Raw genomic sequence first — 120173 nt, 5'->3', positions numbered from 1 at the left:
AAAAAATGACCAAAATACCCATAAACCTAAAAAATGACTAAGATACCCCAAACCCCTATTTTGGTAATTTTAGAGGCTTCGAGTGTATTTTGTTCATCTTATAGGATTAGTTGTATGTTGGTCATTTTAGATATTTTTAGGGGTATTTTGGTCGTTTTAAAGGTTTAGAGGTATTTTGGTCGTTTTAGATGTTTCAGGGTATTTTTGGAAATTTTAGAGGTTTCACGTTGTTTGTGGCCATTTTAGCGGTTTGGGTTTATTTGGGTCATTTCAAAGGTTTAGGGGTATTTTCGTCACTTTAGAGGTTTGAGGGTATTTTGGTCATTTTTTAGGTTTAAGGGGTATTTTGGTCACTTTTTAGGTTTAGGGGGTATTTTGGTCATTTTTAGGTTTCTAGGTTATTTTGATCAATTTTTAGGCTTCGGGGTTATTTTGGCTAATTTTTAGGTTTCGAGAGTATTTTGGTCATTTTTTAGGTTTTAGGGTTATTTTGGTTATTTTTTAGACTTCGGGGTTATTTTGGCCATTTTTTAGGTTTCGGAGGTATTTTGGTAATTTTTAGGTTTCTGGAGTATTTTGGTCATTTTTTGGATTTCAGGGGTATTTTGCTCATTTTTTGGTTTCGGCGGTATTTTGGTAATTTTTTTTAGGTTTTAGGGGTATTTTGGTCATTTTTAGGTTTCGGGGGTATTTTGGTCATTTTTTGGGTTTTAGGGGTATTTTGGTCATTTTTTGGGTTTCAGGGGTATTTTGGTCATTTTTAGGTTTTGGGGGTATTTTGGTCATTTTTGGGTTTCGGGGTATTTTGGTCATTTTTAGGATTTCAGGGGTATTTTGGTCATTTTCAGGTTTCGGGGGTATTTTGGTCATTTTTTGGATTTCAAGGGTATTTTGGTCATTTTTTGGGTTTTAGGGGGTATTTTGGTCATTTTTTGGGTTTTTAGGAGTATTTTGGTCATTTTTAGGTTTCGGGGTATTTTGGTCTTTTTTTGAGTTTCAGGGGTATTTTGGTCATTTTTTGGGTTTAGGTGTTATTTTGGTCATTTTTTAGGTTGAAGGGGTATTTTGGTAATTTTAGTAGTTTTGGGGTTGGGTAATTGGGTACCCAATTAAAACCCAATAAACATTTGTGTTAATTGGGTTTAATTGGGTTAATACCCATTTAACCCAACTAATAATTGGGTAGGTTTGGGTTTATTTTAAGTGGGTGGGTTTGGGTGGGCAAATGGGTTTGGGTTGATTTTGCCACCCCTACATGACACAGAGAGAGGAGGAAGAAATGGTTTTGGAGGGAGCATGGGCGGGCATGGGCATGGAGAGTGTGTTGCATTGTGTTGTTTTTTTGTAAAATAAAAATACAAGATACTTGATATTTTGAAAGTCAAGTTTTATGTAAATTTTTTTTTAATAATTTTTTTCATTTTTTATTTTTGATTTGCAAATTTGATACATCCCTATTATATTAGAGTTACATTCCTTTTTTATTTATAAGAGAATTACATTGTCTTAGAGGATTATGTGGTATGCCAGTGACGTGGCATGGAGAGAGGAGGAGGAAATGGTTTTGGTGGGAGCACGTGCGGGCATGGTCATGGAGAGTGTGTTGCATTGTGTTGTTTTTTAGTAAAATAAAAATGCACGATACCTGATATTTTGAAAGTCAAGTTTTATGTAAAAAAAATTTTAATAATTTTTTTCATTTTTTATTTTTGATTTGCAAATTTGATACATCCCTATTATATTAGAGTTACATTCCTTTTTTATTTATAAGAGAATTACATTGTCTTAGAGGATTATGTGGTATGCTAGTGACGTGGCATGGAGAGAGGAGGAGGAAATGGTTTTGGTGGGAGCACGTGCAAGCATGGGCATGGAGAGTGTGTTGCGTTGTGTTGTTTTCTAGTAAAATAAAAATACACGATACTTGATATTTTGAAAGTCAAGTTTTATGTAAATTTTTTTTTTCATGTTTTTATTTTTACTTTTACTTTTTGATTTGCAAATTTGATACATCCCTATTATTTTAGAGTTACATTCCTTTATATATATATATATATATAAAAGAGGAGAATTACATTCCTTAGTTTTAAGAATATGTGTCTTGGCAATATATTTTCCTCCACCGGAGCTCTGGCAACAGCGACACTCACATTGTCTTAGAGGATTATGTGGTATGCCAGTGATGTGGCACGAAGAGAGGAGGGGGAAATGGTTTTGGAGGGAGCACGTGCAGGCATGGGCATGGAGAGTGTGTTGCGTTGTGTTGTTTCTTAGTAAAATAAAAATACACAATACTTGATATTTTGAAAGTCAAGTTTTATGTAAATTTTTTTTAATAATTTTTTTCATGTTTTTATTTTATTTTTATTTTTTGATTTGCAAATTTGATACATCCCTATTATTTTAGAGTTACATTCATTTTTTTTAATAAGAGAATTACATTCCTTAGTTTTAGGAATACTATTATGGAATTAAATCGGTTAGTTTTAGGAATAATTTGAAATATACTAGTCATAATTTTTCCTCTTGCTACACAGCTTGTTTAAGTTTCAATCTCAAGTAAATCAGTGAATAAGTCTAATCACTTAACACATACTTATGGTGCACTTCTACATCTACAATAGCTACAATGTGTTACCAAAAAATAGTGAAAGAAAAAGAATTGATTGCAAAAGAATATTATTTACTTAAGTTCAGTATGTTAACAAAATAATCAAGTGAATTAGAAAAAAAAAAAAAAAAAAAAAGGCAGGATACAATGAAGTACTTAGATCAAAGATGCTGCATGATAAATTAACAAATTTAATAATCTATATTAGTGTCTGTTTGGCATCAATTGATAAACTTAGTTTTTAGCTTTTTTTTCAGTTTCTATGTATAGCATTTTAAAATCTCATTCTTTTTTTCACATTTTCTCACTTTTTCAAGGTACAAATATACTTTAACATACTTTTAACATACTTTCAACAAAAAGTTTTCCACAAAAACTAGATAAGCTTTCAAATAAGTATTCCTAAAACTTTCTGAAATCATGAAACTTTCTAAATCTTAATTCATAATAGTACTCCTAAAACTAACAAATGTAACTCTAAAATAATAGGTATTGATGTATCAAATTTGCTAATAAAAAATTAATTAAAATAAATTTTACATAATATTTTTTTAGGAAAAAAATTTACATAGTACTTGACTTTCAAACATTGAGTATTGTGTATTTTTATGGGTCCTATTAATGTATGCCTCAGAGTATACATTAATCAATCATTTTTAAAAAGTTTTTATGAAAATTTGAGAAAATTGTTAAAAAATTTAATCACATTTTCATCTTTCTATTAAAATTTTCCTAAAATTGTTTAGTAACGTATTTTTATTTTATTACAAATGAATGCAACGCAACATTGTCAATGCCAAGACACGTGGTGACAGTCATGGATGGGTACAAGAGGTGGGGCTGGCTCGGGGTTTTTGGTTCTCTCTGTTTTTGCATTCTCTATAAGTGAAAATTGGTTAGATTGACCTGATGCAATTAGTATGAATGACTAAGATTTAAAGTTGAAATAAACAACTCTAAGTGTCAGCCATTAAATATATAAAAAAATAAGTAAAAGTAAAAAAATGTTGTGAGAGGGTGAGAGTAGCAATTGCACTGGATTTCAATCCAGTTTCATTCTCAAGTTAGTTGTCAATGAGTTAATCGCATTTCCAAGCCATACAGTATAGAGCTTCTAATCCACGAAAATTTTTTAGATACTCTGGGAATATATTCTCTCCTTCTCATATGNAATTCATAATAGTACTCCTAAAACTAACAAATGTAACTCTAAAATAATAGGTATTGATGTATCAAATTTGCTAATAAAAATTAATTAAAATAAATTTAACATAATATTTTTTTAGGAAAAAAATTTACATAGTACTTGACTTTCAAACATTGAGTATTGTGTATTTTTATGGGTCCTATTAATGTATGCCTCAGAGTATACATTAATCAATCATTTTTAAAAAGTTTTTATGAAAATTTGAGAAAATTGTTAAAAAATTTAATCACATTTTCATCTTTCTATTAAAATTTTCCTAAAATTGTTTAGTAACGTATTTTTATTTTATTACAAATGAATGCAACGCAACATTGTCAATGCCAAGACACGTGGTGACAGTCATGGATGGGTACAAGAGGTGGGGCTGGCTCGGGGTTTTTGGTTCTCTCTGTTTTTGCATTCTCTATAAGTGAAAATTGGTTAGATTGACCTGATGCAATTAGTATGAATGACTAAGATTTAAAGTTGAAATAAACAACTCTAAGTGTCAGCCATTAAATATATAAAAAAATAAGTAAAAGTAAAAAAATGTTGTGAGAGGGTGAGAGTAGCAATTGCACTGGATTTCAATCCAGTTTCATTCTCAAGTTAGTTGTCAATGAGTTAATCGCATTTCCAAGCCATACAGTATAGAGCTTCTAATCCACGAAAATTTATTAGATACTCTGGGAATATATTCTCTCCTTCTCATATGGAGGTGAGTTCCACACAAGTAAATTTCACAATAAAACTCATCTCTATATGAGTGAGACTCACCTTTATATGAGAAAGAAAAAATATACTCTTGAAATATCCAATAATCTTCCCTAATCAACACTACCGTCATGTTTGTGGTAACAAGTTTCAACGTCCTTGGAGCTTGTGCAGGTATGTGAGACACAGAGAACACGTGGAAGACTTTAACTACCATAACCAAGGACTCGTGTCATTTTGATTGTCGTTAGTGGGTACTATTTTCAATGACTCAACTCGTTCCATTGCTATTTCTTTGCCGCGTCTATCCCCTAACGTGTCGTCTCTACGTGGTGCACAGCTCCTTTCTTACTAGTTTACTTCCCTCTCACCTCACACCTTTACTTTCACCAGCGGATGCTCTATATGTATATATAGCAAGTCTCTACACTTTGGATCTTCAATATTGTAGTACGTAGCATCCATCAATGCAATTGGCAACTAAAAACTAAGCTCGATTACGGTTTGTTAGAGTAGATCAGTACCAAAAAAAAAAAAAAAAAAAACGAAATGGCATCAGGACAGGAAAGATCAGAACTAGACTCTAGGGCAAGGCAGGGAGAGACAGTTGTTCCTGGTGGAACTGGGGGGAAGAGCCTTGAAGCCCAGGAGCACCTCGCTGAAGGTAAACCGGCCTATTTGTGTTTTTTTTTTACGTGTGTTTTGGTTATCTTTTTCAGCTTACATGATAATTTATCGTGCTATCATATATAAGTAGTAGGGCTTCTTTCATATACAATTCTCCACTTTACCTTTCTTAATGATAAAATTTTCATTCTCATATGTAAAGTTTTAAGTTGACTTTTTCTTAAAAAGTGAAGCATAAGGGATATATATGATTTGATTAATTATCAATTCTGTAAAGAATAGAACAACTCATATCACACTTTCAAATAAATTATGACTTCTCTCTTAAAACGTTTAAAACTTTTTTTTTTTTAAAATAAATTGTGATTAATCACTTAACGCTTCATGATATCTAGCTAGTACGTACCAATTTTAAGTCATCCTATGGGTTCTTATCATTTATCAATAATAAAATCTGGTGTGTGACTATACATAAGTATGAGGGGAAACTTAGGTGCTGAAGAATTTTGGACGTCATTTTAATAATAAAAAAAAATATTAATTAACATATAAAAAACAAGTTATGCTGAAGAATTTTGGACATCATGTCAATAATAAAAATATATATTATTTTACATATAAAAAATAAGTTAAGACACACGCTCTAATTATTGAGCAAAGTTTTTTACACACACTCTAATTATTAAGCCAAGTTTATTACACACACTTTAATTAACTTTGTGTGCAATAACTTGTGTGCATTAACCATTTTCCTATATTATTATTAGATTATTAGAACAATTAATTAATGATTAAATACTTTATATCATTGTTAACGGCTTAAACTTTTGGAATAAACAGTTTTAAGTGTTGATTCAATTAAGATATGCTAAATTGCTAATTGGCGTTGTTGGTGGTGGTGGTGGTGGTGGTGATCGATGTAGGAAATTAATGATTAAATACCGTAGATCATATTGTTAACTGCTTAAACCTTTGGAATAAACAGTAGTTTTAAGTGTTGATTCAATTTAAGATGTGCTAATTGGCATTGTTGGTGGTGGTGGTGGTGGTGATCGATGTAGGTGACGTAGCCGTGGAGGGCAGACAAGGAGGGAGCAGCAGGGACATGAGGAGTACCAGGAGTTGGGCAGCAAAGGAGGACAGACTAGGAATGATCAGATGGGACATGAGGGATACCAGGAGATGGGCCGCAAAGGCGGACTCAGCACCATGGACAAGTCTGGAGGAGATCGTGCTGCCGAGGAAGGCATCGAGATTGAAGAGTCCAAGTTCAGGGCTAAGAGCCGTTGATCACTACTAAAAAGTTTTGGAACTCTGGCTAGCTAGGCTTTGTAGAATGAAATGGTTTATGTTTAGTAGGTGTGTAATTTCTGGTTTGTGCTTTCTATTCTATCCTAGTTTTAAGTTTATGCTGAAGTCTAGCTTAGCTAGAATGGGAAGGGCATGATATATGGACTCAGGATGTTGGTTTTTTTTTTTTTTTTCCTATAATGCATGGTGCCCCCTTTTTTACGCAACGGTTGGCTTGTTAGTACTCCTTTCAACAGTTGATGCTAACTTTTTTTTGAGCAAACTTTATTATGAAAAATCATGTTTTACAATGAGGAAGAGAAAAGAAGGTATTCTTTTAACCAAACAATGACTTTTTCTTTCTATTTTGCAGCACTAGTCAAAGCTAATGCAGCACAATTTCATCTAAAGATATACTGCGAAAAGAAATTAAAAATAAATAAATAAATAAAGAAAAACTATCCCTGATGTCTTAGAGTATCCAGTCACCCTCAAGGAACAAACTCTATCAGAATTCAGAAGGTCCACAAGTTTTGTAAAATTGCATTCTACTGACACCTCGCAGAAACTGATACTTAGACAGAAAAACAGAGCCAATATTCACTAAATCCCAGGTCTAGCAATACACAATCATCCACAGCCCTTGTGAACTCAACAATCTGATTACAAGGCCGAGATCCAATACCCCAAATACTCATCAGGATGCAAAAATTTCGTTGAAATCACTTAATAAAAGCCAAGGAAAAGAGATAAATGTGTGGAGTTTACGCATTAAATCCCAAGATTTTCCTCTTTAGTGTTTTAGGATGTCCATAAAAACTAGTAAAGCGCCAAACAACGCCCGCTTGATTTATTAAAGCATCCATGTGATGTGGGAAAAAAAAGTTTGGATATCCAAATCCACACTATCCTCCCAAAGGAGGGCCAAACCACCACCCAATCCAATCTTGGGGACTGCAAAGCCAGTTGTCAATTCTAATTTCTTCTTTAAGCTGCAAAAAAAACCATCTATATCCAGACGCGTTTCAGACAGAAAAAAGAATTTTGGGACTTTTTTTTTTTCTCGCCAAGCAACGGAGATCTTCTATTGCCTCTGGGATCCCCAGCCCTCGGCATCTGAGGCTTAAAATGTTCATGTTGAAGCAAAGGGTGGAAAATTACCCCCAACAAATGTTTGAGAAACACTCAAACTATCTGAACAAATAGCTTGTTTTTTGAGAATTGAAGAGTTCAAAGAAGACAAAGCTATTGAAGGACGATTACCCGTGTGTTGAAGCTTAGGCAAATTCTCGACAAAAATATGAAAATTGGGACTCCGAAGAATACGTTTCCATGATCTCAAAGAAGTTCCTTTTTGGCCCGGCAACTCCTCAGTATAATTGGAAATATTCTCCATCTCCATATCCATATTTGAATTATCCTCGTTTGAATTTATTGTTATCCATATCTATCAATGTTTTCCCCTTCATTTCGGTAGTCCCACTGTTTTCCTCATAATCTGCCAGTTGTTGCCTATTAGCCAACGTTGGAGACTTATCTGACTTTTCAGTAATTGGAAGAGTCATTGATGAAGTACATTCCTTAGAAATTAGAAATAGGATCAAGTGTATCCGGATTATTTTCTTTCAAGTCATTCAAAACCTCCAAAACGCTTACCTGCGGGTTCCTCGATGATTTTAATTTCTAACTTTTTGGTTGAACTTCGTGTATTTATGATTTATCTGCATGGAACATTCCAATAAACACACATGATCTCGGTGTCTATGAAGTCGGACCATATAAAAAAATGGGAGAAAACTTTGACCCTATTTGTTTGTTGCAAAATGAACAACTTTGCTGGAAATGGTTAATGAAATAAATCCATGCTTTGTTCATTTTGCTTTCCTTGTCTTTTATACTGGTTAACACGAATTGTTAGTGTATAGATTAGGCTAGATTAGCCCATTGGGTTTAGCTCAGTATACTGTACTTGTAATTTACTCATATTATTTGTACTGTACTCATATTACTTGTACTGCACACATACCTAGCCTATATAAGGCTCTCGTTTGTACATTATTTTATACACATCAATATACAGACTATTCAGTCTTTCTCTCACTTTATATTGTTAACATGGTATCAGAGCCTTTCCTCTGACTTTTTGGTTCCTGTGGACATCTCTGACACCCTCGCCTTCATCCAGTAGTCACTGTTAGAAGCGAGTCACCACCGTCACACCCACAGCCCTAAAACACTCAAATTTCGTCAGTTTGTTGATCAAACCGCCAAAGTCAAGGCACACATTGACAAATCTGACAATCTCGAGCAAAACCCAACCAAGAACGGCCAGAAACCAACTCTCACGCGCCTCCACACACTTGCATGCGCCGTCTTCCTTTCACACGCGCCGAAACATCTCCGTCACGTGCCCTACGTGTATCGCGTCCTGCCACGTCAGCCCTAGAGTGACATCACACAGCCACGTCAGCATCCGACTGTTGACCAAACCGTTGACTGTTGACTTTGACCAAAGTCAAAAATTTTCAACAAGGCCTATCTTGCTCAGTTTTTTGCGTAAATTTCAATTTTGGGCTCCGTTTCTTTATTTGAGGTCTCTAAATCCCACTTTTTGGTCATTTTCTTCATTATGGCTCAACAAAATGAACGAGATATCATTCGTCCTATCACCATTACGTTGGATGGTCCTACTCGCTATCATGCATGGTCTCAGAATATAATTGTCTTTCTCAAGGGTCGTAAACTGTGCAGATATGTGACTGGTTCAATTCCTAAGCCAGTACCAAACCCTAAGTCCAAAGCCACAGCTGCTGAAGATGCCTCCAAGACTGCTGTTATAGCGGATGATTATAAAGAATGCCTAGAGGAATGGGAGAGTATTCAGAGTAAGATCTTGTCTTGGTTTATCAATACATCTATTCCCTCCACTCATAATCTTCTTCCTCGTCTTGAAACTGCTGAGGATGCTTGGAAATTTTTGGCCGATCGCTATAATTGTACTAATGATTCAAGCTTGGAGTTCCACATTGAATCAAAACTTTATCAAATGCGCTAAGAGTCAAGTCAGTCTATTTCTAATTTTTATTCTTAGACTTCTACTATGTGGGAACAACTCTCTGCTGCAGATCCTCCACTAGTGTGTTTTAAGGACATTAAGCTCTTTGTCAAATATCGGGATCGCCATAAATTTATGCACTTCATGATGGGTTTACGTGAGGATTTTGAGCCTACTAAGGCTTCTCTACTTAGCCGGTCTCCTACTCCTTCTCTTGATGCTACAGTCAAGGAGTTCATTTCTGAGGAGAACCGTCGGCCTACTCATCACATGTCATCATCTGATCATGTATTGGCTACACCATCTCCATAGCCTCCCATTGCTGCATTCACTGCTCCTCCTCGAATAAACTCTGGGTGTCCCACCTCTCAGCCTTCCAAAGGTACTCGCTGCGAGTTTTGCTGTGCCAAAGGCCATGACATCTCAGTTTGTCGCAAACTGCAGAAATTTGTGCAAGAGCAAAATAAAGCTTTTCTTCCTCGGACAACTAATGTATGTCCTTCAGATCCATCGGTTCCTATAGGTCCATCTTTGGCTTCCTCACTTACTACGGCTGATATTGAGGCAGTTGTTCAACAGGTTTTATCACGCACTTCCACTTCCCTTTCTGTCACTTCAATTGAACAACCTTGGTTTTTTGATACTGTATGTTGTAACCATATGACTCCTGATGAATCCCAATTTTATGATAAGGCACCCTTAGAACATCCAATCACCATTTACACTGCTAATGGAATTCCTATGCCTGTTAGTCATAAAGGAACAATCTCTTCTCCTTGTTTGTCCCTTAGTGACACTTTTATATCCCAAAGTTATCCCTCAATTTGCTTTTTGTTGGTCAACTTTGTGAATTAGGCGTAGATCTTCTATTTACTAATCATGGTGTGGATGTGCAGGATCCCCAAACGGGTCAAGTGCTTGGGACAGGCCGTAAGGTGGTCGCATGTTTGAGGTTCATGACTTGAAAATTCCTTCACAAGTTATTTCTGCAGCTACTACCACAGCCACCCTCTCACCTGCTCTATGGCATGCTCGTCTTGGTCATCCATCCTTATCTCGTCTTCAGTTGTTAGCTTCTCAAGGTCATTTAGGTTTAGTTCAGTTTCAAAATTTTGATTGTACTTTCTGTTATTTTAGCAAACAAACTAAATTGCCCTTTAATAATAATGACTCATTTTCTTCTGCACCTTTTGATCTTATTCATTATGATATTTGGGGTCCTACACTTGTTCCCACTGAGAGGGTGATCTAGATATTTTGTCATATTTGTGGACAATTTTTCTCAATATACTTGGATTTATCTGCTTCACCATAAGTCTGAACTTGTGTCTATTTACCAAACATTTCATAAAATGATTGAAACACAGTTTAATCGCACCGTCAAAGCCTTTCGATCAGATAATGCTCAAGAATATAATGATAAATCTTTCCTATCCTTTTTAGACAGTCATGGTACCCTTCCTTAGCGGTCTTGTCCTTACACCTCTCAACAAAATGGTCGTGCAGAATGAAAACATCGCCACATTATTGATGTTATCCGCACCCTTCTTATTTTTGCCTCTGTTCCTAAGCGCTTTCGGAGTGAGGCTACACTTACTGTTGTGTACACCATTAATCGTATTCCTTCACCAACTACACATAACAAATCTCCATTCAAGCTTCTCTATGGCCAAATTCCTGAACTCCTCTCTTCAGGTTTTTAGTTGTGCTTGCTTTGTCTCTCTTCCTCCTCATGAATGAACAAAGCTCCAGCCTCGTGCTCGTCTCTGTTGTTTCCTTGGTTATGGTGTATCTCAAAAGGGGTTTCACTACTATGATCCCATTTATCGTTGCCTTCATGTCTCCCTTCAAATTGAGTTTTGGGAACATCATCCATTCACGAGTCTTCAGCAATTTCCTACGTCCTCTTCTTTAAAGTCTCCCATTTTTACTGATCTTTTCCTCCCTCTCTATCCTGAACTTATTGAGGATTCTTTGACATCGGCTGCCTCTCCAGACAACTCATCTTCAGTTTTGTCCCCGGCATATGACCCGTCTGTCTTGGATCTTGTGGCACCACCCTCTCTTGAGCCTCCTGTTGGTCCTGAACTTCGTCGTTCCACTCAGGTAAGAATTCCTCCTCCTTATCTCACTAATTATCACTATTCTTTTGCTCTTGCCACCCTTTATGAACCTCACACCTATCGTGAGGCCCATACTAACCATCTTTGGCAGCAAGTTATGAACGAAGAACTAGATACCCTTCATAAAAATCACACTTGGGATATGATTGATTTGCCTCCTAGTCAGTCTATAGTAGATTGTAAGTGGGTTTACAAGATCAAGACCAAGACTGATGGATCTATTGAACGGTACAAGGCTCCCTTAGTTGCCAAGGGCTTTACTCAGGAGTATGGCATTGACTATGAGGAAACATTTGCTCCTGTTGCTCACCTTACATCTGTCAGATGTCTCATTGATATGGCTGCTGTTCGCCATTAGCCTTTTTATCAAATGGATGTGAAGAATACTTTCCTCAATAGAGACCTCCAAGAAGAAGTATACATGCAATCACCCCCTGGCTATCCACACTTAGGCAGTCAAGTTTGTCGCCTTCGTCGTGCTCTTATGGCCTCAAGCAGGCTCCTCGAGCTTAGTTTGAAAAGTTTAGCTATGTTGTTGCTCAGCAGGGTTTCACTTCGAGTCCTCATGACACTGCTCTCTTTGTCCGAAGATCTTTTACTGGTATCACTCTTATTCTTCTTTATGTTAACGATATGATTATTACTAGAGATGATTCTGTAGGTATCCGCTTTCTTCAGCACTTCCTTAGTCAGCATTTTGAGATGAAAGATCTGGGCACTCTCAGTTATTTTCTTAGGCTTGAGGTTACCTCATCTTTTAATGGATACTATCTTTCTCAAACTAAATATGCTTTTGATCTTTTCTCCAAAGTCGGTATCACCGACAATAAGACTATTTCCACTCCATTGGAATACAATGCAAAGCTCACACCCTTGGATGGTGAACCTATATCTGATGCTACTCGCTATCGTCAATTGGTTAGTAGTCTGATCTATCTCACTGTTACTCGTCCGGATATTTCACATGTCGTGGGTATGGTTAGTAAGTTCATGGATGTCCCTCGTTCTGTCCACTATGTTGCTGTTCTTCAAATTCTCCGATATGTTAAGGGCAGACTTTATCATGGTCTACACTACTCCTCTCGGTCTTCTCTCGAGTTTCATGCTTATTCAGATGCAAATTGGACATGTGATCCAACTAATCGATGCTCTATCACAGGTTTCTATTTCCTGCATGGTACTTCTCTTGTCTCGTGGCGTAGCAAGAAGTAGAATGTTGTTTCCCGTTCCAGTACTGAGGCTAAGTATCGTACCCTTGTCGACACCACCTGCAAGCTTGTCTAGCTTCGCTTGCTCTTGGCTGACATGGATGCTCTACAGCCCACTGCTACTCCTCTTTATTGTGACAATCGTAGTGCTATCTACATTGCTCATAGTGATGTCTTCCACGAACGCACCAAGCACATTGAAATCGACTGCCACATCACTCGCCAGCATCTCAATAAAGGCAATCTCAAGTTGTTCTCCATCTCCTCTGCTGACCAGCCTGTTGATATATTTACTAAGTCTCACCCTCTTAGTCGTCTTCGAGATCTTATATCCAAACTCCAGTTGACTTCCTCTTTACCACCTCGAGTTTGAGGGAGGATGTTAGTGTATAGATTATGCTAAATTACCCATTAGATTTAGCCCGGTATACTGTACTTGTAATTTACTCATATTACTACACGCATACCTAGCCTATATAAGGCTCTCTTTTGTACATTATTTTATACATATTAATATACAGACTATTCAGTCTTTCTCTCACTTTATATTGTTAACATGAATAAACAAAGTTTAGTTACAGAATTAGTTGTAACTTAAGGTTACAACCTTATTCAATATCATTCACATTATTACATATTTTAAAAATATAACAATTGAATTACATGTTATTTATATTCTTAATATACATATCAAATTTTGTGCCAATTGAATATTATTTATTATATAATTTATAAGCTTACATTTTATATATAATTTTAAATTACAAAAACTTACAATTTAAACAATTTATTAGTGACATAATTATTGATTTTTAATTTTACAGAAATTTTGTAAGTATGGAGGATATAAGAAGAAAATGTAATCCAATTGTAAATTTATCAAAATTTACCTTCAATAAAAAGATATTAAAGTTATAGCCTTATACTACAACTAATTTTATAACTAAATTTTACCCTTAAGCCAATAATGTAGTCTCTCTTTCTAGAAATGACTTTGGATTTTGGTTTGTTGACCTCTAAAATAGCCCAATAGATAGCAACAGTTTTTTTGGCTTTGCAAACCAAAATATTTGGACATTCCCCAAATTTCGGGCCTCCTTGGACCTTCCAGCTAGAATTTAGGCTTTCTATCCAGTCCAAATCTAAAATGAGGATTTGGGCTGTTTTTCTTTGTGTTTACTGCTTAGGGAACAGACTCATTAAGAACGAGTGTGAGATGTATCATACGAAGTAAAAGAAGTGTCATACGATACAAAAGGAAGTGAAAATTCAAAATTCACAATTCTGAAGTTTTAACACAAGAGAGTGAATTTCAAAGTTCTGAAGTTTGAGCAAATAAGGTAATGGGATCAGTGGACATATTAAGAAATGTGATGAAATTCCGTTTGAAACAAAATGTAAATTCAGGGATGCATTTTCTGGGCATCTCGTGCATTGAGAAGTAAAAATCAAGGAAGAATGCTAAAAAAGCACAATGCTACAACAAACCATCACATTTACAAGACTTGAAAGCAAGAACCAAAAATGAAAAAGCAAAAACTGTGTAGACAAGAAAAAATAGACATACAATGATTGACAGGCCTAATCTCACCTCAAGCAAAGCCTAAAAGGGACCGTGATAGTTTAATCAGCAGAACATGCCTATTGATTAACAAAGCAGTATTATTCGATTGGTGTGGTTTGTGCACCAAAGCAGCTGTGTTCAATGAGCTTTTTGCACTGCATCCACCTCTTGCCTCTCTCCACAGCATCATTTTACAAAGCCCCAATTGAAAATTCAATGGCTGGTTGCTAAAGCAGTCACCAAAAGACCAAGCACAAGAAATGGCTGGGCACTTGCCTGAAACGTACACATAGGATAAACATATGCTGATCAGAATTAGACATGGAAGATTATCAAAAAAAAAAAAAAAAATCAGACATGGAAGATCTAGGAGGGTATTGGATGTCCAGGACTTGAGAGCTTATTATAATCCACACCATTATGAATAGTTCACCTATAAAGCACCTGTATGGGTTGTTTTGGAGGTCCTTATTAGTTGTTACTTCATGTGACATACTAAACCGCAAAGTTATCCACTTGTGCTGGTTGATCCTATACTAATTGACTAAATAGTTTTTTGAAAGTAGAAGTCATATCCTTTATGAAATTGCTTTATTGGCAAGTTTAAATTTCAGGAAATCCTTGAAAAGCTGTAATTCTATAAATGAGGATACCTGGTACTTCACGTCATACTTAACAGGGTCTTTGAGGAAATACTGAAACTGCAGTGCACAAGAATTGGTATTAGCAGAGTACTTATCAAAAAAAATTGGTATTAGCAGAGTGCTTATTTTCTAAAATAATGAAACGAAACACAAATCGTATATTAGTAGATTATTATAAGCATGAAACTTTCTGTTTAATACTCATCGCAACTGGCTACCTTTCACAATGGAAGGCAAAGAAATTTAAGTAGCAAGAAAGAGGGTGAAAGCCGTGAAACTGAGGTACAATTCCATTTGTACTTTAGGTTCCCCAATTAAATTCAATCGTGTGGTTGCATTAACCAATGAACCACATGGTTGAATTTAATCAATTTATCATCCTTGGAAAAAGATAACATTGTTTATGCTTCATTAGTCAATGCAACTACGTTATTGATTTAATTGGGGAACCTAAGGTATAACACTCAAGGAATTGTAACTAAGTTTTACACCAAGATATAACCACACAAATCCTCGACTACAATAAAAGGAAACACTAAATATTCAATGTTGAACCTTAACTTCTACGGTGGACCTTTGTAAGTGCTTTACCTGAAAAATGACTTGTGGTATTATCAAAGCAAGTAATGCTAAAGCATAGTATGGTTTACCAGCCCCTAGCAGATAACCTGTAACATCAATCCATTGTTCAATACATTGTGACATAACATCAGCAACAAACAATATTTGTTTAAAGAAATATATCTTCAAAAAAATATATTTCTTTAAAGAAATATAATTATTGGAAATAGATAAAAATGATGTACCAGCCACAGATAACTGAGTTATGTCAATAGCACCAACGCAAATCCATTTCGCGGTTTCTTCACCAAAAGCAACTGGAAGTGACTGCTCAAACAGCATTACCATACAAATGGTTGTGATAGCTACTTCTAAGGATGGGCAACAAAGTGTTTCTAAGATAGCGAGAGTTTATATAATTAACATGTAACAGACAATAGAGATACCTGAAGTCCCAATTCTCTATCTCCTTCAATACTTTTAAAGTCATTGACAATGGCAATACCCAACTGAAATGTAATGTAGCAATAATCAAATAGTGATGACTGGATCACACATGTAACATATATAGCCAAACTTCTCCCAAAAAACATACCCCAGCTATGCTATACAAGGTAGTCAGAACAATTATATCTGGTGTAAGGGTCCCAAATAAAGCTTGACCAGCCCACCTGTCAATAAGAGATCAAATTAAAACTAGCTATACTCATAATTCAGCTTTTTAAAGTTAATTAACCTAGAAAATTAGACTTCTGATGGTTCTTGATTAGCCTATTGTATGAAACTTGCATCCTAGTAACATGTTTGAGACAACCCATAAGGAAGAATTTAACCTACAACCTGAATGATTTCCCATCCTATTAGGCATTTGACCCACAAACAAGCAATAGTAATGAACATCCAATTTACAAAGTCCTGGGTTGTAAGCAATGGATATAAACAACAAAAGTCCTATAATTTTTTCCTGAAAAAATCATGAATTGGTTATTGTAGTGGTTCAATTAAGCCTGTTTTCATTACAAAAAGAATCCCCCATTAGATATGTCATGGTCTCATCATGTGCATCATGTAGACAAACACTTACAACAAGACATACACTTCTCTGTTGATATGCCTTGAAGAATAACGAATGAATAATTCAATAAAAGAAAAAATTGCAATATGTTAACGACTCCCGGAAAAACTTCAATCTGTCTGCATCATTTTAGCAAAGACAATAAAGCACAGGATATCTCACCATGGCAAACTGATATAACTTGCTCCCAGGGCAAAATTGCCAATCCATCCATTTTGTTTCAGCTGCAACAATGTTTAGAACTTAGTCATGTCTTATGCAGAGTTTTGAATACTACATGAAGGAAAGTAGAATGGCTTGACTTAATGACAAGAAAGACAAAAAAACATAAAGTACCTTTAAGGGTGGAGCAGAGTATATGTATGATAGTAAGGATCCACCAAGCGCAAGGTAAAATATTATAGGAAAATCATGCCCAGCCTGTAAAGAACAAAACTCAGGAATTGACATTCATCTTTCAATATTTATAAAAAGAGTAACATGTATAAACCATTTTAAATTACCTACCCACACGTCTAATAGACCAGCCAAGCCAAGGCCTCCTAAAAGCAACAACCAAATTTGTGTAATGACCTGAGAAAAGTTTTTGAAGAGAAAAGAAAATAAGCTTAGTGGCAGTTATACGTGTACATTACAATCAGCTAAGTCACTATATTCTTTCAAATAATAAAAGTTGAATTACATGCCTCATTCTCAGATATAGCCCCTGAAGGAATTGGTCGATAAGGTTCTTTCATAGCATCAATTTCTCGGTCATACCAATCATTAAGTGTCTGAAAAATGTAACAGGCAGAGAAGTTTATGTTAGATGAGCTAGAAGCTCCTATTCAGTCAAAGTGGAACCCTATTTTAAATCTCCCATGAATTGTACCTGTGTATAGCCAGTGAGAAATGGACCAGACATCATCATGCAAACAATTGATTTGGCAACATCCTCAACGTTCCAGTGAAAATTTCCTGTCATGTAAGAAAAATTGAATCACACACACATTCTTGGATCCTACATTGATCTGTGAGGCCAAAGCTTGACAATATTTATCAAAATTAGTAATTAGAGATTTGTTACAATTATCCAATTTATAGGTTTTTATGGTGTTTAACCAAGTGTAGACTAAGGGCATGTCTGGTTTTTCTTAAGGTGGGGTTGAACAATGCTTCAAGGGGGTTAACCGCTTTTAGCTGAAATTTCCTAAAGTTTGGCAATCTCACTAAAGAGCTTAAGGGGGCCCTCAACACTGGAAAGAACTTGAAGACTAGAGTTGAATTTGGGGCTTTTAGAAAAAAAAGACCTACAATTCAATTTGCCAAATACCGCTAAAGAACTTTTCAATTAAAGCTTCACTTCCTATAGCAACTCCAAACGAGCAGTTAATCTATGATTACAACAAAGGTACTAAGACGGGGGGAAGAAGATTATGAAGTAGTATTTACTAGAGAAAAGCATAAGTATTATTTAAACTAACAAAATGCTCAACAAGAAGAATTAGAATATTTATGATAGAAAATGCTACTGAATTCATAATTTGCAAAGGGGGTACCAGATGCAGCAGCTCCACAAACCACTCCCCATACCAATGGAGGCCAAGTAACTGGCTTTGTAAGTTGAAGTCGGATCTTCCATATATTCTGCAATATACATATCACAATGTCAACTCTACTTAGAAGAGTAGGATTGTAACGATCTTTCTAGCTACTTCAATCTCTATTTTTTGAAGGAATCCTTAGGAAAAAGAATTTTGTTTCCACCAAAGCCATTGTTCAATAGCTATTTACATTCAATCTCTTTTATACAAATCATAAATCAAAGATTTAGTTACAATTAGAAATACCCCCTTCTCCATATACCCATGGATCCATTACTCATACTCATTCAATTAAAAGTATTGATCCAATTAAAAACAAATTATGTTTCATGACAATGCAAGGCATTTAGTGTTAGTTAGAGATACCAAGCCCAAGGCCCGAGCCTACTGTAACTAGCCTAGATTCAATGTACTAGAACTTATGTGCAGGCTGAATTACGTTAATTTTACCTCCGCCCTCTACTTCTCTCTTCCCACTACCACTCTTAAATTCCAATATCAAAACTAATCCAACATCAAACCTATGTTTTAACAATTTTAACATATAGTTTGTGTGTATATATATATATATATATACATACATATAACTCCGCTGGTGTTTGTGCTTAGCATTCATATATATAATTTCCAATAACTGTTTTTTAATCAATTATCCCCTAACGTAATTAAAGTTATGTTTGACATAAGCAAAATCTCAAACAATTCACAGAATGATAATACCAAGAGAGCTCAAAATGAAATTCACCGAAATAAAATAATAATAAAAACTCACAGTTTCTTCTGCAGCTCCTTTAATGCCTAGAAGCTGGTTGAAGCTTGAACCGGCAGCTGCCGGTGCCTTATCCGGTGCTTCAGGTTTAACTGCTTAACACACATTTAATTCAACTTCAATTTCTTCCTACTTAATTTTTAAAACACAAAAAAAAAAAAAAAAAAAAAAATCATAATTAATTAACTAATCAATTCATAAGACCTTCATTTGCATCGGTCTCAGTTGCTCTAATTGTAAGTCTCCGCCCTGAAAAAATTCAAATAACTCAATCTTAGACCGTGTTTGGTTACAAAGAAAAAACTAATTTAGCAAGTATGATTGAAATTTTTGAATAGTTTTATAAAGAGGTCAGTAGTTTCAGCTTCTCTTCTCTACTTTGGTGTTTTTTGGGTAATCAAAAGGCACAAAGTATAAAAAGTATTGAGGAGTGAACTCACTGGTGAATGACACAGAACTCGGTGTGAATACTTGCCGAGTTCGGACTCGGTTGGTGTTGTTGAAGTTCGATATTCTTAAGGATGGAACTGTGTTGAGTACGGACGCCATTTGAGATTGAAGTTCGGAAGCTTCGAGAGAGAGAGGAAGTGAGCTGTGAGCTATTGCTGCTATTGGGTGTTTTTAGTTGATAAATTTTTTTCCTGCTAACAAATATTTTGTTTGAATATTAACCAAAGGCTGAGAGGCGTGACTATGGTGTGCATCGTCGTACTCGAATTTATGATGTGTTCTTTCACGTGGCGTTGTTCTATTGCGTCTTTATTCTTTTTCTTAGGACCCATGATGTGAGTACAGTTTTGTTCGGCGGTAGTAGTTACTAGTTAGGCCCGTTTGGTACACCATTTCAAACAACATTTTTTAGTTTTTAAACAGCATTTCACGCATTTTAACACACTTTTTCACCCACACGTATTTCAAAAAATAATAAACAACAATTTTCAAACTACTCTACCAAACACCCCTTAATGCCTTAATGGACAAATTTCTACGCTTTTCTTTTCTTTCTTTCTTATTTTTCTATTTTAGAAACAACACTAGTCAAAGTTAATAATAATTATTCTCAATTTTAACATGCTTGAAATTATGGGTAAATTATAACTTATCCATTCATAGTTTGACTGAAATTTAAATTATTTATCTGTAGTTTAAAATTTGACACTTTACCTGCCTGAGATTTGATTGAAATTTAAGTTGCATACTTATGGTTTGAAATCTCATGATATAAGTATTTTGCTGAATTCTTTTTATCTTAGTTAATTTAGTATTTTTATGTTTTTTGTATTTTTGGAAAAGAGATGTATAAAAGTGGAGCAAAATTATATACTTAGCTCTGTTTTTTACCTAGGTGGGTTACGAAACTCTAACTGAACTAACCTTAAGTGGGTAAAATGTCAATTTTCAAACCACAAGTAAGCAATTTAAATTTTGGTCAAACTACAAATAGAATAGATGAGTTGTAATTTGCCCAATTATTGTAATGGATAAGTGTTTTTTTTTTTTTTTTTTGGAGTTAAACAACTTTCGGTTAAAGAAATATATATATATATATATATATATATATATATATATATATATAATATATATATAATATATATTATATATATATATATATATATATATATATATATTGTTTCTTCTATTAAAGCCCATTGAATACCTTCTTAACAAATAATGTTACCAAAAGTTTAGAAGTTTAAGATTTTTGTTAATGAGTACTACAACGCAAATGTTAAAAGGAATCTAGTGAGTCTTATTACATTGTATATTAACAAAAACTAATAAACAAATTCTCATTTAAATGAAAGTTGCTCGATTTCCTAAAAAATGCATTACGTACTTGCTACCTAAACCCTTTAAAACCTGCTTTTATATATTTATATATATATATATATATATTAATTATTTTGTCTTAAAATTTATATGAAGTTCATATAGGCCAAGAGGCTTGTGTTTTAACTAGGTTGGCAACTTGCTACGTTGCTACTCATATTTCTCAACTGATATGTCTCTACATACAAACTACAGTATGAAAGAAGAAGGGCATTGTTGCTTTCACAGCTTTTTTCGTGTGTAGATGGGTATGATTGTAGTATTGTATTTGTATTCAAATCTAAAAATAACAAAATCTAATTGACCTCAAATTTTGTGATTTTGATTGTTTGTGTCATTGAAAATGTAAGCCATTTTTGTGTTAATTAACAGAAAATAATTTTTTGAATTGACATGCTATGATGCTATGTTTAAATTGTATTACTTGATATTGGAAAAAAAAATTATATTACATTGGTTATGACTTATGACATTGGAGGAGTGAGGATTTTGTTTAAGCATAACGTAACCTCAGCTCTAATCTTGATACGGAGCTCTTTGCCATGAGAAGTTGGGCAATTTGGACTCGAAGAAAATAAATTAAGGATGAGGGATGTGGTTTCGGCCAAACCCAAAGATGAAGATAGGGAAGAAAAAAACTGCGTGGAAGCCTCCGGATTCAGGTTCTGTAAAAATAAATTATGATGGGGCGATGTTTGAGGGTATCAATGAAGTAGGGATTGGCGTTGTCGTTCGGAATGATAGAGGTGAGGTCTTAGCAGCGATGACTGAAAGGATACCTATACTAGAATCTGTGCTGGTCCTAGAAACTCTAGCAGCCAGGCGTGCAGTTCAGTTTGCACAGGAAGTAGGCTTCCTTAGCTCTATTTTTGAAGGCGACTCCCGGACTCCGAGACATCCCTCAATGCTATTCGCAATCAGACTTCTATGCACTCTTCTTTTGGTCACATTATCAAAGACATTTGGTCTTTTACTAGCTCTTTCCAAAGCTTTTATTTCTCTCATATTTGTAGGTAAGGTAACGCTTTAGCAGATCCTTTGGCCAACAAAGCAAGGTCTTTTCTTATCTTTTAGTTTGAATGGAATCTGCTCTATTAGACCTTTATAATTGTTATTTGGCTGACTTTCAAGCATTTCAATAAATTTAGCCTTCTTGGCCGGTTTCTCCAAAAAAAAAAAAAAAAAAAAAAAACTCAATGGTAACATGCAAGGATTGCCAATCTATTCAAGAAAATCAAGACTAATCATAATCTTTTTGTCTTTTTCTTTTTTTATAATTTGATTTAAGAAACTTTAAGTCTTTTAACGAAAATTGGGCTCAGAAGTATGGCCCTATATATGATTTGTAATATTTGAACTTGAGTGGCTCCAAATTGGGATCCAAACACGTAAGATTGGACTCAACTGGTTCCTGTTGAAACTTTTCCACGTGTATTTGTGCAACAATGTCTGCTGGCAAAGTTCACTTGTTCAAGTTAAGACCATAGATCAAGGGCCTATCTTCTGGCCCATGGGGCCACTATTAATTGCTGATTAAGGCTTCAATTTTTTTTTTTTTTTTAGGTTCCATTTTGACCATAGAATTCCCTGAATTTTCTTTCTTTTTTTTCAATTCTTTCATTTTCTTCTTCTTTTCATTTTATTTTTTTAGGAAAATGCTAAAGTTACAAACTATTTTAGAAACTGTTGATGTGATCCAAACACGTAAGATTGGACTCAACTAGATCCTGTTGAAGCTTTTACACATGTATTTGTAAAACACTGTCTGCTAGCAAAGTTCACTTGTTCAAGTTGAGACCATGGATCAAGGACCTATCTTCCGGCCCATGGGGCCACTATTAATTGCTGATTGAGGCTTCAATTTTTTTTTTTTTTTTTTTAGGTTCCATTTTGACCATAGAATTCCCTTAATTTTCTTTCTTTCAATTCTTTCATTTTCTTCTTCTTTTCATTTTATTTTTTTAGGAAAAATGCTAAAGTTATAGACTATTTTACAAACTGTTGATGTGATCCAAACATATAAGATTGGACTCAACTAGATCCTGCTGAAGCTTTTACACGTGTATTTGGGCAACACCGTCTGTTGGCAAAGTTCACTTGTTCAAGTTGAGACCACAAATTGAAGGCCTATCTTCTGGCCCATAAGGCCACTATTAATTGCTGATTGAGGCTTCAATTTTTATTTTTTTTAGGCTCCATTTTGACCATAGAATTCCTTGAATTTTCTTTCTTTCAATTCTTTCCTTTTCTTCTTCTTTTCATTTTATTTTTTTAGGAAAAATGATAAAGTTACAAACTATTTTACAAACTGTTGATGTGATCCAAACACGTAAGATTGGGCTCAACTAGATCCTGCTGAAGCTTTTACATGGGTATTTGTGCAACACTGTCTGCTGGCAAAGTTCACTTGTTCAAGTTGAGACCATAGATCGAGGGCCTGGTGCAACACAATGATAATGGAAATAACAAAAAGAGAAATTACACAATACTATTTGGACTAAGGCGCGACACTCGCTCTCTTTAAGGAGATTAAAGCCCTTTTAGTTGGCTAAATTTTATAACCGGTGCAAATTGTCTCTGACTTGTATTTCCACCCTTCATCTCCCCCTTGCGCATGTATCTAGCCCAATATCTGAAACAATTCATGTTAACCCATTAATCACCACAATTAAAAAGAATAAAACAGTCTCTCCTTTTCAATGTGGGATTTAATATTTTCACTATATTTTCATTAACTCCTCATCTTCTATATTCACTCTCATATCTTTATATTTATTTTTTAATATTTATTCATTTTAATTAATTAATATTAAAATGCTCCAACATGTTGTATGTTTGTATAGTTTCTTCTTTAGGGTATTATTCTCTATTAATTCATTACAATTAAAAAGGTGTTTGATTGGAAAAGGTTTATCACATCCCACCAGCCTTTTTAGACAAATGGAATCCTTAATAGGACGAAGTTTGGATATTAGTGATTATTTTAAGGATTACCAAATGTGATGAGTGTTACATAATGATTAAAACACGAGCAAAACTAGTAAATGGCACTTTTTTTTATTAAAAAAGATATTCGAATCCATTATCACAAAAAGGCACAATGCTTGAATTCCTTATTGATTATATAACTATTTTATAATGAATCAATAGATTCCAATTATCTCAACTAACAAATTTTTTTGTTGTCAAATAAGAGATATGGAATTCAATCTCTACCTACACCAAAAATCAATGATTGTCTTGACCTCATTATAAAGAGTATAAAGCATAGAATAGACGTTATAAGTTTAAAATACTAGTGCATCTAAAAAATATAAAAATAAAAACCCTAAATACCAAAACTATTCTATACTGATTGTGGGCTTAACTCAGACCTCAATCTTGGTGGTGTTGGTAAAGAAGCACCTAACTTAATAAGGCTTCATGCAACAAGCACCTTTCTATTGACAACTTTGCCAAATATTATAAGCATCAAGAAAGATGCTCCACCATGCTCTAATAAAAATTCACCAATTCTCTTGCTTTCTTAAAACTTTATGCTCCTTCGATTAGATTCCTACACTTCAAAGGGAATGTGATTCCCAAGTCACCCAGCCCATGGGCTCTTACCTACCTTTGATACAAGTGTAAAAAGATCACAAAAGATCCTAATGAAAGAGGAATCTACTTAAGAATGTTCCCAGCACAAGAGGTCTAGCGATTTGGCAACAAATCCATCTTTTTTATCATTATGTCACCCCATGTTCGGTCTTGTTGTAAGGAATCATGCGAGCATAAGATGCATGGATATCTTATCACTACAATAAATTTACTTAAAATTAATGTTAAAATCTCAAAAATTTTTACATTAATAACATTTTACAATAAATTTTAGGTAACAAACTGTTAGTAGTAGATAAAAAAATGGTTTTAGTGGTTGACTCGGATGAAAGTCAACAAGATAACAACAAATTGTCATTTAAAATTTGTTGTGAAACATTCATTTATCTAAAATCTTTATTCCTTTTGAGTCTTTGACTTTTTTAATCCACTATTTTCCTTATCACTACTCCTCCATGACCTCAAAACCAAGTGGGAAACACATCACCTGATGTGAATATATTGTAAACAGCAGTATTTTAGTGTTTGTTTTATTTGGTTGGATCTAGCTATAGTAACAAGTACGGACCTTGTATTATTCAAGAATCGGACAAGTCACAGTCCTTGCGTATTTCAATTGTTGGTACATGGACAAAATCGAATAGGTATGTCCCATATCATATACGTTTGTCGCCACAATCCAAATGCCATGCTTTGATTTGATCCAGTAGCCTTGTATTTTCTAGGCCAAGTCGGCTGCTTTTTTCTTTTTCTTTTTTTTTTTCTTTTTTTTTGTGCTTATTTTCGATAATTTATTTACATAATATGAGATAAAAAAATTAAAAACTAAAAATTAGCTTATTTTCACAAAAATAAAAGTTAGATTATTTGAAGTAAAACTGAGACAAAAAGTAATGTAAGATCTGTCAAACAGTACATAAAATGCAAAGAGTTAGCTTATATTCATTTTCCAAACATACACTAAAAGTATAAAACTATGCCTAACGCACTGAGCGTAGCTTATATATATAGTTGCCACCCTTCTAAGTTCTAATGCTAACTTTTGATGCATCATTTGGATTGTGGAGAATATGTGCAAAAACCAATTGAAAAGGTGGAAATTGAAAGTTTATAACCGTTGAAAGAATTAGAAAAGAAATTGTGATGGCCATAACTCAATCACTGTGGGCTTTTGGGCTCAAATCTTTAATTTATTTGTGTTCTTGGTTGGGCTTCTCCCTCAATGGGAGGTCCAAGAAGTGGCTTCATCCTGTACTGATATAATAGAGATATTATTTTAACCCTTATTTTCCCTTCTCATGACCTAGTCGAGGCTACAATCATGCAGCTGTGCCCTTTTGCTGAGATCTGAGCAGGATCTCTTTGTTCCTGAGGTGGGTTTTTCCTTACTTCACTCGTGTTTCTCTCCCCAATTTTTTCCACTCCTGATCCCTATCTCTCTTTCTCTATTTATAGCCTCCCCTTAGTGGAGTTGTCATGATGAGGGGGTTTTTCCCACGTTAGTAGATTCCTTTGCACTATATTCTTGCCGGATGGGACCTACAATCTGCTGTTGATACGACCCCCTTGGAACTTGCACCAAACGCCGTTTAATGCTCAGCGAGCGGATTCTCCCAAAGCATTATTCCATGTTCACACATGTCAGGGAGGGTACATCGTCCAAATGTTCGGTTGGGCTTAACTGGGCTTGGTTTAGTGTCAAAATAGACTAAGGCCATCTAGTGAATGAGCCACTAGCTCAGTAATGGGCTGGTATTCTTGGTCCGTACATAAACTTTTCAATCACTCAAGTACAAAAAATAAAAAGAATAAAACTTTATCTCTTAAAACACTAGAGATGAAAAAAAAATGACTAAACCATATTAAAAACGTGTGAGATCAAATTTTCCAGGATTTTCTCAAGGAATAATATGGTGTAGTATTTGTATTTCTATACTACATTACAAAATGCAAATGTAGAGGCAGCACTCATCTATCGCAAATGAGGTAATATATTTTCACCCAATTTGGAAAGTAAAATCCACTTTTTTACTTTGTTACAAATTCTCTATCATTTCTTTATTCTAATTAAACATTTTTTTCATTATTTTTTAAAGAGTTTTTTACTCATTCTTCCGAATACACTTTTTATTCTGTGTACTCTTTTTTTTTTTTAATCTAAGAAAATATTTTGCTAATGAATAATAACTCTTCAAACAAAGAAATACATCATTCATTTTACTTTCTATAAAATAGAAATAATTTTGGATATGCATTGGAGATGCTTGGAAGGAGGAGAAAGAAAGCTAGAAAAGTAAAGAAAACTTAGAAAAGAGAGGCGTATCTGGCCTATGCACTGATTCTCTATTTCTGGTAGAAAAAAAAATACTAATAAGGAAGGATTGCTTAATACTTTTGTCAAATTTCTGGCCAATGAGTGAGGATGTTCAGTTCCTTATCATGCACGAATCTAAAAACGTCACGTCATAATTATTATGATTCATGCATTAGAGATCCAACTATCCCTAATTGATTTTGCTCAGGTGGCCAAGAGAATTAGGATATGTGACAAAGAAATGCTTATATGTCACTATGAGAAACACTGTGCCCAGGTGGCCAAGAGAATTAGGATATGTGAGAAAGAAATGCTTACATGTCATTATCAGAAACACTGTGCAAGCGCATATACTGAACTCACTCATTTATCCGGTTATTCTTCTTTTTTTTTTTTTTTTGAAATGTATCCAGTTATCCTTTGAAACTTTAGGAAACACTTTTGCTAATTTCTTATCATTTTACAAATTTATTCGAATTATACTGTTTTTTTTTTAAAATTAATCAGTTAATACAAAATCTAAAGCCATGAACACCCAAACATCGTTAGCAAAAGTCAATGCATGGGTTGTTAAAGTTAATTCATCATTATCCATTTTACAATTGTTTATTAGTTAAAAATAAAACATGTTGTTGGGTGGATATGATGATTGGGCTTACAGTTTGAAAATATGCATCTTTTTGTTAATAGTTAAAGTATATAGGTCATGGGTGTTCTTAAAGAAATTATTAATAAATTATTTTAAGAAAGTGTTGATATTACTTTTATGAAAAATATAAAAAAATTGTGAAAATTTTAATTTTTTTAATCATTTTTATAATTTTTTTTTATAAATAATTCCTAAACTAACACATTTAAGGCATTCAGTAACTTTTATATATATATATATATATGTACACAAGTTATTCTTCTTTTTTTTTTTTTTTTGAAATGTATCCAGTTATCCTTTGAAACTTTAGGAAACACTTTTGCTAATTTCTTATCATTTTACAAATTTATTCGAATTATACTGTTTTTTTTTTAAAATTAATCAGTTAATACAAAATCTAAAGCCATGAACACCCAAACATCGTTAGCAAAAGTCAATGCATGGGTTGTTAAAGTTAATTCATCATTATCCATTTTACAATTGTTTATTAGTTAAAAATAAAACATGTTGTTGGGTGGATATGATGATTGGGCTTACAGTTTGAAAATATGCATCTTTTTGTTAATAGTTAAAGTATATAGGTCATGGGTGTTCTTAAAGAAATTATTAATAAATTATTTTAAGAAAGTGTTGATATTACTTTTATGAAAAATATAAAAAAATTGTGAAAATTTTAATTTTTTTAATCATTTTTATAATTTTTTTTTATAAATAATTCCTAAACTAACACATTTAAGGCATTCAGTAACTTTTATATATATATATATATATGTACACACATTAATTTTTTTTTTGTTAAAAAGATAGATGGTTAAAGTATAATGGTACATACAACAATTTGAGGTTTTAAAAAGTTATATAAGTAAATAAATTATAAAGTTAAAAAATCGCACACTTACAAAGGTATGACTTGTTGTGATCTAAAGCTTATGGGAAATTCACTCAAAAACTGTATTAGACTATTAGTTACAACACTACAAGGGTGCCTTAAAAATCATGACTAAGAATATTTAGATAAAAGGGTTCGGTCGAAGGCACTAAGGGAGCAATTCATGGATTTGGCCAGTAAACATAGAGCTCAATAGTCGAGTTTTCGTGATCTCTATAGAAGTCCCTAAGAAAAGTTGTTGGACTTGTCATGTCACAATTTAGTATAGGGCATGGCTTGTGCCCAGCGAAAATTTTCACTGGACACGGTAAGATTTGGACACGTGTTCAAGAGTGTCCAAGATCCAACGTGTCCAGTGAAAACTTTCACTGGACACAAGTCGAACCCTCTAGTATATTGACTAACTACCACCCTCTTTGCATTCATTGTAATGAGATAAATCATCACTATATAGCATTGGGTTGAATACCTGAGAGCATTCACATCAAAGATGTGAAAAAATGCTAAATCCGATTTTTAACTCTCATCCCCTTAAAATATCATCCACATCAAGCATGTTATTCTTAAAATTTTTGCTACAATGGAGTGTCATCTTTGACACCTTACTGTAGCAAGTTGCTAGAATTTTTTTGTTTTTGTTTTTGTTTTTCTCTCTCTCACTCTCTCTTGTGCCGGGCCTCTCTCTCTTATTGGATTAAAAAAAAAAAGGAATTATAAATAATATTTTAATGAAGTGGTAAAAAAAACCTTTGATATTAGGTGTATTATCAAAGTAATGTTTTGAGATGCTAAATGCTATATTTTTGACATGTTTGATGAGAATGCTCTAAGAGCCTGACCCCTTAACTGACTTGAGGAGATGAAGTGCTATTAGGAATTAGGATCCCCACTTTATATGGAATTGATCACCCACCTTATTAAAGAAACACCAATAAATGCCATCTTTTAAGCCAAAAAACACGGTTATGAAATTTCCTAAACTTCATTATTATGCAATTCAATCCCAAAATTATTTCAATTGACTTAATTTTCAAAGTGCGTTTGACCTATTCCATCGATCGATATGAAGTCTAGGTTGTAAGTTGTTTAGTTTTTTGTTGTTTTGGATTTAGTGAACTTTCGCCATTTTGCTATAATGAAATTCTTATTATCGATTTGGCAATTTTTTTATTTGACTTTTTGTTGACCCTATTCACTTAAACCCAAATTCAATATGGTATGGAACACTTCTAGATACGCTAGGGCTATCAACATCACAACACAACATATTTTTACTAAGAGATTAAATTCTATAAGTACGTGGTGTAAAACCCATGTTTTACCCCTCCAATCCCAACATGCCACATCATCTTATCACATATTTAAGAATAAACTCAATCACACTCAATCAATTCCAATACCCATATATAAATCCAACCAAATTGGAAATCTATCGAGATATTATTAAGTGTGGTAGGATGTATTGAATATTAATAAATTTTAAATAAAATGCTGATGTGGCAATCACTTATTGAATGGTGTAAATCATAAATTTTACACCCCATCCTCATAGAATTTAATCTCTTTTACTAAAGCACGCGACTCAAACTAACATACTCTTACAAACATCACGTGATGCCAGTTTAAAATTCTTACCGACGCCCTACGCCCCAAGGGGCGAAAAACATCTTAATTATAAAATAGGCTATTAAGTATAAAGTAGATAACACACTTTTGCTATCTTGTGTCCTTCCAACGTGTTTGCAAGCTACATGACAAATATGGCATGTGTGGACAAAATGTATAGGATAACGAAAATGACTCATACTCCACAGTTGTACTCACAAGAACCACATCCCTTCTTCCCCAATCATGCAATAAACCCTTCCTTTTCACAAGCCCTGGCCCACTTCACCCTGCTTACCTGCCCTACCCGACAAGCTCCACACCCTACTCTACCCGCCCCACCTCTCACTGTCTATTTTTTATAGCAAAAAGCCACACACCTTGATGATAAATCAAAATAATTAAACCATACCGGCATGCCCCTTCCGGCCATACCCCATAACTCCATTTTATAATGGAAAAAAGCGGCGATAGTACAAAGCAAACCACTTATTATTTAGCTTTTTCTAATTTTTCACTCCACTCCTTACAAGAGTCCAAAAATTCTGTGAGAAAGTCCAATAAGAAAATCACTTCCTAAAACAAGTATAAAAAAATAAGGAAAGAGATACGCTAAATCCCATTGCGATTTTTTTTTCTTTTTGAAAAACAAACACACACAAAGGAGGAAAAAAATAATTCTAATACAAAAATACACTATAATTCTATTGTGATTTTGTTTTGTATAGTATTTAAACTCTTTTTCCCTTTTGCACAATATTATTTTATTGTGTATATCGTCAAGTGTATAATACTTTATATTATGATTTTTACTCTTAAGCGTAACACAATATCCTTTCCAGAAGAAAAGTGTAACACAAATAATAAGATCATATTATTGTTGTATGTGAAAATAAAATACTAAATATATATATATATATATATGGTAGGGGTAACAATTCATGTTTACATATTGGGTTTGTGTCGTGTCAAATGTCAACTTATAAGTATCCAATTATTTGAGTCAACATTAACCCGGCATGTTTATTAAACGGATCAAGATTCTTCAACCCTAACATGACCCATTTATTAAACGGGTCAGTCATGTCGATTTGTTTATCAGATTTTATAAAAAAAAAAAAAATATATATATATATATATATATAAATGACATGTCGATTTGTTTATCAGATTTTATAAAAAAAAAAAATATATATATATATATATATATATAAATGAAAAAACAAACAAATATATATTTTTAATATAAAATTTAGAACTAATAAGTAACTGCATTACAAATCTATATATATATATATCTATATAATAACTAATAGCTGAAACGTTTGACTTTTTGTTTACTATTTCTCATTGTGCCACTTGGCTACATAATTTACAACCACATTTTCTTTAAAACACTAAACAATTGTATCTTTTCGGTGGTTTGCTTATTCAGTTTCAAATGCTACATATATATTTAAAAATACCAAACAATTATACATTTTCATTTTGTCCACTAAGTTTCAGTATCTATTTACCATTTCACATTAGATTTATATATATATCACCTGTTCATAATTTAATTTTGTGACGATTGGAAAAAAATTTGTGTGTTTTAAATCATTTGAATCAATCGCTGGTGCTTGCGTCTGATTCTGCAAGAGGATTTGTGAATTATGCATGGTATTATGATTTCGGTTTGGCTCTTGTGTATGATATCCGTTTGCGACGATGATTTGCTTTGGAAATTTGCACTGCTTCGAAGATTTCCTTGGCTAGTAACCATTAAGAACTTTTAGAACTAACTGATTTTTTTTATTGTTATGAATATACAGGCAGATTGTCTTTTGATTATTGTATATTATATTTGTTTTAACATGTTCAGGAATAGATGAGCTTCTTGGCCATGGTTATATTATATTTTATATTTTGTTCAAGTGCTTAAATACTTGTGTACTACAAATGACTATTATATACCTGTTGAGTTTATGAATGAGTCAATATAGATTATCGTGGTTGGAGATATTGATGACCACTCCTTATTCATAGAAACACACAACAAAGTTTATTAGGTTTTACAAATAAGAATTTTGTGGAAGACACAGGTTTTTTGTGTTTCTATGAAAGGTGAAAGAGAAGAATTTGAGAAGAAGTTATCAAATGAATATGAACCGCTATTTATACCCAAAGGATTATGATCTTTCAATAGCCATGTTTTCATTCAATATGCAATTTTTCGGCCAATAATCATTTTTTCATTCAATAAGTACATTTTCAGTCAAAAAGAATATTTTCATGCAATAAACACATTTTTCAGTTAATAGGCACATTTTCGATCAATAAGTATCTGTAATATATATCCCAAATGAAGGATTATGTCATTTCAATATGTACATTTTGGTATATCTAATATGAAGAGTTATAACATTTCAATAGGCATCTTTTGGTATATCCAATATGAAAGGTTGTAACCTTTCAATAGGAACCTTTTAATATATCTAATTTGAATGGTTTTGACTTTCCAATAGACATCTTTTAATATATCTAATTTGAATGACTATGACATTTCAACATTTTATCTATTATTATTTACTACAAAAAACTAATAAATAAAATAACATTGCTTTCTTCTACCTAATTGATACAAATTTATATTATTTCTTTCAATATCAATTTTTTTTTTAATTTCATACATTTTTGCTTACTACTTAAAATAAAAAATAATGGTTTTTTTTTCCCTAAAACTCATTTAATAGTTATTTCTGTGTATCGCACGGGTCAGCGACTAGTAATCATTTAAAACTAAAAAATATTTCAATATTACAAATAATCAATCACAGTATGTCAAAGAAAATAAACCACAACAATTAATAAGTTTATATACCTAGGGTTTGAAGGGTATATTAGTAAAATGTTATTTAACTAAACGGGTCAGATGGGTTAGACAAGTTTCATGGGTTGAACACTAATCCAACCTGTTTATTAAACAGGTTAGTCATGTCAACTCGAATATGACACGAACCCATTAAATCTCAGCCTATAACTTACTAATTTCGTGTTGTGTCATGTTGGGTTCATGGGTTATGTCCAATTTTGTCATCCTTAATATATGGTCATAGATAAAAAAATTGATGTACAAATGGTTTTTTCTTAGAGTTGATTGACTTATTTTTTAGGGAGTCAAGTCATTTTCAACTTGATATTGTATTTGTTTATTAAATGTTGTTCTTTTTCAATGTAGGTGAGACTCTTGAAGTCTCATTAATGAGTGCACAACAATGTTGGTACTCAAACATTGGCTTTAGGTATTTTTTTCTATCACTTATTGCCTTAAAAAGGTAGGAGCATATTGCATTCTTATACTAATAATCATCTTTTGACTAATCTAGCCTCCTCGATCCCTTGAGACCAACAATGGGCAATAGAGGAATATTTAAATGTTGTCCATTCTAGTGACGATTTCATTGTTAAATATCTTAAAATTAGAATCCCACTTTTGTTTTGCAAATTTAGTTCCTCCGCCACAACAAAGTTGCAAACCCTAGTTAGATTCATACATGATATACACTATTACACACTTTTGGTGCGATTGTCATTTTATAAATATAAGTGTTTGTGGAGTGTGGGAGGGCAACGATGTTGGTACTCGAACATTGGCTTCAAGCATTTTTTCTATCACTTCTTGCCTTAAAAAGGTAGGAGCATATTGCGTTCTTATACTGATAATCATCTTTTGACTAATCTAGCATCCTTAATCCCTTGAGACCAACAATTGGCAGTAGAGGAATATTTAAATGTTGTCCATTCTAGTGACGATTTCATTATTAAATATCTTAAAACTAGAATGCCACTTTTGTTTTGCAAATTTAGTTCCTCTGTGACAACGAAGTTGCAAACCCTAGTTAGATTCATACATGATACACACTATCACACATCTTTAATACGATGGTCATTCTATAAGTGTTTGTAGAATGTGGAGGAACAAGGACCGAGTTTCAAGTTTTTAAGAGGGAGATTCACACACATATACAATTAAATTAGGTTAAAATATAATTTATATCTTGTATATATATAAAAAAGAGATTCATACATGATACACATTTTAGTCATTGTGAGATCCCAATTACTCTATTCAGAATGGCTCTCACAAATCTGTTTGCAAACAGTGTTAACATATTCTTTTATATATATATATATATATATTTATGGCAAGTTGACGGAGAAATTAAAAATTAAATAAACTTTAAATTTAAAGAACTAAAATAAATTACAGTAAAATTTAGGAAATAAATTTTGTATTTTTGTCTTTTTTTTTTTTTTTTTTTTAACCTAAACGTAAAAAACTGTATATTTCATTCATACGGTAAAAACTGTATTACGTTAAACATTTTTTTTTTTTTTTTTTTAACCTAAACGTAAAAAACTGTATATTTCATTCATACGGTAAAAACTGTATTACGTTAAACAGGCGTTTTCTTTTTTCTTTTTTTCTATCCCAAAACAAAAAGAATCAAAATATGCTGTGTTCCTCGTCGCTTTTGCTTCTTCTGCTATAAATACCAGAGCAAGGCTCAATTGTTCAGATTAAAAAATCAAACAGAGGCGGTACCTCTCTCTGTACTCTCTCCTCTGCTCTCCACTTCTCAATAGGGTTTCTCTCTCTCGCTGCGCTGCGCTTCACTTCGCTTTCTCTCACGACAAACAACCATTTCTCTCTCAGTAGAAGAAGAGAAAAAGTGAGTGAGAAATGGACGCGTACGCGCTGCATTTGGCGATGGCGGCGCTGGTGGGAGCATCGGTGGTGGCGGTTTCGGCCTATTACATGCACAGGAAAACCCTAACTCAGTTGCTCGAGTTCGCGAAAACGGTGGAGAGAGACAGGGACGATAACTCGGACCTCGACTCGCCGCAGGCGACTCAGCATTTGAAGAAGCGCCGGAGCCACGCGCGACGCAAGGGAAATGGTTACGGTTACTATCGCCGCGCCTCGGCTTCTCTTCCCGACGTCACGGCGTTCTCCGGCTTACCTGCTGGTGGCGGAGGAGGCGGGGCTGGAATCGACGGCGAAGATAGGCGGAGCAACGGTCCTATCCACGTGGACGGGATTCCCGTAGGGTTGCCGAGGCTCCACACGCTTCCAGAAGGTATGCCTCGCTCGGATTACTCACCGGGAGAGTGATCATGAACTGAACTCTCTCTTCGCTTATGTGAAAATTCGAGAATTGTTGTCACGGTTTTGATAGATAGGGTTTCCTATTGAAGCAGCGTTTTTATGTACTTTAATAGTTATAAGGCTCTTGTTTGCATTATATATTTTGATATTTTATGTTAATTTATAGTATTATAGTGCAGAAAAGTGTTATTTTCATGAAGAAGCGAAACCTTTTTTTTGTTTTTGGTATTAATAAGTTTTACTGCTATATTATATAATGGTCAAATTTCATGGTGGATTGGATATTTTATAGAAAATGGAGATTGAATTGGGTATTGCTATTGGGATGCTTGTTATGTGGTATATGATCAATCTTGAAATGTTCAGGTCTAATTTGCTATATTTATTGGAAAGATTTAGTGGCTTTGTTGGTGTAAATGCTTTACATTGTATGAGTTGAAGTAATGAGGAAGAAACTAGTTTCGACATATGGTTAGAGATGTTATTCTGCATATTCAACCCCATCATTTGCTTCTTCTTTTTTTTTTTTGGTTTTTTGTTTTTGTTTTTACAACCTTTTTTTTTAATTGGTTTAAGGGTTTAATAGGATATGAATCAGTTCAATTCCCCCTTGTGACTTCGTCTCTTCTAGGTCCCATATTTTAAGTCTCTATCTCTCTCTCTCTCTGTCTCACACACACACACACACATATATATTCCTTCTATGTCTGATGACATATGGGGATTTACAGTTGGCTTGTTATATAAGTTGATTAGCATAGGCAGACTGCTTATGTTCAAAGCAATGATGAATTTTTTTAATAATATAGCTTGCAAATTGTTCAGCAGTCAATTTGTACTGAGAATCTGAATTTATGGGCATCATAGTCTCCTTTTTTTTTTTTTTTTTTTGGTTTGTAAGAAAAATGTCTGACTTTGAACTACATGCTTGATTCTTTGGTCAAGCAACAGCTTGCCCACTTCTGACTTAATTGCATCCACTGTGAACTTGCATTTTTATCTTTTCATTCTCGATGAAAAGATGAATCATGAAAGTTTCTTATTAAATGAGGGAAAAAATTACCATGTGGAAGGAAGATGCTATGGAGGAGAAGAAAGAAAACAACACAGCATAAATGGTATAATAGCAAAACACTTGAAATATTTAAGGGCAGCTGAGTGCCCTGGTAGAATGTTTCCCATCAGGAAGTTCTCATGGGTGAAGATTTGTCATCTTTGGTGTAGCGTCTACCTCCAAGTTATCCCATCTTGGAATCCAAATAAGTGGCATAATTGGCAGAGAGAACATTATTGATTTCTTTACAGAATCAGAATCAGACTCTTTTGACTTTTCTGAATCACTTAACTATACTATGGCCCACAAATGTGGAACGAGAAATTCATTGCTTGTGCATTTAATCAATGAGAACTATTCTAACGTTGGCTACCATGGTATTCAGCAACAACAACTCCTCTGGTCCTGGAAAATTAACAGAATGTTTTGATGTCCATCCTTTCTTTTGGAATCACCTAATTGTACTATGGTCAAAGAATGTAGAATCAGATATTCATTGCTTGCCTGCTTTTAATCAATGAAAACGACACTAATTTTAGCTACCATGGTATTTAGTAACAACAACACTGCTGGTGGTCCTAGGAAAATAAACAGAATGTTTTGATGTCCTTCCTGTCTTTAGGACTGTTTTCTTAATCCCACTCTGTTTTTTTTTTCCTCCTTTTTTGAGAGAGCAGGGTTGGAGTTGATGCCATTTATCTTTTACTGATTAAGGAAAGAATTCTTTTATTTCAGGGAAATCTGCTGGGCATGTAAGTTCAACCACGAGAACCGGTTCTCTTGTCAGACCAACTTCTCCCAAGTCTCCTGTTGCAAGTGCTAGTGCCTTCGAGAGTGTAGATGGATCAGAGGATGAAGATAACATGACTGACAATGCTAAACTAGATACTACATATCTGCACACTAATGGAAATGCTGTGAGTTTATATAATAGTACTTTTTGTTTCTCCGCTGAAGGAAACTCCATTCAGAAGCTGAAAGTTTTGCTTTGTACCTCTTTGTGCAGGGGCCAGAGTGTAAAAATCTATATGAGAATTTACCAGACCACGTTAAGGCCAGCGGAGAACAGAAGCCTATAGTTGCTCCTAGTATGATTCGTTCCCATAGTATATCTGGTGACTTGCACGGTGTTCAGCCTGACCCAATTGCAGCTGATATTCTGAGAAAGGAGCCAGAACAAGAAATTTTTGCTCGGCTTAAAATAACACCTAGTGGTATGGACTGCCTGTCATTTCTCTTTAATGTAAATTATCTGTCAGATATGTAGTGTTAATGCTGAGTACTCTTATTGGGTTGGACTTGAGACTTACACCTATAAAGCCTTCATTTATTTCTCTCCTTCTCCTTAATTAGTTAATGACTTAGAAAATAATAATTATAATAATCTTGATGATTATTTATGTAAGCACCTTTATTAGTTGATTTATAGTTACAACAACGATGACGAGAACCAAGCCTTAGCCTTACTCCCAAATTTTTTCGGATCAGCTTTGGGTCCTCAACAGATTAACTAGGGTTGGGTACATGTATTCTTTTTCGTGGTTCCATTTATAATAACGTGGCTAAATTTTATGTTGGCCATCAACCTACTACAACCTTCCTTTTTCTAGGCTTGGCAATGGCTATGAAGAAAATATATGACACTAAACATAGACACAAGCGGTTGTTAGTGATTTATAGTTACTCCTTCAAAAAAGGCTGTACTAGTAACTTTTAAGCCTGCTACTCTCAATACTAGCTCCTAGATTAGGATCTGCAATTGAGGAGCAAGTCTCAATGGTTGTTATTTTCTAACATCTGTATATTTTACCAGAGGTGCCATCACCTGATGAAGAGGAGGCCTACGCGGTTCTTCAAGGGTGCCTTCAAATGCGAAAAAAATATGTATTCAGCGAATTAGTGGCTCCATGGGTAAAAGAAGTCATATCTGATCCTAGTACTCCAAAGCCTAATCTTGAGCCGTTTTCTTATACTCCTGAGGGAAATTCTGGTGTGAGTTTTCTTTTGATTCTTGAATAATAGTATTCCATAATGCATTGCTTTAAGATATTCTACTTATATTCCATTGTTATCTCTAAGATGTTCCAAATTTCATGCAGCATTATTTTGAAATGCAAGATGGGGTCATTCATGTCTATGCAAATAAGGATTGTAAGATTGCTAGATAGTTTTTGCTTGTTATATTGTACAAGTTTGTGTTAACCTACTGGGATGTTTATGCATGTTTACCTGTTTTTTTTTTGCAGCTAAAGAAGAGCTTTTCCCTGTTGCTGATGCAACAACCTTTTTCACTGATCTGCATCAGATACTTCGAGTTATTGCAGCTGGGAATATTAGAACTCTATGTCATCATCGGCTTAATCTTCTGGAACAAGTAGATTGTTTTCCATTGATGATTATTTGTAATTGTGCTGCACGATAATGTTCTTATCTCTTACTACCACATATAATAATATCTTTATTATTGTGCTCATTTGTGTGCAATCCAGAAATTCAATCTTCATTTGATGCTTAATGCGGATAGAGAATTTCTTGCTCAGAAAAGTGCTCCACATCGTGACTTCTATAATGTCAGGAAAGTTGATACGCATGTTCATCACTCAGCCTGCATGAACCAGAAGCATCTTTTAAGGTTTATAAAGTCAAAGCTGAGGAAAGAGCCTGATGAGGTAATAATTTGGATTTTTATGCTGATCTGTTGTTGATGTGTCTGTCTGATGGTTATGATTGACTCTAAATGCAGCTATCCCTTACTAAAAAGAAATCTTTTCATTTGAAATATGGCGCCTGTTGAATTCAATGAAATTTTTGCTCCCTTCCCAGCATCAACTAAGATATATATATTTTTTTTCCCGATGCATTGCATTTTCTCCAGAGCCTTGACTTTCCTATACTTTTTCCCAGGTTGTAATTTTTCGAGATGGGACATATCTGACCTTGAAAGAAGTATTTGAGAGCTTGGATCTAACTGGGTAAAGAAATCTTCTTTTGCTCTCACCCAAATTAAGATGTATACTTTTACTCATTGTCATAAATATTTGTTAATAAACTTATTTATATATTTGGAGACAGTTTGTGATCTCACTTTTGCATTTGTTTGAACAGGTATGATCTGAATGTTGACCTTTTGGATGTTCATGCAGACAAGAGTACTTTTCATCGCTTTGATAAGTTCAATCTTAAGTACAACCCCTGTGGTCAAAGTAGGCTCAGGGAGATTTTCCTTAAGCAAGATAATCTTATCCAAGGTATGTGCATCCTGCTTGTTTGCTTGATTACTAGGTATGGTTGCTCCTTACTGTATTCTCTTGCTGCAAGCCACTTACTATTTAAAACTGAGTCAATTATCATGTAGAACTTGGTACACACAAGACCATCTTCACCTTTATAACAAACTCTGTACTTAATAAAAAAAACAATTATCATTTGGAACTTGGTTGGCTGTGGGATTTTATATGATGAGTGATGAATTAACTTTTACTTTTTTTCTACCAAGGACTTCCAATGTTTAGTTCGAGGGTAGTTGATGTAGTTTGCGAGTTTGACAGCATAGGGTGCTTGGCTTTTTTAACATTATTATGTCATCTGTCTACTTTGTTTCATGGCCATATATATGTACAAATTCAATAGATGGGCATGAAAAATTTGATTAGGCAGGAACAAGATGCATTTTACTGTGTGTACTTTTCAATACACAAGATATATTTTACTGTGGAAGGGAAAATTAGTTCTGAATTCTAGGCAATAAGTTTTCTCAAGGATTGAGAATATCTATGCGCTTTAAATTTGCACCTTCAACTAGATTGATAGATATGTCAAACAACATTTTTTGAAGTACCTTCCAAATTAAGCAATTCTTTGTTTTCCTCTCACTGGAACTTTATTTATCTTGAAGTTGTCTCCTTTCTAGCAAGAGAAAGGTATAAATGAATGAGCTTGTAGAATTGTTCTGTTAAGAGCTTTTGTATGATAGGGGATTTCAGTTCATTCAGCAGGTTTTAATTCTATTTTCTGATGTTCTGTAATCTGTCAGCTCCTCTTTCATAAGAGATGATGATGTTTAGATTGATATTGGAATATCTCCCTTATTGATTACCGATCCTTATAATTGTCTGTCATCTCTTATTGAATAGGTCGTTTCCTTGGCGAGCTGACAAAGCAAGTGTTTTCTGATCTCAATGCGAGTAAATATCAGGTGCTTACTTGCTGTCCTGTTCACTTATATGTTTATTATATTTTAGTGTATTCTCTTTTTGTTTCTTTTTAAATTGTAGATCAAGTCAACATTTGATGTTCAAATATATATATATATATATATATTGTTGATAAATTTGTTTTCAAAGGAGCCTGGTGCATTGTACTGCATTGAGGTGCTGATTGGGTCTCAAGTTTTATGATGGCGCAACCATAGCGTGGTTAGGGAAACAATATCCACTTTGGAAGCCTAAGGATAAGGCAAAAACCTAGAATAAGGGTCCACGGTGTGTGTGTGTGTGTTTTATTTGGTTATTCTAGAGTTGAGGGAATTTTAGTAATTCTGTAAATTTTTTTTTTGTATGAGCCATAGTTGTGGGCCTTCTTAATAAGTCAGTGTTATTTTATGAGTTTCTATGTGTGGGTTTGCTTTGATTCAATTAGGGTTTGGTTTATTGTACTCTAACAAGGAAGAGTTGGTCAATAAAGTATTGTGTGTTTTGAGTATTAAGTCATGCTGACCTTTTTGTTCTTTTCCTCTTTTCCTTTTTTCTCATCTCATTTCATTCTCTCTGATATTCTGTCACTGATCATAGGTATTGTAAACAATGAATTTGAAGTAGTTCTTTCGCTAATAAATTAATTGACTTCTCAGAAAAACTCTTATAGAGCATTTTTTTTTTTTTGGGTGTATAAAGCATTTGTTAACATTCTTGATAGCAGCAGCTTAATGCAAAATGAGTCAAGAGTTGAGGAAGATGTTGAACATTCTTGCCAGTGGACACAATGTGAACGTTGAAATTATGTTTTACCATATTATGCCAGTTGCACATTTTAGCATCTGTGATGTGTAATGATAGAAATATTCCAGCACTGAATGACCATTGTACAGTGTAATTTTGGAATGTTCACTGCCTTCAATATGGGTGTCAGAACCACCTTTTTTTGGGGGGGGGGGGGGGGGGGAGGGAAAGGGGTGTTCAACTATTCATTCATACATGTTTTAACGCTCTATATTCATTTCTGTTGCTCCATTTTGTTGCTGCAGATGGCTGAATACAGAATCTCAATATATGGAAGGAAGCAAAGTGAGTGGGACCAAATGGCTAGTTGGATAGTGAATAATGAACTGTACAGTGAGAATGTTGTTTGGTTGATCCAGGTACTCACAAGAATCTGTCAGAATCAAATAACAAAATTAATCTTATTCATTAGTGAGATGAAAATTCTAGATATTTTGTCAACACCTCAGCAATTTGAGAGGGCACATCCTCAGCAAATTGAGTATTTTGTCAATATCTAATGCCTTTTTTTTTTTTTTTTTTCAAAATCTTTTCAGCTTCCACGTCTGTACAATGTGTACAAGGAAATGGGAATTGTGACATCATTTCAGAACATTCTCGACAATATCTTTATTCCATTATTTGAGGTTACTGTGGATCCAGATTCACATCCTCAGTTGCATGTTTTCTTGAAACAGGTATGAAAAATCTTGTTTGTAAAATCTTCTCAATCTAGCAAATATGGTTATTGAGCCGCAATTGTACTAATTGTTTCTGCAATCATTACATGTCTTCTCTTAAATCCTTGACATTAAGTAGAAGAAAAAATCTATTAGATTGTAAATGCCAGGAACCTGGGTTACACACAAACACACTATTTTATTAAGTGAAACTTTTTTTTTTTGTTTTTATTTATTTATTTATTCATGAAACTTGGTTTTTTTAGAACTTTACTTCCTATGTCTTAGATTTGGTTTACCATGATTATCAGATTAATTCATTGCAACCATGAAGGCTTAAATACATCCCTCCCTACAGAACTTAATCAATGGGTAAATATGAAAGAATGTTGCTCACCCAAGGCAAAGGAGGCGACAATAATTTGGTGGAAAGATTTAGTTTTAAAGCTATTAAACTTTTGCCAATGAGCTCTAGCTCAAATGACATCTCCTCCCCTTGTAAGAGCAACATGGAATGATCATGGTTTCAAAACCCACTGAGTGCATGTGTAACTTATCAATAAAAGAAGTATTTTATATTTTAAAACTGTAGTTATATTTTTTGAGATTTGAACAAAGCATGTTGTGTTTGGGTTAAGTTTGTCGTTTTAAATTTAAAATCGCTAGGTAAAAAGATTTTAATTTAACTGTTAAGATGTCTGACTTCTCATATATTTGCTTGTTCAGGTTGTGGGATTGGATTTGGTGGATGATGAAAGTAAGCCTGAAAGACGCCCCACAAAGCACATGCCCACACCTGCTCAATGGACTAATGTATTCAATCCAGCATTTTCATACTATGTGTATTACTGTTATGCTAACCTATACACACTAAACAAGGTATGCATTCTACAATCACAAGCAACCTTGTAATTTATTATGAGTACAATTTCTGGTTGTTTAAACTATTTCCCTTACGCCATCCCTTTTTTCTTTCTTCTTTAGAAAGTAACTAATGTAACTAGGGAAGCTGCATGTTACTTTATAAATAAAAAAAGGAGCTGCATTCATCAGAAGGAAAAGATGGGCAAGCTGTAGTTGTTGAGCAATTGTGCTAGTAAATAGTAACTGCTAATTGTTAACATTAGCAGTAGTTGCAATTGCAGGACTCACATGTTGTTAGTTCTAAATGCCATTGCTTATTGCTTACAAAGGCATAGGGGCATGCTGTAGGGAAAAAAAGAAACAGCCTACACAGTGAGTTACAAGCTCAAAGAAGAACATAAACAAAAGAAAACAAGACACCAGATATAGATATGTACTAAAAATTGACTAAGGGAAATGCCAAGATCTCTGCAATCATGTACTTTGTTGATCTATCTGCAGTTTCCTGAAGTTGATAACCTGATTTTTGGCACTCCTTGTGATCTCTTCCAGAATCCTAGCATAGTCTATGCTCTCATGTCTAAAAACCTAGCATACGTTTCCTTCCAGATAGAGCAGACAGCATCAGCAAAAAATTATTTTGATAATAAGCAGAACAAATTGGGTGTTTTTTTTTTAATTTTTTTTTTTTTTTTTTTTTAAGAGTCTGACTTAACAAATGTTTCTTTAAAATGTTGGTTGTGTTGGCCTTTAGTAGTCCTGACAAGTGCAATAGTTTCTAGATGCCTGTGTCTTAATTTTGATGCATTGAATTCTGACCTGTTAGATGTTACTATTTTCAGCTTCGTGAATCTAAAGGCATGACGACAATAAAATTCCGTCCGCACTCTGGGGAGGTATTTATGGAATAGTTGTTTTAATTAATACAGATGTTTGATTGTACGGATGCCTTATGTATAGTGTACTTCCAGGCTGGTGACATCGACCACCTTGCTGCAACCTTTCTTACGGCTCATAATATTGCACATGGAATCAATTTGAGAAAATCTCCTGTACTTCAATATCTGTATTATCTAGCACAGGTAGGAATTATTTTGGATTGATGTTATGATTTGATTAATTGCAATATTTGTTTACAATATTTGCAATATTTGTATCAGATTGGTCTGGCCATGTCTCCATTGAGCAACAACTCGTTATTTTTGGACTACCATCGGAATCCCTTTCCTACTTTTTTCTTACGGGGTCTCAATGTTTCACTTTCAACTGATGATCCACTGCAAATTCACTTAACAAAAGAACCTCTGGTGGAAGAATATAGCATAGCTGCTTCAGTGAGCTCTATTTCTTGAATACATTCATTCATAGTTATGCATGCACATAATTTCATACCTAGATACAGGCCCAAATATGTTAATGACCTTCATTGCAGGTGTGGAAGCTCAGTTCATGTGATTTATGTGAGATCGCCCGTAATTCAGTCTACCAATCAGGTTTCTCACATGCCCTCAAGGTACATACCCTCATCCTGAGCTTATACCACTATTTTGGTTCATCTTCTTTACTGATGCTACACAGATAATGTCATGGCATTCACCTTCCCCTGGATCTCATAGAGCCTTGGGAACTAGGAACCACTAGGTCAACCCCTTGGGGTTGGGTGTGTATGTGCAGGAAATGCTTGTTAGGTGCTCTGTATTGAGGATTGTTAGTAACTTTACGTTATATATATATTGCTTGGCTCTGAATCCAACTGTGAGACTACTTGTATACAAGAAAGAATTCTAATTCTTTAAAAACAAGCCTTTTATCCTTCATATACCCATCCCTTTTAGGAGAGACTCATTACCATCAATCTATCTCTAAAGTATGACCTCCTTCGCCAATTCTCAGATTCATTTGTAGTAACCATGTTCTGTACTGGAGAAAACATGGAATTAAGACGTTAGATATAGCAGCAGAATCAGCTTGTTTCAGCATCAGGTTCTTGTTTACTACATGGTTTATGAGATTAAATTGGCAAATGATATATGTCCTGGAGTTTCATTAAATCTGCTTTAATCTTATGGGAGTCTTAGGAGTTAAGTATTTTGATTAGGATTTAGGGTTATTTCAATATGGAAAACATTTTTCATTTTCCTTATCTTTTTGCCAGTTGCTTTATTTATGAAATTTGTATTTTGGGCGTACTTTGCCTCTTTCATAATCTCTCCAATGAAAGGGCTGTTGATTGGTTTTAGCGAACAGCCGTCCCTTTTTTTGTTGTTCAAGTTTGTAAGTACACTTCACTTTTGACTAATTGCGAATCTTCTCTTCTTACAGGGGCATATTGATCGCTTAGGCATGCATGCTTGCAAATATGCAATACCTTTGGGAACAGGTGTTATCTAAATAATTCTCTTGACCTAATAATTGTTGAATCTCATGTGTATTTGGAGAGATGAATGCATGTTGTTTTTGTTTGAAGTTCTTTTTTTTTTTTTTGGTGGCTTTGCCCACAATTAATTGATTTCTAATCAAGACAAGATTGTTCTGTTTTAATATCATGGAATGTATGAATGCTCAAATTTAGAATAGCTTTGATTGTTTGTGTTGTTACATGAACTTAAGTTACAGGGTAGACTGTAGAGTGGCTAACTTTGAAATGTTTTAATATTGTATAGTAAATTTCGCGTTATAGTGGAGCCACCATCACAGTATAACTTTGCGTCCCAATTTGCCCTAGCACAGAACAAAAAATGGAATCTGGAAGAGCCTAAAGATCAAATACTGCACCTGTTTCCAATTGAGGACACGATTTTATGAGTGGTAACATGGTGTCCGGTAACCCCGTGTACCCTGCCTGGTTTGATATGACATTTTATCATTGTTATAGAACATAGGAAGCAAGAACAAAGAGGCAGGAGTTATAAAAATGAGAATGGGACAGAGTGGTGCTTCTGTTTCTTGGTCTCAGATGTAGGAAGGTTGCGCACATACAATAGAAGGTTTTTGCTAGTATTACTATGAAAGAGAGTCGTACCATGCTCTAATAATGAAATTTAAGAAACAATGATTTTATTATATTTTAGCCGCCTGTTAACTTTCCGAGACAATTGGTGATGATAAAAGTCATTTACTGCCCTAAGTTTTGTTGACAATGTATGTATTCTTATCATTGCCTAAGAAATTCAAAGGAAAGTTAAGAATAATTGGATGGAGTTGCATAACCATATTATCTATTAAACTAGAACTCGACTGGTCAATGTGTACTTAATCAATATAGAAAACAAGTTTTTATTACTTTGTTAGCAGCTCTTGATGGTTGGCGTAACTTTAACCACTTCGTCGATTATCATAGGATGGAGTTTCAAAACATTTTTCTTTGTTCTAGAAAATTAGACCTCAGCGTGAACATAGAAAATTAGGTTTGATCTTTCTTTACTTATCAAAACTTAAAAGAAAGTAATTTTCACATTCAAAAATAAGGGAAAAATAAATACAAATTTCCATGGTATTATCTTGCTTGTGCAAACAAGATTTTTGTTATAAAATTCATAGTTTTTTCGTAAATATAGAACCACCGTAACGTTGAACTCCGAAGGAGTATCTAGTATCTACGCCATTACAGGCTATGATGATTCCACCACCTGATTACCTCTAGACGATTTTGGTGGAGCACCTCAAACATGTATAAAGTATAAACCGAATCCCATGTAAAAAGAGAATTCTTCTTAGAAGTACAAATACATCATACCGTTCAAAAGGAGTGTTAATGCGTACCAAATTTGTTACAGTGGCGTACAAATGGTTGAACAAAATCTAGCTCTTTTCTTAATGGCAACTTCAAACACCCACAACTCACAGAAAAAAGAAAAAAAGAAAAGAAAAAGAAGCAACTAGCTGAATCAGAAATTTATTTCATCATAAGGCTTTGAGTAAAAAAGATTTTACTTAACATATCAATGTTCATACTTAAGAGATGGAGTGGACGGTTAGCTCCACGTCCATTTTCAGGAAACACAATCCCCAGAGAAGAAATGATTCTGTGGAGCAAAACTAGCTACTTTTTAGGTAACTTTTTTATCAAGACAAAAATAGCTACTTTTAAAATGGCAAATTTATTTTAGGTACAAGATTTTCCTTGAGACAATCTTACATGCCAACATCCTAAAATAACTAACTCATTTTCGTCACTCTCAAATAAGGAACAAGAATCTAGGGCAATCATATACATATGGGCACAATACCAAGTCCATCACTGCGCATTACTGATTTTTGAAAGACTGCAAAAAATGCAACAAGTAATGTTATTAGTTACAGAATCCAAAGCAGCTGAATAATATTTCTAATCAAATCAGAGCACAGAATCCAACCTCGAAATTCTTAGAGAATTCCTTCACCTGCTCAGCGACATCTCGCTGCTTTGAAGCAGCTGCATGAACAAACCATCACCAAGTGATTAAATAATGCTCAGAAGTGCAGACTAGTGGAAACTACAATGACTGGAAAAACAGGAAACATACCCTTATTTATCATTTCATCGATACTCTTTGATGTTCTCACAGCAAACCTCTGGAATGCGTGACTAAATAACCACAAAAAACATTATATTAAAAAAACAAGGAATCACCAGTTAAGCTAGAATGCATGCACCCAATTAAACAATCATTGAAAAATAAAAGCAAAAAGCCTCAGCCCTTAGTTTTTTAGTTGCAGTCATCTAAGCAATCAGTACAAGCCTACGATAGGGTCATCACTGGCAGCAAATATAGAGGAGAAATATTAGATATCTCAATATTTAATCTTCCAGCAACATTGTGAATTTGGGGAAATGGAGAACCAAAGAATTATAATAAAAAAAAGGAAGGAAGAAACAAATGTTCAACACAATACTCAAACTTGCCATGTAGCAGTGCTTCGCACGTAAGAATGCAAAGCAGTGAGGAACAGACTAGTCCCAAATAACCTATGAGAAGCTTTAAAAATAAAATTCCAACATTCCAGGTTTCAACATTCATTAGTTAACAGATATACATATGCATTACGCTTCATCCAATCAAACAATGAATGGATGCTCAGGATGCCACCCCATACCAATGATAACAACCTCCATACGAAAAATAAAATAAAAAGCCTCAGCCCTTAGTTGTTTAATTGTTGCAATCATCTATGCAATCAGTACAAGCCTACGATAGGGTCATCCTTGGCAGCAGATACAGAGGAGAAAACTTAGATGATTGGGGGTGGGGACAACTACATAGCATATATCAAGTGAAGTGGGATTCTTGTTCTTGTATATTGTATATCATTGACAGCTGTGTGTCGGTGACATCCTTAAATGGCTATTCATTTAGCAGACATTTTCTAACATCACAAGATTTCTACTTATACATATAATTCACACGTTCAGTGAAACACGACCCAACTCCACCTTAAAACGTTGAAGGTCTAACTCATGACCACGTGCTTTGATACCATGACTTGTCCTAGAAGCTTAAGGAGAGAACTTAAACCATTATTAGATTAAGATATTAGGAAATTGTGAATTTAATTATTTAACCCACATGTCAGTGTCATTTACACCCTAACATTGTCATTTGCTTAGCAATCTTCTAAAGTCAAAATATCAGAATCTACCCAGAAGCATATAAATTAAAAATTCATGGAAACAGGAATATCAACATTCAATCTTCCTCTAATATGACAAAGATTGGTTGAAATGAAGAATCAAATATAAATTTCAAAATCATGATTATCAAGGCAAAATTTTTCAAACTTCCTAAGCTTGCAGTGCCCATTAATTTTGCACACCGCGGATCAAACAAGATTGGATAATTTGAGCTTCTTTTGCTTCAAATGAACGAGCCAACCGGTAACAGTTTAGTCCCGGTGGCCAGAGAAAGAAGCTTCTATATCACACACGCACATTACAGGCTCTATGAATTTAATCATTCACCCATTATTCGCTTAAGCTATTAGGAAATAGTGAATTTTATCACTTAGCCATTATTCTAAATTATGTCTCCAAGTGTCATTTACATCTTAATACTGCCATTAATATCATAATCTACTCAGAATCATATAAATCAAAAGTTCACCGAAGCACGAATCTCAATATTAATTGGTTGAAATGAAGAATCAAATAATAATGATAAACCAAATAACATCATAATCACAATCACAATCACAATCATCAAGAAAAAAATTTCTCAAATTTCGTGCGCCGCAGATCAATCCAAATCAGATACTTTGAATTTCTTTAGCTCCAAGGGAACGAGCCAATCGGTAACAGTTTACCCCCGGTGGCCTGTGAAAGAAGCTTAGATTCACAAACACACACACACACACACACACACAAAATAAACGACAAGCTCTATGAAATAAACGACAATGTACCTGTTGGCAAGTTTGTCAACAACGAGCTCATTGAGAACGTAAGACATAGCTCTACCAAATATATTTCCACCAGCCATGATCGAATCGTATTTTTCAGTAAGCTAAATAAAAAACACACAGAGTCAGTACCAAACAAGTAATAGAGATCGAAAAATTGCAAGTACCAAACCCTAGAAATGGAAGTCTAGAATCGAAATAGATCGAAGAAATTGAAGAGCTAAAACCGTGGATTAGAAAGAAACCCTAGGAAATTTAAAGATTTGTTGGAAACTGAGAAATGAAATTGTACGAGAGTTTGAGCGATTTTTCACCTGAGAAGTATTGGCAAAGCGAACAAGAGAGAAAAATCTTTTCTATCTTCTCGAACAAGCCAGGAACAAGTATTGCGGCGTAAGGCATTATTTCTGAGGGTCGTTTATATAGGCCACATTTCTTTGAGATTGAATGGGCTAGGGTGGCCTAAGGCCCATGGGCCCAATCTCTTGGCCCATATTCTGATAAAACTTGAATTTTATATATAAAATATATATATATATATATATTGTTTTTGACAATTTTTATTATGTGGTTGTTCATAAGAGATAAAATCATTTACGACTAATAAATGGGTGGAACAGCTCCACACCTAAATGGGTCATGTGCAAACAAGTTGATGTGTCTCCTTCTTTAAGTGATAGGTGCTCCTATTTGTAGGATTTCCTCCAAACCTGTTTGGAGGAAATCCGTGTTCATAAATAAATTATATTATTATTTATTAAGTAGGTTATGTGACTAAAATATGAGTGATATTTCTTTGAATTGTCATATCATGAGTTGGACAAACTTCTTTCAAGCTGGTTTAAAGAAATATTCTATCATTTTCTTTTTTAATTTTATGAATTAAGTACATTTTAAAATGTATAGGAGTGATTTCACACAAAAAAAAAAAAAAATTCAAACTAAAACAGATTTAAAATTATTAGTACATATTAAACCTTTCTCAAAAAGAGTTTCAAATTAAATCTTAGATTTTTAAAATCATATTGACTTTAATCCTAGTCAAACTTAAAAATCAGATCCAAAAAGTTTGGGATTTAAATGGATGCAATTTTAAAGTCCGAAGCTTGATTCTAAAATTAATGAAATTATAAGGTTTAATTTGTTAATCTTAAATTGCAGGCTTTGATTTGAAAAGTTTGAAATTATAAGAACAACTGGCCAAGCATATAGTTTAAGATATAATTTACTTTTTTTAATTATAAAATAACTTCTCCATAACTATGTCATTTTCTTGAAATAACTAGAAATTTATTACAATCACCTTCATGTGATTTTTTTATTTGTTGTTTTTTTTTTTTCCTGAAATATTTTCTCAAGCATTTATTTAATAAGCATGTGATTTCAGAAAAACATTCTAATTTTTTTCATAAAAAAAAATCCTTTTTTTTTTTTTTTGATGAGAAAGAAAAAATCCTAATTGATAAGACAGTTTGGGTGCCACTTTCAAAATTTTGGCATGTATCGAACGTTGACTGAAAGTATTATTTTTGTTATTGGATAAAGCATACTATACCTGCATAGATTTTGTGAGCTACTTGGATAAAATGTTTTCAATTTTCATCTCAACTTCGTTTAAGAGCATTCACATCAACTCTTTTAAAAGATTTCGTCTATTTTATACAAAAGATCTACTTTTTTTTATTTTACACATCCACTTTTACAAAATACCCATATCAGTTTATCTATTTTACAAAATATTTCAATAAAATATTCATTATACTCCAATTTTTNTAGTAAAGCAGCTGCTACATAGCTTGAGCAGCAGTTCATTACGGCTCTGACTCAGTGGGAGGCCTTTTTGCTATTCTGCATTCTCAGTTGACTTAAATGCCATAGGTTCTAAATGCAAGTTAGAATGGGACATATTATTGCTTTCTGGACAAAACATATACAAATTACTTTATTTTTTCGTGGACACCCATCTGTCCAGCGTGCATTTTGTTCCTGATACATGGTTGACCATTCAATGCTTGCTTGGTTGTATCATATAATGAAATTAGCTGAAATTAATTCTAGTTCTTTTAAGTTCTAGAGAAGAAGGGGAAGAAACTTCCAGGGTTTCCAAATGTCAATAATATTTCATATAGATGATTTTTTGCCTGCCTATTTTTGTATCTTACCCAATTGGAATTTCTGTTTCAGTCGCACTGGATTGGGAAAGAATACTACAAGAGAGGACCAAGTGGAAATGACATACATAGAACTAATGTGCCTCATATTCGGGTGGAATTCCGTGATACGGTATGATTTTAATTGTGGTTTCATGCATGGCTCAATCTGGTTCTTTTACTCATGCAATGCCTTTTTATTATGCCACCTTACATTTTAGAGGACTTGAAGATGCAATACTTAGAATCAAATCTCCCCACAATGCCACTCTCTCCCACACCCCACCCCCCCCCCCCCCTCCCTCCTTCCCCTTTTTCCTTGCCCCATGTCTTTCTTGCTCTTCCTCTTTATTATGTTACATCTTTTCAGTTTATTTATTGTTTCCTCTAATGTTATGTGAATAATTCAGTAAACATCACATTCCTAGATCATATCTTATGTTATTGATATTCCTTTTCTGATCTTATTTCTATTGGAACAAATCAAACCTAGGAGTATAAGGAGAACTAAATGATGTGATTGTGATGATTGCAGATCTGGAGAGAGGAGATGCGACAAGTTTATCTGGGCAAGCAGATTATCCCTGAAGAAGTGGACAAGTGATGTGCAAGGCAAATGTACCTAATCCATCCTTGAATATCGATATGTTTTTAGAGGTGACCTCCTTGTTGTATTTCATTCTCTATTAAAGTAATTTTGACAATGGTTACCAGGAACTTACTCAATGGAAATAAATAGGTTAATCTGAGTGTCTTGTTTGTTGCAGGAGGCAAGGAACTTGCATTACACTTGCTCATCTGCATAAAAGAGAATACATATGAAACTGATGCTCTAGCTGAAATTTGGCTAGGCACAAAAGGCATGTTAACAGAAGTTAAAACGTGGTCTGAAGATGAGGTAGCAATGCACGTCATGGGTATTGTATTATGGTTGATCCGCATTATCTCATACAGATTCTCAATCTGGAATATAGCCTATAGCAACAAAATCTCAAACTCTTCTCTGAGCAAATAATGGAAGTGGTTTTGTAGTAGCAATGGCGGAGGTTAGAACAATAATTAGATACATCTTAGGCCTTTTTGTATTTTGTAATTTTTGCTGTTGCAGCAAAGTTATATGCAAAATGCTATCATGTAATGCTTACCCATGGCAAGAATGGAAATTGGTCTCTTGCTAATGTACTGTTCCCATACAAGATGAACTGTTTCCTACAATCAATACATTTTGCTAATTGATAGTAAAAGGCTAAAAGCTGAAAACCGATTTTCACCCTGCTACAGCATTGAGCTCGTCTTCAATTAAGCTTGTGTACGCTCATGCAATTTGGAGCTTTTGAGTGCAATGGTAGAATGACATGGTCGTGCAGATTACTCATTCTACCATGTTATAGTCCATTTCATTGTACCCCTTTTGTGTAATCATATAACATTTTTCTGTCCCATTTTTCTTTTGTTGAAAGCATTTTCAGCAAAACTACTTACTTTTTGGATTTTGATTGGAACCTGAAAATGTTTTAACAAAAAACCCACCAAAAATCACCCGCTACCCTGTTTTTTGTGATTAACCAAAGATGTTTCTGGTTGAATAATATTTTTAGGTGCATTGAACACAAAATGAGGAATACATTTTCATAAAAAAGTTTGTTTTATATCAAAACAAATGGGCCTTGGTTTTTAAATCAAACTTGATAATGCGTAAGATAGGCTTGAACTTGACCTAGGATATCAATTGTGGATGGCAATAGGGTGGAGTGGGTCAGATTAGGGGTGCCTTGTCCCTATCACGTCCTTTCTTTAGGTCAAGCAAATTCTGTGTAGGGTGAGAGTGGTGCAGGCTAAGGTTGAGGTGGATTGAAAGTATTTTGTCATCCTTATTGAGGTGACTTCAACAATGATAACATAGAGATAAAGAAAAGGGGAAGCAAGAGCGTTAAGAGAGAAAAAGTAGATTTTTTAAAGATAGTAATCAAATGTGTTAAAAAAAATTCATAAATTGCATATGAATACAAAAAAATTAAATTATATATATATATATATATATAAATAATTAAAATACACACATATTTAGTTTTTAAAATTGGATTGGATTGCTTGGTTAACTGATTAACTGTAAATACCTATTATATTAATTTTGCTTTTAAAGGATTAATAGTTTTTCTTTAGCAAATTTGTACCAGAGGAGGAGAAGCATGGAATCAAGGTGGCCATAGGAGTCCTCGAAATCTTGCACTATGAAAAATACCTTGGGCTACCCTCTTTAGTTGGCAAAGGTAAAAAAGAAAGTTTTAACTACATCAAGGAGAAGGTATGTCAGAAACTTCAAGGGTGGGAAGTTAAATTGCTTTCGCAAGCTGGAAGAGAAGTGCTCTTAAAGGCAGTCTTACAAGCCATCCTCACTTACACTATGAGGTGTTTCAAATTGCTGTTGGGTTTGTGAAATGAGATTGAGACTCTAATTAAGAAATTTTGGTGGAGTCAAAGAGGTGACCGAAGGAAAATCCATTGGGTTAAATGAGAGGAAATGACAAAATCTAAGACTATTGGAGGTATGGGCTTTCGAAATATTGTTATGTTCAATAATTCCCTCTTAGCAAAGCAAGCTTGGCGCCTCTTGCATGATAAAACCTCACTCTTCTACAAAGTATTTAAAGCTTGTTTCTTCCCAAATTCATCAATTATGGAGGCTGTCGATTCAAGGATGGGGTCCTATGCTTGGAAGAGTATCCTTAGAGGTAGAGACATCATTCAAAGAGGGGCATTATGGAGTATAGGAAGTGGAGAAAAAATAAACATTTGGCAGCAACGTTGGCTGCCAAGAAAACACCCAACACAGCTGCCAACTTGCCTCTTGGAGAGCTTTGAAAATCATACCGTACCCACCCTTATTGATCCAATCACAAGAAGATGGAATGAAGAGCTGGTGGATGGGTTATTTGTGACCGAGGATGCTGATTTAATTAAGAAAATTCCACTTAGCCGTAATGCACCAGAGGATAGTTTGTACTGGCCTTATACTCCATCCGGAAACTACTCATGTAAATTTGGTTACAAATTCCTTAAAGAGGAGGCGGAGCTGCAATCAAATCCGCAAGCCCCCCCAATTTCTGAGAAGCGGGTTTGGAGGGAAATATGGCAGATGCAAGTTCCTCCAAAGATTAAAAATTTTCTTTGGAGAGCCTGCCATAATGCTTTGCCAACCAAACAAGCATTGATGTGAAGAAAAATCGTAGAGGATCCAATGTGTGAGAGATGTAAGCAGGCAGTGGAGGAACCGATACATGCATCATGGTCGTGTCTGGAACTGGATGAGGTGTGGTCTGATCAAGGAATATGGGGATTTAGGTGTGAAGTTGGCTTCACAAGTGTTAAGGAGTTGCTACTATGGATGATAGAGGAAGGTAAGTCCCTGGAGCTGTTAGCATTCACAACCTGGAGTGTTTGGAATCAAAGGAATAAAGCGCGTCTGAACTTGCAAGCCAGTTCGCTTCATTAGGTTGCTGCATAGTCATGGGCAAAGTTGGAGCAATACCATGCTGATATACAAGGTTCAGAGGTGCAGGTGGGGAGTAACGGCAGTGGGGGAAATAGTTGGAGAGCTCTACAAGTAGGATTCGTGAAAGTGAACTTTGGTGGAGCAATTTTCAGTGACTCAAGGCTATCAAGTATAGGAGTAGTGATAAGGGACTCCAATGGTGCTGTTTTAGCCTCTTGTGCAGAAAAAATTGGTCAAGCATATAAGGCAGAAGAGACAAAAGCCTTGGCTGCACTAAAGACTTTGACATTCGCACACGAATTGGGATTCCAAAACGTTGTGCTTGAAGGTGATGCCTTGGGCTTGATTCAGGCGTTGAAGTTACAAGAACAAAATCTATATCCGTGGGGTCTGCTGATAGAAGATGTGAAAGTGCATGAAACTAAGTTTAGAGGATTATTGTATTCTCACGTCAATAGAAATGGCAATAGTGTAGCACATAATTTGGTGAAACATGTTATACGCATACCAGATTTTTAAATATGGATGGAAGATGTTCCATCTCATATTGTTCAATTTTTACATTTGGATGTAAGTCATTTACGTTAATAAATTACATTTGTTCATTCTCAAAAAAAAAAAAAAAAAAACTTTGTTTGTAATTTAAGAATTATGCCTATGAATATCAATGTAATATTTTAAAATTTATTTTGAAAATAATCTTCAATTTTTATTTTTTTTAAAACTTTTTTATGCATTATTATTTTCTCTTATCTTTTTTTTTTTTTTTTTTTGATAAGTAAGAAGATTATTTTCTCTTATCTTATAAAAGTGGGAAATTCATTTGAAATTTTTTGTTGATATTTTTTAGAAAATTTTGCTAAATTTTAATTTAATACCTTTATTTTTAAAATTAATTATGATATTATAAGGTCAATTGAATATTAATTTAACTTCAAAAATCTTGAACTTCTTTGTTGTTTGAAGTTTAGACATTAATTATAAGGAAAATTTATATCAAGGATTAAAAAAAAAAACTTTGGTTTGGAATTAATAGAATTATTTATTGAAACAAAAAAAAAAAAATTGGGTTTTTTTTTTGAAAAAATAAATTGATGTTTCCCTAAATTATAACACGTGGAAACATGCATCCGAAACACTTCTAGACTTTTCCCCACAGGATCCACCTCCCCGCATTCTCTTTCAATCTCTCTCTCTCTGAGCAACCCACTGCCCTCTGACCCTACCTTCCCGCCGGACCACCCCATAAAGTCCACAGCCACCAGTCTCCGACCGGTTCACTTTCGGTCTCCGGGTCAGTTTGAACCGTTATCTCTCTCTCTCTCTCTCTCTCTCATTTGACTGTTGTGTGATAGCTTGATTTAATCCTGAGTTTATGAATGGATTTTGCTGTTTCAGTGTGTATTATGCTTAATCTGACTCTATTATGTTTCTTTCTGAGAATAATTTTCTGGGTGAGTTCACTTTAGTTTTGGGTTTTTATGCTATCATATCATCCAATGACATTTCTGAGTAAAAAAATTTGTTACTTTAGTCATAGACCACACCTGATATAACCACATAGCTAGCTAGACTCCCTATTTATAGACAAGAAAATTTTATTTCTTTGCAGTTTTATCTTCATGTAAGGTTCTGATCTATTATATAGTTTTTGCCATGCCTAAAAAATCTGATTGTTAAGAGTAAAGAGTAAAGACCCATCTATAAATCTAAGTATTTACTGTATATGGATATGTCTTAATTCTTTAAGACCCACCTTTAAATTTTGGGTGCGTTTGCATAAGCTGTTGGAAAACATGTCTTTTGAGTTTAAAATGAGCGTTTGTAAAATAGCTACAAGGATTTGTGGTTGCAAAACAGAGTTTAAATATTCATTATACTCCAATTTTTTTTTTTTTTTATTTCTCTCTAATTGCCTCTCTTTAATACGCGCTCTCTCTCTCTCTCTCTCTTTCTACCCATTTTTCTGATTTCTTGCTCTCTCTCTCTACACCCATCTTTCTGGCCTTCCTCTTCCAAATCACAAAACCCATCCACCTTCCTCTTCCACCACCATCACAAAATCTCAACCACCACCAAATCTCAACCACACACTCATCCTGACCCACCAAATCCGATCCACCACCAAATCTCAGCTGCACAGCTACTATCCACCGCAACTGTCACCCACTCCCACAACCCACCACCAGCAAAACAACCCACCACTACCACCACCATCTCCCCCAAACGACCCCTGAAATCCAGTAACCCACATCCCCAAAACCCACCAAAAATCTTCGATCTCAACAGCTGAAACCCACCAAACGCCAAACACTGAAACCGATCTCCGAGTACCGATCTATCTGATCTACGAGCACCGATCTACGAGCTGATCTATGCCACATTGGTCTACGCTACACTGATCTACGCCACCAAACGCCACACTGATCTCCGAGCACCGATCTATCTCTGAGCTGATCTGTGGGTGTGTTTGTGTGTTGATTTGTCCGTGGATGTGTTTGTGTGTTGATTTTTCTATGGATGTGTTTGTGTGTGGGTGTGTTTGTGTGCATTTGAAGAAAAGAAGATGAGGAGCTGAGGTCATTATGCACGGAGAAGAGAGAGAAAAATTGGTGCGAACGGAAATTAATAAAAAACTAAATACACATGCTATAGTGCCCATGTAAATTTACACGGGTACCGTAGCTCATTGATAATTTTAGAAGATTTTGCAAGATTTTAAACAGACTGATGTGGGCTGTTTTTGAACAAAAATGTGTAAATTTGAGCAATTTTTTTTTATTATACACACTTATACATGAGCTGGTGTGAATGCTTTAAGATATTACAGAATAGCAATGATGTCACTGGATTTACCTCCACTAATATTTTTTTATTGATTGTTTTATATCTAACGGTATTTACATTCTTTCACATCACGTTTTCAATATTTTTTCATATATTGTGTATAAAAATGTAGATATTTGGTGTGGAAGTATAGACATTGTGCAAAATATATATTTCATATAAAAAAGTACGAAACAATAAGTTCCATTTGAGTGTATCCGGACTCTCATAGAATAATCCATTTTTTATCACCTATAAATGTTAGTCTATAATTGAGGTGTACTAATTAATAATAATATGATTGGAAGCTAGACTTTCTTAGAATTTCAAGATTTATCATCATATATTCAAATTTAACTATACTATGCATGTTGCTTTGTGTCCATTTGGCATCCTGTATTGAAACCATACCTTTTTTTTAAGTATAGTTTTTCTAAATCTCTTGTTTTCTAAATATACAGGTTTTCGAAGAAGCAATTTTCAAAAAGCTGAGAAATAAGTTATATCAAATGGACACTTAAACCTAGTTTGTAGCGGCAAGAGCACATTGAAATAATTTAGATTCTATAATTAGCATGGAGCTCCCCTTCAACTATTCCTATCAGCACTATGAAAATCCATATATACCATGTTGCTAATCATTTTCTTTTTTGAGAAGTTTCCATCTTCCTAAACATTCACCGCACAATTAATAGGTAAGACAATCATGCCTTATGGCCACAGGCGCTGTATGTTTTGGTGAATGAATGAATGGAAATTTTTTACAATACCAAAATAAAATGGTTCACACTGAAAATGCTTTGCTATACAATTCAAATGTAAGGATGAAACCAAATAATCAGGACATCAAGAAAAAGGCAAAGCCAGAATTGGTGCCTTGTTTTGCGACATAAACCACATGGATCTTTGTCCATTTTTTTAATCCATGCTGCTACAAATGTGCCAAAAATATTTGATTCCATGTGTCTGGGACTCCAGGCAAACACCAATGAATGCAATCTGCATGGTGCATTGGGTCCGCTCTCTCTTCTTTATTTAACAATCTACCTCCAGTCTCTGTGTAAATTGATGAGTGAGCATCGATTCTGTACTCAGAAATTTGTGTTATGTTGAGGAATGTAATTGGGACTTTCATTTTTCCCACCACACTGTTTACCACACTCATTATCCGCTTGTCAGAACCAGTTCCCCAGTGTTTCTTTTTCATGACTGGCTTTGTCTCGTTGAAACATTTAAGTCCACCCTTGCGGTTCCAGTCTTCGCTTCTGAAGAGACGAGATTTGAATTGTGAGTACAATCACATTATAAGAAGAAAGTATGATTTATGCTTGTGTTAATTTGATCATTATATAGAAATTGTTTTTGACTCTCAATCGTGTAAATTCCATGTGAGAATTGAAATTGAATGTACATTCTTAAAGTTGAAATTTGTTCAGAAAAATGCAGTGGTAGATGTAGATGAGAGATGCAAGTGATCCAGAGGGCTTGAATTGGTATAAGATGTCCAATTTGACATTGAACAAGAAGTTCTGGTTTCTTTAGTTCCTAAGATTTGAAGTAGCCATCGAAAAACTTGTTTTAAATGTGCTACCGCCAATCTTAAATGAGAAAGAAAAGTGAATTCTAATTAGTTTAAATGGTAAAAAATCTTACTGTTGTTGAATAAGTGATATAGATTTAAATTTTACCTACACTAAAAGAGCAATTGGTGTCTTAGTCTAATATTAAGAAGTAATTATTATAGAACAGATATCAGAAGTTTCAAATTCTAGAGAGAGAGAGAGAGAGAGGTAGACCTTGTGTGAGTTGGGGACATGGTAGTGAAGAAGACACGAGTCTTGTTGGGATTAACAGTGGAGTCAACCCAATTGGCCCAAGTCTTCAAACCAATTCTGTAAGCAACTGGTGCATCCAACTCTTCATACCCTTCCTCCCCATTTGAAAATGATCCCCATCTGCATTCAATTGGATATTTTTAACACGCAAGTCACTCATTATTTTGAATAATTCGAGGAAAAGAATGATGCAAAATAACTCAAAATTTGTTCAATCAATAAAATAAGTTCCAAAACTCACAGTGATTTAATTCTAAGACCACTCATCCACCAAACATAAGTATTGAACACAAGGATATCCACTCCTAACCAGTGCTGTGCATGTTTGGAAACAGAATCCACTTTTAGTATTCTCTGCTTTGGATCTCCTATAATACGTTCATCGGAATTGGACTCCACAAGAAATGGGGCCCAATAGAATTCAATAGTAGCATTATATTCCTGAAAAATATTGGTGGAAAAAAGGTTAGCTTTTATTTTTTTTTAGCACATCATAATTTGCTCGAATTAGAAACACCTATGTATAAAGGTCGTTCATAGATGCCTTTTTTAGCTTTTGCTTTTTCCTGCTACAAAAATCAATTGTCTATACCTTGGCTTTGAAGACTGAATGAGAACGGCCCCGTTTCATGGACTTCTTGTCCTCAGGTATGATGGATTCGACCATACAGACTAAAGATTGCCATTGGCCTCGTTGTAATGAATCTCCTACAAACAGTAGCCTCTTGTCTCGCAGTTTCTTAAGAGCAAGTTCTTGATTGAATCTACGTTTTAAGACATCAATTATAGCAGTTTAAAGAGAATTTTGGTCAAGAGTCTTGTGGTTCAGTAAAATTGTCTAGTTCTTATCATTAAAAACTTGGTAAGAAAAAGATAGAAGACATAGAATTCCATGCATTAGTATGTGTATGTGAGAATGCACATAAATCAGAATATGGTGCACTTAATTAGAAAACAATTCAGTTCCTGCTCAAAGTTTTCACAAAAAAAAAAAAAAAAAAAAAAAAAAAAAGGAAAAGTGAAAACATATTTTTGTTGTCTTCTAAAACTTTAATGTACATGAATTATGGGTTTTAAACTTAATGAGAAAACAATTCTTTTCATTTTTCAAAATTTCAGAGAAAACAAATCAATGTAAAGATCTTTTTGGTGTTTTAATTTATAAAAAGTTGAAAACTATAATGCATGAGTTAAAGTTGTTAGAAACTGAAAAAAAAAAAAACACCAGAGCAAATCTCATTTACAAACCATTTCCTATTTTTTGTTTTTAAAAACAAAAACTGTATTAAAAAAATAATAGCCAATCCAGAAACATGCATTGTATAACAGAATATTAAACTGTTATGGGTTTTAAACTTAATGAGAAAACAATTCTTTTCATTTTTCAAAATTTCAGAGAAAACAAATCAATGTAAAGATCTTTTTGGTGTTTTAATTTATAAAAAGTTGAAAACTATAATGCATGAGTTAAAGTTGTTAGAAACTGAAAAAAAAAAAACACCAGAGCAAATCTCATTTACAAACCATTTCCTATTTTTTGTTTTTAAAAACAAAAACTGTATTAAAAAAATAATAGCCAATCCAGAAACATGCATTGTATAACAGAATATTAAACTGTTGTACTTATCAACCTAGGCAAAGTACAATCTTCTGGCTGCCATTCCCAGTGCTGATAATCAGAATCCAGCCTTCCATTCTTGACACAAGAAACTTGCCTATCCAGATATGGGCAACTTCTATCTGAGTAGAAGGGCTTAATTGAACGGTTAAACACCCACTTTCCATTAGCAACATTGCACTCTTCAGGGTCGAACTCAAATCTATCATCTACAAGGGACTCATCCACATTATTCTCTGCAGTTTTATCCTCTGTAGGAATATAACACGACAACATTAGAATAATCAATGATATAATCTTTAACAGGAAAGTATAGACAACAATCAAGTCTGAAAGACTAATACGGATTGATGTGTCACATGTATTCTTTTCTGCCATTCTATTGAATTCAACAGGAAAGTATCAGTAAATAGAAAACCAGTTGTGGACTTAACTGGATTTTATGGCAGTGTTTTTTCTGGAACAGGATTTGATCTTGAAAATGGATGTGGGAGAAAGAAAAGTAATTGTTTCTGTGTAGAGGAGAACTAAGATGGCAAAAGCACAGACAATGGCAATAATAATGGGAAGAAGTGGCCTTCCTCTAGGGGGTTTCATTGTGCCTGAACTAGAAGGTACAATGCTCATTGGAGGAGGGTGATTGGTGAAGAAAGATTAATGGTGAAATAAAGCTTATCAACTTGTGCAACAGAATGATGAAGACTTTGAGAGAGGTTTATGAGTAACATATTTTATAGGGTTTTGAGTAAGAGTAAAGATAAAGCCATGTATATATGGTTGGGTATTTAACCTATTTCAAAGTATAATGGAGGTTAGAGCGGATAAGTTGAAAGGCTAACATCTTGAGCTCTTTTTTTCTTTGCCCATAGTGGAATCTTAAAAGATGTTCCAACCACTGTGCCATGGCCAAGGTTTTGACCCTTTAGAATTAATATTAGGTGGGAATAGTAACCAGTCGCTGCAAAGAGTGTTAGAGCTCAGAGGAAGCTATCTCTCTCTCTTATGACTTCTATATAGTTCTATTCACATATCATTTTTAGCAATAGTAAAAAAAATTCTACCTTATTTTTTTCCATAATAGTAGATATTGACTCTTGTCCTTAAAAGATTCAGGGTTACTGTCAAATAATGCCCGGGGGCTTATCAGTTATCACTGACTAATGAGGAGCCTGCCGGTAAGGTACATGGAATATGAGAAACACCCAAAATTTTTCATAAATTTTTTGCATGATGGGTAATGGACAAAATTTCGCTACAAACTACAATTCTTAGTAAAAAAAATTAACATTGTTACATATTTTGAAAATTTAACCATTGAATTGCATGTTTTTTATGTTCTTAACATACATATCAAATTTTATATCAATCGAATGTTATTTACTACTTGATTCATAATTTTATTTTTTATGCTTTAGACTATAAAAATTTGAAATTTAAATATTTGACTGATGACATAGTTATTGATCTTGATCTTTTAGAATTTTACAAGTATCGATGATATAAGAAAAAAATGTAATTCAATAGTAGATTTGTCAAAATTCACATTAAATAAAAAAATATTGAATGAAATTATAGTTTTAAGCTATAACTAAGTTTATTACCAAACTTTGACATTTGGTAATTCATGATAAAAGCTACCATTGATATGTAGGTTTGCTATTGACAACATTTTTATTAAAACCAATTATAACAAGTTATCTTTACAAGGTGAAAAACTTGTAAAAAAATTTGTTATAGAATACCTATAGTGGGGACTCAGAATGATCATAAATGTCTTCCATTAATGAAGCTCGATATAATTAAGTTGATAATAAAACCATCGCCATCTTTTCATTGACTTCAATATATCCGAATTAAAAACCTGGGTCACAACCTCATTGGTAGATAAGTAAAATGACTTGAAGTTTTCTTAAATTATCTTCATTACGAAGTGTCCTACAAATTATGAAATGGATCAGCATGTGCTGTCCTCCTCTGTTGGTTTTAATCAATTAATCCCACTAGAGTCATATGTAACTGGTAATCATTAAATCCAGCTATAGGGGCTGTTAAGGGTCAGTTATTATTGAAAGATCATGTTGTGGGGAATATTGATATATACAGAATTGTCAGTGCAGCAATGTACATTGCCAAGAACATATATTTTTGTATTTACATTGTAAAATAATTGTTACTTCCAAATCAAAGCTATTCGTAATCTACTGGTGGTGCTTTCAAGATTAAAATATGCTTGACATGGACATTATAACCCACACAACGCAATCACTGCAACAAGTACAACTAAAAATTGGTCCCAGCCTGAAGATCCTTCATGTTCACCCCAATAAAAAACATGAACCAGATTGGACAATTCCAAATTTCTAATCCTCCATTGTTGTCCGACGAAGAGAAAGGATTGTCCTTAGCCTCCTAGGTAATCATAAATCAACATCTAGGTAAAACTAGGTAATGGAAGATGATGTCGATGCGTTGGAAAATGGATTTGGCCTAATCGAATCGTACAGTTCAATTATACACGTGTGGAAAACAGTTGTAAAGGCTAAAGGGACTTTTTCATTGTGCACTTTCCAAGCAAAGTCTATTTTAAGGTGGCTGCATTCAATGCTTAAACCCTAGTATGTAAATAGCAAAATTTGCACACGTGTGGAAACAGTTCATAAGTCCTACGTCAACATTTATATTAGGTGAGAGGGGAGGTTGGCCAATGTACCATACAGTTTGTTCCCTTCCTCTTGCCCTTTTCTCCTTAACGTGTCTTTGATTTCTTACAAGTTCATTGAAGTAAGAAGTTTCTTGATATTTGTTGTTATCTGGGTATGTTCGAAAGGAAAAAAAAAATATGCATAGTACAAATTAATTGTGTTGTCCTTTTTATTCATCATGGGTTATTTTCCAATTGATGTGTTTTTGGACCCAAGGTCATGTTAGGGGATGGAGTCTGCTACTCACATCAGCATTACGTTTCCTTCTCACATAAGGGTGGATAGTCAAACCTTATGTAAGAAGAGGTAGTAATACATTGGGTACACATGAAGAATATAAGAGTAAATTAAATATAAGTAATAATTCATATGAATGGATGAAGAGAAAAATTAGGTGAAAAGGGGAAAAAGGGAATTATGATGGTACTGTTGAATGGGAGAAGATTCAATTTGAACCTACTAAATTGTTGTAAATAGATTGTTAGGTATTAAATTAATTTGGCCTTGTTTATTTACACATTTGTGTAGTTTCGGGCTTGATCAATTATTTACAAGATATTGATATCCACCTATTTATAGTAGTAGGACGCAAACCCCGTTTCCTCTAGTAGTGATTGGGCCTTTGACTATATTTTGAGCCAGAATACATGAAGTTTATTTGGTGAGGCCTATTGTGTTGGATTGTAAAATATTAGCCCCAAATAGGTTAATTCCAAAAATAACCAAGAGAAGGGGGAGTGAATTTTTGAAAAGAAATCTTGCACAAACCATTCATAGGATGTGCATAGTTTGTGAAAATGATAGAAAAATTCATCAGAAAGAAAATTTTTAGGTCATGTAATGAAGGAATTGATCTAAGATATTGATTTCAATCAAAGTCAACATAATTCTTATCGGAGTTTAATCCTCACTTTCTTCCTATAAATTCTTAATTTATATTATGTGTCTGTTTGGGAAAAGTTTATTTAACTTTTTGCTAAATTTTTTTTACTAAAAGTGTATTAAAGTATATTTGTATCAAATTAAGTGAGAAATATGAAAAAAAGTGAGGTTTTAAAAAACTGTACATAAAAGTTAAAAACTTAAAGTTAATGTCAATTTCACCCTATATATAACATTGGAACATAGATATAATATGTAATCCTAACAGATATTTAGAGTTATTTTTAGAATATTAAAAAAGAGTACAAACTTTTTCTTAAAAAGCATCAATTTTAAAACAAGTTTAATAACATAATTTTTATAAAATTAAAAAAAAAATGCTTTAGTTTTATTTTATTTTGATATAAGAATTGGGCCTAGTTTCCAAATCAAACCCAACCCAATTTTCAAGTCCAAACAACCTGAGCCTGAGCTAGTTCTCTCTGTGCTTCAAGAAAAACTAACAACCTAAAAGGAAAAACCAGAGGCTAAAACAACTAAAAAATCAAACATCCTCAATGGCTACGAACACAATCAACCTCTCTCCAATTCATAGTACCTCCTCTCTTCGCTCACTCTCTTTTCGCTCTTCTCAAAATGCCCCTTCCCTTTCATTCTATTCACACCCTAAACCCTCCCTCACTTTCCCTTCTATTTCTCTCAACAAATCCAAAAACCCAACTAAACCTCGCGCTTTCACAACAACAATCACTTCAGCTCACAAGAACTTAACGGAAACGGAACTAATCGCCGTGCCGCCGTTACCTAACGAAGTAAACGAAAAATTTCCTTCTGATGCTGGCGTTTACGCCGTTTATGACAACAACGAGGAGCTTCAGTTCATTGGTATATCACGGGATATAGCGGCCAGCGTTACCGTTCACCTAAAATCAGTGCCGGAGCTCTGCTCCTCCGTTAAGGTATAACGGTTTTTCTAATCGTTTTTTTTTTTTGGTTAATAATTTTTGCATTAATTTCTTATCTGGAGGGTTCTTAGTCAGAAAATTACACTATTACCCTAGAATTATTTTTTATTATGTTGGGTTAAGCATGAAATGAAGTTTTGGTTGCTGTATTTGTGGTTATTTCGGCTCTCGTGCTAAGTATAATGAATGGGTAACTTGACACCAAAATTAAGAAATCTAAATTGGACATGTGGCGCAAAATTAGACCACAATTAGAAACTAGTTTGGATTCTAATTGTGCCACTTTAATATAATATAAATGATGTCAGCCACGCAACTTTGCTTGGGAAAAATTTCTTGGGACACAAGTATTTTTCCATTTGGGCTATTGCTTAGGGTTTCATATTTGGGAAGTTTTAGACTTGAATGCATTGAGAAGCCATTGTACATTGGTCAGTTCACTTCTAGATAATTCATTAGGGAAAGTATAAGAGAATGAGCTATAGCTTAAATGACGCATTAAGAATGGTGGGAGGTTGAAATTGTGGATTCAAAACCCAATAGGTTTGTGGACCTATTACAAATATCAAGGCCCAAGTCTTTGTCCATATTCAGTATATTTAATCCCACTTGGAATGTAAGAAAGTAACCAAGAGTATGACTTTGGATTGAATAGAATGGTAGAAAGGATTGATGGCAGACCCCAAAATATTTGGCACCAAGGTTTGGTTATTGTTGTTATTGGAATGCAAGAAAAGTAATCCTAATCTTATTTTTAGTTTAAGTATTGTAACCCTAGTTTGTCTAGGATTTGGCTTAATATAAATACCATTAAGTGCTTATCAAAAATTAAAATACCCTTAAGTGGGTTCATTGTAACATAGAGCTTAATAATAAAGATGTAGCCATCAATCACTTTCTGTTGTGGATGTTGGTCCTTAAGGATAAACCATGTAAATTTTATGTGTTCTCTTTCAACCTCTTCTTTTCTCGCTGCCTTATTTATTTTCTTCTTTATGTTTTCTCATATACTTCATCATACTATCAAAGCTATGTCATGCCTTGTCTAACATGGTATTAGAGTTATATCTTATCGTTTTTAATAGTACTAATAAAAAAAAGGGTAAAGGGCATATAATCTCTGTTTGGTTTAGCCCAGTGAAATGGATTAATATGAAAACGTTTAATTTTCTGTCTTAATCTGACGGAATTTGTTATAAGAGATGCACGTGTGCCTTGTTTTTACCTGGAAAACACCATAGAAACCTGATGCACTTTAATCCACCAAAAAGTTACAAATTAAATCTTATCAAGAATGTAATATTTGTTCGTCAAAATGGATGAAAATGGGTAAAATCTAATAGCAAATTCAACCAATATAAGTACATAACAAATTATCTAAGGTCCAAAAAAGGGAATATTAAAAGTAATTGGCACCAATTGATCATACTAAGCGTTGCAAGGTTAAATGCAAAGCAAAAATTCTCATATTAAGACAATAATCTTCTCCTTGAAATGTCTTTAAGATAATTGCAACAAAGAACATCTTAAATTCAACCAAACGAAACTAAGATTCACAAAAACACAGATGTATACAAAAACAGTTGGCCTAGCTTTTTCTTTCTACTTTTTAGCTGTGAGGTGTGAAGAATTGTGGGAGTCATTCCCTCCATGGCATCAGGTTTCTAGGGTGTTTTTTCAGGTGGAATCAAGGCATAGGTGCCTCTCACATGCCAAATTCCATCAAATTAGATGGAAAATTAAACATTTTCATTTTAGTCCATTCCATAGGGGGTAAAGTGAAACAATTGAAAAGTCAAGGGGTAAATGAAACTGGGCTAATCACAGGGAGGTAATGCGTCATTTACTCTAAAAAGTATAATACAAGAGCATATTTCTTTCGGCACTGACATAATAGGGTCAAGGTGGATGAACTTATAATAGCCAAGCTTGAGAAAGAATATTTCAGCTACAATGATGCGTAGGCTCCACTAAAGCATGATTGGGTTCTAGTAAGCATGCCTGAACATTCAAATACCTGCCTTCAATCATGTTCCCCCATTACACCTTGCCGAATTCTTGTGTACTGGGATCTGATCCCAAGAACTCTTGTGAGTGTGAAGACTGAAGGTACTCAAACAACCATGGGCATGCTCAGCTATTATGAAGAATTCAGATGTCTACAAAATCATTGAATTTTATTTTATTTTATTTTTGTATATATAAGTAGTGAAACAAAATCATTGAATCTAATTAACCCTAATAGGTTACAAGATATTAAATCAATTTAGAAGTACAGGGAAGGATCTTATGAGGTTTTTCTGCTAATGAGAATGATTGATATATCTTAAAGCAAAAGTCATTAAATCAACCTATTAAGGGTTTGTTTGGGATCCGCTTATTTTGCTGGAACTGAATTTTTTTTGATAAAAGTACTATATATAAAGGTAAATGTTAGTTGAAATAGTATAGTAGGACTTATGAATAGTACCAAAAAGTGCAGTGAGACTCATAAATAGTAGCAAAAATAAGTTGAATAGTAAAATAAGTTGACAAAAAATAAGCTAGCCAAACAGACACTAAGGGTTTGTTTAGGATCTGCTTATTTTGTTGAAATTGAAAATTTTTTGTTAAAAGTACTGTAGATAAATGTAATAGTTAACTGAAATTATACAGTGGGACTTATGAATAGTACCAAAAAGTGCAGTGGAGCCTATGAATAGTAGAAAAAATAAACTAAATAGTAAAATAAGCTAGTTTTTTAAGCTGGAGCCAAACGCACACTAAGTAGATATGCCTACCAGTCTTTTTAATTTGTTGATGATATGATTTGTCTAGATTTGTGCACACTAATTAAGAGAGTAATATACTAATATTTGCCTATTAGTGACTATTGTAAAAGTTTCAATTGTAGGTTGGGGTAGTAGATGAACCTGATAGAGCAGCTCTTACCCAAGCTTGGAAATCATGGATGGAGGAATACATAAAAGCCTCTGGAAAGATCCCACCAGGTAATGAAACAGGAAACATTACCTGGGTCCGGCAGCCACCAAAGAAGAAGCCTGATCTTCGGCTGACACCTGGCCGTCATGTCCAACTGACAGTCCCACTGGAGGAACTCATTGACAAGTTGGTCAAGGAGAACAAGGTGGTGGCATTTATCAAAGGTTCAAGAAGTGCACCAATGTGTGGATTCTCACAAAGGGTAGTTGGCATCCTTGAAAGTGAGGGGGTGGATTATGAAAGCGTTGATGTGCTCGATGAAGAGTATAATCATGGATTGAGGGAGACACTGAAGAAGTATAGTAACTGGCCTACATTCCCACAGATCTTTGTCAATGGTGAATTGGTTGGGGGTTGCGACATTCTGACGTCCATGTACGAAAAGGGTGAACTTGCTCCTTTGGTCAAGAAGTAATCGTTCAAGTTTCTCAACAATTTGTCTTTTTGTCGAATGGGATGGTGTAGGAGAACAGAACAGGGATAAGTAAATGGAGCATGAATTTGGCAATTGAGGTCCATCTATGGTTCAGTTGTACTGAACAGTTTGTAAGCTTATCAATTTGACCAAATATAATTGGAATTTGGTCAGGTAAAGTTTTTTTTTTTTTTGAGTGAATGGTCAGGTAAAGTTGAAAGTATGAAATAGAAAATGTTTTGTGCATGATCATTTGCGCTCTCTCTCTCTCTCTCTCTCTCTCTCTCTCTCTCTCTTATTTTTAAATTTTTTAAATTTTTATAGTTTCTTTGAGCCCAACTTTAGCTTCCACTTATTGGTTTTAAGTTTAAGCATTGCATATTCCTTTTCTTAGAGCATTCACAATCGGCCTTGAATATCCTATATGTTGATATATTTTACCATCAAATCCTTAAAATGATGCTTTAGCCGGACTGTCAAATTGTGCCAATTGTAAAAAATTTTACAATGTTGCTAGAGTATCATCCTATTTCTAGGATGGTATTGTAGCAAGATTGTATAATTAAAAATTATTATTTTATTATCTATTGATTCTTGTCTCTCTTCCTTTCTCATTATTTTATTTCCCTCTTGTCTTCTTCTCTCTTGTTTGCTCTCTCCTCTTCAGACCCAAAACCATGGTGGACATGAACGCCATCACCAAGCCACCATGGCCAAACCCACTATCATAGGCCCCACCGCAAGCTACTGTCACAAGCCATCGCAAGCCACCTGACCAAGCCCAGTTGTTCTTCTCGTCTTCTCCGTGGATCATGGCTCTGTCGCGGTTCTTGGGTGCATCAAGTTCAGCACAGGTCATGGCTCTCTCAAGTCCGGTGTGGGTCGTGGGTTGTGGGTCTCTCAAGTCTGGCGTGGGTTTGATGAGTTTGTGGGGTATTGGGTTTGTTCACGGCGGTGAGAGATAGGGGAGGAAGAGAGAAAGAAATTAGAGAAAGGAGATATATTTTATTGGAAAATATATTTTATTGTGTAGATATATTATTTTAATGAGTAGAATAGGAAAATAAAAGTTGGGATATTAGGTGTGCTGTAAAATGGTACAGTATAATTGATAAAATAGCTTTTTAAGATGGTAAAATAGAATAGAATGACATTTTCGGTTATGAATGCTCTTATAAGTGATGATAGAAAAATATGATTGCAAACTATATAGGGGCATAAGTTGAGTCTTTTTTTTTTTTTTTTTCATTGAGCTAGAGTAGTGTATGAATCCAAACAATTGGCGTTGTTACGTTGTTATAGACTTGTAGCCAAAGCCTAAAATGTGTGGCTTCCACGGTTCTTTAACTATGGATTTTCAACAACCTTGAAATACCATGGAAAGCAACATTTTCCAGCTCTAGTACATTAATCATTAATGCCATCTCAAAAAATATATTTAACAGAACAGAACTCGGAAAAGACTGCGAGATCATTGTTACCTTTCATCTGTAATTACATGTGATTTCTTAGACTTTAAACAATATTCATTGCTGTTTCCTTTTTACTTCTTTGATTAACCGACATTATTAAAAGTTTCAAGCACAGGAAAAAAAAGAAAAAGAAAAAGAAAAAGATGTGGTTTATGTTTATGCGAACATGATTGAATATGAAGTCAAAACCGTTCACGCAATGATTACTGATTATCCCATCATTTTGCCAAACCATTTGGATATGGGGTCCACGATCATAATCATCTTTGTGATAATTTAGTGGAGGTTATGCCGTGCTTATACAGTATGATTGCCGTGATATGGTAGAGACAAAAATGGAGCCTAAGTAATGCCTTGCTTAAATGACAACAGCTGGAAATGAACAAGTTTGCTGACATTAAAAAAGATTAAATTATTTTCTCAATTGTTAGAAGTAAGTATATAATAAAAAAAAATGTATCAATCATAGACCTATCACCTATGTGAGAGTGGTTTTTTTTTTTTTTTTTTTTTTTTTTTTTTTTTTTTTTTTTTTTTTTTTTTTTTTACCATGCGAAAGTGACAGACAGTCAATCATAGTCTAACACATAAAATAATTGCGGCAATTTATGTAGTACTAGAATTACTCAACTCTTTAACATCTCAATTTTTCTAGAGTTAATTTCATTTTTACACTTTTTTTTTTTTTTCCATTTGAACAGAATTAGTCCATGAAAATTAACTCATCTCAAGATTCTCAACACACAACGAAACTTTAATAGGTCATATTTGAAACTCTGCAATATGGCTGAGACTTGGTCCTCAACTAGAAGGCTGGGGCGGCTCAGAAGTCTAGGAACCCTTTTTTCTTTTTCTTTTTTTATTTAATAAAAAAAAAGGGAAAAATCCCCTCCATGTGAGGGGCAAATCCACGACTCAATTTAAATCACAGCCCATTCACTCAAATTTTTATTCATGCCACAAACAAGCAGTTTGTAAAATATAATGTAATATATTTACACATACACATACCCATCAAAATGAGACATCACCATATTGAAATTTAATCATTGTAATAGAAACCCTTTAATCGCCAAATGCCTCTAAAAGAAGAGAGGTTTGTGATTCTCACAACCCTTTGATTTAGCTTCCTCCCTCGTCTGATGGCAATTTCTTGAGCACTCTCACGTACTTTCTTTATTTCAACCTTAACTATGTGGTGGTCAGAGGTACCTTTGGATGAAATGACTGAGTATGTACCCGGAACAAACTTGTATGGTGAATCTGATGATGCCAAAATGTAGTCCACCCGAGTTCCATACTTGCATGTACCCTGCACATCTGCTCTTACCATGTTCACAATCAGCGAAAATTTTTTAGGAAAAAAAAGTATAAGAATACAAGTCAGCCATATTGAGAGACAAGGTCACTTACTTTGGCCTTTGGCCAGGATGACCACCGACTCACATTCCCCTGCAAAGTCCTGTGAATCTGTGTACCCTTTTCCCTTCAAAAACCTCATCACCTCTACCTTTGGAGTAGGCTTTCCTAACTTCTCATAATACTGCAACACACATATTGGCTTAGTTTCCGACAAGGACAATAATTTTAGCATACAGCAGCACTTAATTGAATATTTTTCACACTTTTCACGACTACTAAAAAATAAAGACGGTGTAAGTGGTAGACTTGAGTGAAAATAATATTGCTCCAATCACAACAAAAGATGTCGAAAGTTGTGAAAAATTATGTCCCTAGTATTACATGTGACCATTTGGGGGAAAAAAGTTACTTTGTGTAGAAGCATTACCTTGACAATATCTGTCCATCTTTCTGATGAGTAATCTGATGCATTGAGAGAATTAAGACCACCTGCCAATATGTGCGGACAATCAGTTGATTGAATTATTGCGTTCATCTGCTTCATCCTCCAATTCTCATCTAAATGGTCAAGTTGGGTGCAATAGAAGTCAAATTCTCCACCCCAAGGCAATTCAATTGTGACCTTTAGCAAGTTCCTGAATTTAACATTATACACAAAAGAGTTAAGAGGATGCATAGATGGTGTGGCAACAGCTTTCCAGTTGCACATTACTTGTAATGAGGATTTGGGTTTTGCATTTAACAAGATGCTTAATTGATTCACATGGAAGGTATTCTACCTTCCCTAGTTTGTTACTACAGATAACAAGTGCATATATTGTACTCATATTTTGAAATTACTAGAATGCCTTGGCACTGACCTTGGTTCTCAATTGTCAAAAGTTTGCATAAAAATATTGATTTATAATTCATATAGGTTCCTTTTCTAGTAAAAATTAAGTACAGCATATTCTAATCATACTAAGAACTTGTAATAATAAATATTAAACGCTAATTGTGCTTCCAATTAAAATAAGTCTGAGAGCAGAAGGAAAAGGGTACCTGAAATCATCATCATTAGCAATTTTCTGAACTTTCCACCTCTTAATTGGCCATTTGGAGAAGACAGCATTACCATACTCTGGGGCCCAGCTCTCAGCAAACACATACTTCATACCCAAGGCAGCTGCCAAATCAGAAAGAGGTTTCATGCCTTTCCCTTCCTCTGCCTTCACATCTTGCAGAGCCAATATATCAGCATCCACCTCTTTGAGTACTTCCAGGATGGTCCTACCACTTCCCAAGAAGTCATCACTCTGACTAATAATCATACTAGAAGGAAAGCACACAGGAGACCTCGCTGGAACCCCACTACTGTGGACTCTTTGTGGAGTCATGCTTGATGATTCCACTTGCTCATCTTCCACAGAACTAAGCAACTTAGTATTTGCTAATGAGATCTCATTATCAGGAAGATTAATAGAAACCTTTAACTTTGATCTTGTGATCTTCTTTTGCTTGGAAACACGTTCAGGACTAGTCAGTGTGGCACGTATAGGAGATTGCTTCAAGATACTCTTGGGATGAGAATTCATAGACTTAGCCTGAAAATCATTCAGCATGGAACTCTTAAATATATTCTCCTCGTGATTGATGCTAACTGGTTTCGCAGCCTTTGGTACAGCAGGTGCCAAGGTGAACATGGCAACATTGAATGTGGCAATTCTAATTGGCCTTTCAGGTACAAAATGACCCGGTTTGCCGATCGTAGATCTTTTGGTGCCTTGTTGTACTTTAGACTGAAGTTTAGAGCTCCACTTTACAAGCCTCTTGATGACAACTTTTGGCCTCGGCCGCTTCCATATCAGCCACCGTATCTTTGAGTAGAGGTGCCGGAGTTTCCTTCTAAGGCTACTTAACAAGTAAGATGATTGGTCATTGTAAATATTCTTAAGAACCATTTCGGTATCCTATGAAGTTCTAGCACTATATCACTACCAACAATTTGAGAGTATCAATTTGAGATAAGCATTATGTCAAAGAAATTAGTAGTCATGTGAAAACTTGAAGGATAGCCTTAGTAGGAATGACTAGGTTCCTGTTGAAGAAGAAAAAGAAAGTGTAGCTATAGGAATGACAGTAGTCAGCCTTAATAGGGACAAACAAAGAATCCAACTACTCCAACCAGTGGGGTGGGCGTTGAAAATGGTGCATATGGTTGATCCTCTTTTTTCCGCCACATCAACTAGTACAGTAACCAGGGAAATTATAAGGAAGTAAAAGACTTCTGACTTCTGAGTCTCCGACACTGATTCTGAAAGTGATCTCAAAGAATCTAGAATAGAAATGTAAATCTGTAAAGAACTTTTTTGAAGTAGATCTAATTTAAGCTCCAAAATTTTTATCAGAACTTAGGAGACCACATCAGTTTTCCAGTTTTACATGTAAGGGAAAAACTTGGGCACAGTTTTTTTAGTGCAGAAACTTAAGTTTTACAATTAAATTCAGCCACATGTCTATATTGATTATTGTAGTAAAATATATATATATATATATATTGGAGATTTGGAGATAATTTTCTACTTTCACTCCTGATAATAATTCTTTATCATCAAACCAAGACACCAATCGATTTTTGGTATAGACGGAAATTAATCCCTAAATTTCCTATTTAATCGTGAAACTTTACCAGATAAACTAACTTGAACTCACTAGTAAAATAAATATTATTCTTCTCCCAAGAATAATTAAATTCAACTATATAATTAATTGATCAATATAAACATATTACAATTTAACTAAGAAACCTAAGATTTCAATTTAACTAAGAAACCTAAGCTTTAAACACTAAAAAACTCTGCCTAAGTTTTGTACTTCCATGGTAAACCTTTACAGTCAACTCTGTTTTGGTAAGTTGATGGGAAACTGGTGCGTTGGTTGCGGAATTTGGGGGTGATTGCCGCCTTAAGGAGGTTAATGACATGTATAATAGTTGATTTTCTGGGGTCAGCATAAAGCAACTTTTTGGTAGTGACTTGTGGGATAATGGGCTTCATTCAGGTCTTTTTCACGAAACATGCAATAAGTCAAAGGCAGGTGGGGAAAGAGACAGAGAGAGAGGACCTCTAAATTAACACCCACATGAGAAAAGAGACAGCAATAGGAGAGGATTGAAAATTCAAATATTTCTCATAAGTCATAACTATTAGAAAAAAAAATAATAATAAGAATAATATGATTGTTACTACTACAGTTAACATACAGAGGTAATCCAACCAAAAATAGATAAAATTTCATTTTAATGTCCTCATTCACTCATTGTCTCATTGCAATTGCAACAAATTATCACTGTAATTTGCAACAAATCCCTCAATCAATTAGTTACAAAAAATTTCTCGTGTCACTGCTTATGCATGAGTTGTATATTTACTTTTCAACAGTTGAGGCAATATAGACCCACAAGCCACACTATGCTCAATGTTTGAGGCCAATTATATCTCATGGTTAACTCTCTTCAATCAATCATCACTAAACAAGGCATCCAGAAGGTTAGAGGCTGAATTGTTAAGTCGGCTCTCATCAAAGAAACCTAGAAGCATTTTCCCCATCTAGATTTCTGCTCTTCAATGAAGGTTTCAGCTGTTTCTGTGCAGAAATCTCGTCTCACCTGTTTAACAGGTCTCTCAGCAACAGCAAACTTGGTCCCATCATGGGTTCTCTTGGGGAAGACTGCCCAAACTGAAGAAAAGCATGTGTGAGAAGTTAGTCAAGTCCTGTTTAAAAAACCTTTTTTTTTTCCAATCAAAAGTAACTGGAACATAAAATTGTTGTGACAAAAACGATAATCTTTAGGAAAATGGCACACTTGATTGGAATGCGATGCCCTACTCTGTATGCAAAAGATTTTGTCCCCTTTATGTATGAGAAAAATCGCGAGTTAAATTTTAGCATTACTTAGGATTAGGAACTTGAATTTCTTTCCAATTACATGCGAAATAACTAATAGAAAAATGGGACAGATATAAGTTTAAATGTTAATGCAAAAATCAGAACACAAACGAAATTAAACAGTAAACAACCAACCATATCAGGGGAGGCAGGATGGCTTTCTGCAAAAGATACATTTGAAATGGATATGTTCTGTGATACAGTCCATACGGATACCCCAAATTGTTTGAGAGGGTGTTGTGTGGGCATATGCTGAGTCCCACATTAGCTATTTATTAGGTGAATCTTGGGTTTATAAGTGATTACAAGAAGTCCCAATTGTAACTTAATCAGTCTTATTAAGGTGTAAGTGCAGATATGGCTAGCGCTGATTCGTCATTTGAGCTAAAGCTTATTGGTTATCTGTCATGCTTACACAGTGAAAGAGTACATACAATTCTTTGGTAGAATGGCATTGTATAGTCCCAACAAAGTAAAAACAAAAAGAAGAGTCACATAACATAGCCTACAAACATGTATGCAATACTGAAAAAGTGCCTAGGCAGCCCTCAGTGGCATGTTTAACTTGTCACCTTGTTAGCAGTACCGTCCGTAACTGATTGAACTCAAAAAGCCCAACAAGACTTTTACTTTATAATGCTTAATTTGATTCATCCAAAAATATAAAAGGGAAGCTTCTATTCGCTACTAGATTATATATCTCAGCAGAAGAAATATAATTTTTTAAGGCATTACTACTGCTTAGAATACAACAAGATATCGAAAATTTACTCTCAAGCCTATGATTACCAAACAATTGAATTGTTATAGCACATTGTAAACTGAAAGGATAAAGCATACAAATTCAGACTTCCATATTTAAAGGAAACCCCATAAAGAAACAGCAAGCAAAGTAATTGAAAAATAACCCAAATATTGTAGAGAAGCAGTATATGAAGCAAATTCATACCTCGTTTCTGAGTAGAAACACAAATGCCCACTTCAAGATAACCAAAAAGACGGAGACTTTGGAGAAAGCAACACACCGAAAGAGAGTGTGAATTGGAAAGAGAGTAAAAGTGGAGGAAGCTGAGGTAGGAGTTGGAGCCATGGCTTCCAAAGCGTTGAACTCTCTCTCTCTCTCTCTCTCTCTCTCCAAAATACAGTAGTACCTCCTACCCCTACCTCATTGAAATTTCAAATCAGCATTTATGCTTGTTTAAGTTCCACAATTGATGGTCATTGGGCCCTCCTAGTCCTACCTCCTCAAATTCTTTTGCATGTCGTTTAGAGTAGTAAAAGAAATGAATGAAAATAATAATACGCAGACTACACTGGTTGTCCTTGAGTTAGGAAGAATGACATTTACTTCTAAACTAGAGAGGAAAAAAAATACTCACATCTCTTGTCAGAAGAAAATGACACTTCTTTGATCTTTCCCCTTATATATATATATATATATATAAAATAACAAGTGAAGTCAAGAGAAACTCAAATTAAAATTTCAAATTAGAATTCTAATTTTGTGCCAAATGTTCTAAATTATTTATTTTTAAAAAGTTTTATTCCTTAATTTTATAATCAAACGTGGGATCATATCATAAATATTCATCTAAGTGAATTATTAAGTTTGGTAGGCTGTAATACGCACTGTAATGTAATAGATATTCCTATAACATAACTATTCGATTGTCTGATTATATTTTTATTACAATAAATAGTTATTCCTTATGACTAGCTATTCTTCAAAATGAGGAATAAGTATTCATTATCAAAAGTATTGAATATCTATTCCTTCGCCTTATGTAATAAATTTTTAAAAAAATTTCCTAAAAAGCCATTAGTTGCCATATCTTCAAAAGGAAAGAAAATAAATTTTCCTTCTTGTTAATTATTAGCTCTATTTTGAACACTCTAAAATAAGTGTATTTTAGGAAATTTGACTTAAAAATGATTTAATTACATCTTCTTTCTATACTCTACTAAATTATAGATGCATATTCATGATTATATTCTTAAATGGTCACCAAACTAATGAATAGTAAAACTTATTACATTCCAACTTAATGTATTCCTTCTAATACTTATTACTATTCTCATTACAGTGTACCAAACGTGCTCGCAAAAAATATTTTTAAAAAATAGTGCTTCAAAATAATTAAAAAAAATTGACAATTTACATTTTATACCTAATAATATCCTTACAAAATTTTTTAAAGAGTTAACAAAATATAAAAAATGATTATCAATAATATTTGAATTATATATATTGGAGGGACTCAGTTTGGATTTGACCCTGAGTATAAATGGGTTTTCAGCCCAACAAGCCCAAACAATAAATTTATAGAGAGTGGGTTAAAGGTTTAGGCGTTGCCCATCGTTCATCAAGCATGAACTCTTTTTTATAAAAGAAAATACTTAGAGTTTCTCTACAACTTGGGGGATGCTCCTCGGCCCATGGCCGAGGAGCCCCTCTTCTTCTCTTTTTCCCCCCCCCCCTTCTTTTTTACTTTACTTGCTTTTCTTATATAGTCTTCATCTTCCTATCTCCTTCTTCCATCTGTTGATCATCCAAGGATGACATGGTAGCATCAAAAGCCTAACAAACATGAGGAAGGAGGGATTATATGTTGCCTTGAACTTTAAACGCTAGTGGAAGGAAGGATTGTGTAGTGTCATAAGCCCAAGAAACATGAAGGAGGAGAGATCTAATGTTGCTCTGGACTAGAAAGACAAGTGGAAGGAAGGATCAAGTAGTGTCATAAGCCCAAAAAACACAAAAGAGGAGAGATCAAATTTTGTCTTGAACTTGAAAGACTAGTGGAAAGAAGGATCAAGTAGCGTCATGCGCCCAAAAAACACGAAGGAGCAGAGATAAAATGTTGCCTTGAACTTGAAAGACTAGTGGAAGGAAGGATCAAGTAGTGTCATGAGCCCAAAAAATATGAAGGAGGAGAGATCAAATGTTGCCTTGAACTTGAAAGAATAGTGGAAGGAAGGATCAAGTAGTGTCATAAGCCCAAAAAATATGAAGGAGGAGAGATCAAACATCGCAAAGGCAATGAAAGCCTTAATCTTGCAAACATGTAAAAATGTATCAACCTCACAAATCCAGCATGAGTTTGAAGTATCGCAAAAGCAAATTTTCCTTGTGTACGAGCCATCATCATTGTTAACAAATATATATGTTTAGTTATGTATGGAAGATTAGAATACAACGTATGTACCATCCAATGTATCTCTCTCTCTCTCTCTCTATATATATATGTGTGTGTGTGGTTGGAAAGTGAGATTACTTCTAGGAGTATGTTGAATTATTGTATTTATCTTCATAAAAATATACGGTAAATATTTCTGTATTTTTTGTTGCGAAATTTTAAATTATAAACATATTATACACATACTATACATGTACCATTATTTCTCTGTTTCCGTATTTTTCTGCCAAATATATGAAACATATTTTTCTTAAAAATACTAAATTATATCTGTCCATATACTTACCGTATTGTACTAGTACCGTATTTTATTAACTATGATCAAGACCATCCATTGTATCTCTCCAAATATATTAGCTAAGTCTATTGGCTTCAGGTATTGATTTCTTTATGCTTAGTATTAATTAGCTTTTTCATGCTTAATATATATGCAATATCAATGTAATTTTTCATGTGATAACTGATAACATCATCTTTAATTGTAGTGCTATGTAAATTACTACATCTCTCTTTAATTGTAGTGGCATGGCAAGACTGGAACATTGAGGTCAGTTGGGAAGTGTTGTTGCTGCTTGCTGGCTTTGGCTATACTTCTTCATGCAATTAGAATGTAAAAAACTCCTTGTAAATATTTTTTGTGATGTATAGGATCTTTTGTCAGTAGAACTTACAAACGGATATATTTTTTGTTGGGAACTAGCAAAATTTTGGCAATGAACTTCAGAAAATTTAGTATTTATTAAGTATCTGTTGGGAACTTGTTTTGTATTTCTTCTTGCAAATTCGGGCAGGAATTTGAGATTTAGTGAGGGAAAAAAAATGTTTTTAGCCACATTTTTATAAATACAATTATAGACAAAACCCATATCAGAGGCTTTAGCCGGGTTTAGAAAACGCAGCTATAGGGCATCCTATAGCCGCGTTTTAAAAAACGTAGCTACAGGTCTGAGCCTACGGCTGCTTTTTAAACACAGCCCAAAGAGGGTTTGTAGCCGTGTTTTTTATAAAACGCAGCTATAGGTCTTAGCTCATAGGGGGTTGAAAAACGCAGCTATAGGGTGTAGAAAATGTAGTTATAGACCTGGTTTGGGCTGCGTTTTTAAAAACGCAGCTCTAGGTCCCATAGGGGGGCTATAGTCACATAGTATAGGCTGTGTTTGGAAATGTGGCTATGGAAACATAGCTATAGCCTATAGCTGCGTTTTTAGGGTCTATATCTGCGTTTTTCAAATGCGACTATAGCCCTCTTTTTTTGTAGTGCTTGGACCTCCACCACCTTGGCAGGGTTTGGTGTAAAGGTAAATTGGATTTTTAGTTGTGGTTAAACCCAAGCAAACCAACATAATCAATTGCGCATGAATTATNCATTCGCCTCTCTTCTGGCCGTCCATCACATCAGAGGCCTTATCGGTACTCAAGTGGTTCACTCTGATCAACGTTACCCTGCCAAGGGGTTATATCCCCATTAATGCGGCCAGAGGGGTTAGGTGAATACATTAAGTGTGAATGTGACAGCTTGCTCTGGGCTTGTCCCCTCCTAAAAATTATCCTTAGTATGCCGAGGACGAAGAGGTCCTCGGCGTGGGTCAGAAAAGAGGCTTTCCCCAACTTAGCCTTGGCTGGTCAGTCTTCCTCGGCGCTGGCCTTAAGCCTACTATGCGATGGGCTGTGGCTGTCAGGCCCACGGGCCCCACAATAGCCCCTCAAAACCCTGCTGCACGTTCCCCCGGACGGGGAGGAGGGTTTTGATACCCACAGGCCCTCCTAGGCGAATCACCCCACTTCGGTTTGTGCTAATGCTGGTAACTTTTCGACTGCTCGATGCGCGTTTTTTGCGTTTCAAGACTTAATGTGTGCCCACATTAAATTTTGGCGGCACCACGTTTCCCACTTTCAACGATGTGATGATAATCATTTGGTAGGGATTTCCTGCTTTTATGGGCAGGCAGTTACATTTAGGGAACCTAAGGGGAGTATAAGTACCTGTTTGAACCGCCTGGTTTCCTCATTTTCGCGCTTACAATCATTGATGCGTATGACTTGAGTCTAGTTCAACTTGCACACTACCTGAAGAGAATCGTCATATTTCTATAAGTCTTCTTCTTCTAGTGACCCCAAATTTCCTTGATTCTACTTCTCCTTTTCTTCTTTTGGAACTTTCAGTGGTCCTTGGGGAATGGGTAAGTTTAAGAAGTTGGTTGAGTCCGACGAGATGATGAACAAATTCATTGTCGACTATGGGATACCCAATAATGTGAGTTTGAAGTAATGTGAAGAAGGGGAGTGGTACATTAAGAGGAGAGAGGGTGAAGTCGTGATCCCGATAGTTGCTTTCGTAGAGGGAGGGATGAGAATCCCTATGAGGCCGGTGACCCTCAATTACTTTAGGCATTTTCGCCTGGCTCCTACCCAGTGCGCCGTGAATGTATTTAGGATATTAGAGTGTGTAGATATCTTGAATGAGAAAATGGGGCTGAGACTGACTCACCACGATGTGAACTGATGCTATACCTTCATCACCTGAGGGGTAAGACGTACTATATGAAGACAAGGGACGATAGGATTCGTCTCATCCAGTGTCTTCCTGATTCCAATAAGGGGTTGACTCAAGATTTCCTCATAGTGTCGGGGGAATGACACAACGGTTTTCATTGCCCAACGGTAGAGGAGGAGCCAGGTAGGGTATCCGAAGTAGGAGACAAGCTAGGTTTTTAACATAATCAATTGCGCATGAATTATTCTTGCCAAATAAAAGAAGAAAAAAAAAAAAAAAGGTTAGGTAGGAAACTTGCACCAATTGCTTTCCTACTTAATATTTCAGTACTACAGATATACTAGACATTCTCTCAAATAAATGTGAATCTCATCTATTGGTCTTGCATTTGGATTCACTTTTGTGTTAGAGGAATGTGTCATACATTATTTGTACTGAATAATTTTACCCAAATTTGAGATAAGTGTTCCTATTTAAGCTTTTACCAAATGACCTAAAATATATAATTTTTTTTTTCAAGAAGTTATCGCATGATAATTTTGGGTAACACTAACTATATTGCCTTATTATCTTAATCAAAACTATTTGCAAAATGATAAATTTTTTTGGTTAAATCTTCACTAAAAAGAAAAACATCAATTCTAGCATAGTCCAGCTCAGTTGGCCTGATTACATTGGTTTTCAGATGTTTAAAAACCATGTCAATTTTTTTTGGAATTGTCTCTGATTACGTATTTCATGGACAAACCGAAGTTGTCCTTCCCCTTCCCCCCAAAAGAAGAAAAATATAGGAATTCCAGTCATATTTGATTTGAGAGAACAATGTGGAAGATGAAAATGAATCTAGAGAATAGAAAGCATAATTGCGGAGTTATGATTGGATCAGATGCATAGAGAATAGGATCACATATATAATGGAAGAATGCCACAAATATTGGAATCTGCCTTCTTCTTGTAGGGATTAGTTTGGTGTCGAATCCCCTCATTTACACTAAGAAAAAATATATAAAGTATTAATTTAAGGATGTATCTATGAATGATGAACATGATGATATCAATTTTATGTACCTTCCAGTTTTGTTATTGAAGCCTGAGTGTAAATAGACAAAATTACAGATTTTTTTATGCTAGTTGAGTAGACATAAATATATGGGAATGTTTAAAATATTAATTTGTACTTTTAAGAATATTGAACCAAATTCTGTCAATTTGTATCTGGTTGTCCTCCAAGTTTTTCACAAGATAATATTTGTTAAGTAATTTTTGTTTTTTGGGTAGGTAATAGATAGATCAATGGTTGACAGTTGAGCACTGAGCTTGTCCTACACTTGAGATTAGACTCTTTCCCTTGAGTAGATTAAGTATTAACATTTGATGACCAAATATGGCCAATTAAGTGTATGAAATATTTTAGTGAATAAACAAGTTTTGATACATAAATAATATCCCAAATAATTAGCAAGAACATAAAATAAAAAAGAGTTTAGAACAATCTCACAATACTATAGAAATCATGTTGCGAAAGCGTTGTCCTTAAAGGTTTATTTGTGCCACCCGGAGTAAAACTCGGTGCGATTGGTTCTTTTGGCCAAACAATCCCCCAGGATTAGATTATAGCGTCAACCTTCGTGATGGATGCACTTTCACTCATGAAGGTTCAAGAACAACCCTCTATTGCCTTTCCTTAAAACAAATATAACTTGTAGAAAAATATGTGGAAGAGAAAGATAATAGAGTTGTGTATATCTAAAATATAGAGTAGTAAAAAGACCCTTTAGAAAACGTGTTATGATGAGTATTATATAGGCTACTTATTAAGATAATAGTTTATAGTTATTGGTTACTAATAACCCTTAAAAGCCCAACGGCTTTATTATTAATTATTGCCTAATGACTATTTTTCTCATAATTGCCCAACAGCTATTTTACTCATAAATTTTTAACGGCTAGAAAATAAATAAGAATAAAAGTGTTTGAAACACACACCCACACCAACAATCCCCCACATGTTACAAACACAAAATATGAAGGACATGCAACTAAAGAAAGCATGCATCAATATGGTACCAGAAGGTTTTAACCATACATAAGATAAATAAGTAGAAACTAAAAGAAAATGGTAGAGTTAAAACTCTTTTAACCAAGCTATTTAATAAACCAAACTTACCACCCACAACTTTCTTTATCAAGGTTGTTCTTAAGTGGGTTAGCGCCTTATCCAGGCCATGCGCCATTGGGTTTCATGAGAGCTCTAAAGACCTACCCAAAAAGTCTTATAGGAAGCGGCACAACTTCCACTCACACATAGGTGGCATCCATTAGGAGTGCGTGTAGAACACCCCATCCCAACAGGTAGGGAGTATGGATTCATTAAGAGCCTAAAGCTCAACCTCCAATAATTTGCAACTTATTTGGTGGCATCCATCAGGAGTGCATGCAGATACACCTCATCCCAACAGGTAGGGATATGGATCCGTTAAGAGCCTAAAACTCAACCTCACCAAATTCTGTAACTTAGCACTGTCTCACACTATAGGGATGGACTCATCACTAATCTCCTTACCGAGATAGCGGAAAACACATAACAAATGATAGTGCTCATGGACCACTGATGACCTCTACCCATTTAACCTCTTGCATGGAATCACCCATCATAGAGGTTGGGCATTAGCTATAGTATCACAACTTGGGTATCCGTCCAATCCTCCTAGATGTCTCACTAATCAGCCTTCTTGCTAGTGGTTTGGTCTAAAGATTGACCAAGTTCCTTTCAGATCTCACAAAGTCCAATGACATAACATCATTATCAATAAGTTGCCTCAGCCTCAATTAGATATGTCGACTTTTCCCATTATAAACTTTGCTCTTAACACGTGTTATGGCAGCTTGACAATCACAAGGAAAGCAAACAGAGGCAACAAAGTTAGTAAATGAAGGCATATCAATTAATAAACTCCTAAGCCATACAGCTCTTGACCCAGCCTTCTTTAAGGCCATTAACTCTGTTTCCATATTAGATCTCACTATGCAAGTCTTCTTGGATGACTTTCAAGAGACAACCCTTCCAACTAGTGTGAACACATATCCACTAGTGGGTTTCACATAATCTATATCAAAGATCCAATTAACATCACAATATCCTTCTAAAACAACAAGATAACCACAATATGACAAACCAAAAATAAAAAGTCCCCTTTGAATATAGCAATAATATAGATATTTTATCCCAGTGCTCAACACTAGGACTATAAGTGTATCAACTCAATCTACCTACATCATAAACAATATCAGGGTGACTACAGTTTGTCAAAAATATTAAACAACTAATAATTTGTACTTATTTATCTTGTGAAATATTATCACCACAATTTTTGACCAAGTGCACCTTTAAGTTATACATAATAGACGCAGGTCACATATCAAAGTGTTTAATTTTTTTTTCTTCATATAATGAGATTGTAATAGTACATTGCAATCATTATCCCTAAGGATCTTGATGCCTAAAATAACATTTGCCTCAACCAAAATTTTCATATCAAATTTAGAGGCAAGAAAACATTTAGTATCATCCACAACATTATGGATAGTTCCAAATATAAGTAAGTCATCAACATATAAACAAATAATGACACCTTCATTATTATTTAACTTATTATATATGCATTTTTCCTTATGACCATAAATCACAAACTCATGTGTAAGCATCATATATCAAAATTTTCATGTCATTGTATAGGTGCTTGTTTTAATCCATATAAGGATTTAACTAATTTACAAACTTTATGTTATTGTCCAAGGACAACACAGCCCTTGGGTTGCTCCATATTATTTTTTTTCTTCTAATTCACCTATTAGAAAAACAGTTTTAACATCCATATGATGTATAATAGGTTTGTAAATAGATACAATGACAAACAACATTCTTATAGATGCAATTCTAATAAACGAAGAATATGTATCAAATAATCAACATGATATTTTTCTTATATCCTTAAGTTATCGAGCTTGCCTTATACTTTTCTATGATCCCATTTGGTTATATTTTTCTTTTAGAAACCCACTTGCAACCATAAAATTTTGTTTTAAACACCCACTTACAACTAATAGGCTTAACCTTAGGTGGAAGCTCAACTCATTCCAAGTGTGATTAGACATAATCTAATAATTTGTTAAAAGCTTCCAACTGTAATGGTGCATCAACAAATTTAATTGCATCATAATAACATACATGTTCATCTTCAACAATATAGGTAAGAAAATTGTTACCTTAACTTTTTCTCCCTAGTTCGCTTACTTCTTCTCAATTCTTGCACATCACAACAAGATTATTAGAAGTATCAATAGGTTCATGAAACATATTTTCCTTATTTTTCAAAGGAAACTCATACTTAAAAAATATTTTTAAGATTCAACAATAGTATTAAATTCTAAATACATCACTATTGATGAAAATAGTTCTATATCATGAACTATAGCAAACATAACCAATAAACACACAATCACATATTTAAGAATTAAGTTTCCTCCTTTTAGGTTCATGTAGCATGACCTTAGGCAAGTACTCCCACACTTTGAGGTATTCTCCTTTTAGATTTGGGTTAGCGAACCACCCCTAAAATTCAAGATATACCAAGTTAGGCTTACACAATTTTCAACTTTATTTTATATTTTATAAAAATTTGTAAAACGTCATCTTTGATTCCTAATAGACAAAGCTAAGTAAATATAGAATGGTCATCAATAAAGATTACATAAAATCTTTTACCACCTCTAGTCATTTTGTGTTTTAAATCATCCAAATTACTATGTACCAAACTAAAGAGTTTGGTTCCTTTTGTTACAGATTTGCAAGGTTTTTTATTTATTTCAAATTCACAAAAACCTATCCACCATCTCAAAACAACACACATAGCCAATAAAAATATGTATATATATTTTTTCAACATCACTCTTGCACTTGGGGGATAAAAGGAATATTTATTCCCTAATACTATATCCATAATTGTTAGTATCTTATGATATGCGATACGTATCATACGATACATATCGTATCGTGTGGAAAAAGTTTTGTATCATAGCGGCGTATCGTAAGTGCTTATAAATCGTATGAAACAATGTGCGTATCATATGAATCGTATCGTATTGTAAAATTTTACGTATCATACGATACATAGACAAATGTTTTAAAATGAGATTTTTTGTTAAAATTTGTACTTTTATTTGAATCTAACAAGTTGTTAGACTTGTTTTTAGCAAAAAAATTATTAGTTTACTTAATTTAGCCTACCAAAATAACATATTCATAAGTTTTTTTCCCTCTTTCTCCTACAGTTGGACTACACAGTATACACTTACTTTTCACTTTAATATTTTAAAAAAATTTAAATTTTTTTATTTATTTTTACCATTATTGTTATAAGTCCATGAAACTAAAATGCCAAAAAAAAAATTTATAAAAAAATTATTAAAATAAAAAGAACAAGAAGAGATTGTAAATGTTAATGACGAATAACAATGAAGAAAATTTTAATGAAGAAATAAATTTGCAAAATTATAAACATGATGATAGCATTGACTTAGATGGGGTTGATTAGGCAATTTGATGAATTTGATGAAAATTAATTATTATTTTTGGGTCGTTTGTAATATATTATTACTTTTGAATTTAAGTAATTTGAATGTGTATGTTACGAACACATGTTAGTTTGATTTATTTAGTTATCTTGTTAAATATTATTACATAAGTGATAAATAAATTAGTCATTAGTTGAATATATTCAAAATTTATAATGAATATACACTTTATATATGTATATTTATAATTTTTTAAAAATTTTATTAAGTGTTTTTGTATCTTACGATACACGATACGATACAATAAATGATATAAAAAAATTAAGAATCGATTCACGATACAATTTATGTTTTGACAACTATGAATATATCTTATCTATTAGCCCAAAATACTAGTTGGATCATTTTTTTTTTATAATATATATAAATAAAATTTTAATTATTTCCCATAATTTCTCATTTCATATTTTTGTGTCAAGAGATGTAAAAAAAAAAAAAAAAAGCTTTTGTACATAGAGCCAATAGCCTCTAGCTACTAGAACCCACTCTTAGAAACATCCAAAATTTTACAAGAATAAGACATTTAATATTTTGTAAAATTTGACATTATTATACAACAATTGTATAAAACATATGTTTAATCATTCACAATTTCTTTTTCCTACAACCATAAATAATTATTTGAATACTTTGGCAAGAAAGATAATATTTAATTAAATTATAGTATTATTATATTTTCATTATACAAAAGGAGTACCAAGTTGATACGACACTGTTGATCCCACTTAACAATGCATGTTTATTTTCCATGTTTGTGCCAAAAATAAATTTTTATCTCATTTCATTTACATAAAGTAGATTAAAATCTATCTACTTAAAGAAAAATAATTCAAATCTTAATAAACATTATCTCAAAAGTTTCTTGTATATACTGCAAGACTTCATTGAACACGCAACTTCTATTGCATGAGAAAAATAAACACATGCATTTATTAAGATGTAGATTGTAGATCATAAAAATTGAATTTCTAATAACCAAACCAATGGGCATCGATCGATGTAAAAATCAATCTAATTAACCAAAATTAACATATATGAATAAATCAAAACCCACATGTTACTTTTATTTTGAAACAAGACCGTATATATAATTAAAGCCAACGAACCAAAACTACCTTTGAATCATTACAAATCAAATAGTATCATACAATACACATGCTTAGTATTACAAAGCAAACGTTGAAACAGTACGACATGCCAATCTTTAAAATTATATATTTTCATCAAAAGATTCGAACTTTGTAATTTCTGAAATAACCTTAAGAGAATCAACAACTTGTTTATCTATTTTGAAACACGAAAGTCAACCTTTAAAATTGTTGGAAATATTTTAGTGAATAAACAAGTTTTGATACATAAATAATATCCCAAATAATTAGTAAGAACATAAAATAAAAAAAAGTTTAGAACAATCTCACAATGTTATGAAATCACACTACGAAAGCGTTGTCCTTAAAAGATTGATTTTGTGCCACCCGGAATAAAACTTGGTGCGATTGGTTCTCTTGGCCAGACAACCTCCCAGGATTAGATTGTAGGGTCAACCTTCGTGATGGACACACTTTCACTCACAAAGGTTCAAGAATAACCATCTATTGGCTTTCTTTAGAACAAATATAAATTGTAAAAAAATACGTGGGAGAGAAAGATAGTAGAGTTGTGTATATCTAAAATATAGTGTAGTAAAAAACCCTTTAGAAAATGTGTTATGATGAGTATTATATAGGCTAGTTATTAAGATAATAGTTTATAGTTATTGGTTACTAATAACTCTTAAAAGCCAAACGGCTATATTATCAATTATTGTCTAATGGCTATTTTTCTCATAATTGTCCAACGGCTATTTTACTCATAAATTTCCAACGGCTAGAAAATAAATAAGAATAAAAGTGTTTGGAACGAACACCCACACCAACATTAAGTTTAGGAACCTGAGACTCCAAGGTTTATTTGGAAAGAAAGTGCAAACGGGAAAATACCTTGCTTGGTTGGAGTATAAAATTTCTTGCCATATAAGGCTACAAATTTAATTGAATAGTTCCTACATGCCAAATTCAATGCATTTGGCATGTAAGACATGTCCATCGAAATTTATTGCAATATGAAAGAACACCTATCTTATATAGGCTACATTATAAATTGCAATATGCTATTCTTATCTGCTAGTCCAGAATTGTTGTCTAGTGCTTTTGGGTATAAATATGCCTCCATAATATGTGTTTCTGCAGTTCTGAATGTTTCATATTTCATCTCCATCATCAATACTCATGTTGCCTAGCCAACAACCCCACTTTCCTTCCCAATTCTCTCCATTTCCTCAAAGTATGAGAAAGATTTTTGAGGAGACATGGAGACTACTAAATCGGATCAATGATTTAGCTGAAGCTTTTCGCCTTTCAAAAACATTTAGAATTACAATTGAATGGCAAGTACTTATTGCCCCCATAAATTTTAGTGCCATTTGTATCTTTTTATTTCAGATTTTTTTTTTTCTTTCAGTCAAAATTTTATCTTTGTCTGTTTGAGTGCTTTGAGTCATATATTGCTCAAGATTGTTTTAAAGTCTTAAAAAAGGTTGAGTATTGTAGTAGTTTGAAATTCAACATAAATTTATTTTTTTGATATTTTATTACGAATGGATTATTCACATATACAAGAACTCGTTATAAGAAAATTAAATACCAATTATTAACATTTTAGTAGGTGATTTTCTTTTCAGGAATCAAACAAACTGGGACGGCTGCCACTGCAAAAGCATACACTTGCTCCTCATGGCCAATGCATCATGGTATAGGATGCCTGGTTGGATTGGTATGTTCAATCTACTTCTTTCTGTGCTGCTATTGTTGCATTGCTTGAGATTAAAATTTGAAAAATGTATGCATCTTCTGTAAGTCTGCAATAGGATAATACTTCTTCATTGAATCCTATGATTATTATTATTATTATTATTTTATTTATGTTCATATCTCTTCCAAAATCTATTATAGAAGCCTCTATGGAATTAGGAATTGTGCTGCACCTTTAGTTCTTTACAATAAAAAGGCAAAATGTAAGAATGTAGAAACAACAGCAAGTACGATCATACAATTTCATTATTGTGGTTGGAAATCATTTGCAATCAATTCTTTTTTCCAATCTGTATTTTGGGTAAAAGTGCAATTTTCTGTCAATGGACCATTTTCATAATAGAGAGAATACTGATTTCAAATTCTATCTATGAGTTTGAGAGAGAACTGAAAATAGAACCGAACCAGTTGATATTGCTTTCGTATAATCCATAATTTTCTTTATGAGCATTTGAGAATTATTTAATTCCTAGATTTCAGCATGTTGATATATATATAATATATGTGTGTGTGTGTGTGTGTGCGCGTGTGCTTTTAAAATGATTTATTTCAATATTTTCTTTTGGGGGCATAATCAACTGTGCAAATATATTTCTTTCAAGAGAAATGATATATCTATTACATTTTTACAATATTTTTACAACAAATCCTAAGTGGCAGGTTGTTATTGGTTGTTATTGTTGGGGCAAAAAAATAATCTTAGTATTAGTTTCAAATTTGAACTAATAACAATTAACTACCTGTGATTTGTTGTAAAAATGTTGTAAAATTGTTGTAGACGTATCTTTCTTCTTTCAAATAGTTAGGGCTTAATGAAGATTTTAAATGCACAATAAGCCCGGAAACTAGTCAAAAGAGAGATCAAGTGGGATCAAAAGCCTAACAAACATGAGGAAGGAGGGATCATATATTACCTTGAACTTGAAAGACTAGTGGAAGGAAGGATCAAGTAGTCTAATGTTGCCTCGGACTTGAAAGACTACTTGAAGGAAGGATCAAGTAGTCTCATAAATCAGAAAGTAAGAAGGAGGAGAGATCAAATGTTTCCCTAAACTTGAAAGACAAGTGAAAGGAAGGATCAAGTAGCGTCATAAGCCCAATAAACACAGAGATGGAGAGATCAAATGTTGCCTTGAACTTGAAAGACTAGTGCAAGAAAGAATCAAGTAGTGTAATAAGCCCAAAAAACACTAAGGAGGAGAGATTAAATGTTGCAAAGGCAATGAAAGCCTTAATCTTGCAACCATGTAAAAATGTATCAACCTTACAAATCCAGCATGAGTATGAAGGAAGTATCCCAAAAGCATATTTTCCTTGTGTATGAGACATCATCATTGTTAACAAATTTATATATTTAGTGATGTATGGAAGATTAGAATACAACGTACATACCATCCAATGTAACTCTTAGTATGTACAATACCATCCATTGTATCTCTCCAAATATATGAGCTAGGTCTACTAGCTTCCGGTATTGATTTCTTAATGCTTAGTATCAGCTTTTTCATGCTTAATATATGTGCAATATCAATGTAATTTTTCATTTGATAATATAATCTTGTATGTTATGTAGATTACTACCTCTCTCTCTCTCTCTCTCTCTCTCTCTCTATGGTGAGCAATTTTATGTTTGGAAATTATTAATTGTATGTGTGTTAATAATTGGATTGAAAATTCCTCTCATTCTTCTTTGAGTTTAAGCCTCGTGTTTTTATATGATTGAGTTATCTTGGTTCCTTGGACCTCCACCACCCTGGCAGGGTTTGGTGCAAAGGTGAATTGGATTTTCGGTTGTGGTTAAACCCAGGCAAACCGACATAACCAATTGCGCATGAATTATGAAGAAAATGCATGCAGATCAAACCACTTGGGATTTGTTTCATTCATTCCAAAGTGAGTAGTCTGGCCATTATTGCCTTGATCACGCCCATCCAGCATTGCTGGGTGCACCCAAACCTTTTGTAATTTTTTGACTATTGGTCTTTCTAAGGCCCTTATAAAGGGCTGTACTCTTTTGTTTGAACCTTCTAACTTTGATATATATATATATATATATATATTTTTTTTTTGACCGTTACTCATTTCATTCTCTTTCAGCTAAGATCTTGAAGAAGCACAAGGAGTATCTCAACCTTCTCCTATTCCGATTTTTTTGCCCTCACAAATATATAGGGTAAATTGCAGATTACACTTGTAAGGACCAGATTTGGATTCCTAGCCCAAAATAATGAATTTGTAAAGGAATGGATTAGAAAACTGGGCTTTAGTCGGTCAAATAACAAATTGAGTAGATTGATGGTGAAAGACTGAAAATGGACGATTATAGAATGAGTAATAAATATCCTCGGCAATATTTGAGGAGACTGGTTCTTATATAATGATCTTAAATAGAGTTTCAAGTTTGGTTTTAGATTGCTACAGTATTTTTCCCTTCCTTTTCCGATCCCCCATTTTTCGCTACCTCCCTCTCCTTTTATACTCCTTCTCCTTTTTATCCCTATCTTCCACATGCATGCCAGATGGTTGATCTTGATACTTGTTCCATCAGCACCTCCCAAAAGTCTTCATGTAGTAGTTGTAAGGCTGAAATCTACTGTTCATGTATCATCTCTACATTAATGCGGCCAGGGAGTTAGCTACAACGCATTTAATGCAGAGGTAGCAGCTTTTTCCTTTGATATTTTAAGATCCTTCCATGTCTTGAGATTCCATAGTGTTTATCTGTATTAATTAGTATTTTTGTGACGTTTCTTTGGATAGCAGACCATCTCTACGGACCACGACCTCAATCAGCGAGGTGGCTCTCATTCTTGGCACAACCACTTAAGTCGTTATGATCTAAATTGACTTCTTTGTCTGTTAATATGGTCCATTTTGACAATGTTTACCCCCTTCTTAGACACTTTTAGTCCTCGGCTTAGGCCTTAGGTCCATTATACAAAATGTATAATGGACCTCCAGGCCCAATACTGCTACAATAGCCCCTCAAAATTCTACTTTTACCACCACAGGCAAAAATGAGGATTTTGATATTCTCGGGTATTTGTTGGGCTTCTCATGTCTTGTCCTTTGCTAGTACTACTGCCCAAGGCACGCTCCTAATGCTTGGGCGTCCAAAGCGCGCCCTCATTAAATTCTAATGGCACTTTTGTTCCCCATGTTCAATGGTATGATGCAAATCCAACGTTGGAGAATTTCCTGGGGTTACGAGCGGGAATTTTCCCGCTTGTAACTTCTGTGTCACTATAAATAGCTTCTTAATCGATTCTTTTCCATATTTCCCATCAATCACACAATTTTTTTTGAGCTCATACATTGAATCTGTCACTCTCTCTTACTTCCTCGTGCGTCTACAAATACTAGAAATTTGTCTGGGGACCTTCTTTCCAAACCTGTAAGTCTCCTCGAACCCTCCTAGTGTTGTTTCTTTCCAAATATTGTCTTCTCATCACATTTTTTCTTTTCAGCTATATTTTTCGTTTCAAACTTGTTGATTTCTCTTCAGAAAATCTTAAAAAATGGGTAGGTTTAAGTGTTTGGTTGAGTCCGAAGAGGATAGAGAGAGATTTAGAGCTAAGTACAGGATCCCACCCACAATGGGTATAAGATACGCTGTCCAAGGGAAATGGGCGGACGATAGGAAAAAGGGAGAGGTGGTCATCCCAATGATCGCCTTCATAGAGGGAGGAATGACCATCCCTATGGGTAATGTCACAAGGAACTACCTTAGGTTCTTTAGATTATCACCCACATAATGTGCCCCAAACATGTTCAGAGTGTTAGGGAGTATAGAAGCTTTAAATGAGAAAATGAACTTGGGACTGACGCACCATGATATCAACTGGGTATATAACCTACATCATCTGAAGGGTTAGGGATATTACCTTAAGTCAAGGTATCCCGAAGTAAGACTAATCCAATGCCTCCCTACATCAAACAAGGGGTTAAAGGAGGATTTTTTAATCTTCTCTGGGGAATGGCATGACGGCCTACCCTGTCCGACTGAAAAGGGGACACCAGGTGGGGGTTCAATCACAAATTTATGCTCCTCGGCTTACATTTCCTTTTTATTTCACACTATCTCTGCTTCTAACAAAATTGCCTTAATGATTTTGCAGACAGACGTTCGACTAGACCTCGGCTCAACTTAGCCAATAGAGAGAGTTTAGATAAAATTCTACGGTCCGAGGTGTTTGTCAACGAGGCTGACAATCAATTATGAGCAGCGCACATAATCCTCAGATACCAACCTATTTCATGCGGATTTCAAGCTCCGAAGTGTGTAATAAAAGCCAAAGATCCTCGTCTTCAACGTATTAGCGTGGCCTACGAAGGATTTGCCGTTCCTGAAGGCGTTCCAATCCCAAAGGGCACACCCATCTCTCAACCGCTTTTTGTGGGTATCCCTTCAGTAGGAGCATCCTTGTCTCACCCCACTGTTAAGGAAGAAGAAGAAGAAGAAGAAGAAGAAGAAGAAGAAGAAGAAGAAGAAGAAGAAGAAAAAGAAGAACCGAAGGGAGTTGTAAATTTGTCAGACTCCCAAGATGAGTTTGAGGTGTTCAACTGATCCTCGTCCCCCGAGAGCGTATCTGCCGACCTTGACCACCAACAAGAAGTAGATAATAGCACTTTGGACGAGATGGGTATTCAAAGAAAATCTAAGAAAAGTCTATTGGAACTAATAAAGTCTCAACTGGGGAAGGACACTCCTGGGGAACCAACACAGTCCAGACTTCCTCCTCATCCTTCCAAACTTCCTTTCCCTCCTCCTTAGCCATCTTTGCCACCCAGGGTTAATCCTATTGACTCGAAAAGAAAAAGAGAGCAAAAGGGCAAGGACATAGTAGAAGCTGGGAGATCTCGCCCCACCTCCAAAGAGGAGACTCAATGGGTTGCCAAGCAGCATAAAACTAGGCAAGCAGGGCAGAGAAGTTCAGAAAGAAGAGATAGTCAACCACCCAAGCCTCAGGCTTGGCTTCCATCTCCAATGATCAATGGTGAGCCCTTGAGAAATTAAGCATCCATCAGGGACTTCCATGGATGCACTGGATGCCATGTGGCCTCGGCTTTGGAGGAGACTCTACTACTCCCAACTGATATGACTGAGCTGCGGTCTATCAGGAGGCCAGAGGTTTTCCTTAACCTCAAAAGATATCTGGGCATGGTATGTAGCTACTTTTTTTTTTTTTTTTTTAAATAACTTTAAAAGGTGACCACCTTTTCTGTTAGGCTGTCCAAGTTACTTTCAAAGTTGAGGAGATAACCAATTCCTGCTACCGACAGCTAGTCGATGAGAGGGCGAGGCGTATAGCAGTCGTGAACTCGTTCAATATTGCTGATCAGTCCAACAAGGATTTAAGGAAAAAATTGACAGAGGAAGAGTGAGTAAGAAAAAGTGCTGACTTGGCTCTGGAGAGTGTGCAAAAGCAGGCCGAGGATTAAAGGCTGCACTTGCATGATACCAAGGAACAATTGGCTTCTTCTAAAGAGTAAGTGGCGGCCCTTCAAAGGAAGTTAGCTGAAATCCAAAAGCATCTAGATCAGGCCGAGAAAGCCAAAGATGAGGCTGAAAAAGCAAGGAAGGAGGCCGAAAAGGCTATGGATGGGGCTGAGCAGCATGGTTATGACCTAGGGGTGGTCGAGATCGAGGAAACCTTTAGGGCAGAGGTCCCAGTAGTGTGCCGAACCTACTGTGCTCAGACTTGGGATGAAGCCCTCAATCAAGCTGGGGTTGAGGCTTCTTCTGAGCTGAGAAAACCAGAGAGAGTATACTACCCCCCAGCTATTCGAGCCTTGGACCTCCCTTCCACCCAAGGTGAAGCAGCCTCTACAGTTGCTGATCCTATAGGAGAGACACAGCCTCAAGATCCTCATCTTCCTACTTAGCAAGAGCAAGCAAAAGAATCTGAAGATCCCAAGGAAACCTCCTCCAAATTGGATAAGCCCCTGGAAAAAGATATAGAAATTCCACAAGGCAAGGTAGCTTCCCAAAGCTATGAAATGGTCTTAGCTTCAGTCACCATGCCTGCCAAAGAAGATCCTAAAGAGAAGGAGAAGGTGACTCATACTGAAGTAGCTAATCAAGCTGACAAGACCTCCAAAGCTAGGCTTCAGATAAAGTTGAAACGATGAATCTTTATTTTTATCATGTAATTGCAATTTCTGTAGTGTAGCTTCCCTTTTTTAAGATATATTGTAATGGAATATGCACTTTACTTTCCCAAATCCAATGGATTTATTTTCTTTTTCTTTACTTATGCAATTTTCATTTCGATTATTCCTTGATTGAACATGGCAATTTTCATTTTGACTCATCTTTATATTCTATAAGAATCAGAGTAAATTCAGACTATTAAACTCATAGTATTGTTAATGCATATCTTGGGTTTACCAACTTTAACAAGTTTTATAACCTTAAAAAAAAAAAAAAAAAAAATCAAGTGTTGATCAACCAACAACCAAGTCCAAGGCACCCTAAAATGCTTTAAGTGATGCTTATGAACTTTAGTTTACATCTCCATTGGGTGATAACAAACCACGTGACCTAAGAAGGGAATTAGGAGTCTGCCTCTTTTTAATATTTGAGATAATGCCTGACTGACACTTCAATATATGCCATAGTGTGTCAATTTCCACTGAGTTTTATAGTCTGAGAAACCTGATATAACTTAGTTTCTGTTGAACACTTAAAAAATTAATTAAAAGATATTAATTTTTCTAAGGTATGTGGTCTGAGAAGCCAGGCCTGACCAAAATTCTATGTGATATACTCATAGATGTCATAATGTGTTAATTTTCCCAATGCAGATGGTCCGAGGAACCAGACATAGCTTAGGTTCTGTTTAACACTTAGAAAATTATGCAAAAGATATCAATTTTTCCCAAGATATGTGGTCCGAGGAGCCAGGCATGACCAAGGTTCTGTTTGATACTCCTACAGATGTCATAACGTGTTAATTTTCCCAAAGCAGATGGTTCGAGGAACCAGACATAGCTTAGGCTTTGTTTAACACTTAGAAAATTATGCAAAAGATATCAATTTTTCCAAGGTATGTGGTCTGAGGAGCCAGGCATGACCAATGTTCTGTTTGATACTTTTATAGTTTCATAACGTGTTAATTTTCCCAAAGCAGACGGTACGAGGAACCAGACATAGCTTAGGTTCGGTTTAACACTTAGAAAATTATGCAAAAGATATCAATTTTTCCAAGGTATGTGATTTAAGGAGCTAGGCATGATTAAGGTTCTGTTCGATACTTAGAATGATGGTGAAGTCGACAGATAAGTACTATAATGAGCCCAAAGAAAACGAAGAAAATATTATATTAATAATAATATCTTCTAAGATTATTTACATTCTAGGGATGAGGTACAACCCTTTCCTTCAGGTCTTCAAGATAATAAGTGCCTATTCCAGCCATTGATGTTTTACGATATGGGCCCTCCTAGTTAGGTCCTAACTTCTCCCATGCTGGGTTCTTGGCAGCTCCTACGACCTTTTTTAAAACCAAATCTCCCACTGTTAGCGGCCTTAACTTTACGTTGGAATCGTACCTTTGCTTCAGTTTGTATTGGTAATATGCCAACTAAACCATGGCATTTTCTCTTCGTTCTTTGATTTAAGTCTAAACTTTTCTCCAATGACTCATCATTGCTGGTCAAAGTAAATGAACTTGTTCTTAGAGTGGGATATCCATTTTCCAAAGGAATAACAGCCTCGGCCCCATAAGTCATTGAAAAAGGCGTCTCTCTTGTGGATCTTTGAGGCGTGGTCCAGTAAGTCCATAAGACATGTGACAGTTCCTTAACCCATTTCCCTTTCGCATCATCTAGCCTCTTTTTGAGCCCACTTACTATGACTTCGTTGACAGCTTCAGCTTGCCCATTCCCCTGTGGATACACTGGGGTGGAGTATCTATTTATTATACCCAGGTTGCAGCAATATTTCCTAAAGGCCTTGCTATCAAATTGCAAGCCATTATCTAAGATGAGGGTGCGAGAGACTCCGAACCTAGTTACGATGTTTTTCCAAATAAACCGTTTGGCATCTACGTCCCTAATATTGGCCAGTGGTTCAGTTTCGACCCATTTAGTAAAGTAATCTGTGCCGACCAGTAAATACCTCTTATTCCCCGCTGCTTTAGGAAAATGGCCAACAATATCCAAGCCCCACTGAGCAAAAGGCCAAGGACTAGAAAGAGGATTAAGGACTCTACTGGGTTGGTGAATATTAGGGGCAAACCTCTAACACTAGTCACACTTCTTTACATAGTCTTCTACTTTTTTCTGCATCCTCGACCACCGGTAGCCTTGCGTAATAGCCCTATGTGATAAAGACCTTCCTCCCGTATGGCTCCCACAAATTCCCTCATGCAATTCTTCCAGAATTATCTCAACTCCTTCTGGATGTATACACTGTAGATACGGGTTAGAAAAAGATCTCTTATACAACTTCTGATCCTCGGACAACTAGAACCGAGGAGTATTTCTTTGTACTTTGTCAGCTTTGGATTTATCTTCTAGCAATACATCTTCTTTAAGGAACAAAACAATAGGGTCCATCCAGCTAGGAGCTACTCCTATTTGATGAACATAAGCTACGGTTTTTACTGCCTCAATAGGTCTACACAAGTCTTCTACAAGAATTACCTGAGGTAAACTTTGTGCTGAGGAGGTTGCCAATGTAGCAAGAGAATCCGAATGTGTATTTCTACTTCTAGGGACTTGTGATAAATTGAAAGATTTGAATTTAGATTGTAAATGTCGAACCTGATTTAAGTATCCTTGCATTCTAGGACCTTTGGCTTCCAACTCCCCTTGGACTTAGCCTACGATCAATCTCGAATCAAAGATCAATTCCACTGCCTTTCTACCCATTTTTTGTACCATGATCATCCCTTCCAGTAGGACTTCATATTCGGCTTCATTGTTTGTAGTCTAGAATCCCAATTTTAAGGATTTTTCAATCGTAATGCCTTCTGGGGATGTCAAGACTAGCCCCACTCCAGAGCTCATGTGATTCGCTACCCCATCAATATAGACTTTCCAGGGGACAAGTTCCTGCACGGAGATCATTCCAACCGATTTTTTATCCATGTTCTGTTCTTCTATCTTTTCTTCTTCTGAGGATTCAGCAAACTCAGCAACTAGATAAGCAAGAACCTGACCCTTGACAGAGGTGCGAGGCATGTACTTGATGTCAAAAGCCCTTAACATAGTACCCCACTTAGCAATTCTTCCTGTGTAATCAGCACTTTGTAGTAGAGATTTAAACGGAAGCTGGGTTAGGACAATAATTGTGTGCAATTGAAAATAGTGGGGAAGCTTACGTGTAGCATGCACTACAGCCAAAATAGCCCTCTCCAATGGTAAGTAACGGACCTCGGCCTCATGCAATGACTTACTCACGTAGTAAACTAGCCTTTGTACACCATCATCTACACGTATTAGCACTAGACTCACCGCGTGAGATGCCACTGTAATGTAGGCAAACAACACCTCATCTACCTCAGGTCTGGACATAATGGGAGGCCGAAACAAATATTATTTTAACTATTGGAAAGCCAAGGCACACTCCTGGTCCATTCAAACCCTTTCCACTTGTTTGATAACTGAAAAAAGGGTATACATCTGTCAGCTGACCGAGAGATGAATCGGTTTAGGGTTCCTGTAAGCTTATAAACTTCCTTGGGATTCTGAGGTGATTGCAGGTTGTTAATTGCCTTGATCTGGTCAGGGTTAACTTCAGTTCCACGGTGAGTAACTATGTAGCTTAAGAATTTCCCTGATTTGACGCCAAATGAACATTTGGTTATGCCTCCTTAAGGTATCAAAAGTATTCTTGAGGTCATTAACATGGTCGGATTTTGCTTTGCTCTTAACTACCATATCATCAATGTAGATTTCTATGTTTTTTCCTAGTTGAGGCTCAAACATCCTAGTCATCATCTTTTGATAGGTAGCCTCAGCATTTTTCAGACCAAAATGCATCACTTTATAATGGTAATTTTCAATAGGGGTAACGAAAGCGGTTTTTTCCTGATCATCCGAAGCTAAAGGTATCTGATGATACCCTTGGAAGGCATCCAAAAAACTCATCCGAGGATGACCTACAGTTGCATCCACCAGTTGATCAATCTGAGGCATAGGGAAAGGGTCCTTTAGGAAAGCTTTATTTAAGTCTATGAAGTCCACACACACGCACCATTTTTCACTCTTCTTTTTTACTAGCACTGTGTTAGCCAGCCATTTAGGGTAAAAGACCTTTTTAATATCCCCAACCCGTTTAAGTTTCGTCACCTTATTCTTGACAGTATCAGAATGTTCCTTGGATGAACGCCGAGGGGGTTGCTTCTTTGGGATGACAGCTGGATTAACATTCAAATGATGACAGATGAAGATCGGATCCACCCTCGGAGCTTTGTAGGCATCCTAGGCGAACACGTCAATATTCTTTTTAAGAAATTCCACCAATTCCTCTTTTTCCTGAAGGGGTAGCTAAATTCCAACTTGGAAAAACTTCTCAAGATCATCCCCTATGATAGATTTCTCTAAATTTTCACATTTGGCATCCTCAGCTAGCCTTATATTAGGCATAAGTGTAGACTTTAACTGCTATAAACCTTCATTTACCGAAGGCGAGGACTCAACTGCTGATTGATGCGAGATGGCAGACACAAGACATTGCCGAGCTATGGATTGGTCACCTACCACTTTTTCAATCCGATCTCCAAACAGATACTTCACTTTTTGATGCAGGGTTGAAGAAATAGCCCCTAGAGTGTGAAGCTAAGGCCTGGCCATGATGGCTTTGTAGGGGGAGTATGCATCCACCACTATGAAGTCCACCTCTACCACCTCAGAACCTGCCTACATTGGTAACCTGATTTGACCCTTTGGGATAACCACCTTCCCATCAAAACTCACCAAAGGGGAGTCATAGGTAGTCATATTTTCAGGGTTTAAGTGCAGCCCTTTATATAGATTAGGATACATGATTTCCACATAGCTGCCTTGATCTACCATTACTCTTTTTACGTCGTATCCACCTATTCTAAGGGTTATCACCAGAGCATCGTCATGTGGCTAAATGGTCCCTATCTTATCTTTATCCGAGAAACTCAGTGCCGGTCAGATTTCTACTCTGCCCCTCTTCAGCCCCAAGTTTATATCCTCGGCCTGTGTCCAAGCTACAAACATCACCCTAGAGGGCTACAAACCAGTCCTTCCCAGTGCAGCGAAAATTACATTAATTGTACCTATGGAAGGTCTTGAATAAGCATTCCCCTGGGTCCCAGACCTCGGCTGCTCACCCTGCCTATTTGGGCGAATAGTAGATGCTCTAATTTCCCTTTCTTGACCAATTGCTCCAGATGACTCCATAGCGTCCAGCAATCCTCGGTGGTATGCCCTCGCTCTTGATGGTACTGGCAGTGTAGGCTTTGATTGCGTCTTAAGCGATCTCCACTCATCTTGTTTGGCCATTTGAAGTATGGCTCGTTCTTCATTTTCTCTAAAACTTGATGAACCGGCTCTTTAAACACAGTGTTTACAACCTGAGGGGCTGAAGGTGAAGATTGCCTAGCAAAATCTCTTTGGGGCTTGTTGTTATTGTAGCGATTCGACTTGATATCCCTCATCTCCTAAGGGATAACTTTGCCCTTGCCCCTATCCTGCTGCTGGTCCTCCTCAACCCTTTTATACTTGTCAATCCGATCCATGAGTTGACGTATATTCAAAACAAGTTTCCCAGTTAGAGACTTTCTTAAGCCATGCTCGGCGGGTAGGCCGTGCTTAAAAGTGCTAATGGCCACGTCATCGAAATCACCATCTATCTTGTTGAACATCTCAGTATCTGTCCGAATATGTTTTCAGAGTCTCCCCTTCTCTCATGGACAAAGACAACAAAAAAGACAAAGGCCGAAGAGCCCTTCTACACATGATGAATCTAGATCCAAATGCTTGCGTAAGCTCCTTGAAAGAATCAATGAAACCTGCCTTCAAATTATCAAACCACCTCATTGCCACTGGCCCTAAACTAGATGGGAATACTTTGCACATTAAAGGCTCATTCTTGGAGTGTACGGCCATCCTTTGATTAAAATGACTAACATGCTCCATAGGATCTGTTCTCCCATTGTATACAGTGAACGTGGGTTGGGAAAATTGCTGAGGGAGTATCTCTCTTTCAATCCATTGTGTAAAAGAAGACTTTGCAATCTGGTTTAGTGCTCTACTCATAGCATCGTTTTTGAGACCGTCCGAGAACGACTTTCTATCTCTACATTCATAATGATAATCCTCATCATATGAGAAAGTCTCACTAAGGGGAGTTCTCGATATGCGTCTGTAGCTGAAATCTTTCTCACCATCAGAAGGGAAGTAAGGATCTAGTGAGGCTCGCTTATGTTGTTTATGGCGCAAACTTCTCCTTAAGTTATCTATCTCTTTCTGCATATTTCTGGCATTTTCCTCCTGAGAGACGTGGCTTTTACCCTTAGCTTGACTTCTACTAGTATGGGTAGTATGTACACTTCCCTCCCAGTCTCGTTGCCGCTTAAGAGCGTGGAAGTGATCATGGGGTTGAGACCCCATAGATTCCGCCTGATGCGGACCTGAACCTACCATTATTGAAAGTTGGAATTACTGAAACACCAGTCTTTCCCACAGAGTGCGCCAATTGTAAGGACTAGATTTGGATTCCTAGCCCAAAGATATGAACGGACTTCGGCCCAAAAAGTTCAAAACAATGAATTTGTAGAGAAATGGGTTAGAAAATTAGGCTTTAGTTAGTTAAACAACAAATTGAGTAGATTGATGGTGAAAGACTGAAAATGGACGATTATAGAATGAGTAATAAGTGTCCTCAGCAAGATCCGAGGAGATTGGTTCTTATATAATGATCTTAAATAGAGTTACAAGTTTGGTTCTAGATTACTACAGTGTTTTTCCCTTCCTTTTTCGATCCCTCATTTCTTACTACCTCCCTCTCCTTTTATACTTCTCCTTTTCATCCTTATCTTCCATGTGCATACCAGATGGTTGATCTTGATGCTTGTCCCATCAGCACCTCTCATAAGTCTTCATGTAGTAGCTGTAAGACTGAAATCCACTGTTCAAATATCATCTCCACATTAATGCGGTTAGTGAGTTCGCTGCAGTGCATTTAATGCAGGGGTAGCAGCTTTTTCCTTGTATATTTTAGGATCCTTCCATGTCTTGAGCTTCTATAGTGCTTATCTGTATCAATTAAGTATTTTTGTGACGTTTCTCTGGATAGCAGACTATCTCTACAAACCACGGCCTCGGTCAGAGAGGTGGCTTTTATTCTCGGCAAAACCCCTTAGGTTGTTATGATCTAAATTGACTTCTTTGTTTGTTAATATGGTCCCTTTTGACAACGTTTACCCCATTCTCAAACACTTTTATTCCTCGGCTTGGGCCTTAGGTCCATTATACAAAATGTATAATGGACCTCCAGGCCCAATACCGCTACAACACCCTTAAAGTTTGGAGGTGTTTAGATTTTACACCTTAACATTTCAAAATTTTGATTTTACCCCCTAAAGTTTAGGGATCACCTCCAAACTTTAGGGAATAAAATCCTAACACTCTTAAAATTTAGGAGGTAAAATCAAAATTCTAAAACATTAGGATATAAAATCCAAACACTCTCAAATTTTAGGGGATAAAATCTAAAATTTGAAATTTCAAGGTGTAAAATCCAAATACTCTCAAAATTTAGGGGTATAATTTGCAATTTATCAAAATATATATTTGCAAGGGTGTTGTCCCATCCTCAAAAAGATTTTGTCACTAAAAGCCATTTTTCTTATAATTTATGCATTAACATATTTTCACATTTCTAAGCACCATCCATTACCACATAATACATATTGAAACACTCTCTTATTATCCTATGTTAATTCATTTGTAAATCATCACTTGTTCATGCATTTCATACATTTCAAGATTTTTGCATCTAATTCTTACTTAAAGTATATGTTAACTTAATTTAGAATCTAATTTCAATATTCTTTCAATTATATTTTGTTCATTTAATTTTCATTTTTTTAATAATTCAATTGTTACAATGAGGAGGGAGGATTTAAACCCTGGATGTCCCTGTCGAAAATTTCAAGAAATGCATACTAAAGATCTATTTGGAATCCGTTTATTTTGCTGAAATTGAAAACTTTTTATTGAAAGTACTGTAGATGAAGGTAAAAGTTAACTAAAATAATATAGTAGGATCTATGAATAGTACCAAAAAGTGCAGTGAGATCTATAAATAGTGGCAAAAATAAGTTAAATAGCAAAATAAGTTGGCAAAATTAATTATGTCAAACGGAAGTATCTGTTTGAGAATAGCTTATTTAGCTGAAATTGAAAACTTTTTGCTGAAAATACTATAGATAAAGATAAAAGTTAGCTAAATAGTGTAGTGAGACTTATGAATAGTATTTGTAGGGACCAGGTTCAGGCCTCCCTGTGTGTTACGGGAGTGGACCTAAGCCCAGCTAGCCCTGCAATTAATTTGTAGAGAGTGGGGTCAAGAACTGGGCCCTATTAAGGGGTGCAACAACCACGCGTGGTAGTTCTCAGATGAATGTGAACAATGATGCTCCTCGACCTTTCTCCGGCAAGCTTGCTGTTCTTATGACTTCCTTTTTGTCCTTGGTTCCCACCGTTTTTCTTCCTCTTATCTTAAGAGGGGTCCCTTACATTATATCCTCCTTTCCCCATTGATTACAGCCCTACATTTGTTGAACAACCAGGCCACCACTTGAGTACATGTCCCATCAGCCACCTTCCCATTCTTCCTGTGGGTTGCGGCAACCAAGGCAACACTGTTTTGTAATCCCCTCTTCAATAATGCAGCCAGGACGTTAGTTATGGGCATTTAATGTGGAGGTGACAGCTTGCCTTAGACTTGCTCCTCCACCGTGCTCCCGTTGTCGACGCGTGGCACTTGCCCTTTCCTCCTCGGATATTCAAGTAGACCCCCATTGGTGGTGTGGTGCTTGTGTACTTCTAAGGTCTCGGATGTCCGAGGACAGGGTCGTCCTCGGACCTGTTCCTTGGGGGCTAGACATCGTACTTTTATCCTCGGACCCCACATGCATCCTCGGCATGGGCCTCTGGGCCTGGTTTGAAGTGGGCCGAGGCTACCTGACTTTCTGGCCCCACAGTATCAAAAAGTGCAATGGGACCCATAAATAGTAGCAAAAAAAGTTGAAAGTGGAGATAAACTAAAAAATTCAACTCATCCTAAACACATGCTAATTGAGCTACAACGCTCTTCGTGTGTGATGTGTGTTGATGCTCATTTTGAGGCCTAGTAGTAGGAAGAAACCCAACAATATGGGCAGAGAAGAGTTAGTGGATTGCTAGAAAAACCAAACCTGAATGGCAGGAATAATGATTCATAGGCTTGTAAAGTAAATAAATAGGCATTGAGGAAAGCAAATGGGCCTAAAAGAACCTAGAGAGAGAAGTAGTAAACTCATGGGCGTTATGTGATGTAGAAAAGTGAGAATGGGCCGCAGCAGACCCGAAGTAATGAAGTAAGAAAGTAAGGGGTTGATGGAAAGCCCATAAACTCTAAGGATGAAGGATAAAGTAATTGGGTCAGGGAAGCTCAAAAGAGTTAGTAAAAGCCCAAGGGTATGCAGAATTAGAAAATGGGCCAAGGATGCCCAAGGAAAGTAAATGGGCCAAAGATGCTAAAAAAGAAAGAAATTGGACAAAGGAGCCCACAAGCAATGTAATGGGTCAAGACAAGCCCAAAGTAGCATAAGTATAAGTCCAATGACCATATTAAGTCATTGAAAGAAGAATAGGCAGTAGGCCCAAAGAGGCCTAGCAAGCACGGGTCAAATGACACCATGATAGGAATAGCATAGTGGTATGGCAGGAATGACAACAAGATTGCGAAAGGAGCAAAGAATGGGTTGAAAGGGGGAAAACCCACAATTAAGCAAGACCCAACCCTTGAAAGGAACAAGCTAATAAAGAATGGAAAATCAGAAAACAATTCACGCCATAAAAGGTTAAAGATGAACAGCAGAATGCACAGACGAGCCTCTAGACCACGGTAGGCGCATGAGCAACGGACAAGCTTTTGGCATACACGAGAAATGCAACACGAGCAAGGCCCAGGCACCACCAGCTTATACCCATCAAATACAGGAGTGGTGGGTCATGGGTTAGAGGTAAGAAAGGGTATTGTCTGCAGAAGGGAAAAAGGAAAGCCTATTTTGGGGTTCTCGCTTATATTCTTTTGGGGGTGATATCTTGTTGGGATGACATACCACCCAAAAAAAGGAAGTATGAGTTGGAACCACTAGGTGCATGCCATGAGGGATAGCAAGAGAGCATGCCACAATGAACAAACAAACAAAATAGTCTTCTTTGTCAAGTAATAGGGAGTGGCACAGCCAGTACAGGTAAGTGGTGGTGGCTGGACAGCTGACAAACCAATGGATGGTCGGGAGGAACACCCTGAACCAAACAAAAGTGGTTAAAGGCTAAAATGATAAAATCAGTCACGGTAAGCAATATATAAAGGGCCCTCACCGTGCACAGTATCATCACTAGAACAATAAGAACCACTAGGAGAGAATCAAAGCACCACTATCACCATAACACCACATGAGCAAGCATTAAGAAAGAAAAGAAAATAGTGGGAAAGGATCAAAGTAACAAAACGGAGAGAAAAGAGAAAAGAAACAGAGTGTAGAATGGCAAGCATGTACCAATAGGCTAATCCCTTCTCTCCCTCTAAAAGCCTACCCTCTGTTGAGGATAAAGAACTCGTTTGGGCACAAGCTATTCAGGCCCGTTCCCTCAAAGTGAATAATTTCTACGGTAGGATTATCCTGTAAGGTTATCCGTGTTGAGGAAATGGTTCCTTCCTTGGCCTCAGCCTCGTAATACAATTGAACACAGTAAATTGATCTTTCATTCTTTGATTTTATCACTTCTTGCTATTGTTTTCTTATCTTGTCTTTGCAATATTGCCTATAATTTTTCCTTTTTCCTATTTTAACTAAGGATCCCTTATTTGTTTTGCCTAACAAGAAATGTATTTATTTCTGTAGCAACTTTGCCAGCCATGGGCATGTGACTAAAAGTTTCTGCAAACAGGACATAGTTTGTGCGCAAGCCAGACTAGGGTGAGTTGCAACTGGACCGGTCCTGACTCTCTTATTCAAAACACTTGGGCCCAGTATAGTAGGAAGCAATCCAGCCTAAAACCATAAAAGGCCCACCACAATGTGTAGTATATGTCACTGTTCCATTGTTTTGGTTGTTTCTTTTGCAATTTATAGTAATATTATATTTAATTTATGATTTGGATGAGTAAATGAACTACATTGACCAATAAATAATGGCAGAGTAGAGACTGTGGGGACAATTTCCCCTTGTCCCACAAAAATTTCCTTTGTATTTTATTTTTTTAATTTATTTTTATATGTTTATTTTATATACAAAGTTTCATCAGAAAAAATTATAAAGAATATATTTCCTATCTTATCAGTGTTCTTTAATTTTTGAAAGTTAAAAAGGATAGGCACCCCAAAAATAAAAATCAAAAATAAAAGGAAAAGGGAAAAAAAAAAAAAAGCAAAAGTTTTAACCAAAGAAAAGAAAGTATACTGTTACTGTGGGGGGTAAAAACCCAGAGCTACTTAACGGGCCTGGGGTATCGAGTTAAGAAGTATTATATTTCCGAGGAACAATAGTTGGGTGGGGACGACCCATCTGAAGGCAGGAAGCCCAGAAGTAGAGGGGGAGTACTGTCCGAAGAGATCACTACTGATCTGAAGATGTCTCACTCCTCGGCCATAAAGCCTTGATCAAACAAACGTGTGGAAGGTCCGTATAATCTTCCTAGCAATCCCAATGATGATGATAAGTTCTGGGTAGGTCTGGATATGATCAGAACGATGAGATATCTAAAGGAAAAGCTGCCACCACCATATTTAATGCACTGCAACAGCTTTTCTGGCCGTATTTATGTGGAGAAGACCTCTGAACAGTGTAACCTCAGCTACCGCCACTCACAAAGAACTAAAGTAAGCACATGACATGACATGTACTCAAGTAGATATGCGGATGAAGAACAGGTGGACAATGGAAATGATGGGAAAGGGTGCTATATAAAGAAGAAGGGTCCTTGATAAGAGGGGGACGAGAGAAAAAGAAAGAGAAGCTTTACTGTAGCTCTGAATGTTGTAATCACTGTTCACTTAATAAAACATCTCTTCGGACATTCATTCATGGAGTTGTTTAAGCATTATTTCATGTTATCATCACTACAAGTAACCTAGCCAACCATTGTTTACTTCATAACTAGCCCAGCTCTTTCGCCCACTCTCTACAAATTCATTGTCCTAGGTTCGTTGGGCCTTTAACCCATATCTTTTGTGCTTGGGCTACAAAAACAGACCCTACAGTTACATTTTATGATTGATTTTAAAAAGTGTTAAGAGCTTAAATTCTTCTTTATAAAATAGCTTAAATTCTTTATATATTATTTTGTTAATTTTCATCAAAATGAATATATAAATAATAAAATTTGAAATTAATTGTATAATAAATCCATAATTTTGATATTATTTTTAAATTACCATAAAAGGTTTGGACAAAAAAATGATTACTCTATGTCTATGGTTTAAAATTGGCACCTCAAACAATTTCCCTCCCTTATGGACTCCCAAATACTTTGTGTATCGGGAGATGCTAATTCAGCTACAAAGCCCTTAGTTTAAAATTGTTTTTAAAATAAAACGACTTCAAAGTTCAAGAGATGTCAAAGCATTTTACCCCTCATAATTATTAAAAATCACAGCCTTAACTTATAAGTGGGAATATTTTTATAAAAAAGATAAACACCATGTATTTGTATATTAAAAAAATCTAAACAAATGAGCATAATATAATTGATGTGTTATTTTTTTTAATGAGTTTGATAATATAAAAATACTACTCAATATTTACATGAGTGACATTTTATTGTCCAAATTGATTTTAAGTATTATATAAAGTGTGCACAATGTATATGTTTATGAAGATATATGTGCATTAGTTATACATTTTTCCTATTTTGAAGTCAAATCTTGCCTAACAGCCATTGCTATTAGGGCAGTTGACCAACATCATCCAAATTTATAACTTAGCATCCTAAATCTTAGTTCTTTTGGATTAATAGTTTTTTTTTTTTTGCCATAGACTTACATTTTGCTTGGAAAGTAAAAAGAACTAAAACAATGAACTCAAAAGAATTGATAACAAAATGATAAATAATATAATTTTAACCCTAAACATATTGTTGATGCTCATTTTGGGAAGCCTAATAGAAGGAAGAAGCCCAGCAATATGGGCAGAAAAGAGTTAGTAATTGGATAGAGAAGCCATTAAGCCCATAATGGATCATAGACCATAAAATAAACAAGTGGGCCTTGAGGAAGCAAACGGGCCTAAAGGAGCCCAGAGAGAGAGAAGTAGCAAACTTATGGACAGTATGTGATATAGAAAAGTGAGAATGGGCCACAGCAAGCCCAAAGTAATGCAAGTCAAGAAAGTAAGGGGTTGATGGAAAGTCCATGAGCCCCAAGGATGAAGGATAAAGTAATTGGGTAAGGGAAGTCCAAAGGAGTTAGTAAAACCCCATGGGAACATAGAATTAGAAATGTCCAAGGATGCCCAAGGAAAGTAAATGGGCCAAAGATGCCCAAAAGGAAATAAATGGGACACAGGAGCTTGCAAGCAATATAATAAAAAACCCAATGATCATACTGAGTCATTGAGAGAAGAATAAGTAGCAAACCCAAAGGGGCCCATCAGGCTTGGGTCAAATAATATTATAGCAGGAATGGTAGAGTGGTGCGGTAGGAAATGGTAGCAAGACTGTAGAAAGGAGCAAAAGAGTGGGCTAAAGGAAGAAAAGCCCACAATCAAGCAAAGCCCATCCCCTAAAGGGAGCAAGCCATAAAGAATGGGAAGTTAGAAAATATCTTACACCATAAGAAGTCAAAAATGGGCTGCAGAATGTGCAAACGAGCCTCCAGACCATGGCAAATGCATGAGCAGCAGGCAGGTCTTGGACATACATAGAAGTGGAGCATGCACAAGGCCCAGACACCACCAGCCTGTACCTAGCCAATACAGGAAGTGGTGGGCTATGGGTCAGAGGTAAGAGGGCATGGTCTTGCAGTGGGGAAAGGGAAAACCTATTTTGGGGTTCTTACTCAGGCTTTTTTTGGGGAAATGTTCTGCTGAGATGACATAACGCCCAAAAGAAGTAATGATGAGTTGGAACCATTAGGTACATGCCATGAGGGATAGGGAGAGAGAGAGCACCCACGCCGTAGCAAGTAAGAGTGCCACATCAAATAAACAAACAAAATAATCTTCTTTGTTTGGTGATGGGGAGTGGCACAGCTAGCACAGGTAAGTGGTGGTGGCTAGGCGACTGACAAATCAGTGGTGGTTGGCAAGGACACCCAGACCAGACAAAGGTAGTAAAGGCTAAAATATTAAAAGCAAGTCACGGCAAGCATTATATAAAGGACCCTTGCCGTGCACAACAGATCAGGATCATGGTAATAACAACCTCCACAAGAGAATCACAACGTAAAAGCAAGCATTGAGAAAAGAAGAGGGAAAAAAGAAAAAGAATTAGAAATAACGTTAGAAAATACAGAGCATATAATGGCAGACATGGACCAATAGGTTGATCCCCTCTCTCCCTTTAAAGCCCTGCTTTGTGTCAAAGGCAAAGGATTCTCTTGGGCATAAGCCATTCAAGCCCGTTCCCTCAAAGCGATTAATTTCTTTCCTGGGGAAATTATTCGCATTGAGGAAATGGTTCTCTTCTTGGTTTCAATCCTGTAACATAACTTAGCATGGCAGACTAATATTTCCCTCTTTGATTCAATAAATTCATTACTATTTCTTCCCCACTTATTTTTGCTATTTTATGTATGAGGCGTTTCTTGTCACTACCCTTAATTTTTTTTGTCTAAATAATGAGCGTATTTGTTTTGCTATCTTTATTACATCTGCTTGCCATAACCTTCCCGTAACAGCTCTGCCTGTCATCGGCATGTGACCAAAGTTTGGCAAACGGGGTTACAATTGGACTAGTCCCAACTACCTTATCCAGAACACTTGGGCCCAGTACACATATATTTATATATTAAAATATTATCAGTGGAAAATAATTGAAAAGTAAAGATAATTTCCTACATTTGTGATCCAAAAATGAAATAAAGGTTTCAAGTAAATATTTTTAAAGGCTTGTATATACATGATGAACTATCAAGAAGTTTAATTAGGTTTTGTTAGAAAATTGTTATAATCGCCTATGCATTGAAAGAGTATGTGTTGGCTTGTGTAAGCGCAAATGTTAAGATTTAAAATAAAACAACTAAATTAATACACAAATATCAATATTAGTGAAACAGAAAATACAATGTTTGGTTTTGCCTTTTGTTTTGGTCTTAAGGGGTTTATGTTTGGTTGAAGCATGTTACAGGCATTAGCTTTAAAACAAATAACGAACCTTTCAAAATCTCTCTCTGTGAGTATATAAGCTTAGTTATAAGTATCTTACATGTCTTGGAATTGCAGTTAGCAATGCAAAATTTTCCCTAGATAATTGTTCAAATGATGAAGGATAAAAATCTCTTATCTCATCCATGGTTTAACCTTAATAATCTGATAAGCTTGAATTTGAGAAGGAATTTAGGGAGTATCTGAAGGAACTCCATAACGCTATTAAGTTATGTAAAGCATCTACAGTTTTAGATTTAATGGAATTTGACATTACTAATGTCAAGTTTCACTTTATTTTTTTTTTTTTAATTTGTAACCAAACATTAAAAAAAAAAAATTGAAAACACCACATCAGCATTGCCACTGTGGCAAGATCTATATAGAACTCGACATTGCTAATATCGAGTTTCACGCAAAACTCTACATTAGCACTATCGAATTCCAAAACAGAGTCATTCTCCTAGATTTTTTTGAAGAGAGGGTTGTTTGGTTACATAGTTTAAAATTTAAGGCAATTTAGCTATTTTTCCGTTCAGGTTTATACTAATTTGTCCACTTGGTTACCACTCATAAGTTTTCTTTTTCCTTACTGATGTACATTGATGGCAATGATGGTGGAATAGGTCATGCACACGTAGGGAGTACAAAAAAAGAAAAATATTGAAAATATAATTAGCACCAGAACACAAGTATAGAGGCAATATAAAAAATAAAAACATAAAAGTAAACATAAATACAAACACAAAAAAATAAATGCAAACGGTAATATGAAAAATGATAATATAGAAAATATAAAAACATAAATAGTATCACAATATAAACACATAAACATTATAAACATAAACAAAAACACAAACAAATATGAGAGAGAAGGTTAAAATGTTCAAATTTCTAAGTTTGATTTTGTATTTCAACCTCAATCTCAAACTCAAATTAGATGTTCTTGGCTTTATTGTTGTTTATGCTACGAATATTTGTTTAAAATAATTTAAATAAAAAATTCTATAAGAGAGAAGGTTAAAAAGTTCAAATTTATATGATTAATTATTTATTTCAATCTCAATCTTAAATTAGATGTTCTTGGCTTTATTGTTGTTTGCTCTACGAATATTTGTTTGAAATAATTCAAATTAAAAATTCTAAATTGGTTATGAGCTTTTATTGGCATCAACTTATAAACTCAGCTTTTAACTTTTATGTATAATATTTTAAAATCTCACTTTTTTCTGCTTTTTTTTTTTCAAATTTTTACAAAGTACAAGTATACTTTAACACACTTTCAACAAAAAGCTAAATAAGCTGTTCCCAAACGGACAATAAAACAAACCTGTGATAAAGGTTCTTGTTCCATTAGTTGTAATTATATGGATTGCATTTCCATCTTTCTCCCCTATGTTTCTTTTCCTTATTTTATTTAATATTGTTTTAAACAAGCACAACATTCTTCCATTGGCCATTTTTACTCAAAACACAAAAGCTAAGCCCGATTTGGCTTAAGAAACTTGCTTTCAGATATTGCGAAATGGTGATAACTAAACACTACCTTATTTCTACAATTAATTAATCCATCCTAGTCAAAGTAAAGCATAATAGACTCGATTTGGGACCACTGTCTATGATGACCCTATGGAAGCATTGACAAGAGGGTAATTTTGAAATTTTGTCTAATAGAATCATAGGGTTATCTGAGCCTCAAAAATTAAGTTGTTTTTTAAGTGGGTTAAAGGATGAAATAAGATTGCCTGTTAGAATGTTAGAATGGTGTCTCTTATTGATCCTAGGAGTACCCACAATTTCTTGGATGCTTCTATGCTACCAAGATTGCAGCTGCAACTTGATACCTCTCGAGTATTAGAGGTTAAAGTAGCTGATGGCACAATCATCAAGACTTTAGGTAGCTGTCCAGGAGTCACTATCACTATACAAGGGTATTAGTTTGTCATTGACTTTAAGGTCTTACATTTAGGAGGTTGTGAGATGGTTCTTGGTACTTAATGGTTGAGTACTTTGGGGGATATTAGCTAGGACTTCCAGTTATTGACCATGAAATTTATGTACTTGGGTAAAAAGGTGTTTTGCAAGGATTACAGACTGCTCCATCAACCATTTCAGAAGCTATAGAGGTTGATAAGTTTCTTAGTGGTTTAGAAAGGAAAGGCTTAGTACTGCATATCTCAACATCTCCTGCAGTTGCTGCTGCCCCTGCTCAGTCTCAATTGCCTGATGTGCTTGCTGCTTTGTTGATTGAATTTTCAAAAGTGTTTGTTGTTCCCACTGATTTACCACCTATCAAAGGTCATGAGCATGGCATTATCCTCAAGGAAGGCTCCCAACCTGTTTGTGAAAGGCCTTACAAGTATCCTTACTTCCAAAAATCTGAAATTGAGAAAATTGTGAATGAGTTGTTGTAGTTGGGTTATATTCAGCTTAGCCAAAGTCCATTTTCTTTACCTGTCTTACTTTTAAGGAAGGCTTATGGTAGTTGGAGGATGTGCATTGACTATAGGGCTTTAGATAAGGCAACCATTAAAGATAAGTTTCCAATTCCAGTGGTAGATGAATTATGGGATGAACTAGCAGGTGCTTCCATTTTCTCTAAACTTGATTTAAGGTCAGGTTATCATCAAATAAGAATGAAGAGTGAGGATGTGCCTAAGACTGCCTTTAGAACTCATGAAGGATACTATGAGTTTCTAGTCATGCTATTTGGGCTGACTAATGCCCCATCCACCTTTCAAGCATTAATGAATTCTATTTTTAGACCTTATTTGAGAAAATTTGTTCTAGTATTCTTTAATGTCATCCTTGTTTTCAGTAAGTGCTTGGATGATCATGTTTCTCATTTAAGTACTATTTTAAGGGTCTTGCTTTCTCATTAGCTTTATGCTAAGCAATCTAAATGTGTCTTTAGGTGTTCTAAAGTGGATTATTTGGGCCATATAATTGCTAGAGAGGGTGTTAATGTTGATCCTAAGAAAATTTCTGCAATGCTTCAGTGGCCAATACCAGAAAATGTGAAGGCTTTAAGGGGTTTCCTAGGTTTGACATGGTATTATAGAAAGTTCATTAAGGGTTATGGCTCAATTACCCAGCCCTTAACTGACCTTCTTTAAAAATATACTTTTCATTGGGATGACAAGGCTTTGGCAACATTCACCAAGCTGAAAGTAGCTATAACTCAACCTCCTGTGCTAGCTCTTCCAGACTTTTCTAGACCATTTGTCATAGAGTGTGATGCATTTGGTTGTGGTTTAGGAGCTATGTTAATGCAAGATTAGAGACCAATTGCATTTCATAGTTAGGCTTTAAAAGGAAAGAATCTTCATTTGTCTACTTATGAGACTAAATTATTGGCTTTGGCTACTGCAGTTAGGAAATGGAAGTCCTATTTGCTTGGTAGGCCCTTTATGGTTAGGACTGATCACCAAAGTTTAAAGTTTTTGTTGGAACAAAGAATTGCTACTCCATCTTAGCAGAAATGGCTAGCTAAACTATTGGGATATGCATTTGTGGTGGAATATAAAAAGGGCAGTGATAATAGAGTGGTAGATGCTTTTTCAAGGAATCCTGCTTTCACTTCTGAGTGGTTAGATCCTATTTCTAATTCTAGGACTAGTTGCTTGTTCCTGCTGTCAGTCCCTGACCCTACCTGGTTGTCCTTATTAAGAGATAGTTATTCACAAGATGCTTTTCTTCAAAACATTATTACTGCCATTCAAGCTGGAAATCCACCTAAAAGATTCATCTCCTAGAATGGGTTATTAGTTTACAAGGGTAGGTTTTATATCAGTCCACATTGTTTTCTCAAATCTCAGTTTTTGCATCATATCCACAGCAGCCTCTTGGCTGGTCACTTCGGATTCTTAAATTCTTATCAAAGAGCTAAGAAGGAATTTTTTTGGCCTGTAATGAAGTCTGATCTTAAGAAGTTTGTGAGGGATTGTGATGTCTGTCAGAGGATTAAATTTGACACTACTTTCCCAATTGGACTACTTCAGACACTGTCAATTCCCAACATTCCTTGGACAGATGTGAGCTTGGATTTCATAGAAGGTCTTCCTAAGTCTATGGGGTATGAGGTGATTTTAGTAGTTGTCAACAGATTAACTAAATATGCTCACTTTGTTCCAATTTCCCATCCCTATAATGCAGCCAAGATTGCTTCCTTCTACATGCAACATGTTTTCAAGCTCCATGGTATGCCTACATCTATAGTTAGTGACAGGGATGCTACCTTCACTCCTCTATTTTGGTCTGAATTGTTTAGGCTTCAGGGCATTGACTTAGCTATGTCCTTAGCATATCATCCTTAGTCAGATGGGCAAACTAAGATTGTTAACAAGTGCTTAGAACAGTATTTGAGGGCTTTCACTAGTGACAGACCACATCAGTGGGCAGCCTGGCTTCCCTTAGCTGATTATTGGTTCAACACTTCCTTTCACACTAGTTTAAAGTTGTCTCCCTTTGAGGCTTTGTATGGTTTCCCTGCCCCCAAGTTATAAGCCTATATTCCTGGCACTATTAGGGTGGATGCCTTGGATTCCTTATTATGTCAGAGACAGGTTGTTTTGGACACCTTGAAGACTCATTTGGTTGCTGCACAAGCTAGAATGAAGTTTTAGGCAAATAAACACAGGTAGGACAGATCATTTGAAGTTGGGGATTGGGTTTTTCTGAGACTGCAGCCATACAAACAGCAGTCTTTGGCTTCCAAGGGGAGATGGAAGATTTCACCAAGGTATTTTGGTCCATTTCAAGTCTTACAAAAGGTTGGTCCTGTGTCATACAAGATGGATCTTCCTCCTGAATCAAAAGTTCACCCTGTGTTTCATGTTTCTTACATTGTTATTGATTTCGTTCCGTTCCGGCCGGAATTTTTCGTACCGGTATGCAAACCGGTACCGGAATACCCCACGTTCCACCTCAGGTCAAATTTCAGGCCGTTCCGGGCCATTCCGATCAATTTCGTCCGAGATGCAAATTTCGGCCGGTACTGGATTTGGCCTATTATTAAAAATAAAAAAAAATAAAAAAAATAAAAGAAGAAGAAGAAGAAGAAGAGTAAAGGTCCAATGGGTGCTGGTAGTTCTTGGGAGTTCTTTTGATGATGAATTTGATCCTTCTCTCATGGATGATGATAAGGAGGAAGAGTAAATCTTGTATTTTTTGATATTTAGTTATTGTCTTATAAATCTTCTTATTGTGTGATGTTAAATTGATGTTATATTGATGTTTAAGACTTAAGAGTTAAGACTAAATGATTTGTATTTTTGATATTTAGTTATTTATTTATTTATTAGAATTGACAATTTTATGTTTAACAAGAATATATATAAATTATTTTTTAAGAACCCCGAAACACCCTGAAACTGTATGCCGAAATCGGCCAATACCAAAATATTCCATTCCACTGGACAAACCAAAACGGGATCCGAAACGGTATTAATAACAATGGTTTCTTGTTTAAAGATGAAGCTAAGACAGCATGTTACACCTATTCCTACCTTACCACCTGTTGATGAGTTAGGCCAGGTACTCTCAAAACCTATTGTTGTGTTGAAGACTAGGACAAAATCTTTTAGATCTCGGGTCATTACTGATGTTTTGGTTCAATGGTTAGGCTTTTCAACTGCCGAAGTTACTTAGGAATCCCTGCATCAATTGCAGCTTGCCTTTCCTCACCTTGTGGGCAAGGTGCTTTGAATGGGAGGGGTAATGTTAGAAACTTTATGTGCACTTGTGTTGTATTGCATTATAGTGTATAGCAGCTAAGCAACTGGCATGTGTGTGTTGTATGAATTGGCAAATATGTGTTTTGTATGAGTTAGTAAAGGGTTAGTCAGTGCGGAAGTGACTAGCATTCTGTTAGGGAAGGTAGTTACACAGATATAAAGGGAGGGATTTTGTATGAGAGAAGCAATAATACTTCAAGCATTCTCTTACTCTGATCTCTCTATCCTTCTATGGAGGCCCGGTCCCCTTGAAGTGACCACATTTCTCTTTCTTTTCCATTCCCTATAAGCAGAATCATAAAACTTTTACAGCAAAGTAGATGTAACATGAGCATATAAAGCATAAGTTTGAGAATGATTACAAAGATCTCTCCCCTAGCTTCTTAAACAATTCAAAGAATAGTAAAAATTTTCAAGAAAAGAAACCCAAATGTGTTATGATTCTAAAGAATATTCTTTAAAAGAAAACGGCTTGTACTTTTTTTTTTTTTTAATTTCATCCCAAAATTTTGGTTACATTTTTTTTAATAGTTTAGAGACAATAAAACAAAAACAAAAAACTTTTTTCTATAATTTAGAAGAAAAAATTAGTTCAAAAATAACAAGTGAGATATTTTCAATAGTTTAGAGATGAAAAAAAAAAAAAATCAATAGTTTAGAGACAAGAAACAAATTTTTAGTTAAGTTTAAAGACAAAAATAATATTTTATACGAAAAGGATTAAAAGAATGGTCCTGAAATGTTGGAAAAAAGAAAAAAAGAAAAAAAAAAGTAAACCCTCTTCCAAGTTCCAAGTATGTGTGTTTTCCCTACAATATGGGTGCATTCCAATGTACAGTAACTGAGTTATTATAGCTTAGAATTTTAGGGGTAGAGACCATTAGTAAATAAGAAAATGCTAAAGTTAGAATCTATTTTACAATTTGCTAACGTAAAGTGTGGTTATTGATAAGTAAAAATGTAATTTTAATAGTGAATTCAAATGAAAACCAGTAAGAACTTGTCATATTAACAATTTGTAAAAATATTATAAAATAGTTTGTGCATATACCATTACTTTTGTAAATATAGCTGATTTTTGCTAGTTGAGAAGATTAGTCTGTAATTACTTATTGTTGAGAAGATTTTACTGTAATTACTAAAGCTCCTGGAAGGCTAAATTAGGGAAGAATTATATTCTGTTCCCAAACCATTGCAAAGAATAACTAAAAAAAAATAATAATAAGACTGAAATATAAATTACACCCTTTAAATATGAATTAAATTTATTTTAGTCTTCTTAACTTCTCTCTCGTTCAATTGAGTCCTTCAGTTTCAAATTTATTCAATTAAAAAAATTCATCCAACTTTGATAGAAATTTGCTATAATAATTATAATTTTCTAAATTAAAAATAATTTAGAAAATTAAAAAAATGTTTATAGAATTTTTATGTGAGATTATTTTTCATTATTTAAATACTTAACAGAAATTTTTAAAATATAATAGCATTGAAAACTGAGGTGCCACCTATGAGGTGGTATTATGAGTAACCATTACATGAAACAACTCTTACGTAAGGCTGAGTCCATTCCACTTAGACCGTAACTGGTAATCCATATAACATTGAAAGCCATAAATGAAAGCAAATTATCGATAGTTTTGCCAAAACTAGCACTTCAACAAATACCATTTGAGAGATTAGAAAAAGGTGTATTCCATTCAAAATGGAGCGGCCACCAACATAAAAAGAAAAGCATTACTTCTTTCAAACAATTCAAAAGCCATTTCCCAAATTGTTTGGCCTTATTAGAAAAACTCAATTATTTTGGGAAACATCATTAACTGTCTTATCTCTTTAAAAAAAAAAAGTTAAAAATTTCCTAAATTACCCTTTAACAAATTTATCAAAAACTTATTCTAAAACTTTTTTTTTTTATATATAATTTGAATAAAGATGACATGTATAGTGGATTTCAAAATTTAGATTTTTAATTTTTTTTAAATTAAAAAAATGCTCCCACAAATAAATTAAGAGCATAAAGGAATTATTATTAATTTAATGGTGTTTGACTTTTCAAATAAGACATAATTTTGGAACATTCCAAAATAAAATATGGGTCAAACAATTTGAGAAAAAGAGAGTATTAACAAGGGTCAATATTTATAGGATGCCAAATTGCCAACAAATATTCTACAAAAGCAAACTCTAAAAGGGAATGGAATCGAATTCTTGAAGATTGATGTATCAATGTTCATTAAATGGAAAAAATCTTCCATTTTCTATTTAATCTATAGTAGTGATTACTGAACTGGAAATGCTTATGAGCAAATTTGAGAAAATTGAAGACAAAAAATCGTAATAATTGACAAATTGAGTGTGTTTCTGCATTCAAGTAGTTTATCCTAGTCGTGTCAAGATCAAGACTAATATGAATACGAACAATTTATTCGACGATTAAAAAAAATATCAGTGCAGCAGTTTTGCTAGTTAAATAAAATAGCAAGACAGATTTGACAACAATAATTAAAATGACATACACAAGTTACTAATAATTAAATGAACATTTACTCATTTAGTTTGTTCCTCAAATGGAAATAAAAATTGCATATTGTCCTTTTCATAGCTATATCCATCTACGTGTGTGCTTATAGCTTGATATCTTTTAAGCACAATCATTCATTTTCTCAAAGTTCTTGAAGATCTCAACTAACCACACAAGCATCTTCCATAAAACATGGATTTAATTAAAATGGTAACTATGTAAGCAACATTATTTGAATTTAAAATATAACATGAAACAAAACACAGTTCTTAATAGATTAATTCTTGTAAATAAGATACTATAGAAATACACGACTGTAACATGCAACAAACAGTAGTCAACAATTTATGATAGTGAGTTCAATAATCTTGTGCAAATAAATTAGCAACCAAACCATTTACAATAATCCTGAATAGTTATTCTTATAACCATTAAACCAATGAAAAGAAATAAGTTGATGCATAGAGGGCATGAGAGACAATCAAGTTACTTATAATCAATTAATAAAGGCTTCAGAAATTTCTAAATATTACTTTCAAGTTCTGTGGTTTT

At 34.9% G+C, this 120173-nt stretch overlaps 9 protein-coding genes and 1 long non-coding RNA gene across 11 annotated transcripts; 5 read left to right on the top strand and 5 right to left on the bottom strand.

Moving 5' to 3' along the window:
• Positions 1 to 4536: 4536 nt before the first annotated feature.
• Positions 4537 to 6655, top strand: LOC112005577 (protein SLE1). The gene is given in 2 exon segments (XM_065778342.1): positions 4537 to 5191; positions 6200 to 6655. Coding segments are annotated over 2 exon segments (360 nt in total). The 5' UTR covers positions 4537 to 5060; the 3' UTR covers positions 6429 to 6655.
• A 5584-nt stretch (positions 6656 to 12239) lies between these two features.
• LOC136069630 (uncharacterized mitochondrial protein AtMg00810-like) lies at positions 12240 to 12818 on the top strand. The gene has a single exon (XM_065778356.1). The coding sequence runs from the start codon at positions 12240 to 12242 to the stop codon at positions 12816 to 12818; it is 579 nt and encodes a 192-aa protein (XP_065634428.1).
• Positions 12819 to 14173: 1355 nt separating this feature from the next.
• On the bottom strand, positions 14174 to 19661 carry LOC112005559 (chlorophyll synthase, chloroplastic). 2 transcript variants are annotated; one of them, XM_024037838.2, is made up of 15 exons: positions 19451 to 19661; positions 19215 to 19259; positions 19014 to 19105; positions 18197 to 18284; positions 17530 to 17615; positions 17345 to 17431; positions 17166 to 17231; positions 16995 to 17078; positions 16821 to 16882; positions 16179 to 16254; positions 16030 to 16092; positions 15829 to 15910; positions 15614 to 15690; positions 15032 to 15079; positions 14174 to 14654 (listed from the first exon to the last, which is right to left on the bottom strand). In XM_024037838.2, the coding sequence occupies exons 1-15, from the start codon at positions 19557 to 19559 to the stop codon at positions 14592 to 14594; spliced, it is 1128 nt and encodes a 375-aa protein (XP_023893606.2). In that variant the 5' UTR covers positions 19560 to 19661; the 3' UTR covers positions 14174 to 14591. The 2 variants fall into 2 exon arrangements, with proteins under 2 accessions (XP_023893606.2, XP_023893614.2); XM_024037846.2 differs by having other exon boundaries at positions 19014 to 19102.
• A 14721-nt stretch (positions 19662 to 34382) lies between these two features.
• Positions 34383 to 52428, top strand: LOC112005486 (AMP deaminase). The gene is made up of 20 exons (XM_024037742.2): positions 34383 to 35020; positions 36839 to 37020; positions 37110 to 37317; positions 37917 to 38095; positions 38203 to 38254; positions 38350 to 38477; positions 38593 to 38772; positions 39008 to 39075; positions 39209 to 39351; positions 40237 to 40298; positions 41346 to 41459; positions 41637 to 41777; positions 42486 to 42638; positions 43466 to 43519; positions 43595 to 43705; positions 43784 to 43957; positions 44056 to 44136; positions 51183 to 51281; positions 51684 to 51805; positions 51916 to 52428. Exons 1-19 carry the CDS (start codon positions 34624 to 34626, stop codon positions 51750 to 51752), a joined length of 2595 nt encoding a protein of 864 aa, XP_023893510.1. The 5' UTR covers positions 34383 to 34623; the 3' UTR covers positions 51753 to 51805; positions 51916 to 52428.
• A 5782-nt stretch (positions 52429 to 58210) lies between these two features.
• Positions 58211 to 61638, bottom strand: LOC112005503 (protein trichome birefringence-like 3). The gene is made up of 6 exons (XM_024037757.2): positions 61355 to 61638; positions 60934 to 61171; positions 59895 to 60066; positions 59544 to 59743; positions 59264 to 59422; positions 58211 to 58732 (listed from the first exon to the last, which is right to left on the bottom strand). The coding sequence occupies exons 1-6, from the start codon at positions 61545 to 61547 to the stop codon at positions 58399 to 58401; spliced, it is 1296 nt and encodes a 431-aa protein (XP_023893525.1). The 5' UTR covers positions 61548 to 61638; the 3' UTR covers positions 58211 to 58398.
• Positions 61639 to 64981: 3343 nt separating this feature from the next.
• On the top strand, positions 64982 to 69118 carry LOC112005443 (bifunctional monothiol glutaredoxin-S16, chloroplastic). Its single transcript, XM_024037696.2, has 2 exons — positions 64982 to 65463; positions 68363 to 69118. The coding sequence occupies exons 1-2, from the start codon at positions 65062 to 65064 to the stop codon at positions 68864 to 68866; spliced, it is 906 nt and encodes a 301-aa protein (XP_023893464.1). The 5' UTR covers positions 64982 to 65061; the 3' UTR covers positions 68867 to 69118.
• Positions 69119 to 71253: 2135 nt separating this feature from the next.
• Positions 71254 to 73784, bottom strand: LOC112014226 (uncharacterized). The gene is made up of 4 exons (XM_024046608.2): positions 72742 to 73784; positions 72128 to 72335; positions 71752 to 71881; positions 71254 to 71658 (listed from the first exon to the last, which is right to left on the bottom strand). Exons 1-4 carry the CDS (start codon positions 73638 to 73640, stop codon positions 71381 to 71383), a joined length of 1515 nt encoding a protein of 504 aa, XP_023902376.2. The 5' UTR covers positions 73641 to 73784; the 3' UTR covers positions 71254 to 71380.
• A 1164-nt stretch (positions 73785 to 74948) lies between these two features.
• Positions 74949 to 76942, bottom strand: LOC136069620 (uncharacterized). Its single transcript, XR_010630862.1, has 2 exons — positions 76577 to 76942; positions 74949 to 75417 (listed from the first exon to the last, which is right to left on the bottom strand). It is a non-coding gene; the product is annotated as an uncharacterized LOC136069620 (long non-coding RNA).
• A 16455-nt stretch (positions 76943 to 93397) lies between these two features.
• LOC136069629 (uncharacterized) lies at positions 93398 to 94368 on the top strand. The gene is made up of 2 exons (XM_065778355.1): positions 93398 to 93506; positions 94073 to 94368. Exons 1-2 carry the CDS (start codon positions 93398 to 93400, stop codon positions 94366 to 94368), a joined length of 405 nt encoding a protein of 134 aa, XP_065634427.1.
• Positions 94369 to 97250: 2882 nt separating this feature from the next.
• Positions 97251 to 98591, bottom strand: LOC112005408 (uncharacterized). Its single transcript, XM_024037661.1, has 3 exons — positions 98298 to 98591; positions 98070 to 98216; positions 97251 to 97973 (listed from the first exon to the last, which is right to left on the bottom strand). Exons 1-3 carry the CDS (start codon positions 98589 to 98591, stop codon positions 97251 to 97253), a joined length of 1164 nt encoding a protein of 387 aa, XP_023893429.1.
• Between the last annotated feature and the right edge of the window lie 21582 nt (positions 98592 to 120173).

Source organism: Quercus suber, unplaced genomic scaffold, assembly GCF_002906115.3.
Source record: "Quercus suber isolate HL8 unplaced genomic scaffold, Cork oak 2.0 scaffold_180, whole genome shotgun sequence".
NCBI lineage: Eukaryota > Viridiplantae > Streptophyta > Magnoliopsida > Fagales > Fagaceae > Quercus > Quercus suber.
The sequence above is the reverse complement of the archived record's forward strand: the minus strand, read 5'-3'. Positions and strand labels throughout refer to the sequence as shown.

Bases quoted from the DNA above. Each gene is read 5' to 3' on its own strand.
- LOC136069630 (XM_065778356.1), top strand. From the start codon at position 12,240: ATGATTATTACTAGAGATGATTCTGTAGGTATCCGCTTTCTTCAGCAC.
- LOC112005559 (XM_024037838.2), bottom strand. From the start codon at position 19,559: ATGGCGTCCGTACTCAACACAGTTCCATCCTTAAGAATATCGAACTTC. The intron at 19,260-19,450 runs GTGAGTTCACTC...GAATTTTTTCAG, and splicing joins GAGTTCTGTGTCATTCACCA to GGCGGAGACTTACAATTAGA. The intron at 16,093-16,178 runs GTATGTTTTTTG...ATTACATTTCAG, and splicing joins CCTTGTATAGCATAGCTGGG to TTGGGTATTGCCATTGTCAA.
- LOC112005486 (XM_024037742.2), top strand. From the start codon at position 34,624: ATGGACGCGTACGCGCTGCATTTGGCGATGGCGGCGCTGGTGGGAGCA. The intron at 37,021-37,109 runs GTGAGTTTATAT...CTCTTTGTGCAG, and splicing joins TGCACACTAATGGAAATGCT to GGGCCAGAGTGTAAAAATCT. The intron at 38,255-38,349 runs GTAAGATTGCTA...TTTTTTTTGCAG, and splicing joins TGTCTATGCAAATAAGGATT to CTAAAGAAGAGCTTTTCCCT.
- LOC112005503 (XM_024037757.2), bottom strand. From the start codon at position 61,547: ATGAGCATTGTACCTTCTAGTTCAGGCACAATGAAACCCCCTAGAGGA. The intron at 61,172-61,354 runs GTTAAGTCCACA...ATATTCCTACAG, and splicing joins AAACACTGCCATAAAATCCA to AGGATAAAACTGCAGAGAAT. The intron at 60,067-60,933 runs GTTGATAAGTAC...CTTAAAACGTAG, and splicing joins GAAGATTGTACTTTGCCTAG to ATTCAATCAAGAACTTGCTC.
- LOC112005443 (XM_024037696.2), top strand. From the start codon at position 65,062: ATGGCTACGAACACAATCAACCTCTCTCCAATTCATAGTACCTCCTCT. The intron at 65,464-68,362 runs GTATAACGGTTT...TTTCAATTGTAG, and splicing joins AGCTCTGCTCCTCCGTTAAG to GTTGGGGTAGTAGATGAACC.
- LOC112014226 (XM_024046608.2), bottom strand. From the start codon at position 73,640: ATGGTTCTTAAGAATATTTACAATGACCAATCATCTTACTTGTTAAGT. The intron at 72,336-72,741 runs GTACCCTTTTCC...TGTTAAATTCAG, and splicing joins GCTAATGATGATGATTTCAG to GAACTTGCTAAAGGTCACAA. The intron at 71,659-71,751 runs GTAAGTGACCTT...TGGTAAGAGCAG, and splicing joins CATCCTGGCCAAAGGCCAAA to ATGTGCAGGGTACATGCAAG.
- LOC136069629 (XM_065778355.1), top strand. From the start codon at position 93,398: ATGGGTATAAGATACGCTGTCCAAGGGAAATGGGCGGACGATAGGAAA. The intron at 93,507-94,072 runs GTAATGTCACAA...GCGGATTTCAAG, and splicing joins AGGAATGACCATCCCTATGG to CTCCGAAGTGTGTAATAAAA.
- LOC112005408 (XM_024037661.1), bottom strand. From the start codon at position 98,591: ATGCAAGGATACTTAAATCAGGTTCGACATTTACAATCTAAATTCAAA. The intron at 98,217-98,297 runs GTACAAAGAAAT...CCGTATCTACAG, and splicing joins ATAAATCCAAAGCTGACAAA to TGTATACATCCAGAAGGAGT. The intron at 97,974-98,069 runs GTAAAGAAGTGT...CCTTTTGCTCAG, and splicing joins AGAAAAAAGTAGAAGACTAT to TGGGGCTTGGATATTGTTGG.